This window comes from Littorina saxatilis, linkage group LG15 (genome assembly GCF_037325665.1).
Source record: "Littorina saxatilis isolate snail1 linkage group LG15, US_GU_Lsax_2.0, whole genome shotgun sequence".
Lineage (NCBI taxonomy): Eukaryota > Metazoa > Mollusca > Gastropoda > Littorinimorpha > Littorinidae > Littorina > Littorina saxatilis.
This window is the reverse complement of record NC_090259.1, coordinates 20,184,150-20,296,649: the sequence shown is the minus strand read 5'-3', so window position 1 is coordinate 20,296,649 and position 112,500 is coordinate 20,184,150. Positions and strand designations below refer to the sequence as shown.

Sequence of the window (112,500 nt, the reverse complement as noted above, 5' to 3'; positions counted from 1 at the left end):
ATTTTTTTATTTTTTATTTTATTTTTTAAAGATTATTAAACTTGTTTGGCCCCTAATCAAAAATGACAAAACTCAATTTTGAAGGCATTACACGGATAGTTGCTATAATTTCCGACATTCAGAATACACAGCTTTGGCAATTAAAAAGCCACATGAGCCTGTGAATTTTTTTTTAAATCAGTCAATCCACAAAAAACAAAAACAAAAAAATAGGAAAAACACCCACTTGGACACATACCCGTTAAGTTGGCCTAAAGGATTTTGTTGCAAAGTGTATTTTTTTCTGAAATGTATTGCTTAGCGTACACTAGCGCCAATGTGGGAAATTAATTCTTACACAAAAAATCAAATTATCACAGATCTTATCCCTTATAATAATCTGGCCAGAACTGAGTTAGTAAGCCGAAGTGTTTCAATGGACATGAGTATGCCTTGAACAGTAAGCTGTGTTTTGTACGTCATTGGGTCACTGAGATTTGACCTCGATGTGAAGTGACATGTCTTCTGGCCGCATGTCTCTGTGTGTTCGTAAAAAAACGTAAGTAGCCGGTGTAACACGAGAAAATTACTCCCACGAGATTTTTACTCCGGAGTAAACATTTCGTACGAAAATGTTACTCCTTTTAAGAAAAAAGTACTCCCCCATTACACGAGAAAATTACTCCCCACGACAGGTGAGTTCCGAGTAAACATTTCGTACACAAATGTTACTCCCCTGACGAATAAATAACGAATAAATTACTTCAACCTAACACGAGCAATTGAACTTCCCATGCCAGGTGTACGAAATTGTTACTCCCTTGTCCCCTGTAAGTCTTGGTGGTGGAATGGGTGGAGGGAGGGTAGCGCGACATTCGTGTGCGCGAGATCACATATTGGCATTAACCCTTCGCCCGCGTCTCATTTTCGCGTACGAGATTTTTACTGGAAGTAAAAAAAATGATTTGTTCGTGCCTTGGGGAGTTCTTTTCTCGTACGAAAGGAGTACTCAGAGTAAGAATTTCGTACGAAATGTTTACTCCGGAGTAAATTTTTCGTGGAGTAAAAATTTCGTGTTACACCGGCGAGACACACGCAGGGTAATCAGTATGTACCCATGCAGGCACGCTAATACAGACAGACCAACAGACAGACAGACAGACAGACAGACAGACAGACAGACCGACAAACAGACAGACAGACACAGACAGACAGACAGACATACAATAGCTAAGACAGACCCCAAAGTCTCTCTCTCTCTCTCTCTCTCTCTCTCTCTCTCTCTCTCTCTCTCTCTCTCTCTCTCTCTCTCTTGTAAAAAACCGCGATCGATATGGAACAATACCGTGTTCGAAACGGAAATAGAGAATACTACATGGCTTGCTGTGTCGTGCCAGATTTACACGAGGTTTTTTTTTTTAAATATTGAACTGCGAGCGAAAGCGAGCTGTTCACTATTTGAAAAAGCAACGAGTGTAAATCTGGTACGACACAGCAAGCCATGTAGTATTCTGTTTATCCTACATACTGTACTTACGTGTATTTTTACTGGAAATGTACTGCAGTCGAGGCAGCTAAATTGAAGACGCTTGTTTTGGAACCTTGATCTCTTCTAAAGCCTCGTGCAATCTATTACGTCAAAGTAAAGAAACGTCACTCTGAAAGTGTGGCGTGACGTGTTAGTTCTAAAAATTCATCGAGGGTATTTAGCGAGCGCAACTTTTTTTTTTCTATAATGACGTTTGTCTCGGTGACTTTGGCATCATAAGCAGTGGAAAAACAGGTCCCTGCCAGACTTGCTTGACATGACCTCATTTACATGATATACACACGTGTGATTTGAACGATTATTATCTCACGAGTGTCTCTCTCACGTATGTAAGATAAAAGTTATTTCCCGACTTGGATTCTTCGGACCGAATCACGATGCATTGTTTTTGTGTAAGAGACTGAAACCAATGTGTACACTGATGTTCGTGGATCGTTCGATTACCCAACCCCCCTTTGCTATATGAGTTTTCGCAAATAAACATTCTGATTCTGATTCTCTCTCTCTCTCTCTCTCTCTCTCTCTCCCTCTCTCTTCTTTCTCTCTCTCTCTGGTCTCTCTTTCTCTCTCTCTCTCTCTCTCTCTCTCTCTCTCTCTCTCTCTCTCTCTCCCTCTCTCTCTCTCTATGTCTGATTATAAAAAATTAAAGATTCTTCCTATCAAATCACGATTCATCTATAACAAAGGTGTAATGATGCATAGAATTATGTCAGGGAATGCACCTACATTCATTGCCTCAGATTTCAAACTGAATAATTCAATAAAACAAAACAAATTAATTACCCCAACCCCTAGAATTGACCTTTACAAATCAAGTCTTTCTTATTCTGGCGCCTTATTGTGGAACTCCATTCCTGATTTAATTAAAATGCAATTCAGTGAAACTTCCTTCAAAGAAATGTATATGCTGTTTCTCTTGGAAACAAGTAAATAATTATGTGATAATAATACATCATTGCTTGATATTCATAATGCATTTTGAATGTCTTTTTAACTGTTTGACATGTTAATTATATACATTGTATTGTAATTAACTTAACTTCTATTTCTTCTTGTTATTAATCGAGTTACCCTCAATGGGCGAGGGCCGGACGAAAAAAAGCATGTATATTTTGCTTATTCTGTTACCCTCGATAAATAAATAAAGTTCAAAGTTCAAAGTTCTCTCTCTCTCTCTCTCTCTCTCTCTCTCTCTCTCTCTGTCTGCCTGTCTTTCTATCTTTATCTCTCTCTGTCTCTTGTCTGTCTGTCTCTCTGTCCTAATCTTTACCTATCTCCTTGTCTGCCGATCTGGTTGTCTGTTTGTTTGTCTGTCTGACTGTCTTTCTGCCCCCCCCTCTCTCTCTCTCTCTCTGTGCCTATATCTCTCTCTATTTCTGTCTGTCTGTCTGCCTGTCTGTATGTCTGTCTGTCTGTATGTCTGTCTCTCTCTCTCTGTCTGTCTCTCTCTCTCTCTCTCTCTCTCTCTCTCTTACACACACACACACACACACACACACACTCTCCCTCTCTCTCTCTCTCTGTGCCTATATCTCTCTCTATTTCTGTCTGTCTGTCTGCCTGTCTGTATGTCTGTCTGTCTGTATGTCTGTCTCTCTCTCTGTCTCTGTCTCTCTCTCTCACACACACACACACACACTCTCCCTCTCTCTCTCTCTCTGTGCCTATATCTCTCTCTATTTCTGTCTGTCTGTCTGCCTGTCTGTATGTCTGTCTGTATGTCTGTCTCTCTCTCTCTGTCTCTGTCTCTCTCTCACACACACACACACTCTCCCTCTCTCTCTCTCTCTCACTCTCTCACTCTCTTACCCCCCTCCCCCCCCCCCCCGATCTCCGTTCTTGTGTGATGAATTGCTCCTGTCTCTTTTACAATCAAAGTTGCCATTTCCGCAGTGTCAGTCTTCAATTGTTTCACGTGAATGTTGCGTTTCTCACCGTCTTCATGGAGCCTGCTTTCATCCTACTCAGTATCAGCAGCGGAAACGCCAGGGACAGAATCAATAGACATAATCAATGAAATCAGTGTTGACGTGGTACTCTCTGAATGGTCTGGATCTCCTCGTCGTAAAAGTTCAAAAGCCCCTCACGTCAAAAGCAATTACCAACGCCTAATAGTTGATCGTTTGACCTAAATTTGATGCCGCCATCTTAGAAATATAGTTTCTGTCTGCCTAGAGTTGTAGGGTACAGTGGCCAGATGTTAGGTATACGCATACAGATATGTTATACGTTATTTGTATTTTGGTCATTATGATTGTATCGATCGATTCTGGTTAGAAAATGTTCCTATTAGATTTTATGATTGAACGCACGCAAACGTTTTTGTAGTCTCGGCTGGCAGCCGAAATATGAATTTTTGTCGGCCTCTGACGTCACATGGCTCAAAGAAGGCCGAAATCCAGTGTTCAATCATACATAATGTAGTAAATAATATTCCATGAAAAACTTCTAGAGTTTGCGTTATTGAATTTAACTACATTATTTTGTATCCGGGATGAACACGTAATAACAGAATACTTTGTTTGTACGGTCTTCCTGAATATTGTTTTTCCCTGTTTATTCGATCGATTATCCCCCCACCCACCAACTCCATTCACTCAGGCTTAAAACAAAAAGATTACATAAATAAATCAATTAAAAAACAAATTCTTCTTGAAATATAATCATACAACCATAACAAAAATGTGTTCAAATCCACCGCGGATAGGCTTCTTTGAAATCATTCGTCAATTTCCTGTTGTCGAATTTCCTTGTTTAAGGCCCATTTTCTAGCCTATTTGTGCCCTGAATTAGGACAATTGACTGTAGTGTTGGGTTTCTTGGCGTAACATTGTAGTTTAAAACGATCGAAAATCAAAGTTTCCGCTCTTTTTTCCCCTTATCTATACTTTATTTGAAATTAAAAAAACCAAGAAAGGTAAGTTGTTGGAACGTTTTTATTGACAAAAATACGTTACAATCACAAATATATCGACCCAACGGTCTTTTAAGTGAACAAACAGATCTCAGCAGTAACAACCTTATGACTCAAGACGCCTATTGACGTATGAAGTAAAGATCTTTCTGAAGCTGATTAATATTCATATAGGAAGGGACGCAACATAAATTTGAGCCAGACTAAGTAAATCTCCTTTTAACTTTGAAGACTGAAGTTGCCAAAGTCTTTGTGGTTCTGGCCCAATTTCTCGTCATTGTAAAACCTGACGTCACAGTCGGTCTACATGCCTGCGTGAATGACGTCATCTCAACTTGTTATACGTCATGCGTACGTACTTGTGACACCATGGGGACAGCGATGAAGAGGAGCGAGGCTAGCTGTCTTTATCACGTCCTACCGGTCACCATGGTGTCACGTGATCGCCATAGAGCGCCGTTTGTAATGGGGTTGCCACTGGCAACACGGAATCTCTGCAACCTTCCAGGAGAAGTGGGCATCCCTGCATGATGGGTGTACGTCAGTGTGTGTGTGCCCTCTTTAGTCCAGAACAGAAAAAGGGAAACAACTTTGGTGTGTCCAAGAGAACGGATCGAAGCACCTTCGTTGTACCGGCACGGTTGGCCTAGTGGTAAGGCGTCCGCCCCGTGATCGGGAGGTCGTGGGTTCGAACCCCGGCCGGGTCACACCTAAGACTTTAAAATTGGCAATCTAGTGGCTGCTCCGCCTGGCGTCTGGCATTATGGGGTTAGTGCTAGGACTGGTTGGTCCGGTGTCAGAATAATGTGACTGGGTGAGACATGAAGCCTGTGCTGCGACTTCTGTCTTGTGTGTGGCGCACGTTATATGTCAAAGCAGCACCGCCCTGATATGGCCCTTCGTGGTCGGCTGGGCGTTAAGCAAACAAACAAACAAAAAACAAGCAAAATTACGATTGCCGGATTGGATTTCAACAAATGTTCTTTTTTTTTTTTTTTTTTTTTTTTTTTTTTTTTTAAATCTCAGTTGCATGCAGGCTGCTTCAACCCTTTCTTTTTTGCCTTTTTTTTTTTGTTTTTTTTTTTTGGTTGTTGTTGTTGGCGGGGAGCATCCTTCTTCATTGATTTTTTTTTTTTTGTTTGTTTATAGTAATGTTTTTACTATAACATTAACATTACTATATCTAAATGTATTTTAAGCAACTTTTCTATATAACAATTCCTTCTCAAAAATGCATACAATATCCAGAGGGGAGCCATATCTATAAATACCAACACACATTTTGGCTATCACAATCAAATAATTCACATAACTTATTAGTGCCTTGGAACTTTGTGAATTTTCAAATACGCCCAAAAAAACTTCCTTTACGGTAATTTTAATAATCATATTATATTTACAATTCACTTTATCCTCAACGCATTTCCAAATGGACATAATTTTCGGGCAAAAGTAAAAAAAAAGTTCAATATAATCAATTTCGTTCTCACAGTGAGTACAGCAATTACTCACGGAAATGCCTATTTTATACAATAAAATATTTGTGGGGTAAATATTGTGCAATATTTTCCAATGCAGCATTCGCAATCTTGTTTCAGTGGTTACTTTGTTTACCATTAACCATTGCTCTTTTCCCGGCCTGAAATCAAATTTATGTTCCCAAAATTTAACTACAACCGGCTCCACATATTTTTCCTTTATAATTAATTTGCGAAATTGACAAGGCTTACTCAGGTTCTTTAAATCGTTGAATCCACATACATTTCCATTTGCAGAGCGTAGTGTTGCTGCTTTAACTGCTGTACAAATCACCCTATATTCAAAGAATCTTGTGGGCTTACATCCAACCTTCTGCTGCATAATATTAAAGGGCACAATCTCATTACCAACATATACATCCTTTACTCGACAAACGCCTGCTTTAATCCAGTCGCTAAAAAACAGGGTTTGGCCGCAATAGATTATATCCTTGCTGTTCCATAAACACGTATCTCTTAATAACATGTCTCCACCTACTGCTCTCTGAATCATGTCCTTATTTTTCAACCAACAAATTAAAACTTGTTTCCAAAATACATTTTTAATTAATCCCAATCCTTTAAAATTTTTTACCGTGGTGTTAGATTGGAAGCAACACAACCTTTCACCAAGCTTCGAGAACATATGTATCGGTATTTGTTTCCAACTTTCCTGCTTTTCGTTCAATAAATTTGCCGCCCAGGACAACAAACAAGAGGACTGCATATCAATGACATCAATCATTTTTAAACCCCCATCAGGAAACTCTTGACACATCACTTTTCTTTTAACTTTCTCAAATGCCTTAGTGTTTGAAAATCGTTTTTTCCAAATAAATCTGTAAAACATAGTATTTATCTCAGTCAATACCTTTTCGGGTATTACCAGTGCTTGCAACGGATAAATAATCTGCGATAACAAAAGAGATTTCACAATGCATATTTTCCCCATGATACTACAATTTCGTTTAAACCATTTTACAATGTTGCGTCGTATATTTTCAATACGGCTTGTCCAGTTTTCTTCAATCTCAGAGACCGATGAGGAGCTACTGAAATAAATTCCCAAAATCTTCACTTTTGTAGTCCACCTTAACCCGCACTCATTTTCATTACCATATTTATTACTGCCCAAGGCCATGATTTCAGTTTTTTGTCTATTCATTGCCAAACCAGAGAATTTGGAAAAATAGGTAACAAGGGTTAATGCGTTTTTTAACTCATCCATATCGTTCAGAAATAGGGTCACATCATCAGCATATAATAATATCTTAAAGAACATATCATAATTATCATTAGTTTCTTTTGGCAGAGGCAGACCCTTAATTGAACCATCATTTCGAATTTTCAAGGCCAACAATTCTAATGCAAGGATGAAGGCCATCGGTGAAAAAGAACAGCCCTGTCTGATACCTGCGTTCAATTCAATACATTCCGATAACCAGCCCATAAAATTGATACAACTTTCCGATTTATACAATAGAATCTCTACCCATCTTACAAAGACGGCACCAAAATTAAATCGTTTAAATGCATACACAATATACTCTTTGGAAATCGTGTCAAATGCAGCTTTATAGTCCAGTGCTACAAGGAACCCAGGTTTATTATATTCGTTTACATACGATACTAAATCGTCTATTTGCCGGATCGCTGAACTAATGGTTCGACCCTTCAGAAAACCATACTGATCTTCACCAATAATATCTAAAATAACTTTAGATAGGCGAACTGAAAGCGTCTTCGCCAATATTTTATAATCAGTGTTTAATAGTGAAATCGGTCGCCAATTATTAAGGTCGTCCCTTGGTAATTGTTTACCCTTATGAATTAATATCATTATTGCCCGTTTTTGTGTGACGGTTAATTCTCCCTTTAAAAAAGATGCATGAAAGGAATTCAATACCATGTGTTTTATTTTACACCAGAAGAACTTCATAAAGGAGGTTGTAATACCATCACATCCAGGGGAGGAACCGTTTTTCATATTTTTTAAGGATGTCGACAATTCTGTTAAAGTGATCGGACTATCAATTCCAGTCTTCTGCTGTTCTGTTAATTGAGGAACTTCAACACCATCCAAAAACTGTTCAACCAAATTTTCATCAAACTCAATATTTTTTTCGTATCTCCTTCTAAAAAAAAAAATAAAAAAAAAATAAAAAAAAATAACAAATGTTCTTTGTTCATTTGTTTGGGGTCAATTGAATTGTGATACATTTATAGCAATAAAAAGACAAACAAGTAGATTACAAACTCAAGCAAACGCGTTTTGTTACAAACAAATGAAACATTACACAGACAGTCGGGATGTGTGACGTAACCTTACTGGCATACTATGGTGACACGCTCGAAATAAAAACAATAAAAACCAAGAACAAGACAAAAGAAAAAGGAAAGAGAGACACCCCTCCCCCCCCCCCCCCCCCCCCCCCCTACACAAAAACAACATCAAAAAAACACCCATCAGATTTCACTTGTTCTGAGTACGGTTTCTTAATTGTTTTTGCCCTGAATCAGGACAATTGCCTGTGGTTTTGGGTTGCTTTGAGTAATATTGTAGTTCCGAGTTCAGAACGACTGAGAAGCAATTTTCTCCCGCGCCTGTTGTTTCCTTCTTCTTCTTTTTTTTTTGTTTGAAATTTGACATGAGAGTTCCTGGGAATGATATCCCCGGATGTTTTTTTCTTTTTTTCGATAAATACTTTTGATGACGTCATATCCGGCTTTTTGTAAAAGTTGAGGCGGCACTGTCACACCCTCATTTTTCAATCAAATTGATTGAAATTTTTGTAAAGCAATCTTCGACGAAGGCCGGACTTCGGTATTGTATTTCAGCTTGGTGGCTTAAAAATGAATTAGTGACTTTGGTCATTAAAAATCTGAAAATTGTAATAAATTTTTTTATATAAAACATTCCAAATTTACGTTCATCTTATTCTACATCATTTCCTGATTCCAAAAAAATAAATATGTTATATTTGGATTAAAAACAAGCTCTGAAAATTAAAAATATAAAAATTATGATTACAATTACATTTCCGAAATCGATTTAAAAACAATTTCATCTTATTCCTTGTCGGTTCCTGATGCCAAAAACATATAGATATGATATGTTTGGATTAAAAACACGCTCAGAAAGTTAAAACGAAGAGAGGTACAGAAAAGCGTGCTATGCAGCACAGCGAAACCACTACCGCGCTGAACAGGCTCGTCACTTTCACTCCGTTATGCACAAGCAGCGGACTACGGTCATTGTGAAAAAATGCAGTGCGTTCAGTTTCATTCTGTGAGTTCCACAGCTTGACTAAATGTAGTAATTTCGCCTTACGCGACTTGTTTTTTTGTTTCCTTTTTTTTTTGGGGGGGGGGGGGGATTCAATTGAGTGTCATGATTCAGCAATAATAAATTAAACAAGTAGGACACATACTCAAGCAAACGCTAATGTTACAACAACAAAACAACAACAACAAAACGAGAGAGAGAGAGAGAGAGAGAGAGAGAGAGAGAGAGAGAGAGAGAGAGAGAGAGAGAGAGAGAGAGAGAGATCAGGACCGACAACTTAATTCATGCTCGAAACGAGAAAGTTGCATGCTTAAAGGCACACTCAGGTTCTCGTAAAACATCAGTTTCTGGTCACAGACACTGTCAGGCTTTTGCATACAGTACAAACACCCTTTCATCAAAACCCTCACCGCTTGAGAACATCCTAGGAGCGAGCATTTTTGAAAGACTGAATTTATGTTTGCGTGGCCAGCCGGATTGTCGAGTACCACAATCGGACGCATCGATTTGGCGCTACTTTTAAAATCTAAATAACAAATTGACAGCTTTTAACAGAAACATTCTTAAATCATAAAAGATTTTAATTTTTTTCATCAAGACAAGATCAGTACAACTCGACGTTTTGAACGTTTGAAAAAAGGGAGCCTGGAAGCTGATCACACAAGGTCGTGTTTCCCCAAGCAGACGCATTCTTCTTTGAAGCCAACCGCCGCCGATAAGTTCGTGTGCCTTGCAGTCGTTTGTTGCATTTTAGATTCAGAGGTACACAATAACGTGCTATTGCAGATACAGCGAGTCGCATTGAAATCACAAACTGACGACGAAATTGTGAAAAAATGAAAGTGTGTGACACGGGTTCACGATGGCTCAGGGGTAAAATAAACCACGAAAACTGGTGTGTGGTTTACGCAAGCTTAATCGCCATTCAAACGAACTGTGTCATTTAATGCTGTTAAATGCTATTGCAAGTGTGTTCCATAAGGTTTGAACTACTTTTATTTTTCGTGAGAAGATTTAAATCGTTCTGTAAACCATTTGAGACAGACTGGGGCTTTAGGGTTCTTTGCATTGCCAGCAGTCCGTGTTTGCCGCCCTTGCAGGATATCAATAACCCAATACTCCCATGATCAGCCTAGAGAATATTAGAGAGAACGATGACACGAATGTTCCTGGTTTCGGACGTAACAATACCTGACATACTATGGAGACCAAACACAATAAAACAAAAACAATTTCAAGACCTAGGCAATCGAAAATGACAAGGGAGAAAGCTAAAAAAAGAAAAACAAGTCGCGTAAGGCGAAATTACTACATTTAGTCAAGCTGTGGAACTCACAGAATGAAACTGAACGTAGTCCGCCGCTAGTGCAAAAGGCAGTGAAAGTGACGAGCCTGTTTGGCGCGGTAGCGGTTGCGCTGTGCTTCATAGCACGCTTTACTGTACCTCTCTTCGTTTTAACTTTCTGAGCGTGTTTTTAATCCAAACATATCATATCTATATGTTTTTGGAATCAGGAACCGACAAGGAATAAGATGAAATAGTTTTTAAAACGATTTCGGAAATTTAATTTTAATCATAATTTTTATATTTTTAATTTTCAGAGCTTGTTTTTAATCCAAATATAACATATTTATATGTTTTTGGAATCAGGAAATGATGTAGAATAAGATGAACGTAAATTTGGATCGTTTTATATAAAACAAAAATTTATTACAATTTTCAGATTTTTAATGACCAAAGTCATTAATTAATTTTTAAGCCACCAAGCTGAAATGCAATACCGAAGTCCGGCCTTTGTCGAAGATTGCTTTACAAAAATTTCAATCAATTTGATTGAAAAATGAGGGTGTGACAGTGCCGCCTCAACTTTTACAAAAAGCCGGATATGACGTCATCAAAAGTATTTATCGAAAAAAAGAACAAATTTCCGGGGATATCATTCCCAGGAACTCTCATGTCAAATTTCATAAAGATCGGTCCAGTAGTTTGGTCTGAATCGCTCTACACACACACACGCACAGACACACACACACACACACACACACACACACATACACCACGACCCTCGTCTCGATTCCCCCTCTATGTTAAAACATTTAGTCAAAACTTGACCAAATGTGAAAAGAAGTCTTGCTTCGACCAAAGTAACAAGTAAACTATCCAGCGGTGGGTCTGTTTCTTTAAAACACATTAGACAATCGTTAAATCCGGCAGCAGGGAAAGGGGTGCACATTTTCTCACCTCTTTGTTTTCTGAATCGGGATATTGTTCTATCTTCTTGGGTTTCTTTGCGTTACATTGTAGTTTGCATTGTGTCTCCATATTATGCCGGTGGTTGTTCCGTCCGACATCAGGAATATCCCTGTCATTCTTAGCGTGCGTGTTCGAATCTGTCCGAGAGATAACCGTATCAAGTTATTCAATTTTTCCCTCATGTTTTGTTATGTTTATTGTATGTTCTCTTTTTGTCTCTGTCTGTCTCTCTCTGTGTCTCTGTCTCCCAAAAAAAAGCTCGTTTGGATTGCTTATGCCACAACGATCGTAATATAAAATTTGATTTGATTTGATTTGATCTCTGTCTCTCTTGCTCTCTCTCCCTTTTGTTGGTTGTATGTGTGTTGTTGTTGTTTGTCTTTTTGTTGCTGTATCACGGTTCAATAAAGTTTCCCGCCCCCCCCCCCCCACCCCCCGAAAGAAAAAAACCCACACCAAATCAACCAGGAACATTCATTTAAATCCACCGTGGGTCTGTTTCTATAAAACTCGTCAGACAATCGTTATTTTATGAGAAAGGGCCGGGTGTTCACAACATCAGATTTGACTTGTTTTGAACACGTGTTCTCACCGCTTTTTCCTGAATCAGGAGTCTGAGATATCTGGTTTCTTTTGTTAAAGGCACAGTCCCTCTGGTGAGCCGCAGTGGCACAGCGTTGAGAGCGCTTGCCTTTTACGCTGGAGGTCGTGGGTTCGATCCCCATCCCGGGCGAATACATCCCCCCCCCCCCCCAGATCCCCCCCCCCCCCCCCGAGTGCTCTTAAAACCCCTGTCACACTAGGGCTGCGTCCTCACGGCGTTCCCGCGGCGTCCAAGGAAAATGGACGCCGAGGTGCGCGCAGTAGGGTCTCCTATACAGCGCTGGAGCAAAGCGGTGGCATCTCCAATTGACGTGGTGGGGTCTCCAAGAACGCCATGCAACGGCGCGCACTTTGAGCACGCACAAAGTACGCGCCGTCGCTCGGCGTTCTGACATGCGCGTGGTAGGAACGCCGTACCCACGGCGCTCTGAGAAATTAATAACGCCGTGCCAACTCCGTAGAAACGTGGTACAGTGTGACAGGGGTTTTAGTCCAAAGGCAGGGAGAGAGGAGTACGTGGACGCTGCCCTCATAATGCTGGCCCGAGAGTAGTTGATATCTTCTTCTTCTTCTTCTGCGTTCGTGGGCTGAAACTCCCACGTGTACTTGTGTTTTTGCACGAGTGGAATTTTACGTGTATGACCGTTTTTACCCCGCCATTTAGGCAGCCATACGCCGCTTTCGGAGGAAGCTTGCTGGGTATTTTCGTGTTTCTATAACCCACCGAACTCTGACATGGATTACAGGATCTTTTCCGTGCGCACCTGGTCTTGTGCTTGCGTGTACACACGAAGGGGGATAAGCCATTAGCAGGTTTGCACATAAGTTGACCTGGGAGATCGGAAAAATCTCCACACTCAACCCACCAGGCAGCCGCGGCCGGGATTCGAACCCTCGACCTTCTGATTAAGAGGCCGACGTCTTACCACCACGCCACAGCGTCCGTCATTGATATCTCTTACATCTCGCTCACCTACGACCACAACTGGTTATGGGACTACCTTACCTTGACTTGTTGCCCTCTTGGGAAAAGTTCGACTCGCCGGTGTGAAAGGATCCTCTTTTGCATGGGATAAGAACAGAATAAGGTTTCTCACCATCTCAGATCTGGCCAGGCGAGCTGTTAATGCGTCATAGACCATTTATCCTGGACCGCCAACTAGCTCTCTCTCCGCTCTTTCTCTCTATTACAAGGTAGCGGCCTCTCGCATTTAGGAACCTACGCTTACATGGCCTTTCAGAAATCAGGGGGATGTCATATCCGGTGTCGATTGTAAACATGGACGAAGTTGCCGAGGTAAGTTCTGAAAATGCTAAAATAAACTCAGCTAAAGTGCATATGGAACATGTTTTTCGATGAGTTTTGTTAAGTTTAGTTTGGAGTTTGGGAAAATCCAGTTCATTGTCACCTCCCATTGTCACAAATAACTGGAGCGTGCTTTCTTTTCACTGTCTTCGAATCGCTGGCCTTTCAAACCGGACGCTAAGCGCCCCTGAAAGTCGAGCGTCGTAACCTGAAGGGTCACGTGGCGAGTTGGCGGTCCAGGCTATTGGTCTAAGCATGCGTCAAGCCCTCAAGTTGGACACATGAAAACCCAACGGTTTGACTTTGCTTGTAAATGTGAATTGGTGAGACAAACTCTGCCTTTACTATTTGTTTAGAACGATCGGAAACACGACACCTTTTCGGCTGGCATCACAAAAACTCCCGCAATCAGACAGAGCGGCCGTGGAATGAACCCAATCCTCTGCCATTCACAAGCCGCTTATTGAATGTCAGATCTTGTTGTCTCTTTTTGTTACTTTGTTAATGTTGTATGGAAATTTGATTTGAATAGAACACGTTTCACTCTAAATTGGTTCTGTTTAAATGGAAGAAGATTTACAGGATTTTAAAAATAAAAATGACTCTACTTTGTAGCGTTTGCATAATTTCCTTCTGAACAATTTCTTTTTTCCTTTGTCAATATCTGATTTTGAATAACTTTTCTGGTAGACTGGCAATCGAGAGGTAGGGGGGGGGGGAGGTATATGTGCTTGTTGTTGTTGTTGTTGATATTGTTGTTGTCGCTGTTGTTGGTGGTGGTGGTGGTGGCTGGTTGTTGTTTATTTTGTTGGACGGAGGGCTTCAAATCAAGAGCAGCAATGACACTTATAAAATTACACGGCAAAGGAATAATCCGAGATATAAAAAAAAACCATTAAATAAAAAATGCTGATGTCTGTTGCAGCCTCAAGCATTGCACCCAAAGCCCTAAAGGATGACCGCGCCATTTTGACTGACCTTTCCACCAAGTCATCGTGATTACAGGGACCGCTGAGTCGTCTTTCAAAGGGAGAAGGTTTTTTTTGTCTTCGTTGCATATCCACCAAGAATGGTATGATCTAGCTGGGCCAACAAAACCATCGGGCCTGGATATTAGAGCGGAATGTCTCAAAGCTGAACAATATAAAGAATCTTTGTGATAAACACGAACTGCCGGGTCCATAAGGAGAATGTTCTTCTCGACTCTGTTTCTTATCCACTGAGCCTAGCCCGACCTGGTTCAAAATAACAATCGGACGGCGATATTTCAAAGCTAAAGAATTTGGCTGGAATTTCTCATGGTGAACAATATAAATGCAGAGTTCTGTTCCAGTCATCTGTATGCATAGAACAATTTTCGTGGGATATGAGCCGCAAACTTGTTCAGTTTAGTGGCTTCTTTGTCGCGACAACGCTCAAGGAAACGCATAAAAACGGTTTGTTTCGGCTATTTTCAGTCACTGACTTTACAGGCGAGAAAGGCTGTTATTCATTTTACGAATACAAACCTGAATTCTATTTCTGCTCCCCTTTTCTCGGCTATTTTTAGTCACTGATAAGACAGAATTTCGCAAGGACAATGTGACATTTGTGTGTACTTTACTACGTGTAAGAACTCTTGCAGTTGTGGTGAAGATAAGCAAAAAGTGGGTTACTCCAGCCTTCAGCAATAACAAATTCAATTTCCAGCGCAAGGACAATATGACATTGGTGAGCTTCGGAACTCGTCAGAACCCTTGAAATCGTGGTGAGGGTATAAGGGAAGGTATCTCCAACTTTCAAAATGGCAGACTGATTTACCGACGCAAGAATACTTCGACATGTGCATCTGAACTCGTCAAAACTCTAAAAAAATCGCGTTGTACCTAAATAAAAAGGAGTGGATTTCGCCAACCGTATAAGTAACAGACTCAATCACGAAGGCAAGGACAATAATGACCTGTTTATACTTCTAAAATTGCACTACCTCTTTAAATTGTGGTGTAGATAAGCAAACATAGCAAGGACAATATGATCTGTGTGTGCTTGAGAACTCTTAGTCGTAAGAACTTTTAAAATTGTGGTGTAGATAAGCAAACATAGCAAGGACAATATTATGATATGTGTGTGCTTGAGAACTCTTAGTCGTAAGAACTCTTAACATTGTGGTGTAGATAAGCAAATAGTGGGCTTTTACTCCAACCTTCAGAAATGACAGACTCAACCACCAGCAGTTCTCCTGGAGGAAGCACGTGTGCTGAGGAAGACCTGCAAGGAAAGAGTCTTCAACTCACCATCGTACTGTCAGTGTACGGTACCGTTGGCTTTGTGGGCAATATGCTCATTTTCATTGTGTACAGCAGAGAAAAAGGGAAAATGTCTCATGCAGTCTATATTTACACGCTGGCTATCGTTGATTTAACTGTTTGCAGTGTGATCATCCCTTACACCATCTTTTTTGAAAGGCAAAGCATCACTTCTGACGTCGTTTGTCGAGGTTTGGAGTTATTTCGACATACCCTCGTCATGGTCTCGAACATGTTGTTACTTGCCATCGCTGTAGAGCGTTACATGTCAGTGTTCAAACCATGGCGGCCTGGCACACAGAGGAAAGCCAAAAAAATCATAGCGGCCATTTTTGTTTCGTGTGCCGTATGCGGCACTCCAGCCGTCACCATTTTTACCGTCACAACGAAGCCTAACAACGTCACTTCCGCTCCTACCGGAAGCAACGTGACGTCATGCGCCGCGCATGCGTACTGCCAGTTCACCACCATGGGACTTTTTGGCGAAATGTGGGCCAGGCTGTATCAGGGTTTCCTCGCTTTAGAATTCTTTGCTGCTGTCACCGTCATCGCCATTCTCTACATCAACGTGTATCGGAAGATTTGGGCGAGGGTTCAGTGGAGAAAAAAACTGGCACCGCAGGCAGCAAGAACTAGTGCCCTTCATCCAAACGGCACGGGCACTGCCTCCCATAGCAGAAATGACAACACCTCCTCGCACTTTCCTATCAAAGCAAACAAGTCTAAGCACGCTTGGAGCACCAGCGAAAGCAGACTCTACCCCAGCATCGTCAATGATCTCCAAAATTCCAATGAAATTAGAGCAGTCAGGGAGATAGGGGTTGCTCCTGCGTTTGAAAAAGACGGTCAAAATCACCATGAGATTGAAACAGCGAAAGAGCCAGTGAGCGGTGCTCCTGTGGACACAGTGACACATCACATGAGGGAAGAGGATGAGGATAGCAGTAGTAGTACGGACAGCGTGCTTGAGGACATTGCCGAGACATCTGGTGCCGTCTTCCTTACAGTGCCGGTCAAGTCGTCCAAAAGGCTGAGATCTGCAAGTGAGTTGAAGGACTGTTTGACTGTGTGTGTGTGTGTGTGTGTGTGTGTTTTGTGTGTATGTGTGTGTATGTGTGTGTTAGTGTGTGTGTGTATGTTTGTTTGTGTGTGTATGTGTGTGTGTGTATATTTGTGTGTGTGTGTGTATGTGTGTGTGTATATTTGTTTGTGTGTGTGTGTGTGTGTGTGTGTGTATGTGCGTGTGTGTTTGCATGTGCGTGTGTGTGTATGTGTGTGTGTGTTTTATTTATTTATTTATTTATTTACGAGGATTTATATCGCGCACGTATCTCACCACACAAGGCGACTCAAGGCGCATGTTACCTATTAATGCCGTGTGAGATGGAATTTTTTACACAATATATCACGCATTCACATCCAGTAGATCAACAGCCTATAGGCGCTGCATCCACCTTTGACGGCCTATTATGTTTGTGTGTGTGTGTGTGTTAGTGTGTGTGTGTGTGTGTGTGTGTGTATGGATGAGACTGGGGATGGGAAGGGGGAGGGGGGTGAACAGCGTTGTCCAGGGACGAGTGGAGACAGTGGCAAAGAATAGGGACAGACTGGCAATCACGGTGACCAAAGAGAACATGGAGAGGCTTTGTTAAAATTGAAGAGAAGCATGGTGTGCATATAGGTGTAGTACGTGTGTGTGTGTGTGTGTGTGTGTGTGTTTGCGAGTGTGTGTGTGTGTGTATGTGTGTGTGTGTTTGTGTCAGTGTGTGTGTGTCAGTGTGTGTGTCAGTGTGTGTGTGTGTCAGTGTGTGTGTCAGTGTGTGTGTGTCAGTGTGTGTGTGTGTGTGTGGGTAAAATGAGTAAATGTAGCTTTGCTTGCATCTGTCTGTATGTGTGTATTCAGAATAGACTAAGCAGATTCGTGACAGATAATTTCCCCTTCTCAGTCTTTAGTTCGGTTAACTTAATGGCTACTCTGCATTAAATAAGTATACTAGTTTTAACTACTTATGTCATTCCTTTACCCATGAAGTTTAACTAAGCAACTGTTCTTCTTGTTCTGGTGTTTCATTCTTCTTTCTGTACTTTCTTCTTTCTTAATTTCTTCCTAATATAATTTTTTTTTTAAATCTCAATATTTCAGCCACCCAGTAACTTTACTAGTTTTACAGACCGTTTAATACCGACCTTTAACCTTCTTGAGTTTATTTTAACTTAATGTATTCATTTTTATTTGTATGTTATTCTTTTATTTACTTATTTATTTATTTATTTATTTATGTATTTCTGTATCTATTTATTTGTTGATTGATTGATTGATTGATTGATTGATTCTTTTTTTCATTCCACGTACAGAAATACGCCAGTCAGTCCCACTGAATGAACACCCCGTCCGTGTCGTCATAGAGCCGGAAGCGGACAACCACAGCAACACTGTGACAGCGGCAGCCAACGTCTCCAAGACAACCGCCACAGCCACCACCAACGGCAACAGCAACCAACAAAGCAACAACAACAACGAACCATCGCGACATGACAACAGAAAGAAGGCAGGAACCATGCTTTTCATCTGTACGCTCATCTACGTGCTCACTTGGCTCCCGTTCTGGGTCGACATTTTCGGAGCGACGGACAACTTGGTCTTCCGTTACACTTTTCTGTTGGGTCACGTGACTAACCCGCTGGTGTACGGCGCGTTGAATGCCAAGGTCAGAGAGGAGATTAAGCGTCTTTTGCTGTGCCGCCGGTGACCTTGCTTTTGACCTCATGATTTGTGCTGCGTCTGTTGCTGTGTGGAGCGATGCACTTTCTTTGATTGACCTTGAAATCAGGGTCTCTGACCTTCTGTTAACCTGGATGTGTTTGATTTATTTATTCATTTATATCTATATGTCGTGCCGAATTCACGGAATTGCCGAATCGGCAACATTTTTGGCCATTTCGCGTAATAGGCAAAACGTTGCCCTTTTCGCGAATTCCGCAGCGTCAAGTTATTCCGAAAATGCGTAAAGGCCTCTAAAACTTGCCCATTTCGCGAAATCGGCAGCCTATTACGCGGAATAGGTAGCCGATTATGCGTAATGGGCAAGTTGCCCATTTCACGAAATCGGCAATAGTGAAAAGCTTCGTGGGGCAAGCTTCAACAAGCTGTCTTCGCGAAGTCGACGTTGCTTTATTTTGAGGCCTAAGGCAATCAGCTTGATTGTAATGGTCTCATCACCATTATGTGCGATTTGCTGCGTGGATGCCTGTCCAGATGCGCTCAGATGACAAGATAAGGATATTAATCGGCTTTAGGATTAGTTCTTTCTTATCTATTGCGTCTTTGGTTGTTGTAATGGATTCACTGCTGGTTTTCATCGGCGAGAAATAAGTCTTGTCAGGCGCATTACTCTCTAATCATGAGAGTCTGTCTGTTTGTACCATGACTGTGAGATACAATCAAACCCAACAGTGCAAGCTGGCCACTGGACGATTTCTCGCTTCGATGATTGACCAGATGCGTGCAGATGTGGGATTACAATGGAACCTGTGTTTTAAGATCTAAAAAAATTGGACAGGTCTTTCATGGGAAGGAGTCTTACAATGGAAATACATGTATAGAGGTTATAGACAAAAAGTCAGGAAAGGTGTTGTTTTTTTAAAGTCCTATAAGGTAGGGAAGTCTGAAATTCATGGTTTATGAAGAACAAGAACTTATTTCGCCATATACCATACCAAGCCAATGGTATTTGTTGTAGAACAGCGGTTCCATTGTAGTGGTAATTTATCCCGTGATAAAGTCGCTGCTTGTTTTCACTCGATTCTATCCCCAAGAAATAACGAATACCCGGTTCATACTCTCTATCATCTCCGAGAGGGTCTTTCCAAAGAGTATGGCTGTCAGGTGCAATCAACACAAACAGGACTGAGCCGCCGGCTGGACATTTTCCGCTAGGATGGGTTTCCAGATGCGTCGCGCACGTGTCTTAGGATTTAGATATGGCCTGAGCGTTGAATATGTGATTATTTGACGGTTTTGACAACATGCACAAGAGACTGGGGGTGGCGGTGGGTGGGTGGGGGTATGGTATTATGCAGCTTTTGTCTATGAATAGTACAGACGAACCTATCAATAACGACCATTCAAGGCAACGACCAAAAGTGTTCGCTACAGACAGCTTTGGAATGGTGAATTATTATGTAGGTGAAGCTTGCCTAATATGGACCAGCTCCTAATATGCACCACCTCCTGTTCTAAGAAACGAACGGTGCTACAGCGCTCAAAACAATTTCATTTGCTCTATGTGGATAACTTGCACTTGTCAAAACATTTACAGAAACACAAACCACAAAACCGGTTTTTTTTATTTTTTTATTTTTTTATTTTACACTTTTAGCAGCGTTTACTCTAAAATTGACGCTTAAAACGGACTAGTTTCTGTCGACAGCCAAAGTTGTTTTCACACAACGTTTGCTGTATAATTATGACAGTTAAGACTGTATGTGTTACATTTTAGCAGTGTCGACACCGTGTTTCTACTGCCAACAAGAAATAATAGCAACATCTCACTTTTCTATAGCGCAAGTCCCGATAACAGCTCCACGCGCTTTTCAATTCCAATACAAGAAACATAAAAACCATACATATAAATGCAGCTTAAACTATGATAGCAACAAGACTAAGCACAGTCAACAACAGCACACACAAAAAACAATCATCGGAGAATAATGCAAGAATACGTGCTTACAATGAGCATGCAATACACACACACACACACACACACACACACACACACACACACACACACACACACACACACACACACCCTTGAAACTCACTATTGCCGAATTCGCGGAATAGGCAACTTGCCCATTACAGGTAATAGGCTGCCGATTTCGGGAAATGGGCAAGTTTTAGAGGCCTCTACACGTTTTCGGAAAAACGCTGCCCATTTCGGGAAATGAGCAGCGTTTTGCCGATTACACAAAATGGGCATAAATGTTGCCGATTCCGCGAATTCGGCAATTACGTGAATTAGGCACGACATATATATGGATGTATGAACTCTAATTTGAAACGTATTATTTCATCGCCGATTTCATGAGAAAAGACAGTGTTAGACATATATGCTGCTATGTCGATGACCTTCATTGGACCTTCACTTTTACCAGTGTCTCATGTGTCTGTGAGTTTCGTTTGACCTTGACATGTGTTATTTATTTATCCTTTAAACAAAAATGTATTTATCTCTTTCGTTCCATGTATTTATTCATTTATCAACTCCAAATCGCTTCTAATGATTTCAGCGCCGATTTCTGTGCGAGAGGATATGCCTCAATGGAATTTGTGTTTGGGTGTGGTTGGGATTCTAAGCCAAGCACTTATAAGTGAGAGAAAAAAGTGAGTAAGTGAGTTAGCCTTATTATGTGTCTGTGAGTGTCACAATCGGCTTTAAGATTTCTGTCATTTTATTCTGTGTTGTTAAAGGTATTACTGTGCAGCGCCTGTGTCCCTCTATTTTTTCTGTCACAGGTAGTTACCGATTGACCAAAACCAAACGATTCGGTGAATCGAGGCATGCATGTTGTTACATTTAGTCAAGTTTTTATTCGAGGCATGCATGTTGTTACATTTAGTCAAGTTTTGACTAAATGTTTTAACATAGAGGGGGAATCGAGACGAGGGTCGGGGTGTATGCGTGTGTGTGTGTTTGTGTGTGTCTGTGTCTGTGTGAGTGTAGAGCGATTCAGAGTAAACTACTGGACCGATCTTTATGAAATTGTACATGAGAGTTCCTGGGCATGATATCCCCAGACGTTTTCTTCATTTTTTCGATAAATGTCTTTCATGACATCATATCCGGCTTTTTTGTAAAAGTTGAGACGTTGCAAGCCCCTGGAGCAAATTTTTGATTAGTGCTTTTGTGAACAAGAAACAATTGACAAGTGGCTCTATCCCATCTCCCCCATTTCCCCGTCGCGATATAACCTTCGTGGTTGAAAACGACGTTAAACACCAAATAAAGAAAGAAAGTAAAAGTTGAGGCGACACTGTCGCACCCTCATTTTTTTAAAAAATAAAATTGATTGAAATTTTGGCCAAGCAATCTTCGACCAAGGCCGGACTTTGGTATTGCATTTCAGCTTGGAGGCTTAGAAATTAATTGATGACTTTGGTCATTAGCAATCTGAAAATTGTAAATAAAATTATTTTTGTATAAAACGATCCAAAAACATTTTTATCTTATTTGTCATCATTTTCTGATTCCAAAAACATATAAATATGTTAAATTCGGATTAAAAACAAGCTTTGAAAATGAAAAATATAAAAATTATGATTAAAATTAAATTTCCGAAATCGATTTAAAAACAATTTCATATTATTCCTTGTCGGTTCCTGATTCCAAAAACATATAGATATGATATGTTTGGATTAAAAACACGCTCAGAACGAGCGGTGGACAGACAATGCTTCGAGTATACAGTCTTATTATTATTTAAGTTATTGAGACATCCCAGTGCACTAAGGGATTTATAGAGCAAATCGAGAAAATTCATTATTGAACGAAGCGCATAGCGCTGAGTTCAATAATTATTTTCGAGATTTGCTCTATAAATCCCTTAGTGCACTGGGATTGTTTCAATAACGATATTGTCAGTACCGCCATAGAAAAAAGAAGATTCCAAACGCACATTTTGCAATGCGCATTTGAATAGGCATAACTGTGTGGTCAGGTCGTGCACAGTAAAGATCTACTTTTGTGTGGGGTGTCTCAAGTGTGTAGTGCTTTCGTCACACGCATTTTAATTTCTGTTGGTAAATTCCAGTGTAGCGTTAATCTGAACAGTGATGATCTTTCAGAGAGACCTCATTTGAACTCGGAGAAAGGCTCTTCATTATTTGCGATTCGAAACCTCCAGTCGAGCTTCGACGGATTGACTATGCGGAGTGACTCCCCTTGAATTGACTCAAAGCGGGACTCGACGGTTCGCACATTTTCAAAACAAATGTGGCATATTTCTCGTGTTCTATCTTCACTCATCGGGGAGTCTGATACTAAATATGAACGGTAAGAATGCTCTGAACCCTACACGTGTTATATCCCCATCGTTTTTTCGTTCACATTTGCCCAACATGTTAATTTGCTGAGCGGGGTTAATGTCGTCTGCTAGGCTACCTGCCAACCTGGGCAATGGAACGACTGCAGTCTGCACTGAGTCTGTACGCATGAGGCAGGCTGCTAATAAATCTTATATATGGTAAGAACGTTCTGAACCTTACACGTTTTCGATTACGATTGTTCTTGCTTTGAAATAATAATTCTGAGACCATTCATTTACTGAACTGACGTAGTCGTATTTCTGTGTTGTCTGCTACAGAGTCGATCGAGTCAGTCTTCCAAACTGGTCTAGCTGGTACGTTATCGGAATAACACTTGTGTTTTCTGTTAGCCGCTGGGAATTGTATACTAACTCATCATTTGGTAATGTGGATGATAAGCTACATGCCACTAACACGGCATATGAGAAGAATCTATGCAAGTCGGCGAAAATTAGATGAAACACAGCGGCTTCTATTTTTTTAGATCACTGGCACTGGCACAGGCACATGCAATCTGTCAGAAAAAAACCCACTTCTGCTTTAATTGAGAAGCAGGGAATTTATGGTCATTTGGTATTGTGGAGAATATAAGCTACATGTCATTAATTAATTCTGAGGATGAGAGCACAGTCTTGCTTAGGCAAAGGGCGCAAGAATACGCTCTGTGGAAAAGTTAGCGCACTCCAAGAGTGCGCTAACAGTTTTAGCGCATCGCCATTAGCCAATCAACTGGTTCACATCAGTCATGTGACACCAGTACTTACTGACAATTATTATTATTATTATTATTTAAGTTATTGAGACATCCCAGTGCACTAAGGGATTTATAGAGCAAATCGAGAAAATTCATTATTGAACGAAGCGCATAGCGCTGAGTTCAATAATTATTTTCGAGATTTGCTCTATAAATCCCTTAGTGCACTGGGATTGTTTCAATAACGATATTGTCAGTACCGCCATAGAAAAAAGAAGATTCCAAACGCACATTTTGCAATGCGCATTTGAATAGGCATAACTGTGTGGTCAGGTCGTGCACAGTAAAGATCTACTTTTGTGTGGGGTGTCTCAAGTGTGTAGTGCTTTCGTCACACGCATTTTAATTTCTGTTGGTAAATTCCAGTGTAGCGTTAATCTGAACAGTGATGATCTTTCAGAGAGACCTCATTTGAACTCGGAGAAAGGCTCTTCATTATTTGCGATTCGAAACCTCCAGTCGAGCTTCGACGGATTGACTATGCGGAGTGACTCCCCTTGAATTGACTCAAAGCGGGACTCGACGGTTCGCACATTTTCAAAACAAATGTGGCATATTTCTCGTGTTCTATCTTCACTCATCGGGGAGTCTGATACTAAATATGAACGGTAAGAATGCTCTGAACCCTACACGTGTTATATCCCCATCGTTTTTTCGTTCACATTTGCCCAACATGTTAATTTGCTGAGCGGGGTTAATGTCGTCTGCTAGGCTACCTGCCAACCTGGGCAATGGAACGACTGCAGTCTGCACTGAGTCTGTACGCATGAGGCAGGCTGCTAATAAATCTTATATATGGTAAGAACGTTCTGAACCTTACACGTTTTCGATTACGATTGTTCTTGCTTTGAAATAATAATTCTGAGACCATTCATTTACTGAACTGACGTAGTCGTATTTCTGTGTTGTCTGCTACAGAGTCGATCGAGTCAGTCTTCCAAACTGGTCTAGCTGGTACGTTATCGGAATAACACTTGTGTTTTCTGTTAGCCGCTGGGAATTGTATACTAACTCATCATTTGGTAATGTGGATGATAAGCTACATGCCACTAACACGGCATATGAGAAGAATCTATGCAAGTCGGCGAAAATTAGATGAAACACAGCGGCTTCTATTTTTTTAGATCACTGGCACTGGCACAGGCACATGCAATCTGTCAGAAAAAAACCCACTTCTGCTTTAATTGAGAAGCAGGGAATTTATGGTCATTTGGTATTGTGGAGAATATAAGCTACATGTCATTAATTAATTCTGAGGATGAGAGCACAGTCTTGCTTAGGCAAAGGGCGCAAGAATACGCTCTGTGGAAAAGTTAGCGCACTCCAAGAGTGCGCTAACAGTTTTAGCGCATCGCCATTAGCCAATCAACTGGTTCACATCAGTCATGTGACACCAGTACTTACTGACAATTATTATTATTATTATTATTTAAGTTATTGAGACATCCCAGTGCACTAAGGGATTTATAGAGCAAATCGAGAAAATTCATTATTGAACGAAGCGCATAGCGCTGAGTTCAATAATTATTTTCGAGATTTGCTCTATAAATCCCTTAGTGCACTGGGATTGTTTCAATAACGATATTGTCAGTACCGCCATAGAAAAAAGAAGATTCCAAACGCACATTTTGCAATGCGCATTTGAATAGGCATAACTGTGTGGTCAGGTCGTGCACAGTAAAGATCTACTTTTGTGTGGGGTGTCTCAAGTGTGTAGTGCTTTCGTCACACGCATTTTAATTTCTGTTGGTAAATTCCAGTGTAGCGTTAATCTGAACAGTGATGATCTTTCAGAGAGACCTCATTTGAACTCGGAGAAAGGCTCTTCATTATTTGCGATTCGAAACCTCCAGTCGAGCTTCGACGGATTGACTATGCGGAGTGACTCCCCTTGAATTGACTCAAAGCGGGACTCGACGGTTCGCACATTTTCAAAACAAATGTGGCATATTTCTCGTGTTCTATCTTCACTCATCGGGGAGTCTGATACTAAATATGAACGGTAAGAATGCTCTGAACCCTACACGTGTTATATCCCCATCGTTTTTTCGTTCACATTTGCCCAACATGTTAATTTGCTGAGCGGGGTTAATGTCGTCTGCTAGGCTACCTGCCAACCTGGGCAATGGAACGACTGCAGTCTGCACTGAGTCTGTACGCATGAGGCAGGCTGCTAATAAATCTTATATATGGTAAGAACGTTCTGAACCTTACACGTTTTCGATTACGATTGTTCTTGCTTTGAAATAATAATTCTGAGACCATTCATTTACTGAACTGACGTAGTCGTATTTCTGTGTTGTCTGCTACAGAGTCGATCGAGTCAGTCTTCCAAACTGGTCTAGCTGGTACGTTATCGGAATAACACTTGTGTTTTCTGTTAGCCGCTGGGAATTGTATACTAACTCATCATTTGGTAATGTGGATGATAAGCTACATGCCACTAACACGGCATATGAGAAGAATCTATGCAAGTCGGCGAAAATTAGATGAAACACAGCGGCTTCTATTTTTTTAGATCACTGGCACTGGCACAGGCACATGCAATCTGTCAGAAAAAAAACCACTTCTGCTTTAATTGAGAAGCAGGGAATTTATGGTCATTTGGTATTGTGGAGAATATAAGCTACATGTCATTAATTAATTCTGAGGATGAGAGCACAGTCTTGCTTAGGCAAAGGGCGCAAGAATACGCTCTGTGGAAAAGTTAGCGCACTCCAAGAGTGCGCTAACAGTTTTAGCGCATCGCCATTAGCCAATCAACTGGTTCACATCAGTCATGTGACACCAGTACTTACTGACAATTATTATTATTATTATTATTATTATTATTATTATTAATGCTTCGAAAATACAGTCTTGCGGAAAAATTGAAGTGCGTTCAGTTTCATTCTGTGAGTTCGACTGAGCTTGACTAAACTGTTGTATTTTCGCCTTACGCGACTTGTTTGTTTGTTTGTTTGTTTGTTGTTGTTTTTTGTAATGATTTTTGGTCTTTTTAGCTGTGAACACATGTGCATGGGCTTGAACGCATTTTTGTGAAATTACTAAATCAGTTTCTTGGTGCTTTGCTTGACAATGACAATGACAATGACAATTCTTTTTTTAACGAGGGTAGTAGATTAAGGAGTGGTCTGCTTTTTTACATCCAGCCCTCGCCCTACAGAGGGACTAACTACAACAATGAAGTAAAAATACAAGATAAAAAAAAAATTAAAAATTAAAAAATCTACATTTTAACATCTTTCTTTCTTTATTTGGTGTTTAACGTCGTTTTCAACCGTTCAAGGTTATATCGCGACGGTACATTTTAACAGATAACTAAAGTGAAAACACATTATACATATGTACACAAAATGCATTGCATAGAGGTAGATTGCGAGTTAATTGGTGTGAATTAAGTGGTATAGAGCAGCTTGCACTTTCTCAACATCATGCTCTAAGCCATACATTGCATTTTAAGGAAAACAATCAAACAAGCAAGACATTGCAAAAATCATCACACATCTAAATAGTCGTTGGTTTTTAAGTCCCTTCATCCGAAAAGGGTCTGTGTACAGACGAGAAAAAAACGCGAATAAGGATTGATAGCTAGACAGTCAAAATCGCTCAATTTCAAGGCAAATTAATAAAACTGGTCAAAGCTGTCCCTCCCAACAAAAACACCTACACAATCGTGGAGCCCTTCAGCCAAATTGCATGCACACTGTTTTTAGCACTGTGGTTGTCTTGTGCGCTAAAAAAAAGAAAGAAAAAAAAGAATTTCAATAAAAGCAAGAAAGGCTTATATACCTAGTATCTTGTTCTGTGTACTTTTTGTGAAGCTTTTTCCCCCCCTCATTTGACCCTCTTTTCAAGCGCGCGCGCAAGCGTGTGTGTGTGTGTGTGTGTGTGCGAATACGTGTGAAATCAAGAGAGCTTGCGCGTTTGCCGGAGTGCATGCGTATCTGTTTGCGCAGCTGCGCATGCAAACAAAGCCACGGCACTTTGATCACTTGGTAACCTCTATCGAAATTCAAATACACCGAATACAAATTTTTTCTCCGTTACGGATCAAGACACACACAGTAATATATAGACAAGCGCGTGGGCGCGCACGCACGCACTCAGACAAAGAATCACAAAGCCGCACGCATACACACACACACACACACACACACACACACACACACACACACACACACACACACACACACACACACACACACACTCACCCAATTCTTCATTACCTGTCTAAAAGTTGATTCAACGTTAAAAAAAACAAACACACGGAAGACCAAGAGCAATATAGACATGTCAATCCGCCATAATGTGTTGCTACACACACACTGACACACACACACACACACACACACACACACACACACACACACACACACACACACACACACTGTCACCCATTTCTCGATAACTAATCGAAAAGTTGATTCAACGTTAAAAAAACACACAGAAGACCACGATAAATAGACTATAGTCTATTCGCCATAATTTGTTGCTACAATGTAACATGTTTTTCGGGAGCTAAAAGGGAAAAGTAGGCAGTTCGGTTTAATGAATTGCTGGTTGGCAGGAGATCTGTTCTGCGAACGACAGGGATGGAAGGGGAAATAGTACGCACCCAGGCACGCACCGCCTGGCACCACCCCCCCCCCCCTTCACACACACTCACACAAGATCAGACAGACATGGTGAAACCTATACACAACCCGTATATATATACGGGTGTGTAAAAATGAAGAAAAGTCAGAAGAAGAGAAGAACAAAGAAAGACGCCGTAATTCATTTATTCAAATCACACACACAGAGTTTTTTTGTTTTTGTTTTGTTTGTTTGCTGACGCCCAGCCGACCACGAAGGGCCATATCAGGGCGGTGCTGCTTTGACATATAACGTGCGCCACACACAAGACAGAAGTCGCAGCACAGGCTTCGTGTCTCACCCAGTCACATTATTCTGACACCGGACCAACCAGTCCTAGCACTAACCCCATAATGCCAGACGCCAGGCGGAGCAGCCACTAGATTGCCAATTGTAAAGTCTTAGGTATGACCAGGCCGGGGTTCGAACCCACGACCTCCCGATCACGGGGCGGACGCCTTACCACTAGGCCAACCGACACACAGAGTAAAACAAGGAAAAGAAGGATAGTTGAAAAAGTAAAGAAAGAAGCAGCAGTGATTTACAGATACGCTGGCAACCACATTAATCTCTCTGCAAAACAAAAGAAAGAAAAAGAAAAAACACCAAATTGACAACAAAAAGAAAAAGTAAATATAACTCCAATGATCCAATCTTCTTTCAACCTCTAAACGACAGACAAAAATAGAAAACAAAAAACTATAAAGAAGAAGAACAAAGAATAAGAAAGAAGGGAACAAATTGAAGAAAGCAGCAGTAATTAACAAACACGCAAGCCGCTTTGCCTTTTCTGTAATAGAAAAAAGAGCGAAACTTCAGTTAACTAAAGGCGGAAAAACACCTAAGGCCAAACAAGAATATATGTTGCTTTAGGGTAACCCGACCGATCCAATTTTTTCCCGCCGACCCTAATTTTTTTGTCATTTCTAAAAAAGAGAAAAACAAGAAGAGCAAACGCTCGATCGAGTCACTTTCGCAGTTCTGAATATTATATGAGGCATCAGATGGACAGGAAGAAATTGCTATTCACAACACAATGCATACCTGAAGCATACCTGTGACCTTGAAAAAGGTCAAAGGTCACCAAAGCAGACGTCAAAGTGTAGAGGTCACTGGGAGTCACGTTCACATAAAATTTGAGCCCGGTCACTTTTATAGTTTCCGAGAAAAGCCCAACGTTAAGTTGTGTGTTGCCGAACAGAAAAGGCTAGTTATCTCCCTTGTTTTTCTGATAACGTTCGTAAAAGGCTACAGATGTAAATACTTTGATGTAAAGAATAATCCTACAAAGTTTCAATCACATCCGATGAACTTTGTCAAAGATATAAAATGTCTAATTTTTCCTTTGACGCTGACCTGTGACCTTGAAAAAGGTCAAAGGTCAACGAAACCATCGTTAAAGTGTAGAGGTCATTGGAGGTCACGACTAAACAAAATATGAGCCCGATCGCTTTGATAGTTTCCGAGAAAAGTCCAACGTTAAGGTGGTGTCTACGAACGGCCGGCCGGACGGCCGGCCGGACAGACTAACACTGACCGATTACATAGAGTCACATTTTCTCAAGTGACTCAAAAAACCATCTAGCACGTTTTGCGAACCATACCGAGACTAAATATAAAATTAAAAAATATTTTTAAAAAGCCGACCTACCGACCCTATTTTTTTGGGTCATGTTACCCTAAACCAACATAATTATATTTGTGTTTGTCCTAAGAATGACCTGCATCTTTCATCAACCTTTTTTTTTTAATTGACAAAAAAAAAAAAGACGAAAAGACAAAATGATGTTTATCTCATTCACAATAAATAATCAGGTGTGCCTCTTACATATCATTATACACTCAGTAAAATGTCTCCTAAACTCAGCCGAAAAATAAAAAAGGAATTGTTAGGTTTGTTTAAGAAAAAAAAGCCGACTAACCAAAATGAGTAATGATATTGATGAATACGAAGACGAAGGCGACAAAAACAACGATGACGATGACAAAGATGACGATGACAAAGATGACGATGATGATGATGATGATGATGACGGCGACGACGATGACGTCAGCCGTACGGTGATGACAATGACGATGACAAAACTGACGAGGACGAAGATGATGTCGACACCGACGATGACGACCACATCGATGGGGATGAAACCATTGTGTAAAGTCTATTTTCTTTATCCAGCGGCCTTGGCTCATAATTCCACTCGGGGAGAAATAAATACCCCAGCAAACAGGGAATGTCCATAATCTCCTCATTACGTTCCAATCAGATTCGACGCGAGTATTTACTGCCGAACATTTACACTCATTACATACCAGTTTGTTCAAAGGACACACATCCGTTAGTATTGAATTCCGGATATTCAGATAAACTTAATGCAAGATTGGACGATTTGCAATTTTGGTATTCTTTTGAAATTCTTTTGTGAAGCTTTGATGACCCTATCTATATGCTTATTGATTATGTAAATAAGCATGCGTGTTTATTCGCGGCTTCGGTTAACATTCTTTTTTTCTGGAATGTGTTGAGAATTTCTATCATTATGACATTAAATTTTAGCTGCATTATGTAAAAAAAATAGTATAATGAATATTATATATTATAATAATATAATATATTATAATATTTTTGTCCTGCATGTATGATAATGGAGAATGTGAATTAGACGTACGACATAGATACAATTTAATCACCGTTAATGCTTGCCTTCCTCGTTTTTTGTGCCGGTGTAACACGAAATGTTTACTCCACGAAAAATTTACTCCGGAGTAAAAATTTCGTACACCTGGCATGGGAAGTTAAATTGCTCGTGTTAGGGTGAAGTTATTCGTTTTTTATTCGTCTGGGGAGTAACATTGGTGTACGAAATGTTTACTCGGAATTCACCTGTCGTGGGGAGTAACTTTCTCGTGTAATGGGGGAGTGCTTTTTTCGTAAAGGGAGTAACATTTTCGAACGAAATTTTTACTCCGGAGTAAAAATCTCGTGGGAGTACTTTTCTCGTGTTACACCGGAAATACCGCGCAGTGTCGACTGTCACTTAAAATTGAAATTCATTTTTCTTTCTCCATGACTTCTGCAAATGAAACCTCAGATTAATTTAGAAATGTTTCATCAAAATTCACTTTTTTTCTTCTTATTAATACAACGAAGGTCGATGGTTTGGGGCTGACCATCAAATCCAACTGTATTTCGCCACGGCAGAATAAAATCGTGTTTACAGTTTACCTACGGTAGTCGCTCTGGTTGTGTGTGGCCTCGAAGTAATTCTTCAAAGAATGATCTCTCAAGCCGCGCGAGTTCCGGAAGGCTTATACCATAATTTACATTTCCAGTCAATTCCGTGATGTGTTTGTAACTTTACTTTCCAAACTTTGTTTGTGACCTTGACACTTTGCCAATTGAAAAAACAATAGTGTCACATAAGTCACGTCCTTTCGATCAGAACGAAGAATACCTGCCTTCTTTTAAATCAAAAATCTCCAGGAAACAACCCGCGCTGATTTTCAGCGCATCAGCAATTATTAATGTCTCTGATAGGGTTAGAGACATGCGAAGACGTAAACAAAATCATTAGTTCAACGCTGATTTGACTCCAGAGAAAAGTTTGAATAAACAGTTAATGCTTGGGTTCACAAACGGTTCACTGAACTTGAAAATAATGACGAGAAAAGGCCACGCGATTTTCCCAGTATTTAATTATGGTAAATAGTTGACCTTTTTTGAAAATCCATTTTTAATCTCGGTCTTTGGACATTCTCTTCATACCAGAAATCCTCCCTGTAACGGTGAAATCAGACGTGTTCGTGACAGTCGACTGTTTGGCATTTTCTTATTGGTGCTCTGATATTGATTTTCCTTCTAGTTTTGTTTTTTTCTTCTAGTTTTAGTCAATATCCTGACGGTGGTAAGACGTCGGCCTCCTCCTAATCGGGAGGTCGTGAGTTCGAATCCCGGTCGCTGCCTGGTGGGTTAAGAGTGGAGATTGTTCCGATCTCCCAGGTCAACTTATGTGCAGACCTGCTAGTGACTTAACCCCCTTCGTGTGTACACACAAGCACAAGACCAAGTGCGCACGGAACAGATCCTGTAATCCATGTCGGAGTTCGGTGGGTTATGGAAACACGAAAATACCCAGCATAGGCACTCAACGAAAGCGGAGTGGAGCTGACTATGCTCTCAGAGTATAGTGTGGGGAACCCAAATGGGCAAACGAGCTCGCACGTAACCAGACAATTCTGGAACGCTGAAGAAGGCGAAGTCAATATCGCGGTTTATTACCCATATGGATTTTTGACCAATCAGGGCGGATTCTAGGTGACCCTCTAAATGTTATAGCGTTCAGGCAGGGACCCTTTTTGTTTATCAAGCCAAAAATTAACAAGACAAAGTACAAATTTAAATCAACAATATCAGCGTGATTTTTTCTAAAGAATGACACTTCAAATGCTCTCTTTATCTAAAAAAAAATACCGAAAAGCTAGTTTTGTCGGTGGGTGCTTTATGGAACAGCAAGGCACCGCCCATCCTCTGAGTGTGCAATGCCGACCCGCTCACTTGAAATTTAAATTATCTAAGTTCGAAAAAATCAAGTGAAATTGCGTCACACGCTTTACGTCAAATGTATCTTTACGTCATTTCCCATCCGTCTGGAGTCGGTTCTAAACCTGTCGCTCTCTGTTCAACAAGAAAAAGCGAAGCAACCGAAACGCATGTTCAACATGGTTTATCTTGTGAGATTGCTGTGTATACAACTCTCCTGAGTTCACTTTCAAGTGAATAACTATCGTTCTGATATCATTTTAAAGTGAAGCTAAAGAAACCTGGTATCGGCACTGCTGTGCATCTCCTATGATCTCAATGGTATCAAGGCACGGGTCATAGAGATCAATTTAGATCTAGATCTATTTCCGGTTGTGTTATTTTCCTTCCACCATTCCTCGATGGAAAAGAGTTCGTGTTGTTTTTGTTTTAATTTTTGTCTTTGTCGTTGATCATTGTATACACAAATTACACAAACGTCATCTTGTGAGGGACCAAAAAATATTGAAACTCTCGGATGATTTTTTTGTGTGGTATCAACCTCGACCTACGGTCTCGGTTGATACCACAAAAAAATCATCCTCGAGTTTCAATATTTTTCGGTCCCTCACTCGATGACGTTGTGTAATCTCTATGTATACAACTCTCCTGTGTTCACTTTCAAGTGAATAACTATCGTTCTGATATCATTTTAAAGTGAAGCTAAAGAAACCTGGTATCGGCACTGCTGTGCATCTCCTATGATCTCAATGGTATCAAGGCACGGGTCATAGAGATCAATTTAGATCTAGATCTATTTCCGGTTGTTATTTTCCTTCCACCATTCCTCGATGGAAAAGAGTTCGTGTTGTTTTTGTTTTAATTTTTGTCTTTGTCGTTGATCATTGTATACACAAATTACACAAACGTCATCTTGTGAGGGACCAAAAAATATTGAAACTCTCGGATGATTTTTTTGTGTGGTATCAACCTCGACCTACGGTCTCGGTTGATACCACAAAAAAATCATCCTCGAGTTTCAATATTTGTCGGTCCCTCATTCGATGACGTTGTGTAATCTCTATTTGTCAAACGCATTTGATCTGTGAATATTCATCACGTCAGGTGTGTTACTCTGATTGGCTGACCCAGGTCACGAGAATTCTTTGAGTGACAGGCATAATGAGGTAGGAGCGCTCAAGTAAAGTTCCCATTGCGGCTGTTCTGTCTAATTCGCGGGATCGCTTCGAAATTTGTTTTGGTCGAATTAAACGGTAATGAAACCGTTATTTTTAATATGCTGACTGTTAGCAAATGATAACAAACATGTCTCACAAACGATATCAGCATTCGCCTAAAAGGCTCATGCTTGATATCTTTTTTCTCGACATGTCTGTTATCATTTGCTCAGTCAGCATATTAGAAATAACTCATAATATTGCTATTCTGATAGACACGTGGGGGAATTCGGGTGTTGTGATTGGATAGGCTCACACAGCGCTATTCCGATCATCGGGCCATATATTTCGCAGGAATTAAGTTGCTGAATATACTTCATGTTAGCAATAACAAAGACGCATGTTTCCGGTTTCTTCGACGTGTATGAAGTAGGCCTACACGCATACCTAGCTAGCCAGGTCTGCTTCTGTGACTGGTCGACAGACGATGCAATGTGTACATCTTTTTCTTACCACACACACTTACCGTTCATGAAATTCATGTTTAGCACAGAATCAGCAAATTCTCCTTTCCCTATGCAACGTCCATTGTATGCAAAGTTGTAATTAAGTTACGGGTCTGAAACATTCAGTCGTTGGCTTTCTTCTGAGACAATTCCTTGAGCTTTTATCATCCACAGATTTACCACAGTCATCAAACGCGAAATCACTATCCGCAGCTGAAGTCAGACATTGAACATGCAAGCAAAGGGTTTCGGCCAGCCCAGGACTCACTACTAGTCTTGGTGAAAATAAAGCCAGTTTGTTTATTATATAAGGCCGACATATTGACTACATGTTTTGACATCGCTTTGCACACCACCTGGTTTTCTTCTTGCTACCTCCCCCCCCCCCCCCCCCTCCCTTTACTGGGGTCTATTTTTCTTCCTCAGGCCAATACTGAAAACACAGACAATATTATTCTTTTCTCTTTATTGTTTTCATATTGGACTGAAAGTAATCGTTACACCTTCGGAAAATAAAATGAGTGTTGGTTCTCTGTTCACAATAAGAAAGCAAAGCAAATGTAACACACACACACACACACACACACACACACACACACACACACACAAACACACACACACACACACACACACACACACACACACACACACAAACACAAATACACACATGTATGCTTTAGAGGTAACTACAGACCAGACAAAGACAGATGAACTGTTATGAAGAAAGTATCAGGCTAATGTCAACTTTATTCTTTTCATTTAAAATCCAGGTCATTCTTACTGTCATATCAATAGCAATGTTGTATGGGATCTACAACAAAGATCTGATATTAGCACCATGTACAGAATTCAAATAAGCTTGCGCACGCGCGCACACACACACACGTACACACACACACGTACACACACAATTCAAATAAGCTTGCACCCCCCCACACACACACACAAACACACACACGCACACACACACACAGAATTCAAATAAGCTTGCACATACACACACACACACATATTATATGCACCCTTGATTATGACCGTAAAGAGACAAACACAGATCACCTGCACTGTAAATAGTCTGCACACAAGTTTTCACAAACGACAGTAAACTAGTCTTTTTGTGCTTCTGTTCATGTTGATACTCAACTGCTTGTATCCACAGGACAACTGTATTTGACACACAGTTTGTTCGTTTGTGTGTGTGTGTGTGTGTGTGTGTGTGTGTGTGTGTGTGTGTGTGTGTCTCTCTCTCTCTCTCTCTCTCTCTCTCTCTCTCTCGTGTGATGTTCTTGCTATTTTTATATTTAGTCAAGTTTTGACTAAATATTTTAACATCGAGGGGGAATCGAAACGAGGGTCGTGGTGTATGTGCGTGTGTCTGTCTGTCTGTCTGTCTGTCTGTCTGTCTGTCTGTCTGTCTGTCTGTCTGTGTGTGTGTAGAGCGATTCAGACTAAACTACTTGACCGATCTTTATGAAATTTGACATGAGAGTTCCTGGGTATAAAATCCCCGAACGTTTTTTTCATTTTTTTGATAAATGTCTTTGATGACGTCATATCCGGCTTTTCGTGAAAGTTGAGGCGGCACTGTCACGCCCTCATTTTTCAACCAAATTGGTTGAAATTTTGGTCAAGTAATCTTCGACGAAGCCCTGACTTCGGTATTGCATTTCAGCTTGGTGGCTTAAAAATTAATTAATGACTTTGGTCATTAAAAATCTGAAAATTGTAAAAAAAAAATAAAAATTTATAAAACGATCCAAATTTACGTTTATCTTATTCTCCATCATTTTCTGATTCCAAAAACATATAAATATGTTATATTCGGATTAAAAACAAGCTCTGAAAATTAAATATATAAAAATTATTATCAAAATTTTTTTTTCGAAATCAATTTAAAAACACTTTCATCTTATTCCTTGTCGGTTCCTGATTCCAAAAATATATAGATATGATATGTTTGGATTAAAAACACGCTCAGAAAGTTAAAACGAAGAGAGGTACAGAAAAGCATGCTATCCTTCTCAGCGCAACGAATATCCCGCTCTTCTTGTCAATTCCACGGGCACTGCCTTTGCCACGGGCGGTGGAGTGACGATGCTACGAGTATACGGTCTTGCTGCGTTGCGTTGCGTTCAGTTTCATTCTGTGAGTTCGACAGCTACTTGACTAAATATTGTATTTTCGCCTTACGCGACTTGTTTTTCTTCCTTTAAAGTTCACCAATCTTTTGCAGCTTCTTTCCTCTTGACATTTATCTCCTTGTATCCAAAAAATAACTGTGCTTGTAGAATTATGGTCCCCATATGAAGAATTGGTTAGGTAGTACGCTAGGTTGTGCAGAGATGTGATGATTTGCGTATATATATTTTTTTTGTTTTAATTTTTGTTTGTTTGTTGTTTTTTTGTTTGTTTGTTTGTTTGACGGTATTATTAACTGACTGTATTATTATTAAGCAGGTAATACGTCCATAATGTCAAGTATTGTAATCTGCATGTTATGTTAAAACCAGCACAGTTGGCCCAGTGGTAAGGCGTCCGCCCCGTGATCGGGAGGTTGTGGGTTCGAACCCCGGTCGGGTCATACCTAAGACTTTAAAATTGGAAATCTAGTGGCTGCTCCGCCTGGCGTCTGGCATTATGGGGTTAGTGCTAGGACTGGTTGGTCCGGGGTCAGAATAATGTGACTGGGTGAGACATGAAGCCTGTGCTGCGACTTCTGTCTTGTGTGTGGCGCACGTTAAATGTCAAAGCAGCACCGCCCTGATATGGCCCTTCGTGGTCGGCTGGGCGTTAAGCAAACAAACAAACAAATGTTATGTTAAGCTCCGGCCTTACTTGTAGGCGAACAGTATGTTATATGTCCGTCTGTCTGTTATGTCCTAATGTTGATATATATATGTCTTGTATACTTGCCATTTACATATTTATTATAAATGTTGAAGGATGAATGATGATACATTGTAGACGGATGCATGTGATTGATTAAAAGCCCCACAATGATGTGCTTGGCCAAAAAATAAAAAATAAATAAAAAAATTTAAAAAATAACTGTGCTTGGCTCAGGTTCCTCTCTCCCCCCTCTTTCTCTCTCACTCAGTCATATCCTGAGGCATCCATGGAATTATTGCCTTCATTGTCATTAGAATCGTCTAGAGTGTCATGTCGTTTGGCCCATTTCTTCCTCTGGCCTGAAACAATGATATCAAAATATTATTTTACCCTCGACCCTTGTCATTTCCTCACAATAAAATGGAAAATTTCCTCACAATAAAATGGAAAAAAAATTGTAAAATGGAAAAATAATTGTCTTCCACACATCTGCACCTGCCTGTCAACTATTACAACCGTACATCTTTTTTTGGTAAAAAATTATTGAGACATTCAACATGACAATAACTTGTAAAACCATGAAAGATTTCATATTAACAAACACACTTACTCTAACGAAATCAACAACTGTGAACAACAACAACAACATGACAACAACAAAAATAATCAATACAGAATCTCATTCCTCTTCCTAAACAACATAAACATTATTAAGTACACAGTGGAACCTGCTCTGACGACCACCTCTAAAACAATACCACCTGCCCATCACAACCACCGCAAAGGATCCCCAAAGATTGTTAAAATTTCTCTATATAATTCACCTTTTCATAGCAACTACCTGTCAATGATGACCACTTTTGGTTGGTCCCTTGACCACCTCTCCATAAAGACCAACTGCTCATTGCCACCACCACAAAGGATCCCCGAAGATTGTTTCTCTCTGTATATAATTCACCTTCAACAATGACCACTTTTGGTTAGTCCCTCGGTCTAGACAGCTTCAATGGTATTAACCCAGTTTCAGGGACATAGCAGTGTGATTATTATTACAGGGAAAAAGCTCGGAGATTTTAAAATCAAGACAAAATGGTTTAAAGTTCAGTTGACCAGTCCACAGCGACAACCCAATTAAGAGACCGACTAAAGGTATACTCATTATAGACAGGTGGTCTCTATGAGTATGAAAAGATGAATTATACAGAAAATACATTTTTGGGGGATGGTCACAGCATGTGCAGGCATGGGAATTGATTTAAAGAAAAATCTGTGAAAACTAGGGGGTTCTGGGGCCTTGATTACATTCTGTGCAATCGGGTGCATTCTGGGAGTAAGTTTCATGGATTTTACACAGCAAACAAAACTGACCAAATCAAATACAGTGGAACCCCCCTTTTAAGACCCACCCCCCCCCCCCCCAATTTAAGACTTCCTCCCTTTTAAGACCTTGCTTTCTTAGACTTTTTCTTCATCTAACACCTCTGTAAATTTACCCCCATTTTAGGACTCCTTCCTTTTTGTCAGATTTTTGGAGGTCTTACAAAGTTAAAAGGGGTGTTCCACTGTACATGTTTTGTATTGCCAGCAACCATCAATCATTTTAATCCTTTAACTGAATTAATATCATTTTCGAACTGTTTGCAAAAGTGACTCACGCGGGCGGAATCTCAGTGAATGAAGGGACGGTTTTATGGAGGACATTGGTCATACATACTAGGCAGATTTTTTTCTTTTTCGATTTTTGTTCCTCTATGTTTTGTCTCTTGATTTGTTTTTTCTCGGAAGAAGATTTTCTCCTTCTCTGAAATGTGTAGCTTTTCTCGGACATCCTTGGATCCGAGGAGAATTCCCATGCCTGATGTGGACAGTTGCTTGTACAGTGGGACCTGCGATGTGTGGCCCCTCCGATGAGTGGATACCTCCCTTCAAAGGACACTTTCTGTTGTCCATTTGTCTATTATCTCTACCAAAATAGACCTGTCATGACCGGCCACCTGCAATGTGTGGCCCCTCCGATGAGTGGATACCTCCCTTCAAAGGACACTTTCTGTTGTCCATTTGTCTATTATCTCTCCCAAAATAGACCTGTCATGACCGGCCACCTGCAATGTGTGGCCCCTCCGATGAGTGGATACCTCCCTTCAAAGGACACTTTCTGTTGTCCATTTGTCCATTATCTCTCCCAAAATAGACCTGTCATGACCGGCCACCTGCAATGTGTGGCCCCTCCGATGAGTGGATACCTCCCTTCAAAGGACACTTTCTGTTGTCCATTTGTCTATTATCTCTCCCAAAATATACCTGTCATGACCGGCCACCAGCAATGTGTGGCCCCTCCGATGAGTGGATACCTCCCTTCAAAGGACACTTTCTGTTGTCCATTTGTCTATTATCTCTCCCAAAATAGACCTGTCATGACCGGCCACCTGCAATGTGTGGCCCCTCCGATGAGTGGATACCTCCCTTCAAAGGACACTTTCTGTTGTCCATTTGTCCATTATCTCTCCCAAAGTATACCTGTCATGACCGGCCACCTGCAATGTACGGACACTTTTAAGCTGGTCCCACGGGTGTCCTTTCATCGCAGGTACCGCTGTAATGGACATGTGGTAATCGGGGCAGGTTCCACCGTAACACGACACATACAGTGGACAACCAACTCTATGCAAAATGAGATACGTACGCTTTAGGAATGCACCAGATTCGGGACACAGCTTGTCCATGTGCTTGGTCATGATGTTGCGAGACAGGTGAGTGAACCCCGGGATGCACCAGCCGTCACGCTCGTTGCACGTAGTTTCCTGAAAATATCACAAAGTATCAGCGAAAACCAGACACTTTCTGTTTGTTTGTCTGTTGTTTGGTGTTTAGGGTAGTTAAAGGTCCTTGTCTACATTTTTATACCGAAATCGCCATTTGACCATTAAAATGCAGAGTCTATTATCTACAAATATCAACAATACACCCTCTTTCGATCAGGAAAGACGAAGCCAGTGTAGCCGTTTGAAAATTCATTGTAGTATTCCAGCGCAGTACTCATAGTAGCATATCCTTATTTGGAAAATGCCAAGCGCAAAACTCCTCTCAAATCCCGTGCATTTCGTGCGTTTAAAAAAAAGCGTGGACAGCGCTCCAGTGTCAAACTGTTGCTGCACTTGTTTGGGCGTGGCTATAAGCATAGTGACATGAATTTGATTGGTCAGTATTTTTAGGCAAAGCACATGTTCTCAGCAAACAGAAAACAAAATATTGGAAGCGTGAGTCACGCTACCCAAAAATGAAATCTTTTTTTACATATATTTTTTTTCTATAACTTTTTTCCCCATGGTTCATTCATCATTTGACATAATTTAGTATCGAAATCTAACCATAAGATTATTGAAAAAAAGCAAAACTGTAGACGACCACCTTTAAGACATGTTTTCTTTTGTTTTTAATCTGTAAACCATTTTCACTGGCCAAAACTTGTGCCAGAGGAGTCCCTTAAGCCTGCCCTTAACTGCGCGAAGTCGACTACACAAAGTATTCTTCACGAAGCTGGTCGCACGATGCTTTTGCACAAAGTTTTCAGTAAGAAGACTAGCTAGTTCCCTCCCCCTTATATCCGTGTGGCAAGAATCAGACAGCAGAGCACATCCTGCAGGCTTGTCCATACCACAGTGCTCTGAGGGACACCATCTGGCCAGAGGAGACAGCGCTACAAAAGAAGCTATACGGCCCCAGAGAGGACTTGGAGAGGACAGCACGTTTCGCCCTGCAGTCCGGACTGACGATCTAACAGCGAACGACAAGAAGAAAGAAGTAAGAAGACTGCAAGAAGCTTTGCGAAGTCGACTTTAATCGCAATTAAGGATGAGCTTTAGATGTCGCAGAGGGATAACTTAATTCTTTCTAAAGTCTGTAACTCAGTTGTTTTTCACAGTTTTTTAAGGGTCAAAATGTGTTCTAGGGTAGATAATAAGAAACAACAGAATCAGCCAAGGAACCAGAACCTTTAACAACAAAAAATCATTATTTTAATGCCTTACCTTCCCATCGTTTCTGGCCACCATATCCTGAATTACATCATCGTAGATGTCGCTGACCATGTAGACCACCTGGCGGTGGGGGGGCAAGACATCTGGATGGAATTCGAAATCTCTCAGCTTGGGCTAGAAAAAAGAGTCACTGCATGTATATATGAGTTGTTCTCCAGAGCTGGGTACCATTTTGTGACCTGCATTTTCAGTCCTTTAAATGATTATAACGTAAATTAAATGGCAAACTAGAATGTATTATCTTTACTTAGTTCAGTAGTACTCCAGTTAGATGGTGATACAGACATGCAATAAAGAAATATGATATATATTTCCTTCTTTTTTTTTAATGATGTTTATAGTGTTCAAATCCATGTCACAATTACCTTTGGTTCCCTGTTACGAAGTTGACTTGCTTTAACACTTTCTACCCCACCTATGTTGACCAAGTTATTTTTAGCCGAGACCAGCTGTGCTGCAGCAGGTCACTCAGAATTGTAGTGGCTGTGTAGTAACTGTGTATCAACACGCTAGAATGCAGGCGTTAGATGGACATTACAGGAAGCGACTGAAGCTAAAAGCTAGTCTGAGCGGATGTATCCGTACCAGGTCAGATAGAGCCATATGAATGGGTACGGATATATCCGTACCTGGGAGACAATGAGTTAAAACCCTCGTAATTTACTGAACGTAGGCAAACAAAGTATGCAAGTATTTCTAATTCTTTATCTGAAGGCAAAGGATATTTATGGAACCAGTATTTGAAAAAGTAAACGATATAAAAGAAAAGCTCGCCTTAAGGATCCTTTGGGTGGTCGCTGTGAGTAGTGGATTAATCACAGAAAAAAACAATAAGTAAGAGAGTCTCAAAGGATGGTGTTTTTTTTTAATCAATCTAGCTGGTTTCAAAGGACAACCATAATTTGACATAAGCTGTAGCTGCCAGACACAAAAAATATCATGTACAGTGGTACCTCCCTTTGAGACCCCTTTCTTTTAAGGGTCCCTCAATATTATGACCGACTTTTCTCTGCCGGATTTTTTCTCCTTCTTTGTCTTAGTATTTCTCACATCCATATTACGTCCACTTCTCTGATACGACATACGACCGTCCATACGTGGACTGACAACAACTTTTCCCAAAATGATCACGGGTCGGGTTTACTCTAACTTATATCTCGAGTCGAGTCAGTAAGCGATACGGACACAAACACGTGCTGAAATCCTGTATGTGTACAACATCACTTCGGCACGCAAACGGCTGAAGCCATGGTTTTTCATTTTCTATTTCTGGTCATTACTTTATTTTGACTAGATAACGGTCATTTGCCAGATATCTGCTTCATTTTGCAAAGAACTGTGCAGGAATTCCTACCTTATAAAGACGCAAAGTTACAGAAACGTCATGAAAGTAATCTGCACATCGAACCAAAACCAAAAGTTGTGGTGATGTCATGATATTTTGCGATGTACGTCAACGAAGCTCGTGCGCATGTTTTTTGTCTTACTAAAACAATGGCTGAGTGACGCAATATACAACCACGCGTTCGTTTGAATTAATAAATTCTCCTCAGAATCCCGTCTGTAAAGTTTGAATGTGAGTTGCATTGTAGTCTCCTAAATTACTCAACACTGTGGACAGTCCGGAGTGCAGTTATGTCCCTTGAATGAGCGACTCAAAATTTCATCGTGAAAACTGACGCTTTTCGCTACAATTTTACATCAGTTTCAACACACTGCCGCGGTTCTTTACGTTTGCAAAGGCTTATAAGTTTTTGAACCTTGCGTTTGGGACACTTTTCTTTGTTTTTAACCAAATCTTTGCAGGGTATCGTATGACTATGATTAGTATCTGGTGTCGAGATCGATGTGCACCACTGCATGTTTTTGGACCGCATGCTTTCGTTCGACCTCAGTGTGTTTATTTGCAAACCTGAACCCATGAGTAGTTACGGGGCTTGATTAAACAAGCACAAAAACTATGTGTAGGTAAATAATTCAATAGAAAACTGTTTACCATAATCGTTTGAGGAAAGAATAAGTTCAATAGCATTACTTTGTGGGCGGCATCAATCAAAACGCCCATGTCATTCCGGATCATTGACGGACCCGAACATAAACCAATCCTCCATGTTACGACCCCTCCATATAACGACCGAATTTCTGTTATATTTTCAAAGTCGTTAGACAGAGGTACCACTGTACCTCTTGCACTTTTCTGCAAGACATATCAAATACCCTGTTCTTTCCTTGCTCTTTCCTGCAAGACATCAAATTACCCTGTTCTTTCCTTGCTCTTTCCTGCAAGACATATTAAATTACCCTGTTCTTTCCTTGCTCTTTCCTGCAAGACATCAAATGACCATGCTCTTTCCTTGCTCTTTCCTGCAAGACATATCAAATTACCCTGTTCTTTCCTTGCTCTTTCCTGCAAGACATCAAATGACCATGCTCTTTCCTTGCTCTTTCCTGCAAGACATCAAATTACCCTGTTCTTTCCTTGCTCTTTCCTGCAAGACATATTAAATTACCCTGTTCTTTCCTTGCTCTTTCCTGCAAGACATCAAATGACCATACTCTTTCCTTGCTCTTTCCTGCAAGACATATCAAATTACCCTGTTCTTTCCTTGCTCTTTCCTGCAAGACATATCAAATTACCCTGTTCTTTCCTTGCTCTTTCCTGCAAGACATATCAAATTACCCTGTTCTTTCCTTGCTCTTTCCTGCAAGACATCAAATTACCCTGTTCTTTCCTTGCTCTTTCCTGCAAGACATATCAAATTACCCTGTTCTTTCCTTGCTAAGAGTTATGATACCTCTCCAAATGTTGGAGATGTGGAAGACTACTAATCAAGTGAAAGAACAAGCAGAACAAAGACTCACCTCTTTGCTGTCTTCAGCCTCTTCTCCCCTCAACAGACTCAGGTTGATCTCTGCAGGAATTCCCACGTATTTGTTTGGAAGAGACGGTTTCTTCATAGACCGCTTGGCAGCGATCTTCAAGTCTTCGGTCAATCCCTCTGGGAAAAAAAAACACCCCATCTTGTTACAATGTTACCGTTTATTCTTGTTTTCTGAAAAACCGATTGGTAGAATTGAACCCCCCATCTAAATAAAAAAAACAAGAAAGGTAATTTCTTGGAACGTTTGTTACTGACAAAACAATACGTTACAATCACAAATATGTGCACAGACAAACAATAAGTAACAAGAACTTAGCTTGGTTGAGTTGTTTTTGGATTTCCCTCCTTCTAAAGTCCTTAAAAAAAAGAGTCTGATATAGATCTTAAAAGGTAGAGTCTTAACCCTATGCCTCCTGTGACATGGGAAGTAACTCCATCAATGTCAAACCTTGTTATGGTGCTATACATGTACATCATAAAAAAAAGTTTAAATAATCAAAGAGAAAAAAAATCTGTTTTGTGATATGAAAGTGTACGACTGCCACCTGGTAGTAAGCGAACATTTTCTTTAATTAGATTATTGGTCACAGAGTAATTGCCTTCATTATTCAGTATTACCAGTTAGTAAGCCAACATTTTCTTTAATCAGATTACTTTGTTTGTTTGCTTAACGCCCAGCCGACCACGAAGAGCCATATCAGGGCGGTGCTGCTTTGACATATAACGTGCACCACACACAAGACAGAAGTCGCAGCACAGGCTTCATGTCTCACCCAGTCACATTATTCTGACACCGGACCAACCAGTCCTAGCACTAACCCCATAATGCCAGACGCCAGGCGGAGCAGCCACTAGATTGCCAATTTTAAAGTCTTAGGTATGACCCGGCCGGGGTTCGAACCCACGACCTCCCGATCACGGGGCGGACGCCTTACCACTAATCAGATTGCTGTTAGTAATTGACTTAATTAAACAGTATTATACTACCCAATCTATCTTCCCCTGGATATTGTAAACAGTACATTAGAAATAATGGACAAGCAGGCTTTTTTCTCAGTTTACAAACAGTTCATGTACATGAAAAATCACCGTGCTTTGACTCGACTTAAACCTGAAAAACTCTTCCTCCCTATTTCAAGCAGGCTCAGGGACAAGTTACTTTGTCAGCACTGAACAATCTTACCTGGCAATTAATTCAATCGTGCACTGACATACAAACAAAATAATGGACTCCCGAAAATGATTTTTACTAGGAAACAGCTATGCTGTTCTTATCACACTTTGCTGAAGATTTGGAAGACTAATTTGAGGTACCGCAACACGGTGGCCTAGCTAGTGGTAAGGCGTCCGCCCAGTGAGCCGGAGGTCGTGGGTTCGAACCCCGGCCGGGTCATACCTAAGACTTTAAAATTGGCAATCTAGTGGCTGCTCCGCCTGGCGTCTGGCATTATGGGGTTAGTGCTAGGACTGGTTGGTCCGGTGTCAGAATAATGTGACTGGGTGAGACATGAAGCCTGTGCTGCCACTTCTGTCTTGTGTGTGGCGCACGTTATATGTCAAAGCAGCACCGCCCTGATATGGTCCTTTGTGGTCGACTGGGCGTGAAGCAAACAAACAAACTAATCTGAGGTTGAAGAGGTTGACTTTGGATTCAAAGAGAGCAAGTGAAGAGACTGTTGTGTTAATATGCAGTGAAAATGGCTACGCTGTAGCTTCTTCACACTATGACAGCTCCAAAGGTCTTAAAAAAAAATAATTCCAAAACAAACGTACAAACACAATCACACCGCAAAAATCTTCCACTTACTCTGACGGCGACGAAAATCGATACCTTGGTACCTCTTGGCGGCAGGATCTTTGCGAGGGTCATAGCCGAACCTGATCCAGAACGTGCGCCACGGGCCAGTCAAGAACATGTAGGCGATAGCAGCCAGGATCTCTTTCAGGTAGCGTTCAGTGTGGATGTTGTCTCGCATGTGGTATCGAATGGCGGCTTTGGACCAGATGGGGCGCTTCTCAAACAGCTGCACATTGCAAGCAGAACGGCGAGAATGAAGTCTACTGATTAGGAAAATGTAAGAACAGTGATCTGATAAAGAAAGGGAAGTAAGCGCTCTAAATGCATACGACATGAGTAACAGACTAAGGGAGAGTTATTCGGAACCATTCTCCTGGCACCTGAGAGAATATCAAGCATTGAAATCAAATCACAACGGCTGCCACAATGTGTAAAAAAAAAAACCCACACACCTCCATACACACACACAAACAACACGCACACAGGAAAAAAACAACCACTCACCAACACTACATTGGTTTAATCATGTTACCCTATTTCAACATTTTCGTTTTTAATTTTGTGTGCTATAGATACCAGTTGTTAGGCACACACACAAAAATAGTCTGTTTACGGTATCCCGACCGACCCTATTATTTCGCGCGACCCTAGACTTTTTTTTGGCATTTGGGAAAAGAAAAAAAAGTCTGTTTTTTGGCAAAATAACTTAAAAATATGTATTTTTGGAGAAAAAAAAAAGAAAAAAAAATCCCGACCTACCGACCCTATTTTTTTTCTATGTTACCGTAAACAGACTATTTTTTTTTTTGCCTTACATTTTACAGACAATCCTACCTTCTCGAGACCTTCCTGCAGTCCGCTTTTCTTGAAAGTCTCTGCGTGTTTCCTGGTCACTTCCTTCGGCGCAGTGGGCGTTGAGTCTGTGAAGGCGATGAGAGTTGTGTACCTTGATCGGGTTTTGCGGCCTGCAAGACAAAGGCACATTCACAAAGGATAAGGACAACATTCATATAGTCCTGTGAGGTTACCCTCGTGGACATTTGGGCTGCTTTCTCGCTGGGGAAAGCGAGCTGCCATACAGTATACGGTGCTTAACACTATTGTGACTAGCACTGCCACGGTGTTGACGTCCTGCCTGCCCAAGCTTGCCACCAAGAAACTTACCAAAAATCAGTAACTGTAAAGAAATCTGTCTAGCAAGCTTGAATTAAGTCCAATCACCACCAAATTTTTTGTACTAATTAAAAAATGGATGCCCAGTTCAGTCGTGCTATTTATAAGTTTGTCACGCGATTTGTTTTAGCAAAGGGGGGTGAAAGGGGGATAATTTGTGTTTTTTAACATTTTTTTGTGTGTTTTCTTTTCCACTGCTTTTTTAAAAGTTATTTTTTAACAGAAAGTATTATAAATAATTTTATAACCAAACAAGGTGTAAAACCTATGAATTAGCTGAAATATTGTTAAAATTCTACACAGAAATAAGGAGACAGTACAAAGAAAAAAACAAGCAAATCCCGCATTCACTCACAGCATCCTGACTCAAATGAAACAAAACTGTGACACTCACCAAATGATGTCTAGGTAATCCATATTGAATATAAGTCACATTTTCACAACAAAGTCCCAACTGTACACCTATGAACATTTCCAAAAGGATTAGGACGCTCCAGCCATCCATTGTTATCAGTGCTGCCACGCCCCCCTTGCAACTACACATTCGAAGATTCATGCAGTACCACCCTAACACGTGTAGTTTGCCGACTCATACTAGCAACAACAGGACTGTTTCTTCCTCAATATCACTGCTATTATCGCTTTCTTGAGGCGAAAACAACACGTCGGAATCATGATCTACAGGGTCCTCAAGATCCAACATCCGGAGAATCTCCTCCCGTGACAAGGCTCGCCTTCGATTCATTTTTTTTCTCGAAAAAACCACACAAATCAGGCTAATTTTGCATATGGCGGAAGGGCAGGCCAAGTGTGTCAAGGGAAACAACTCAATTTACTGCAAGCTTCAAAAACCGGGAAGCAATCACGAGTCGTGTACCCAGTATGGCTCTTACTGAAAAATGCGCGTCCCGTCCATGGGCGTGTCAGCGCGGTTACTGATTTATAAGCGTCCCGTCGCGAAAGTGTTAAGCCTAATGCTACCCATGTTCTTGCCTCTCGCGCATTCCCATCCTGAACTCGGTCAAAAATGAGTTACTTCCCTTCGGGTCTCATCTATCCCTGACAGGATGCCTTGGTTTTCCTTCTCTGGAGAGGAAATCGATTTTTTGTTTTTTACATATTTAGATCTTTTCGTAATGTGTTATGGATATAAGCAGATTCGCGATCGTCGATAATGATTTTTCATGGTGTTGTGTAATTTTTAAATTACAAAGGAATTGATATGTAAGACAGTTTCAAGCGAGCTATCTTTCGCGGATGTATTTACTGTGCAAACAACTCTAAAGTGTCACGTGATAATCAACTTTGGCTTCGGTGCGCGCCGGTGCAGACGATTTTTTCTGTAACCAGTTGAGAGTGATGCAACCATATATCACGGTCTCCTTCCGACAGCAGTCTCAAAATTTCGACTTGTTTTGACCTTAGAACGATGTCTCATAACTGTGAAGAACAGAACGGAGATCACTGTCGAAGTCGGCCAATCTGGAATCATTTTCGTCTCGCGAACACTGATCTCAAACTTAGATCAGTGCTCGCGAAAAACATATGAGAGATAACTCTGTATTCTTGTTTTGATAGATTCGCGCAATAATTTAGCATGCTGCCAGAGAGAAACACGGAGCGATGATTATCAGAATGGCGCATTCCAATAAACAACAATATGTTTACTTCAATGGAACCTCCTTTTAACTGAATTTTAGACTTCCTGACTTTCTAAGACCTTCATTTTTTTCTGATTTTCTTTTCATAGCCTCTGTAAATTTACCTCCATTTTAAGACCTGATTTTCTAAGATTTTTAGAGGTCTTAAAAGGGCCCCGGTTCCAATTAACATTGCAACCACATTTACAAGGAACCAAAATAAGTGAATGCTGCCCTTTGCACAATGAAACAATTCATTGACATAAGGACATACCAATTACTAGGAATATAGCTTTTGGAACTGTTGAATGGACACAGATTTACACACACACAAACACACACACTCTCTCACACTGAGATCCTTCTCTCTCTCTCTCTCTCTTCTCGCCACACCTCACCTACTACCTCCAAACTACCCACCTTCATGATCCCGGCATTCCAACCCCAAACATACGAATTGACATACACACACAATCCACACACACACAAACATTTAAAAAAAAACACTCACACAAGGTGACAATTTTAGCATGGTCAAGTATCTCTTTTGTTTCGTGTCTTTTCTGAAAATAAAGGATCTCTCCGGAGTACAACCACACCTGCTTTTAAGGCAAGTCACCACCCTCATCTGCCAAGTTAGTTGACACTTCCCCTAGTTTATCAACCTTGATTTTTTTAGATTTAAACTTCTGTAAATTACCCCAAATCAAAAAACCCTCCTTTTTAAGACCTAATTTTCTTAGATTTTTGAAGTTCTCAGGGGGAGGGGGGGGGGGGGGGGGGGGGCATCACATTATACAAATCAACTTAGCCTTACCAGGAGCAAGCCTATCTGTAGGCTCCAGGATGGTTTCTCTTGGAGTAACAGCTCGGTCAATAACGTAGCCGTACTTTTGAGGATAATCAAAGCGTGAGAACACCAAGGGTGGTATGAAGAGAGGCGCATCACGGGCAAGATACTCATCCTCGGAAACGATCGTCTTCAGCTGCAAACTGTCAAGCAGGCTCTTGTAGGAACCGTCCTCTTTCTTCGCCACTGGTAGGTATTGGAAATCACACAAACCTGCACACACACAAAAATTAAGTAGATTTGCAACGCCAAGGCACTGCATACCCCAGCGAAAGACACACCTCTCTCTCTCTGTCTCTCTCTCTCTCTCTGTCTCTGTCTCTCTCTCTCTCTCTCAAACACACACGAACACACACACACACACACACACCCACACCCACACCCACATACACACACACACACACATACCCCAAGTTACACACGTACACACATACACACTCACTCACACGCACTCACTCTCTCACACACACTTCATACACACAAAACACACCCCCATACGCACATATAGACAGACGGACATACCCACCTTTACAAACAAACACACATACACACACACATACACTTACGCACACGCACAAACACCCACCCTCTCTCTCTCTCTCTTTCTCTCTTTCTCTCTTATACACACACACACACACACACACACACACACACACACACTGTGACACAAACAGTAACAGTAACACATGTACATACGCACGCAGGTACGTACGCACACCCCCACAGGCACACACAGACACACACACACACACACACATTGACTCACACAAATCTCATACACACAAAACACACACTCATACGCACATACACGGTTGGCCTAGTGGTAAGGCGTCCGCCCCGTGATCGGGAAGTCGTGGGTTCGAACCCAGGCCGGGTCATACCTAAGACTTTAAAATTGGCAATCTAGTGGCTGCTCCGCCTGGCGTCTGGCATTATGGAGTTAGTGCATGCTAGGACTGGTTGGTCCGGTGTCAGAATAATGTGACAGGGTGAGACATGAAGCCTGTGCTGTGACTTCTGCCTTGTTATATCTCAAAGCAGCACCGCCCTGATAATTATGGCCCTTCGTGGTCGGCTGGGCGTTAAGCAAACAAACAAACAAATACGCACAGAGACAGACGGACACACACCTTTACAAACAAACACATATACACACTCATACACACACAAACGTACACACAAACTCATGCACACACACATTCACACACACACACTCTTTCTACCTCTCTCTCAGTCTTTCTTATACACACACACACACACACACACACCCCAAGTTACACACGTACACACATACACACTCACTCACACGCACTCACTCACTCTCTCACACACATTTCATACACACAAAACACACCCCATACGCACACATAGACAGACGGACATAAACACCTTTACAAACAAACACACATACACACACGCATACACTTACGCATACGCATATACACACACACACCCACTCTCTCTCTCTTATACAGACACACACCCACACACACACACTGTACAAACGCACGCACACACACACACACACACACACACACACATTGACTCACACAAATCTCATACACACAAAACACACACTTATACGCACATAGACCGGCACGGTTGGCCTAGTGGTAAGGCGTCCGCCCCGTGATCGGGAGGTCGTGGGTTCGAACCCCGGCCGGGTCATACCTAAGACTTTAAAATTGGCAATCTAGTGGCTGCTCCGCCTGGCATTATGGGGTTAGAGCTAGGACTGGTTGGTCCGGTGTCAGAATAATGTGAAGCCTGTGCTGCGACTTCTGTCTTGTGTGTGGCGCACGTTATATGTCAAAGCAGCACCGCCCTGATATGGCCCTTCGTGGTCGGCTGGGCGTTAAGCAAACAAACAAATACGCACATAGACAGTCGGACACACACAGCTTTACAAACAAACACATATACACACTCATACACACACAAACACACACACAAACTCATGCACACACACACACACACACTCTCTCTCTCTCAAACACACACACACACACACACCTACGCACACACACACATACACACACTCAGTAACACGCACTCACTCACTCTCTCACAAAAAACTTCATACACACAAAACACACACCCATACGCACATATGGACAGACGGACATACACACCTTTACAAACAAACACACATACACACACACACACACATACACTTATGCCCACACACACACTTACACACACACCAGTACAGACTCATGCACGCGTGCGCGCACACACACACACACACACACACACACACACACACACACACACACACACACACACACACACTGTGACACAAACAGTAACAGTAACACATGTGCACAAAATGAACACCAACACACACACTGCGCGAGAGAGAAAGACTTCAGGGAGGCATGACGTCATGATGCATTAATTGACGTCAAAGACTTTCGACCGTGACGTATTCTTCCTACGCAAGCTTTATCCATAGACTTGGAAACTACGGAATTTCTACCCGTCCAAAACGGCCTTGGGTGGCGTTTGCTGAAAAAATGGGGGCGACTATTGCACCCACCGTATTTTTGTTAGTATGGTCCCAATTTTTGGTGAACTTCCATCTCCAACTGTAGCACGTAGCCGGGCACAAAGAATCCTTCTTTATCATGTATTATTCGGTATGCACATTTCTCAAGTCGATTACAGTATAGCGTTCACGGGATACCTCCAGCTTCGCTGGGATAATAATAATTAAGTAGATGTGCAACGCCAAGGCACTGCATACCCCAGCGAAAGACAAACCTCTCTCTTACTCTCTCTCTCTTTCTCTCTCTCAAACACACACACACACACACACACACACACACACTTACGCACACACACACATACAAACACCCACCCACTCTCTCTATCTTTCTCTCTCTCTTATACAAACAGACACACACACACACACACACACTGTACATACGCACAAACAAATACGCACATAGACAGTCGGACACACACACCTTTACAAACAAACACATATACACACTCATACACACACAATCATACACACAAACTCATGCACACACACAAACTCATGCACACACACATGCACACACACACACACACACACTCTCTCTCCCTCTTTCTTTCTTACACACACACACACACACACACACACACTCACTAACACGCACTCACTCACTCTCACAAAAAACGTCATACACACAAAACACACACCCATACGCACATATGGACAGACGGACATACATACCTTTACAAACAAACACACATACACGCACACACATACACACACACACACACCACTCACATACGAGTACAGACTCATGCACGCGTGCGCACACACACACACACACACACACACACACACAAATACACACACACACACATACGAGTACAGACTCATGCACGCGTGCGCACACACACACACACACACACACACAAACAGTAACACTAACACATGTGCACAAAATGAACACAAACACACACACTGCGCGAGAGAGAAAGACTTCAGTGAGGCATGACGTCATGATGCATTAATTGACGTCAAAGACTTTCGACCGTGACGTATTCTTCTTACGCGAGCTTTATCCATAGACTTGGAAACTACGGAATTTCTACCCGTCCAAAACGGCCTTGGGTGGCGTTTGCTGAAAAAATGGGGGCGACTATTGCACCCACCGTATTTTTGTTAGTATGGTCCCAATTTTTGGTGAACTTCCATCTCCACCTGTAGCACGTAGCCGGGCACAAAGAATCCTTCTTTATCATGTATTATTCGCTATGCACATTTCTCAAGTCGATTACAGTATAGGGTTCACGGGATACCTCCAGCTTCGCTGGGATAATTCAACAAAAATTGCAATAAGGATAAAGATAAGGCATCACATATAAGTCATATACTGAAAGGCATAAATTCTGCAAATAGTACATTGAACGATTTTGCTCTCAAACAAAAATCAGATTGAACCTGTAATTTGTAGTTGACATCTTGAGTGTCGGAGCAAATATTTCACGCTGTCAGCGTGCGCTTTGCAGTATTGCTGATCCAGCCACAGCTCACTGTGCTAATAAAGACAATGGGCTGAACGGGAGACAGTAACGTAAAAAAGATAGTGTATGGCCCTATAAAATGCAACTGGCTGTTTGGCTGTATCAGATATCGCAATCATGCCACGACTTGATGAAGGAGAGAGACAGCAAGCGATTGGGATGCTTAGAGCTGGCCAAAGCATTGAACGTGATGAACACTGAACGTTTTCCGAAATCATTGCGCTTGGACTCAGTCACTTTTTTTTGAAAAATTGTCATTTCATGATGTTCTATTAAAAATCAATAAAGCGAAGGTTTTTAAACACTAAAATGGCCAATAAATAAAATATTCAAACATTGAAAACATTCACCACTGAGTTGATTTTTTAAGTTCAGTTTGCGGAATTTATGCCTCTCGGTATAGTCCTGTGAGGTTAGCCTCATGGAAATTCCGGCTGTTTTCCCACTGGGGAAAGCAACCTGATGTACAGTAATGAAGCTGCTATACACATTTTTCTTACTGTTAATTTCCTGATTCCGTGTGTTCGTGTGTCCAAGCCCTGAAACTTTCAATATGAACTCGGGATCTGAATTGTGCCTATTAATCACATGGGGGTATACGAACACCGAGGAGAGTCTACACAAAGTTGACTCTTTGATATACAGTACAACCTCCCACTAACGACCTAGAAAATGCCCAGATCGATCGTAAAATGGAGGGGTCTTCATTGGGAATTTGCTTCTTGAGGTTCATCACAAGGGAGGCAACTGCTTGGCAGTCCAATAGCTGTTTTCACTACTTTGCTGCTTCTGTTTATGATTGTAACGCGATCATCGAGCTTCAGAGTTTTTGTTGTTGGTGTCACCACATTCACACCACCTCTAAAAGTTTGCAAATAAAGTTGAACTTATGCAGAGCATTTTGACGGTAAACAGCTTACGAACTCAAGTCTAGTGACATGAGAACGAGGCTTCCTCCTCTGACGCGCTTTCGACGTTCCATCCGGGCTGCAGCCGAGCTGTTTCTACTTTCACTACTAATTCCATAGGAAGACAATAGGCCAGAACTGTATACATCTTGGCTAAAAAAATATTTTTTTAAATTCATTGATTTTAGTTAGAAGAAATTCCTACATGTCAGAATTATCCACGTACTGTCGACAGTCAGATCAACAGATGTCCAGCGTCAGAATTTTTTTCATCAACAGATATATGTAATTATGACCAAAGACGGTCTAGGCATGAGATCTGTGAACACTGTCAGTCCATCACAAAAGTCACAGCTCAAGTTTTTCAAAAATATATATATATATAACTCAGTCGACAAATAAATACCTTCAAACTTGATGGCAGATGAGACTGTCCCCAAAATGTCCACTTTGTATTCATAGCCATCATCCTGCTGAGCAGAGTCAGCATCACCATGGGAACCAGAAGGGGAGACAGACTCTTGAGCATCGCCTGGCGGCTTCTTCTTCCTTCGTCTCACTCGTATCACAAGTCCCGCTGTCTTGTTGCATGTTCCATACGTTGGTTTGGAGTAAAGGTCATCTGGTCTGAAGCGCAGCGGAAGCCTAATCTTTGGATCATCAATACTCTGGAGAAAATAGTATGCCTAGCTATAACTAATAATTTACAAATTTGAGCATGAGGACACAGATCATAAGGTTAACTATAGTGAGTCACATGTTTTTGTTGTTATATTAACAAATGAACACTTGTAAGCGCACATATGCTCGCACATTCACAAACACACATTAAGTTGCATCATACACACACAAATGCAAGCGCATGTGCATTACATGAACACACACACTTTCACTTCTATAAATCACATGCACAAAAGCAAATGATCATTTGTGTGCATGCACACACACACGCATCATATCGTACTGGACACATGCAGTGAATGCATGCATGTGGTGCAAACTTATTTCAGGTGGGATCACACTAAATTATATAATATATATCTGCTCAGAATTCACAGCCACATGCAATTTCAATTTTGTTTCGTAAAGTATGCAATATGAAACTGCAGTCAATTTTAGCAGTGTTTGCAATGATCTGTGACTGGTTTGAGTTAGATTATCAGCGCACAGAATGGGGCACTTGCCTTTGGCTAGTACTTCTCATTATTTACCAGCCAGAAAGCAAACTTTACTCTTTTATTTTGCTCGCATTTTACCGTTTTTTTTCTGTTCGTATAACAGTTTTCCTGAGCACAATGGAGTAATTAGAGAGCAAAATTAGAATGCAAATTAGAATACACGCACCTTTGAGATAACTTTCCATCCCCCTAGGGTTTGCAGGGCTTTGTCAACATTTTGCACAATGCCTGGGTACTCAATGCACACAAACTGTTTGTGGCCAACAGCCACGCTCATACGCTCCTCCGAATTGAACAGTCTGGATTCCGAACTTGTCTGCTGAGTTGCCATGATTCTAAACTTCTGCCAGCTCAGATACAGTGAAATAATAAGGCAAATGCCGTGTTTCGACTTCTGCAACCTGGAGCTGACCGAGCATTCAGAGTTCTTTCCCTTGCGGACACTGATCTAAAAAATAAGGAGCTGACTAATTACTGCCCGACCACGCGCGACCCCGCGCATACGCGAGTCCTCAAAAGCATAAACATGTAATGTTTTTGTTGTTCTGGTATCTACAAAGTATTTTTCACAATGAACTAAGTTTTAAGCCTTATAAATTAGAAATAAGGGAGTTATGATGCATTTTCGAAGAGCTAGCGAGCGAAAGTGAACGTGCACCAGATTTCTGTCACATCCCGGCATCCGACCAAGTCCGACTTGTTTTTAGAACACGTGCAGCCTCAAACAAAAGAATTTACATTGATGCTTTTGTTGTTCTAGTATCTTGAAGGCTATTGTAAAAAAAGAAAATGATGTTAATATCTTAGAACAAAGTCGCGCTTTGCTCTTCTGATGGATAGCGCGCAGCCAATCAAACAACAGGATTACTGATGATAAAACCGGATGGGTGATCTGAAAACAGTTGAACCAACCTGATTGGCCAACAAATGTTGGTTTGGGAAAACCGGAATCTATTTTTACACACACAAATATTCATTCAGAGATCTGTACGTGTAGCAGTAAGCTTATCTCTGATTCATCGCAAGGCTGCTCCGGATTGCGATAAGGATATATTTTGAGCCAAACTAACTCAGAAGAAACAATGGAAAATCTCTAAGCCAGGATCTGTGTTGGCTTCAGTGAGTGATTGAGCACTGAAACTGTTTACTGCAAAAAAACACCTGCAACAGCGGATTCGGCTGGGCACTACACTGGCGTGTGCTCTCTCCGTCGTTGCCAGATAGAATATTACGGGATCAAGAGGCCTCCACTGCCCCACGTCACTCCTCGACACTGCTCGGCACGACGTGGCAGCTCTGCTCAACAAAATTTTGGTTTGTATTTAACATTTTAAGTGGAAGTTAATGGGTTAATATTTCGAAGTAATGTTTACAGGTCTGGAAATGGGAGACCACTCCGTCATGGATACTGATTGACCAGAGTAATGCAGTTACCGTCCTTGCTTCTTAGTGTCAAAACACGATTTTGGTACAGTTCCAGTAACTCACATTATTCCCCCCTCTGCTTCTTTGCCTCTGTAAACTTGTAGGGGTAGTTATTTTTCGATAATGACCCAGCAACCAAACAAATAACGAGCCAGCAACAGCCTGAATCCTCGATAGTGCAATGGGTTGAGAAGTTGTTCTGTTTCGGTACTACTTTTTACGACTGAAAAGTTCCGAACGCTCTAATGTACGAAGTATACATCTCTGGAGCAAACTATACAAACATACCGCATTTAAATGAACAACTACAGGCCTGAACACATGAATCTCCATATAAAATCCATGAGTTCGGTTGTTTTCTGAATCTCATCTGCCGTGCCGTCAAGCCGTTCATCACAAGCAATTTCCCAAGGCAAGTAACTCATACTTTGTCTAGCGACAAGAGTAGTTCCCCTTCTTTTCACTCAGTTCCTTCGACAACAGACTGCAATCCGACGGTCAGTTTTCAACAATATTTCATTTAATAAACAGATCACACGCAACCAAATGCACACATCTCATCAATTTAAACAACATAAAGGGGTTTCATACACTATTTTCCCCAGAAAACTGAACTTCATACAGTTTTTAACGTTGGAACACGGGTGCAAAAGTTCGTCTGCTAGTCCCATTTGACGAAAAAACATTATCCTAAGCGATACTAAAACATATACAGAACACACAATATCTGCCTTTGCCGCCACGGCAGAATAACAGCATATCTGTGTACTTGATTTTAGCCCAAAATAGGAAAACTGACAAGAAGTGTTAACAGAATGGAATGATTTGCACGGAACTATACAACCGCGCATTAATCGATCGCCTGCGCAGGTTGACTGGTTGAGAGAATAGGATTCGATCAAACTTTCGCAAAAAAACTCCTCTTTTCTTTGAATAACTGAAGAAAGGAGGAATAAAGAGGTTACACACCTCGTCTCAGTGATTATCAAAAATAATGGTCTCAGTTCGCGGTCATGAAAAAGCTCGCTAAAGCTCGCATTTTTCATGATCCGCTAACTTCGACCATTATTTTTGATAATCACTGAGACTCGGCGTGTAACCTCTACTTATCATGACAACATCAAAACTGACTGAATGACTGACTGCCGTGTGTTAATGATAGTTTATTACATTGAATGTTTGGGTTTACACCGTGACTGCTTCTGTTTATAGTAGCATTAAAAGAGTAAAAGTTAATGTGTATTAATTAATAAATGTCAGTGTCAACTTTATGTGCGTATGGAGATAAATATTATATATACATTGCCACATTTACTGAAATGATATGTTTCTTAGCATATTATAAACTCATGTCCCAAAAAGAAAAAGTTCCTGTGATGACGTTTAGGACCCCCTAGTTAGATTGGGAATGATATGTTACAACTAGTCCCTAATAGGCAATGTACCTGTGGGACATGAAGCAGCATTTGACATTATTTTTAACAATATGTTCAGAGGGCAAATTTCACTTTTCCGATACGAAACTCCTGTTTCTGCTCTCCGCCTCTCGTAAGACCTCAAATACGTCAGTTGTCGCTTAGACCGAAAAGTTAATAACAACAACAAAAACAGAAGAGATAAATAAATTGACACTGTAGCAAATAAAATATTAAATGAAAGGTCACCTGTTACACCTCAAAGGGGCTAGTTAAAGTGTGTGTTGGAGGGGGGGGGGGGCGTTTTGAGTCGGATAAGATGTTCAGTATGTTGCGATCCAGAGCACAAATATCATGAACATGGTACATACAAGCTAAATTTCTTGGGAAAAAGTTCTTACAATTGTATGAAAATATGCTTTTATTCCTGTAAATCCAGAGCTCAAATATATTAACAGTTGGTACAAGCTATGTTTCTTTGGAAAAATGATCTTACAATTGTATGAAATTGAAAATATGCTTTTATTCCTGTAAATCATAATATCTTTCAGTCTATTGCTCAGAAAATCCATTGAGTCATATATTTGAAGAATAACACAAACAAATGGAGAAGCAGCAAACAAACAAACAAAAATACAACAAAACAAATCGGATCAGTAGTGATCATTTGTGTCTGTGTCTGTGTTTGTCCAGTGTGAATATGAGAAGGCGTCAAGTTAGTATACACAATTTATGAAAATGCTGTTGATTCTTTTGAGTTCTGTATGTTTCAGTGAGATGAACTGAATGGAGCTATGCTGACCGCCCGGTTCTCCTACAAAGCCTTCATGGTTTGACTGATCCTACCAGTACCAGAGGCAATTAGATGAGTTTGTTTGTGAACTTGAGCTGTTGTCTCGGACTCTCCTCAGTAAAATTTCGTTGTTTTCATCGTGTCTAGCATTTTAAGCCCTGTCTTTCTGTCCAGTTACGTAATAATTATTATTGTGCTTACGTGCCGCATTAATTTTCTCCTTGTACAAAGACTGTCACTTTGTGATTATTTGCTGTATTTATATTGCTGTTCATTGCTTTTTTGTCACCAGATGTTTTAAGATTAACACTAACAGCCGTTAGCTTGCTCAGAGAAAAGCAGCGAGCCATCAAATCAGGGCTATTCAATTGTTTTTAATTTGCATACAATCAAGTTGCAGCTCAAGGACAAAATGATTTGTTTATGTTCTCACTACCGCCCAGCGGTTATTGTGTGCCTTTTATCACTTGGCTTGTTTGGTTTCGGGAGCTTCTTTTCTGCATATAGTGCGTATCCTAAGGTGTTGTGGCTGAATGTATCAATAGTGAATGAGTTGGAATGTACACTTCAGGATTTTGATAGTGCGGCTACTGGTTTTGAAATATCAGACAATACTTTTATTCAGATAAGAAAACATCACTTACAGGACGCAAAGCCTGTAGATGAAAGTGTGGTTGCAACTGTGACTAAACAAAATGCACGACCAGGACCAAGTGCAGTGAATGGCTCTTCTGTTAAGGGTGCTCTGAAATTTGGGGTGGGCTTTCTTAAGTACTCATTTGTACTTGTAGTCGAGACAAAGGAGCAGGGAGATCAACTCTTGAAAAACAGTAAGTATGAATGTTTTGTTGGGGATTTTAAAAGTGGTGGCGTGTGGCGGGGGAGGTTTGTGAATGTGAGCACGAATAATGAGTTAAAAAGACAGAGAGTGGAATCTGACCCCCCTGGGTTCGTTCTGGTGCGCAGATTTGACCTTACAGTTTTGTGCACTGGAACTGGTTTGCAGTTTTGCAATCAGTCTTTTAGCATGAGTGCTAAAGATAACTGTGAAGGGTGGTCCTCTTGTGTTGAGCTTGGCAATGAAAGGTTAGGGATTTTCCTGCAATGTTTCGATGAAAGTTTTAGAAACTGCTCTTTGAAGTTAAGAACTTACTTTCCAGGCATGAGAGAAATCGGCTATAACTGCTATCCCTCAGATCATGGTAGTTTGAATTGTAGTTTGAATGACAAGGTTACGAATCAGACTGGATTAAAAACAAGTACATCCTGTACGTTAGCTTGGAGTATAGTGGGTATTCTGTGTGGGATCATCATCTTGGTTATTTGTATTGTAATTTGGATTGTATTCTTTCTACCAAAGTGTCAAAAGAAAAGATCACAGAATGGTAGGAGGCACAGATCACCTCCATCAGAAGATGAGCCAGAACGTTTGGTTGGAATAAGGAGTGAACCCAGCCGCACCATCGCTGTAATGGACAGCGAAGATGCCGCCAAAAGTACTGACAATGAAGAAACGGCAGGGACTCCTCTTCAAGTACAGGGAACTTCTCTCCAAGTACAAGACGAGTCTGATTACGAAACACGGGTATAAACTGAGCAAAAACATTATTGCACCCATTTTCGTTCCCCAACTAAAACATTCACTGATTCACGTGTCATTTTATTCAAACTTGATACCCCCCGCGGGTTAGGGGGAAGAATTTACCCGATGCTCCCGGCCAGCATGTCGTAAGAGGCGACTAACGGATTCTGTTTCTCCTTCTACCCTTGTTAAGTGTTTCTTGTATAGAATATAGTCAATTTTTGTAAAGATTTTAGTCAAGCAGTATGTAAGAAATGTTAAGTCCTTTGTACTGGAAACTTGCATTCTCCCAGTAAGGTAATATATTGTACTACGTTGCAAGCCCCTGGAGCAAATTTTTGATTAATGCTTTTGTGAACAAGAAACAATTGACAAGTGGCTCTATCCCATCTCCCCCCCCCCCCCCACCCCCCCCCCCCCCCCCCCCCCCCGTCGCGATATAACCTTCGTGGTTGAAAATGACGTTAAACACCAAATACAGAAAGAAAGAAAGATATGCCTTTAAACTGAGGCCTTTCACTTGGCTACCTTGCACACTTTTCGGATTAAATATTTTTGTTGTAGATATCACGTGACCGCCGCCGAAGTCAGGGTACCCCCAAAATCGACCTGACAAAAACCATAGTCCCGTATTTTAAAATCTGTAAAAATTCAGGATTTGCTGATAATAAACAATTCTGCAAATCGATGGAAATTCCATTCCATTTCCATTTAAACACTGTTGATTTGTGCACCTAACTTGATTAGTCTTGATACAATCTGTTTTCAAATGAGGTAGGGGTTAATCGTTTGAAACCCGTCGCGATATAACCTTGAACGGTTGAAAACGACGTTAAACACCAAATAAAGAAAGAAAGAATCGTTTGAAAGGCCCAAAAGAGCCCGTTTTGCGGTCATGTTTTCGGGGGTCATCCACGGTGAAAACTGACGTTTCAAACTTTCAGAAAACATGACCAATAGGTTTGCAGATATTACCATTACTTTTTATGAATACTATTGGCAATACAGGTAGAGTTACGAATCTTTTCAGAAAGAACTTTAAAAATATTCATATTAATTCAGGGTGTTATGCCAAAAATTCGTGACTTTACATTTACTCGCTGTGACCGGACTTTTATTGATGAACTTTCAGGATTGGCCGACCTCGTTGTGATTTAATATTAGTCCATCGAACAAGTGAGCAGTGTATTCCCGGATTCGACGTTGTGTAGTGCTATACCTGTGTTATTCATCATGTTCTGTTGAGGTACGCATTATCGGACAGTGAGTCGAGTGACGTAAGTAACGGTTGATCGCGTCTTGAAGTGACACAGTGAGGCATCTTTGTTATTTGTGTATTTCCATGTTTTCATTTACGTTTCTTTCTTTCTTTATTTGGTGTTTAACGTCGTTTTCAACCATTCAAGGTTATATCGCGACGGGTCATTTACGTTGAAATGCGTTCATTTTGACACTTGTTATACATTGTCATTACTATTCCTGATTGATACTTTTGTTCATAGCTTGCAGTGTATGTTATGTTGTATGATGCTTTGATTCGTGGGTTGAGTTGGTTGCATTGTGGTTGGGAGTTTGGCACAGGCAGACAGTATTGAGACTAGTCTGATGGGAATGCCTAGGTGGATGCAGCGAGTCAGTACTAGTTTAACCTTCCCATAAGGTCTGGTATAATGATTTTTCGCAAGGTGCATCGTGGGTTGTATTTATTTTTTTTTTTTTTTTCACTCCTGCAAATGTAACGGTGGTTGATTTAGCCTTGTAATCTATCAGTAGGGCTTGGTTTTTGATCGTTTGTAATGTAAGGTTTCAAAGTATTGTGTCATATAACCTTCGTGGTTGAAAACGACTCTAAACACCAAATAAAGAAAGAAAGTATTGTGTCATGTACATTGTAGAATATGAAAGAGAGAATTATGTCAGGTGAAATCAGCTGTCTGTTATCAGTGTATTGTGTTTTGGTTTACACCCAACAAATCATGTGTAACTAACGTTGTTCTGCTTCCTTTTGGTGACAATGTGTTTGAGAGTGAATACTTGAGTGATGTTGGATGACTGAGGATTGTATTTTTTAGGATGTTGTAATAGTGGCTGGGTATACTTGATTCACTGTGTTACTGTGATGGCTTAGATGTTTCGTCAAGAGCGATAAGTACGTAATCTTAGTTGACATCATGTCAGCATAATGTCTGCTTTCCCCCCGCGGGTTAGGGGGAAGAATTTACCCGATGCTCCCCAGCATGTCGTAAGAGACGACTAACGGATTCTGTTTCTCTTTTTACCCTTGTTAAGTGTTTCTTGTATAGAATATAGTCAATTTTTTTTAAAGATTTTAGTCAAGCAGTTTGTAAGAAATGTTAAGTCCTTTGTACTGGAAACTTGCATTCTCCCAGTAAGGTAATACGTTGCAAGCCCCTGGAGCAAATTTTTGATTAAATAATAATAATGATATGGGAGATTTATAGAGCGCTTTACGTTCTCAAAGCGCTTTACAATGACAAACATACATAATACATACAAAGCAAAGCAAAAGCATGTGCAGCAGCATTCAGCACACAAGTGAACAACGAAACTTAAACACTACATCAATACAATCTGCAAGCATACTAACACAGGCAAAACATTCAAACATTCAAACACCTGATTCAAAAATGATTAGTGCTTTTGTGAACAAGAAACAATTGACAAGTGACTCTATCCCATCTTTCCCCGTCGCGATATAACCTTCGTGGTTGAAAACGACGTTAAACACCAAATAAAGAAAGAAAGAAAAGAAAGATTTGTTTGCACATTGTTACTGAATTGTGAGTGGAGTGAGTGAGTTGTTCTGTGTTCTGATTTTATCTTGCCGTGGTTTTTTTTGTAGTATTGATATGCATTTCCCTTATCTCTGTTGTTTGTGCATGGTCGCGACACGGGGACGTGTCACCCCCCGCGGGTTAGGGGGAGTCCCATATTGGTTGGGACGAGAAAGAATTTACCCGATGCTCCCCAGCATGTCGTAAGAGGCGACTAACGGATTCTGTTTCTCCTTTTACCCTTGTTTTTTTTTTTAAACAGTATTTTATTCGTAAACAGACACATGATAATATAACAACATCATTAAGAAGGAGCACAACAAGTTTAAAACTTATGATAAGTGCTCACATAAACATGCCTGAAATTTCATGGCGGAATATGATCAATGCGACACATTTTTGAAAAAAGATAAGAGAGAAAAAAAAAAGAGAAGTACAACAAGGAAAACTTAGTTTGAATTATCGAACACAATCTGTGTCAATACCGAAAACAAATACAAATCGAGAACGAAAGACACAACAAAATATCAAAAAGTAGATGGGCCCCAAGTATTATATTTAAAAAACAACAAAACAAAACAACATCGAACATTTAGTGTCCCAAAGCGGTTTTATTTCTCAATATAGCTTTGGACAACAACAAAAATAGCACTATTTTCAAATATGGAAATGTTTGAATCACCTGTCAGGAGTGTGTCAATATTAACAAATTCTGGAGCTAATGTACCGATTGTTGCGGTTCTTGCATCATTAAACAGGGGACATGATAACAAATAGTGAAGAACAGTTTCAGCAAAATAACCACAAGAACATTCCGGGTTGTTTACTAGGTGGCGATTAAACATATCATATTGTAAATCACTCATTCCAAGTCTTAACCTGCAATGCAAAACTTCAGTTTTGCGATTTGGGGAATAGTAATATGGTGGAATTGAAATATCAAAAGCTGTGAAATGTCGCTTGAACAGACCAACAGAATCACATTGTTGTAATCTCGTACATGATTAAGAACCAATGCGTGAGGGATCCTCAGAAATCCGAAGGTGATGAGGGACGGCTTTGTTAAGACCATAGAGGTAGTCTGCTTCGACACGCCTGGCTATTTCGCAGTGAAAGCACAAGACGACAAGTGAGACCACGCACCAGGGAAAAAGATCCAGTTAGTGGAGCTGCGTTCTACTACCCGTGGGCGATTTTGACGTCAGTTGATTCTGACAAAAGGAGTTGTGTCCTGTCAGCCTACTGTACTTGCAAAGGCGGGTAAGTTGATTTCAAATGTGTACTTTTCTGTGAGTGTGACTATTGATTTTTTTCATCATCTGTCTAGTCACTGGCACAAAATCAGCAGAGCTTTGGAAAATTAAAATGTATCATTTTTCTTCTAAGTCTGTCTTCAGTTGGTTATACGTTTGTTGTTGTCAGTTTTCCCCCTGCGCATGCAAATCCGTTTACATTTATGATTTCTGATGACAAAATGACACACACACGCATGCCTAAGAAATACACACACAATAAACAAGAAAGAAATACTACACACAATAAACAAGAAAGAGAGACACACACAATATGTGCACGTTAAAGATCCCACGATTGACAAAAGGGTCTTTCCTGGCAAAATTGTATAGACATATATAAAAATGTCCACCAAATACCCGTGTGACTTGGAATAATAGGCCGTGAAAAGTATATACTCTCCTAACACGCTTGAGATTTACTGGCCGATGTGAATGCGTGATATATTGTGTAAAAAATTCCATCTCACACGGCATATTGTAAACGCCATGAGCCTCCCCTCTGGGAGGGTATGTTCTTAGAAATACTCACTATAATAATAATAATAATAATAACAATAAACAAGAAAGAAATACACACACATTAAACAAGAAAGAAAGACACAAGATCAAGCAAATATTCCATTATTCTTTTTATAAAACAATGCAATTTGCATAGAAAATGACAGATGTAATGTACTGTCCTTTGTATTGATTGTTCTAGGATTGGTGGATGCTGCCGTCATGTCCTTGCCACTTTGTATGAAGTCATTGACTTCAGAAATGATGAGCACAGGGAGAGTGTGACATCAGGACCATGTCTTTGGGTGCGTCGTGCCACAGCACCTCAGGTTGCCAGCCAGTTTACAGACATCGCAATATCAAGCAGGAATGACCTGATGTGAGTACTAATAGAACTGTTACTAGTTAACCATGACATGTGGGTTATTCTTCGGAGCTGTGTACCACTACCATGGTAAACCATGTTACGAAGTTGAAATTTCTTTACTTAACTGAGAAAATGTAACCAGAAATTGTTCGGTCGAGGCCAAAATGTCTGACACCACGACCTCCTCTTCTGCACTAATGTATTTGTGTGTCCACATTTGTTACAGTCAAATTTTGGTACTGCTCCATGCTGTTCCTCTACAGCCACTGTTGTACTTGCAGGGGTGAGGTCTTGTTCTTTATGTTTCTCACTGTCAGTACGGTCACTTTTAGGGATGCTATCCAGCTCGGAGGTGACATCATGGTGTGCTGTTCCAGGAGGTGTGGCAGCTATACTGCCGTTTGATGGGCAACTTTCCTGTAACAGAAATATGCCAATACAAATGTTGACAGTATTATTCATTCACATTGTAAAGTAACATTATTTTTACTGCATTCTGTAAGTTATTGTTTTCTGTTTTACAAGAACCCCACGACCCGTTGAGGAGGTGTACAAGCCCGTACTGGTAGCCTAACCATGATGCCCCCAGTGGAGACAATTCTTCAGTATATTTAAGGAGCACCTGCCCCCTGGCTCTGTCTTCCTACATGCCTGGGACGAGCAGCCCCAGGAACCTCCTTTCACAGCACCACCACTCACAGTGCTTACACCTCTTGAGTGGATAGAGGATTTCAAACAAATTCACTCCTGTGAGGGTTTTGGCTGTCAAGACCAAGAGGATTGTGCGCAACGCTTTCTGGATAGAATTTCCTGTGCAACAGAGGAACAACATATCATAGAAGAGCAAACTCGTGGCCAGCGAAAAAACAAGAACTGGCACAGCATGAGGAAAGGACTCCTCACAGCATCAAACATTTGGAAAATTTGCCGCTCAACTAACCAAGGCAAAACAGCCAAAAGACTGATTGAAAACCGGCTATGGTAGCGAAAAAGAAGACGCAAGAGTGCCCGAAGCAATCAGGTTCAGGCAAGATAACGAAGACAGAGCCCTGACGCTGTTCATGCGTTCCCACAGATATAGGCACAGGCAGTGTTCAGTGCGACAACCAGGGCTAGTCGTCTCAACTTTGGAGCCATACCTAGCTGCCCGCCCAGACGCAGTTGTTGACTGCAAGCACCAAAACTGTGGGAAGTTTTTGGTTGAGGTAAAGTGTCTGTACAAACACAGAAACTTTCATCCGAAGCTGGCTATTAAAGAACGTGATTTTGCAGAGCGTGGAGCAGATGGACAATTGAGCGTAAAGCAGGAACATGCGTACTACTACCAAATGCAATGTCAGACGGCTGAGACTGGCATTCACAAGTGTCATCTATGTGTCTATACAAACAAAAAAGGAATAGAGTCCATCGAGGTGCCTTTTGATCCCATCTTTTGGGACAATATCAGCAAGAGACTGAGTTTGTTTTGGAAAACACACATGTTTCCAAAGCTTTTGCAAATTGTAAACAAATAACTCTCCCCCGCTCACTTTGTTCATGCTTTACACTCAATTGTCCATCTGCTCGACCCTATGCAAAGATTCCGCCGCAGTAATATTCCCAAACACACGTCTTCATATCTGTGACAATATTTTCTCATTTTTATGTAATGGGGTGCAGTAGAGAAGAAGAAATAGGGGTGCTCAGGCAGGAAGCATTCACATGGAGAACGCCAAGTCAGGGGTTGTAGTAACATGACTTTTATTTTAATATATACCAGAAGGCAGTGTCTATTGACATATGAAAAGAAAAGAAAACATAAGTACATAGCATAACAAGTTTAAACGCATCATTCATACCAATGCATCCTAACCATACAAACATTCCACAACAAACCTACACTATCAAGAGAACAGAGAGGGGGGGAGGGGGGGGGCGATGGGGAGACATGACCTATTATCCCTTAATACACCGTGACAATAGATCGCCGAGGACACGTCACGCCAGCAAGCATTGAAGCGTGACTGACTGACTGACGAGGGCCGATAGGTTCAGGACCCATAATTCTACAAGTTACTAAGGGGAGGTTAATTACTCTAGCTATGACGCCACAAGGCACGCTACGTCGTGAACAAAAGACACTCAGATATTGCGGGAAACAAAATGGCTGACACACATACATACATACATACATACATGTCATACATAACAACATTGCACTATAGAATTTGCTGATTTTGTGTTAAACATTGGAAAGATCGTTTGCTGGATAGGTCGCTTCAGATTGCAACTTCTTGAACTTTGCAAGGTTTGTTGCGAACTGGATTTTCCACGTAATGTATGTCATGTACAGTAAGCACAAAAAAAAACCACTAAGCAAATGGCATCGTCTGTCGACTAGTCACACTGAGAAACAAACCTGGCGAGGTATGCGTGCTACTTTATACATGTGGAAGAAACCGGAACCATGCGTCTTTGTTATTGCCGATATCCAAGTTTTGGATATATATCGGCAAAAAATTACCAACTTCCGTAGTGTTATGCTTTGATCGGATCGGAAAAGGGATGTGAGACCATCCAATCACAGCCCCCGAATTCCCCCACGTGTTTATCAGAATGGCTATAATATATATATAGACAGCACACCCAAAGCTGTGTGTTTATTTTTAACTCGGCCACGTGATCCTTTTTGCTGCACAAGCTGTGTGTTGGGTTTGTGTGTGCTGTGTGAATCCGGAACGAATTCAGTATGACTCATTACTGAGACTGATAGCCAACTGGGTCGAACTACGACCGACATGAAGGCGGCGGCGAACCCCGGCCTTTGTCTACGTGTAGTAAATTTGTCGTCAGCAACTAGCGCGGACTAAGGTAAGTTGAAGAAAGGCTGTTCGGCGTCGAAGTGAGTATAGTCGGTCATCGTGACTGACACTAAATCAGTATCAACGAGTGAAACTGTGTTTTTGTTGTTCATAAACAGACGTTCTGACTTGAACGTGAACAAGTCTAGACACGTAGTTTATATAGTGACCTCGATATTGGGTCAGCCTTGTCTGACATCAGCAAGCGGGGTCATTTTGTTAATTGATTTTGAAAAAAACCCGTTACTCAGAGACTGAATTTGAATAGCCGTACGGTAGCGTTTTGTCCTGTGTCATCTGAGTCACGGTCTGTGGCGTAAGTTCACGGAAAGCTACGTTGAACAGGATCTGTTCACACTGTACGGGGCACAGTATTCAGAATACATTAGGTTATTTATAAAGCCCCACCCTGCGATTCTCTGCCATCACGTTTTTGTGAACAGCCCGACCTTGCATTGTGCGCGGCTGTTGCCACTGCGACAAAGCCGACACCGCTATTGCGCTAATCAATAAACTGGGAGAGAGAAGTTTTATTCCGTTAGCAATACAATGTCCACGACTCGGCTCGACTTCAAAGGTTGTGCTTCCACCATATTAGAAATTTGGCTAGAGGGGCTGTTGAGTCAGTTCCTGGTGCAATGTGTATCCAGGGACCTATATTTAGAATAGGTCTATGCTGACTCGAAGCTAAAAATAAATGCGCTCCATATTTTGAGGAAACGGATTTTCCCGCGGCAACAAAATGAGGTGTGTTCGCATAGTAGGATAAAATCCATCGCTGTCGCCTTTTTTTATTTTCTTTTTTTCGACGAGGATAGGCTTTTTTTTCATGAGGGCGTAATGCAGCGCCCACCATTTAAATAAGTAGGCTTGCTCAAAAGATTTAGCTGACATGCGTTTAACTGAATCCAAAACTCCGGGAATATTGCATGCATGCAAAAACGAAAGTTAAGCTGATTTGTCACGATCCCAATCACGCTTCATTTTCTGAGGAAGTGTACGTTTTTGTCGACATGCGACATAAGGTCGGAGTCAACACCTGAGATCAGGAAGTAAAATCAGAGTTGCTCACTCGCACGACTGAAATTTACCCCAATGACAGCATTTACAAACCACGAAATTATTGACCGAAATCGTATTTCTGCATTTTGTTAAATTTTGACTAAATCTTTGCCGGTAGACTGGGAATTGAGACGAGGGCAGTAAAGTGCGTAGTGGGGGGGGGGGGGGGGGGGGGGGCGTGTGTGGGTGTGTGTAGAGCGATTCCCAGAAAACTACTGTACAGGTCTTCGTGAAACTTTACGAAAGAATTCTTCCAGTTGAATTACCAAGACGGGTTTATTTTTTTCCTTTTTTTTTTCAATGAATGTTATTTTGACGTCATATCCGGCTTTTAGGAACAGTTGAGGCGGCACTGTGATGAACTCTGTTTTCAATCAAAATTGTTTGACATTGTAAAGTTTCACTCGGTCCCGACTATTTGACTGCATTTTGTTTGCTCTGAAAGTGTACTCAGCGTTAATAAAGATAATCGGTCGTAAGTTCTCATGCTTTGCAGAGACCAACGCCACCAGTCTCGGTCTTCGTGTTAAGGCTAGCTAAACCTCGCTATTATCATTGATGATTGATTTTCAGTGTTTATCTCTTAGCTTCGATCAGGCCGACATATTGACTAAGTATTTTGATATCACCTCATGCGGCTTGTTTTTTTTTCTCTCCAATGTTATTGATTTATTCAGTGGTGCTTCTTGTGCAAACGTCTGATAACCCATATTCCAGTTTCATACATTATTATTTAAATAAGCTCTTATAGGGGCTTAATTTTTCTATTTTTCCCTTTGCTCTCCTTAACAGTCCTTGAACTTACAGAACTCGAATTTTTTAAAACAAGAAATGTTAGTTATTGGAACTTTTAATTTCTGACAAAACGAGGCATTCACAAATAAAAGTACATGTGTGTGTATGTGAATGTGTATGTGTGCGCGCGCTCGCGCGCGCGTGTGTATGTGTGTGTGTGTGTGTGGTTTTTTTTCCCATTGCAGTGATGGATTGATACTCTAACACGTTTGCAACCATGGATAATCTACAAGTACAAAACAGTTCTCCTGAATATCCTGTCAATGCTTGCAATGCTTGCTATACGTCACCTCAGGCGGAATGCAAAAGTGGTCAGCACTTTACAGCAGCATCACCAAGAGGAGGAGCTGCACAAACGGCAACAAGAATATTGGTGCATCCTACACAATATGTAAGTCACCCAACATTGCTTCATTTCATTCACTTATTGAGTCGACATGGTATGATTTTTGCATACTGTGGCTTTGAAATTGGCTGTTGTAAACAAAGTCAGAAACTTGTACAATATAGGAGTTTTTATTTTATTCTCCTTTCATTTAATTGTATATTATTCCATTTAATCTCAATTTATTTTTTTGAACTTTTAGACGTAGTTTGCCCCCACTTTAGACGTTTCGCATTTGACCATAATTACTTGGTTTTCTGACAGCTTGATATCCTTCTTTACCCGTCGGCTATCTAGCTGTAGACATATGGGTCTTTACCAACGACATCTTTATTTTTTTACCTCAGTTGCATGCAGGTTGCTTCTTCCATTACTTTTTTGTCCTTTGTGTTATCTTACGGGCAGGGAGCATCCTTCTTCATTGGCCCTTTTTCATAATCAACTCCAAAATTCTATTATCATATATATATACTAGACGAATACCCGCTTCGCCAGAGTTATGCACCGCGCGCAGGCATGCCTTCGACAATCGATGTCAGTTTCAGATTGAGTTTTCGAACTACCAGGTGACTGGGTTGTGTTTTGATTGCTCTCTCTCTCTCTGTCTCTCTCTCTCTCTCTCTCTCTCTCTCTCTCTGTCTCTCTCTCTCTCTCTCTCTCTCTCTCTCTCTCTCTCTCTCTCTCTCTCTCTCTCTCTCTCTCTCTCTCTCTCTCTCTCTCTCACGGTTCTGTGTAGATGGCTGTCTGTGTAATAATTAGGGAGTATCGTCCCTTGATCCCACTCGCGATACTCGTTGAACATGCCTTTGACCATGCAGTCGCTTCAGCCAGCGAAATATCTCGACTCCGCTCTTTAAATCCATGCAGAATGTGCGTATCGTATGAAGTGTGACAGGGGAGGCTACCGCTCCTTTCACAGCAGACTCTGCACCCGAGTTGTTGACCTTTAAGTCAACACCGGTGGATTGTGGAATTCTGTTTGTGATGGGGTCTGGTGGTTTCTGATTGTCTGTATGTTCATGGAAACCTTCGGGTTTGCATAACAGTTTTTATAGGGCTAAGAAATTAGCCCTAACATTTTCAATCCTGTTTGATTGCACTTCGCCTCCCGAGGTGATCGTAGTGTTACGGCACTCGGTTACAGAAGTATTCTTTATTTTCTCAATATATTGATACATGTAGGCCTGTACCTATACGTGATATTGACTTTGACACCACAAACTATTTCAGTCGTATGTTGAAAAAAGTAGTCCATCTGTAAACTCTGAATATGCAGATGACCTCTATAAATTATTCAATTGTACTCTGAAATCAAAGACAATGACCAATGACAGTTGAGATCGAAACTCGGTTGTGATGGGTTATCCATATGGTTGTGATGGATTATTCAGAATAATCACCTTCTCAACTAACAAAGACAAAGAGGCAGGTAATGGGATAAATATATATACACACTCCTATATACACACCATATTTCGTACAATTACAACAGTCCCTATCTTTTAAAGGTGTGGTCTATTTATGACTGTCCGGGGCTACGAGGTTGAAAAGATAGGGATGAAAATCATGTACAAAATTCTGTACAGCAAACGCTACCCGAAACCCCATCTATACGGCGTGTATCACCTTGAGGGCTTCAGTCAACGCTTGAATTTTGCAGAGATAACATCCAGTTTGCTCTCTCAAGACTGATCATATTGTGTCTTCAAGAGAGATCAAGCGGAAAAAAATAAACGAAGATTCGAACTCTCGACCTCAAAACTTCGTGTCTGATGTCCTAACCACAAGGCTACTGCGCCAATTGCGAAAAAGAAGGGAAAACATTGATATGAATTCATGTTATGTTATTCTTAAAGCAGCATGATTTATATCTCTATCCGCCCACTGTTCAGAAGTGAATACATGTATAACTATTTCTTTGATGTCTGTTTTCAACTGCACAGAGCTTTGGAGAGATTCAATTACTGTTCTTGTCATTTTTCTTGCATTTTGCAAATAGAGATATCGCAGCTATTTGCATGGCGCGAATGTCGTGTAGCATGACGGAGTAAACATGTACTCTTATTCCGTGAAACATATTTGCAAATAAAGGCAAATTTGAATGGCAATGTTTACGTTTTTGCAACGCATGAATGGTAATTCAAGCGTAGAATGATATAACATTATTATCGTTTCTATCTTTGACAACACTGGTGGAGTGGCCTAGCGTTCGAATCCCTGCCAAGTCGTTTATTTTTTCTGCTCGATCCTTCTTGACAAGTTTGCTCAGCCCTGAGAGAGCAAACCGGATGTTACTGCTGCAAAATTCAAGCGTTGACTGAAGCTCTCAAGGTCATACACGCCGTATAGATGGGGTTTCGGGTAGCGTTTGCTGTACAGAATTCTGTACATGATTTTCATCCCTATCTTTTCAAACTCGTAGCCCCGGATAGTCATAAATAGACCACACCTTTAATGATAGTCTACATTATTTACTTTTTATTCATCATTCTAAATTCCAAATCCAATAACTGCAAACAAGTTTCATAATAATTTATTAATTAATCAATAACGGTTTCACCTACTATTATGGCATATTTATTGTATTATCAAAAACAAATACTCCTGATCTGCATTTGCTTTTCAAATAAAAGATACAAAGGGATTGACGCTTTTGTTTCCTTATACACACTGATACACATTTTACCAATCAAAATAATACGATGTTTAAACAATTGCATTCAGTTTTTGATTGTTAACACCAAACAATGTTTCGTTCACCGTTAACATTATGTTGATCAAAATACACCCACATAAAAACAGTCGATATTTTTCCTGAATGCCGCAACAGTTTGAACAAAAAATGTTCTCCACACCGTTCATATTCACAAATATAAAAAATATTTGTGGGATTCATACTTTGAAGTTTTTTGTTTGTTCGTTCATGGGCTGAAACTCCCACGGCTTTTACGTGTATGACCGTTCGCCATTTAGGCAGCCATACGCCGCTTTCGGAGGAAGCATGCTGGGTATTTTCGTGTTTCTATAACCCACCGAACTCTGACATGGATTACAGGATCTTTTTCGTGCGCACTTGGTCTTGTGCTTGCGTGTACACACGGGGGTGTTCGGACACCGAGGAGAGTCTGCACACAAAGTTGACTCTGAGAAATACAGGGTGGGCCACAAAAAGAGGGACAAAATCAAACTCTCATATTTTCTAAGAAAATAATTGTTTCTTTCTGACCAGAATGTCCTTTGTTGTTGTTAACCACACTACCAGTGTTTCTGAACTTATCAACCAAGCGTGTGATAGTATGACGATGTGGTATTTTCTTTCCAGGGTGTTCGCGTCGAAACTGTCTTTGAACCAGAGTAGGCGACTACAGTTCCACAATCTTGGTCCCCTCTTCGACGGAAAAGTGATCGTAGGGGTTCATTCTTCTGTCAGATAATACTTACAGGTCTTCTGGATATATCACCTGAAAATCAGAAAGAAACAATTATTTTCTTAGAAAATATGAGAGTTTGAGTTTGTCCCTCTTTTTGTGGCCCACGTCGTCCAGCAGCGCGGGGCCTGGATTGAACATGTCATCAATTACTGACAAGAGCAACCAAATGTTCTTCGATTTCGAAATGCTTTGGTATAATAAAAATTTGAGATGTTGTCCACATCTGGTGAAAAAAATCTTGCGAAAATTCTTGTATTTGTAGAAACTATTACAGTTTCTTTTTTGTCCCTCTTTTTGTGGTACACCCTGTAAATCTCTCGCCGAACGTGGGGACGAACTCACGCTGACAGCGGCCAACTGGATACAAATCCAGCGCGCTACCGACTGAGCTACATCCCCGCCGCATACTTTGAAGTAACTTCCATTGAAGTACACGGAGCCTTGTCTCTTTTGTTGATTCAAAACTGACCAACCAATCTCTCATCAATTCCATAATGACATTTTCTCCTCCAAAACCAAATAGCGTACGGTTCGAAAAAATTTCATATTAACTCATTCTTTCCTGTTGTGCGCTGAATACTTTTTTTTTTATCACAAGATAATGGATTATGAAACAAATCAATTTCCTTCCTTGCATGTATCATCTTATTTACAACATTCACAACTGAGCGAACCATGTTATATTCAACAATTCTCTGTGGTGGTTTTCGTAAAATATCATGAATAAACTGATATGAAACAAACTCTTTTCGATATAATACATCATATACACTAACAAGAAATGTATTTGCCCAATCCTCAAAATACAATACGTCACCAGCATAAACAAAACATTTATATTCCACAATAGCTGATTAAATAATTTATTATCAATACATACATTATTATCAAGCTAAGATTCTCAAAACAGTTTTCCAAAACTTGGACCTAATAAGTCCATTTCCTGTAAATCTTCGAAGAGGGACATTTGAATAAAAAAAAATCACAATTTGAAACAAACAAAAAAACTGACCTTGGATGGAATATATTTCCACTTATCGGAGGCTTCACCGGAGGTCAGTCTTATAACCCATTGTAGTAAACATGATAACTGCATGTATTTCCAGTCTATTATTTTAAACCACCATTTTCTATAGCATGACACAATACTATTCTCTAAACCTCATCATACGCCTTCTTATATTTTCTTTCTTTTTCCACAAAACCTAAACAACAAGTTATCAGGAACTACAAACGCTTGCATGAAACAAACTGGGAAATCAAAAATGTTTTAAGTACAATGGTTTTACCTATGATACTCAATTTTATTTTCTCGCATTTTGAAATCAAGCACTTAACAGATATAATTCGCACTGTCTAATTTACCTCAACATTTTGTTTGTCATACATAAGTAAATACCCAAAATCTTTCATTTTCTCTTACAATTGAAATTATGAAATGAATCTTAAAAAATTTTGTGGCTTCCTAACCACAGTACTTCACATTTCGACGAATTTCAACTTTAACCCAGAAACACAAGAAAACCATCCTGCATAATTAATACAACCCTTGGCATCTTTTAGCAAATGTCGAACCAAGTTACAAGCTCCGAGCAAAACCCAATTTAAAACAAAACAAAACATTTATCATCAAATCTTTTAAAATACAATCAAAAGCATGAAACATGTCAATGGTAACCAATAGACCGGGTTTATCTAGCACATTCATTTGATCTATAACATGAAGAGTCAATATAAACAAAGACGAACTTGCCTCTCTTCAATGTAACCAACATCAAGGTTTACCGAATGATGTACAACTGTGTTCATCCTGGAAGCCAGACACTAAGCCAATAATTTGTAATCACTGTTGGTTAATGAAATTGGGTGCCAATTATTTAATTCATTTGTAGGAAGGTTTTTATTGTTTATGAATCAAAACAATGACAGCATTTCTCTGAGAGACAGACAAACTGCCATTATTAAAAGCTGCTGAAAAAGAACTTTAAGAAAGTACTCTTTCTGGGCCAAAACACTTCAATCAATTCAATTGTAGTGCCATTGAAACCAGTGTGTAGAACAGTTTTTCATTTGTTTTAGTACACGGAGAAGGTTTTTTTCTTCGTCAGAAAGAGAAGGAACGCTGCAACCTTGTACAAATAAAATATCAGTTTTACAACAAAGTTTTCTCCATCTACTTTCTTTTTATACAAATTCTTTAAAAATATTCTTTGCACTCTGTGTATTTGTTTTTGATTTGTTTACACCCGTCCTTCATCGTTTTTCACATGATCCATAACCTTCGCATTTGCTCCTGCTTTTGCTAATGAATAAAGTAATTAGTTTGTTTACGTTTACGGTACATACTTTGACTAATTGGAAACTGCCAGTGGGTAGGGTATCACCGCAACAGTTGGTCTACATCCTTATGTACTCGTATACGTATGTTTGGTCCTGGAAAAGAAGGGGCGACCACCCCCAGCCTGGCGCATCCACAGGTGGCGGATAGTGGGGTGGGCTTCAGATATGGAGGTTAGCTGCGAGATAAGCCAGGCTTGCCAGGCCGAATAAGCAGTCGCGGACCAAATGGCGGTGCTTCGAGCAAGATGGGTGCAGGGTAACGGGTGGCACTGTTACTCCCAAGAAATACCCCATGTGTCCAATTACGGGAGCACCATGCGATCAAGAGCCGCATTATAAGCTCGAGCCCTGGGGAAGGTCACCTCAGATAAACAAACCAGCCAGCTATGGACAAATAGCCGGGTAGACTGGACTCGACTGCCCTGTAAAGCCACCAGTCCATCTAGGAGAAGGACCACTCCGATATAAAAACACGCCGAAGTCGGAAGAGCTGGGCCATGTATGGCGCATAACGGCAGCTTAACGCATCAGCGCTCAAATGACAGTATGTTTGGTTTTGATTATCAGCTAGAGGAAGTAGAAATATAGGAAAATATGAAAAGCAAATGGCGGCCATAATTAATATTTTGCAGATACATGTATCTACTTCCTCTAGCAGATAATTAAAACCGAACATACGTACACGGGTATATAAGGTTGTACCAACTGCTGCAGTGATAACCTCCTCGCTGCCAGGTTCCTATTTGTCACAGTATGTATACCTTAATCGGGAAAAAAAGCAAATTACTTTAGGCCTATTCTGTAGTCTACAATTAAGTCACTTTCTATAAGAGAAAAAACACGTGGTAAGCGTGAACTTTACTTCAGCGTAAATGTCACTGTTCGTAATTAGATAACGTTTCAAAATGATTGACTATCGACAGGCGCAGTGGCGTGGTGAAAAAACGTCGGCCTTCTAATCGGGAGGTCGTGAGTTCGAATCCCGGTCGCTGCCGCCTGGTGGGTTAAGAGTGGAGATTTTTCCGATCTCCCTGGTCAACTCATGTGCAGACCTGTTAGTGACTTAAAGCTGTGGTCTATTTATGACTTTCTGGGGCTACGAGGTTGAAAAATTGGGACAAAATCATGTACAGAATTCTGTACAGCAAACACTACCCGAAACCCCACCTAAACGGCGTGTATGACCTTGAGAGCTTCAGTCAAAGCTTGAATTTTGCAGGGATAACATCCGGTTTGCTCTCTCAAGACTGATCATATTTTATCTTCAAGAGAGATCAAGGGGAAAAAATAAACGCCCCGGCGAAGATCCGAACTCTCGACCTCTTGACATCGAGACTTCGTGTCTCATGTCCTAACCTCTAGGCTACTGCGCCAATTGAGAAAAAGAAGGGAAAACATTGATATGAATTCATGTTATGTTATTCTTGAAGCAGCATGATTTATATCTCTATCCGCCCACTGTTAATGTTCAGAAGTGAATACATGTATAACTATTTCTTAGATGTCTGGTTTCAACTGCACAGAGTCGTCGCGATATAACCTTCGTGGTTGAAAACGACGTTAAACACCAAATAAAGAAAGAAAGAACTGCAAAGAGCTTTGGAGAGATTCAATTACTGTTCTTGTCATTTTTCTTGCATGTTGTAAATAGAGATATCGCAGCTATTTGCATGGCGCGAATGTCGTGTAGCATGACGGTGTAAACATGTTTGCAAATAAAGGCAAATTTTAATGTAAATTTTTACGTAATTGCAACGCATGAATGGTAATTCAAGCGTAGAATGATATAAAATTATCAATTTTTTTATCTTTGACAACACTGGTGAAGACATCGGCCCCGACATTTCGAGGCCCCGAGGCCTTGAGTTCGAATCCCTGCCAAGTCGTTTATTTTTTCTGCTCGTTCCTTCTTGACAATTATGCTCAGCTCTGCGAGAGCAAACCGGTTGTTACCACTGCAAAATTCAAGCGTTGACTGAAGCTCGCAATGTCATACACGCCGTATAGGTGGGGTTTCGGGTAGTGTTTGCTGTACAGAAATCTGTACATGATTTTGTCCCTATTTTTAGCCCCGGAAAGTCATAATTAGACCACAGCTTTAACCCCCTTCGTGTGTACGACTGTACACGCAAGCACAAGACCAAGTGCGCACAGAAAAGATCCTGTAATCCATGTCGGAGTTCGGTGGGTTATGGAAACACGAAAATACCCAGCATGCCTATTCAACGAAAGCGGAGTGAGCTGACTATGCTCTCAGAGTATAGTGTGGGGAACCCAAATGGGCAAACGAGCTCACGCGTAACCAGAACATTCTGGAACGCTGAAGAAGAAGATTGACTATCGGTTTGCGTACTGCGAGTGATGGATTAATACTAACAATGAAAAAAACACCATTTGTGCAATTAATGTTTTACTTTATGGTACAGACCGATAATACAGTATCATTTCTAATCAGCGTTTGTATCTGTGAGCGTTCACATTTCTGATCGTTATTGGTATAATATCACACAAATGCACTGATCAAAGACCTGGGTTCTCTCGGCAGATTAGTGATATAATACTTGAACAGAGGATTAAGTGTCACAATTGCGAGAGCCTTTTTTGGTTTTGAGACTTTTACTAACATATAATTTGTTTAATTATGTTTAACAGGCCAGAGGAGGCACAGCAGCAAATCCGGGACATGCAGTTTCACTTCCCCAGCTGTGGTTTCATCCCATGTACCACGTGTGGACAAGACAGCCTTATGTTTTCTCTCCCGTGCACGTAAATGGGATCCATCACCACCCCGAACTTGGTTTAAGGTCACGCACATCTAACACTGGCGATGTTATGTTCACCGCACCTTACAGTTCTGTGAACACAAAGCCACAAGTTGACCATTCTTTGCAAAACAGTGTCAGTGATGACACAAAGCGTCTGCTGGCTTGTCTACAGGCTCTGGCTGACAACCACCTAGAAGCCATGTTCGTTTTGTCCCAGCTCGACTTTGGTGACTATCTGAGCAGAGACTACAATCCTGTAGTTTCTGGGTGTTTGCCTCAAACTACAGACGTTAGTGAAGGAGGTTTAGACATTTTACCTATTCATCGTGAGCACGGCACTGTGCTTGTGGTGGTGGCTGCGGTGGGGGAAACGTATACATGGAAAGCAAAAACACAACAGCAAAACGATGCTGACATTTCGAAGAAGCTGCAACAGGCTTTCAAGCTCATTGAAAAGGCGAGAGAGTCCCTGCCTCCGGGACAAAAAAGAATACTACTTCCCTGCATAAAGAGAGCTCAACTGCAAAGTGTTCTTGATAAAAATAGTCAACTTCAACAGGTAAGGTTGCTTGGTTGTCGTGTGTGTGTGTGTGTGTGTGTGTGTGTGTGTGTGTGTTGGGTGGGTGGGTGGGTGGTTGTGTGTTTCTGTGCGTGAGTGATTGTGTGTGTGTGTGTGTGAGTGTGTGTGTGTGTGTGTGTGTGAGAGAGAGAGAGAGAGAGGGGGAGAGAGAGAGACTTTGTGAGCTGAATATAAGCTCCTTTTTTGACCATGCAACAAGTTGACCTTCATTGTGACTGTATACATGAACAGGATATGCGTCAATGCGTGGGGATCTTGGACAGGAATGTGAACCCCGTTGACCACTGTGTATGTGCTGACAGCCCGCGGACGACATTCGCATCACGTGACAGCAATGATGACATCATTAGCTTAGTACTACGCTTAAGTTGGTGCAGAAAAGTCAAGACTGCGGACGGAAGATCGACTAGAGATGTAAGTTACCCTTACCTTTTTTTTAAACAGGACATAATTACATTTGACATCCACGGTTTGTCTAATTGATTTAAGATGTTATGATATGCAGAGAAGTCCCTGTTTACATTTTCCCCCAAAACGTTTCGGTTGGACAGATTTTCATCACAGGCACAGTTTGGCAGTGGCCCCAACATTTATGAAGATATCAATTTGGATGACATTGATCGTTTTTCCAATTAGAACATTTAAGAAATCGTTCGAAATGTTTCCATTCGCGCTTCTTCCTACGTGGACAATGTCCCGGTTGCATCACCAGCATACATACTACAGATATACACGATATAGTTGTTTCTACACATGTATACTATTCGGCCATCCTACGTACTTACAAAAAGAGTATGCTTTAAGCACAGAGAAAGCTTATTTAAAACAATCAAAATGACAAAAGGAAACCGAAAACGGGAATTTTATTAAAAAACAAACTGTCCATTCTTTACATCCGCGTTCATGCAGTCGTCAGCAGTTAGCGGAATTCATGTGATGCAATCTTCCTTAATTGGAGGGAAACTCCATATTTCTTATCTAAAATAAGACCACCGACGCTGGCTTCAGCGGCTAATCAGTGACTCCTTGACTTACTGGTGTTTTGATTTTTGAATCTGACTAAATCAAATTTATATCAAAGACTTACAACACACAAAACGTACATCAAATTATCTCCCATAATCGACATAAGCTTTTAAATATGCCAATGGCTATGAAACGCCTTTCCTGTCATTGTCATACCGCGTCGAATCACACCACTGCTCGTTAGCGCCAAATGTTACCCAGTGCACGACACACTCGAATAACCTTCTGAGCCAACATTGAGCCAGTCAAACAGGAGTGACTTTGGGCTAACTTAATAACCCTATGCAAATCAACCATTGGAATTCAAATGTTCGCAAAAGCATATCAGGAGACAACAGCAGTCAGACCATATTACAAACAGCTCTCTACAAATTGAACGTTTGAGCTATAAATAGCCGGCAGACAACTCTGCAGAGCAGCTGTTGGGAAAGTGGGACAACTGTGTCACCTTGTCACACGCACACGGGTACATAAGGACGCAGAGCAACTGTTGTGGAGTTGAAACCCTCTATCTACACTGCCACAGGTTCCAATTACTTACATTACTTAGTTCACCCTCGCATTAACGAACACACACACACACACACACACACACATACGCACGCACACACGCACGCACACACGCACGCACACACACTCACACACACATACCCATCATAGTGCTCGCACGCACACACACACACACATACACACGCACGCACGCACGCGCACACGTTCTCACTCACACACTCACACACACACACACACACACACACACACACACACACACACACACACACACACACACACACACACACACACACACACACACACACAAAATACAGGGCTACTTAGAGCTATAATGCGAGACTGCAGCGACCTTACTTCGAGAAAATGATTTACCTTGGAAAAGAGGAGGTTCGCTCCGTTCTTGTCAGCTGCAATTTGCTGTGCGACCTCCCCGCGTCGCTGCGAGCATGTTGCAAAATTGCTGCATATACTTGCTGCTTTTTTATGCGATTTTCCTGTAACCTCAAGGTGAATTTTCTGTAACCATTCCGGCCGTAATAAGCTGTAACCTTCCCGCAATCTTGTTTCAGCCTTGTCGCAACATGCCGTAGCATTGCCGCGATCTTGCTGTAGCCTTTCGTCGATTTTGCTGTAGCCTTCCCGCGATCTTGCAGTAGCATTCCCGCGATTTTGCTGTGGCATCCTGCGATCTTGATGTAGCCTTAATCCCGCAATGTTGCTGTAGCCTTCCCTTCATTTTGCTATAGCATTCCCGCGATCTTGCTGTAGCCTTCCCTTCATTTTGCTGTAGCATTCCCGCGATCTTGCTGTAGCATTCCCGCGATCTTGCTGTAGCATTCCCGCGATCTTGCTGTAACCTTCCCTTCATTTTGCTGTAGCATTCCTGCGATCTTGCTGTAGCATTCCCTCGATCTTGCTGTGGCATTTCCTTCATTTTTCTGTAGCCTTCCCGCGATCTTGCTGTAGCCTTCTCTTCATTTTGCTGTAGCATTCCTGCGATTCTAAACTTAATTTAGAAGTGCTCAACTGGGAACACACTTACTGTAACCTATTGTGAACCCAATATGGCATAGGACACTGTTCCACTAGCAAATGTAGCACAAGTTAAAGGCATATGTACGCGCTCCCGTGTTTACAAAGTGTAGTTTGCCCATAATCGATGTCAAACGCACCATAAGACCATGTAATGACGATATGTCGCCATGCGCGGACCATATACATGCATTACAGCTTGTTTTAGAGTCTCAAAAACTTTGGATGTAAACAAAGACGCGGAGTTATTTCCCTTGCGTCAACGCTACCTCTGTTGGCAAATCTATAAATAGGACGATCCAGATCAAAATGAAAATTAACATATCTCAACATTGAAGGGGTCCTAGACCACAATATTTTGCAGGGAACTTAATTTAGCATGTCTCCAGCTGTTGGTAAAGCAATTAGCGTGTATAGTCATCGAGTACATATGGCTTTAAGCTGAGTGGGTTCCAATGTGATTACACAAGTACGGATCGTGCGTCCATGAAATGTAGAGTGCTGGTAGAACAATGTACTATGTCACAATGTATTCAAAATTGGCTACAGTAAGTGTGTTCACAGTAAACACTTATGTGTTGTTTAGAGTGTAGCCTGCTTCCCGCGATCTTGTTGTAATCTGCCTGCAATCTTGCTGTAAGCTTGCCGAGAACTGGCTGCAACCATCTCGCAATTTGACTGTAACATTGCTGCGATCTTGCAGTAACTTTTCTGCAATCTTGCTGTAATTCTACCGCGATCTATGTGCAATGATGTTGCGGCAATTGTACTGTAATTTAACTGCTTTCTTGCTCGTGCTTGACGGCGACCGTGTAACTTGCTGCGAACTTGCTGCACCCTACCCGTGATCTTGTCGCAAATCTCTGCATTTTTGGTGCACACTGCAAAGTTAACATTCAACTTCAAGCCAAAAATGGCGCCTTTCATAATTTAAACGTCGGCCTGAAAGTTCATTGCAAAAGCAAACTAAATTGTATGAAAACAATCTGCAAGATAGCCGTGGTTCTCCCTCAAGGTCGCTGCAGGTTTTCTTTTCTTCATTTAGTGACAAGGAATATCCTGCAAACAACAGAAAGCGATTGATTAGAAGAAAAAACCACGAGAGTAGAAGCATTAATATCATGCTTTTGTTGCAGGAGCAGAAACAAAGTCATCGCAAGACTAAGCGAAAACGTCCACCAGTTGCCTCCCAGACGGATGTTAGTGACACGGCAGTACTCCAAATAGACGTAACCACAGTGAAAGATCAGTTGCAAGAAAAGACAAGCGTTTGGTACCCAGGCCTCCTGCATCAAAGCTATTTACCGTCATCAGTTTTCACTGTGACCAAACATAATGACATCAAAGGTCCTCATGATGATGATAACATGCCTTGCCCTGTCAAAGATAATATTGATTCCATGAACATTCTTGCAGAAAAACTCGAAGATGGACAGACGACCCTTTCGTTAGAGGATCAGCTGTCAATTTCACCTCGAAGTTCTGTTTCAAGCTGGCAAGACAGTGACTACAGGGATGAACTAACCCAAGAGTTGGTGCTGCAATCCCTTTTGCTGCTCTGCAAGACAGGTCAACATGAGGTATGCATTGATTCTTGCGTTCGTAACTCTCCTTTTTGCTACCCATATCTTCTTTGTGTGGTTTGTTTTTCTCTCCATTTATCTGCACCTTTTGTCATGTTTGCTGTCACCCACGGACATAAAAGGGTAGTCACCTTTCTATGCTTGTGGGTCTCACCCCCTCCCTACATGTTCACTTGTTCTACCGAAGTGCACAGTTACAAAATAAAGGTTTAGTTTAAAGTGATAACCAATGAATACCAATTTAGGTAACTAATACCAATTAGTAAGACGCTGTCACAGGTTTGAAGGTACAAAATATGTAATATACGTAAGCGGCAATTTTTGTCATGATAAGTCACTATACATTTACTTGCGATGCTGTAAAAGAGAGATTGCAATGCTGTCCCTTTACTCTTCTCGTTGTACACCCCCTGACAGTGTGCATAATCGATACAGGAACACGCTTAACTATAGTCTCTTCCAGCGAGACTCCTTGGTCAAACGAATACTAATGTAACCCCTGTACTTACACTCACTATTGTCGCATCGTGTATTGCTTTATTATATCGTGGTTATCTTACCGCAGTAACTTATCTACCCGTTTTGGGACACCTTGGTTTGCTTTTGTGAAATTATTTTCATTCATAGGTAATAAGACGGCATATACATGTAACGGCAAATTGATCAATAATAAGATATTCGAGACGGCTTTTACATTTAGACTCGAGTGCGCGATATCACTTTCATAATATCTCTGGTTGTACTAAAAGTCTGGATTGAGCAACAATCGAGTTAAAAGCGTACATGGATTACACTGAGACCAACTTGAAATACTCATGACAGCATGAAGCCAAAATTCTTGAAGTAATGGTTTGTTTGTTTGTTTGTTTGTTTGTTTGTTCGGTTGTTTGTTCGTTGGTGTTGTTTCTCTTAATGTTTTGGGGGGGTTAGTTTTGTTGTTTGTTTGTTTTTTCCTGTGTGTAAATGTCATTCAGTCGACCTCATGAGCTTAGCATGTCTTTTGTCTTTCACAGCGGACTCTACCCATGGCAGTTGCCATCGACAGTGTCTGATCGATCCTACCGGTAATTGTTTTAAAAGTTGCAATTTGGGCAATTTGACCAATCATTGAATGGGTTTCATTTTAAACCCCAACTTCATTCAACAACAAGTACACTTAGTTTTGAGTTCTCCGCTGTGATTCATAAAACATGTTTTTGTCTTTCTCAGTTTCAAAGTTAATTCGAACGTGTGACCATAATCGTCAATCCTCCATTCCAGGCAATGTTCATCATCTCGCAGTTCAACTACAGAGCCTATCTCAACGAGCCTACTTACGCCGCAATGGTAGTAGGGTTCCCCAGACCAGTGGACTTGAAGCAATATAACAAACACAGAGGGGATTTTGACATTCTCATCATTCACAAGCAATACGGTGTACTGGTTGGTGAAGTGAAATCGATTGGGAATAACTTTGACACTATCTCCATGTCTGAGGAACAGCAAGAAGCGATGGTGGCGAAACGAATCCAGCAGTCGATAAAACAGCTGGACAAGGCTTGTGAAGTTTTGAGTCATTTGATGTCTGATCTTGATACGCGCCCGAGAGTGCTGAAAACAGTGATGTTACCCTGCATCAGCAAACGTCAGCTACAGCGAGTGTTGGATGGCTCACCGCAGCTCAAAATGGTATGGAAGGGTCTTTGACTATTTGTATGGTCACGTTTTAAGAGTTGGAAGGAGAACGTGATTACTTTTATTCAGAAGGAGGGAAGGTTTACTGACGTGTGCATAGTTTAATTAGTCGCGCAGTCGACAGACAGTTTTGTTTTATCATAAAACAAAATCAAATTGTCCGAGCAGGTTGGAGATCAAAACTGGGCACTGCTTTGGTCAGATAAGGATAAACTAGAGTTGTTGTTTTTTGTTGCCCCTCAACTGTATAGCCTCTGATGACCCTCACATAAAGGTGTAAGTTTGGTTCACCTCAATGGTCTGTCAAAGTCACAGGGGGCCATCCGTCCGTTAAAAACGAGAGCACAATGTTTTGACTTGGGACTTTGGTTATGATTATTTGGTACTAGATCACTCAAACTTGGCTATTCTTATAGCCTTTTGTCATCCTGATATTGTCACAAAGTTTAAACGATCGCCATTAAATTTCAAGATCACAGCTTAAGTGCAATCCCCATTTACGAGCTTGGAAAATTGAGCCCAAAAGGTTTAAGTTTGTACAAATGTATTAGTATTGTGAAGGCGATGTTATTAAGCGTTTTTGTTCAAAATGCGTTTGTATACTGAAGTAACCAATGTGACATAATACGCATATTTGTGGATGCCAGATTTGTCTAGAGTAGTCCCGATAAAATCGCGGAACCACCAGGGTCCTGTACAGAGACCCAAAACTGTGGTTGTTGTAGAAGGGGTTGTTATAGATACAGAGGGGAGACAAAAGTGATGCATACTCGAGGTCGACAAACAACAAACTGAAATTTGGAGCGTCGCGCAAAACTTCTCTTCGTCGGAACTAAACAATGGAGCGTCACAAAATGTCCCATGGTGACACTACATGATTTGACCTTTTCGTCCGAGACATTTAGTCAACTATAGTCAAATATAAGTAAAGGAACAAAGGACACAAAACTAATAACCAAAAGTCCAAAGGTCTGAGGCAAGTAAATTATTTGTTTTATCAATTTGTCTTTTGGGTGATCCAAATGTACCGCTCTAAATTTACGTCTTCCAATATGCATCACTTATGGCACCACCCTGTTTAGTCCCTTTAGTCTTTCGCAGATTGACACAGGTATCATTTACAAAACTGGTTCTACCAAAATATCCCAGTCTGTGCATAAACCAGCCGTGATGTAGATTTGTGGTGTGCTTTTAACCCCCTTATTAAGCCTGGATGGATCCATGGCGATTTACGAACTAGGAAGCGTATCTTTAAACAGCGAACTAAATGTTTGTTTTATATTGACAGGATCTGGGCGAGTGTCTGAAGCTCTATGGTGGTGAAGATCCCAGTAGTCTGTGTCTCACGTCTGATGACGTCACTGACCCGACAGACTGGTGGCAACAGCGGATGGTACAAAGACAAAGTGACCGTGGCGCAGCGATGAAAGGCGATGTCTACCTGGACCTCGTTTCGCGGTAAGGATAGAAGCAATTCTGGTAAACTGATGATATTGAAAATTTGAAGCTCTTCTGAGTGACCCTAACTTTAACCATAAAACCAATCTTTTTGGACAACGTTTGTTTCTGTGAGTATGGTACTTCAGTGAAGCAAATTTGATATATATCAAAGTCCCAACAGTGCAACCGTCCGTGAAAGATTGGTCCGAAAAGAGCGCTCACAGAAAAGAGTTCGTGAAATGAGAGAAGTGCAAAGTGCAACCCCCCCCCACCCCTTCTTCAGCCCGCATTATTTGGTATTATGCAAAAGTTTAATATGTATTTGAAACATCCAAGAAAAAAGAATCCAATGAAGTGACGAAGGTCATTTCTTTTTCTCATCAAACGCTCCAGAAACGTTATTGCATCGGCAGTATTTACTGTTGCAGATTTGCCGGCCCAGCAACCACAGCAGAACCCTGTTATCAACCGGCATCCGGACAAGAACGAGAATCAACCCCAGAACCAGTTGAGATGGAAGACGTTGCTGTAGAGTTGCCGTAATCGGGAACAACATATGTATGCACAAGTTCCTGCATTGGCCCGCAAGGGTAAACAGTACTGTTTTGCCAGCTTGTCAGATCTCCGATTACAGGAACCAGTTTGGATGTATGAAGAAAACAATGGAGCTGCCACGTCAGGTGCAAAACATCCCCTTCAAGACACACGGGTTGCAATTTGCCGCAAGGATCGCATGGCCCTGGCAAAACAGTACTGTTGTTCCATCTGGTCACATCTCCCATAACGCGAAATGACGCTTACTTGTGATCCGTCAGGTGTGTGTGAGTGTGTGAATACGAATACGAATACGAATAAACTTTATTGTCATGAAACGTAGTGTTTATAAGGCACGGGAAGATACATAACCAAAATGATTTCATTGTTTCTTTTTTTGGAAGCAATTATGTACAAATTCTCCCAATTTAGTTTGTACATTGTCTACTTGCAAACGTTGACTTGGTACATCATATGAATATATAGTCGATTAATTTCACTCATGAAAGATTTTCGTAATTGGTTGTGATCTATGCAGTTATCTAGAAAATGTATTTCATCTTCTGTTACTCCACATGTTTCACATAATCTATTTTCCCTTGGTGTATTGCTGTATTTACCAGTTTCAATTTTCAGGTCGTGGGCACTTATTCTTAGTTTACACTAAATGTCTGTGTGTGTGTGTGTGTGTGCGTGCGTGTGTGTGTGTGTGCGTGCGTGCATGCGTGTGTGTATGTGTGTGTGTGTATGTGTGTGTGTCTGTGTGTGTGTGGTGGCTTTAATATTGTTATGAAGAAAAGAAAATCGACGAGCTGTCTACATATTCAGTGCAAAGGAAAAGCACGTTTAATTATAACTGTGATGTACAAGGTCGCTTTTATGTTTTTGTTTTTAAATCACGTGTTCATGCAGAGCTGCACATATTCTACAGCGCTTTTCACCAGTTTAAATGAAGCGGTCATTTAATTGTATATTTTATTATATACTGAGTGTGTGTACGTCCCCTTCTTTTTTGATCCCACAATCGCAATGTCTGTCTGTCTGTCTGTCTGTCTGTCTCTGTCTCTCTGTCTCTGTCTGTCTGTCTGTCTGTCTCTCTCTCTCTCTCTCTCTCTCTCTCTCTCTCTCTCTCTCTCTCTCTCTTTTTGGTTGTAGTATTTTGGGATATTTCCGAGAAAGGAGACCGAGTATATCCCAAGAAATGGAGAGATTCAATACTATTGACTCATAAAAAAAGATGACGCAAATGATGTATGTACATAATTTCAGCGGTATTTTCTTGTGTAATGTTATAAGTAAACTGTACCAGTTCTATCGGAAGCAGCAGATTAAAAGACTGAATTGAACTAAATAATATAACTGGAGAGTCTTAAAAACGGTTACTCCACCATTCATCACATGTTTGTTTTGTTAGCCGCAATGCAAAGACAGATTGTAAATAACCGTAACCATAAGTCTGATTTTTTTATTTTGTTTTTTTCAGTTTGATTCTATATCAAGAAAATAGTTATGGCCTGTTTTGATGAAAACAAGGAAGTGAGGGAAATGTATCATTGTATGTGCGAAGATGTTAAGGCCTAGGACGGGAAGTATTAACATGATTTTTGTCGTTAATTCGTGTACATATTTTGACATTTACTTTTCAACAAAATGAAGTTTTCAACTTGCATACCAGGACCTGGAAAACAAAGCTTAATAAAAGCAGTATTCATCATTTTAAGTAAATTTTACAAACTTGAACATGATTTACTGCATCTATATTGTTTAAGTTGTTTGGTTTCCAGATCGGTTAATCGCACATGGGAATGTTCTTGATAATTGAGTAGCAGGTTTAACTTCATCACACCAGACCCATCGTTATAAGCTTGTGCGATTAACCGTTCACAAGTGCTAAACTGAAGTCCAGAATATACATGGGAAGGGATGTAGCTCATACCATACCATATAAACCATGTTAGCAATCATTTGATTTATTGTGGCACTCTAAGTGGGTAGCACAAGTGCTTGTTATGTCATAAAAATGTTCAACTTTTCAGTATGCGAATTATTAAAGGAGATATAACTTATATCCGTCCCTGCGTCCTGTACGCACTAAAAGCAAAAAACACGTACTGGAAATTTGTGGAGGGGGTCCCGGGACGCACTAAGCTTAAAAAGGGCGGGTCCCGGGAAGCACTAAACTATTTTCAGTACCAGTACCAATGCTAATGTGTGTTAGGGGCTCACAGCCACATCGGACATAGACGGATATTTTGTCCAAATGTCCCATACATTTTTCATGCAAAAGGACATATGTCCTATTGTTTTTGTCACAAAGTGGTCATTGTCCGATTATGCTTTCATTTGATCCGGACATTGTCAGTACTTTTTAATTTACAGTATATTGATTTGCTATTTTATCGATGTTTTGCGAAGCGATGTGTCTCTTCAAGCAGACAAAAGTTGGGGAGACTTGATGTGCTTTTTAGAGAAGAGCTTCCAAGGGTCGCAAATCTGAATGCTCAAAGCCGGTTGACAGTTGTCCTATCACTTTTTGCATTGTCCAGGACATTTGTCCTATGCCACCTCTTATGGATGTGAGCCCCTAGTGTGTGTGTGTGTGTGTTTGTGTCTCTGTGTGTGTGTAGTACACGAGGGATTTGGGGCCCCTTGACTGTCAACTTCGCGTTTTTTCTCTCAAAAAAACAACATGCCGCCAAACCGAAAATTATTATGTGCTAGAAAAAGCCCTGAAGCGTTTGTACTTCAAATCTCTGCCCTCATCGGCGGCTAGTACCACTGTAACTGAGCTCCCTCCGGCCTCTGAGCAGCCAGAACCAGATGAAACCGTCGCTCTAGAAAGTGAAACTTTGCCCCCTCCCCCACCCTCGCGCGTGGCTTCGTTTCGAGCTGGCCGACTTCATTCCAGTATGTGTTGCACGACCCAAAGAAGCAACTGATGTATTGCACGAAATGTCAGCAAACAGGCAAGTCAAACTCTTTTTCTGTTGGCTGTTCAAAATTTCGAAAATCGGCGCTAACGGATCACCAAGAAACTTGCCGGAAAAAAGTCCTATTGATTAATTTTTGTTCGGGACAAATGTCCTATCACTTTTTGCATTGTCCAGGACATTTGTCCTATGCCACCTCTTCTGGATGTGAGCCCCTATTGTGTGTGTGTGTTTGTGTCTCTGTGTGTGTGTAGTACACGAGGGATTTGGGGCCCCTTGACTCTTGGGACGCTCTAAAACTCCGTTGAGGGGGTCCATGGACCCTCTAAAAATGAATAGTGGGGGTCCCGGGACCCTCTAGGTGGGGCGTCCGTGGGGAGCCGTTTGGGTAGTGCGTGTGTGTGTGTGTGTGTGTGTGTGTGTGTGTGTGTGTTTGCAGTTATATTGTCAACAACTATGGCTAAACCGAACTGATTTATAGGAGCCTGAACGCTTGCAGACGGCACTGTGTGCAACTTTATTGTTTTATTTAATGATGTAAGTTGTATATTTAAACCATTGACGTAGTTATCTGTTGTGTGTTGCTATTTCTAGTAATGTTGAAGGTACACCCTGCCTTTCGTTAACCCTCAGTTTTTGATCCGACACCGCCTGACTTTTACATACTGCACAAACACCCTTTCGTTTGAACGCTGACCACCAGAGAACACCCTATATTTCAAAGAAGTTATTTAGACCTAACTTTTAAAATCTAGACAATAAATTGACAACTTGTGAGACAAGCATTGTTAAAACACTAAGAATATTTTGATCGTGAAAAAGTCAGCATAGTACAATTCGAAGATATGAAAGTAGGGAGCCAGGATGAAGGTCAAGCGAGATGGGTGAATGAGCTGACTGGTGAGTGTAATTATAAGATGCAGCTCTTTTCATTTGATGACGGGGAAGTAGGCTACCGAAAACCATGCAAATTTATGAGGTAAATCGACTGAAATTTTAAACATGTGATGCTGTTTGTTGTGTGTCTTGTAGATTGGATAGTGCGCGCATAAAAAAACCGATCTGCCGCAACAGGGCTACTATTACATCATATGAGCTGCATCTTACCGTTTCTAATCAGAGGGTGTTTCTGCAAATCGCTGCAGTTTCTTTGAAGTCACCCGCCACTGTGTTTGAGTCACTACCAGTCAATTGTTGTATTTCAGATTCAGAGGCACACAGATCTAGAGTCGATTTGAAAACACAAACGACCCAATAGGTCATGTAGGAAGGCTGAACGGGTGTGTGCATGGTTAACGTCATCCTGACCTCAGGTCAAAATAGGTTCGGCTCATTCTCTCCCTGACAGGATGCCTTGGTTTTCCTTGTCTGGCGAGGAAATCGATTTTTTTTTTTTACATATTTAGATCTTTTCGTAATGTGTTATGGATGTAAGCAGATTCGCGATCGTCGATAATGATTTTTCATTTTTAAATTACAAAGGAATTGATATGTAAGACAGTTTCAAGCGAGCTATTTTTCGCGGCTGTATTTACTGTGCAAACAACTCTAAATATGGCAAAAGTGTCACGTGATAATCAATCGTTTGGTTTCGGCGCTCGCTGGAGCAGACGATTTTTTTTCTGTAACCAGTGGACAGTGATGAAACCATATATTACGGTCTCCTTCCGGCAACTGTCCCAAAATTTCGACTTGTTTTGACCTTAGAACGATGTCTTTATCGTAACTGTGAAGAACAGAACGGAGATCACTGTCGAAGTCGGCCAATCTGCAATCATTTTCGTCTCCCGAACACTGATCTCAAATTTAGATCAGTGCTCGCGAAAAACATATGGGAGATAACTCTGTATTCTTGTTTTGATAGATTCGCGTAGGACTGTAGCGTCCGGTCAGAGAGAAAACTGGCAATAGCCGTGGAGCGATGCTAATCAGAATGGGTTAACGTGTGCTAAATAGCTATACTAGTGATATGTTAGTATCATTTAATGTTGTTGGACGCTATTGCGAATGTGTTCCATCAGGTTAATATAGCTATTTTATTGAAAATATGTCATCGTTCTGTAAACCTCCTGTGAGGGGAAGTGGGTCTTTAAACTTAACACTGACAATGACAATGTGAGACCAGTCACTTTATCAGCTTTTCTTCTTCTTCTTTTTACAACTATGTTCCGCTCAAATGCCAAGGACGTGATTTTTTCCAGCTTGAAAGATGAAACATTTACAATGACATTTAACGTCAATGTATATTTTTTATTATATGTCTCGTGTGTCATAATGTGCACATTTCCAGTGAATGCGTTCTTACTGCGTAAACTCCCGTGAGCACTGGCTGACATATGTTAGTCATGTAAACACATGAGAAAAAATAGAACGTTCGTGCTGGTTTCCAGAGACGGTGATTATTGCTGAGAGTCTCTCAAATTACAGCATAGCAAGCATTCTAAAACTGTCAATCGCGTTTGCAAGACTAGCAGAAATGTACACCAGTTGTCAAACTCAAGTGTAAAATTGGCATAACTTGTATTACCAATAATGTATGTGTATGCATGCACATTAATGCATTTTTTGGTTTGTAAATCCACAAAAGTATTACAGGTGTTGAAACTCTTTAACGGAAAATTGCACAATATCTTAACTAACATTTGTGACGATCCGAGGTTTCCCCTAAAGTACGTCTCAGTTTTAAGCATACGATCTGGACAGTTTCAAAGCAATCCACCAGATTATTACTGAAATATAGCGCATTTTGTTATGGTAACCCTCAAAATTGACGCAAAAACTTCCCGTTTTCGACCGCTCATGTGTTCGATACTTGCACCAGTATGAATGTCAGAACAAAATAAATATGCAAATTACAGAAGGAAACGACCCTTCTGTGTAGATAATTTGATGAACTTTTTCCTCTTATGTAAATGTTGCCAAGTTGTGACTATTCTGAATTGTGGTCGAGTTTAATAGGTTACCTTCTTGTTTGTCAGGTCTACCCGTATTTGAGCAGCAGTCAAGTGGCCCATGTAAAATAAATCTTTGATTCGAAAATGTCAAATTAAGTGCCTTCGTAACTTTGAATGATATGTCACGGGAATAAATGTATTTGTTGGGTTACGGAAATGTCGCAATAACTCTTCTGCTACGTTTTGTTTACATATTGAAAGACGTAGGAGGTGGAATAATATTACATATTTGGCAGTATGTAAAACATGAATTCTTGTTTATTCTATTTTTGTGATGGTATGTATATAGCGGAGGTAATAATGGAGAACTTCAGTTGACACGATTATACATTAGACGGCCCTGAATGTTTCATTTCATTTTTACAATGACGTGGGCTTTTGCTTGAATGATATGCGGTAGTCATGTAGCTTTGATATCCTATTTGAATTGTTCACTGCACTTTGTATAATATCTGCCAAGAGGTATTGTTGATGCATGATGTGTATTTAGTGCTCGCAAATGGTGACGGTGGTGTTGGTGATCATGTGGGGGTATGAGAGCTGGGGGGTGGGGATTGTGGTGGGTAGGGTTGCAGGACAGGTGAGATTGGGAGGGATTGGGCTGGGGATTACATGTGTTTTAAATCGATGAAGGTTTAATGCCATACGCCATTGAGATGCATTATAAATGGAAATACCTATTTCTCTGATGATATGTATATACTAATACAGAGGTTACTGTGATCGAATACACTGGCCTATTTTTTCGTGTCCATAGTAACCGATTGGAACAAGCTTTCTGAAAGACAATTCATGCTTAAACTGGATTGTTTAAAAATCCTTTCTTGTCGGTTTTAAAACCGATGACTACCCAGGCTGAAATAATGTTTTTAATGCAAATTACGACTCTAATCAGATTTTTATGTAGTTTTATATCTTGTTAATTTGCCAAAATGGCAAGCCCTGCCGTTGCAAACCGAGACAGCACTTATGATACTTTTTAAAATTATAATCTCGTACTTGTTCATTCCAGCTTACCATGCTATTTTACAAGTGTAATGTAATGGTAGCGCCCGTTGTAATCTGTGTGTGTGTGTGTGTGTGTGTGTGTGTGTGTGTGTGTGTGTGTGTGTGTGTGTGTGTGTGTGTGTGTGTGTGAACGTACTGTGTGTGTATATGTGTGTGTGTGTGTGTGTGTGTGTGTGTGTGTGTGTGAACGTACTGTGTGTGTGTGTGTGTGTGTGTGTGTGTGTGTGTGTGTGTGTGTGTGTGTGTGTGTGTTCGACATAAAGGTTGTACTTAATACTGTTAAAGGGATACTCGCAGGCAAAAGGATCAAATTGTCTCATAAGCTACACAGCTACGGTTTGGGTTTGTCATTATGCCACCATACACCAGGAATGCCTATTCATTATTGTTTAAAACGCACAGTTATTTAGAGGTTAAGCGCCTTGCTTGGAGACCTGACCTTACCTTGTCATTATTTTACTGGTTAAATATGAAGCATAGAATGAGATATCAGTTTGAAAAGCGTATTGTTGAATCTGTAAATAGATTGTTGCACATTTCCAGCCTTTTAAAATAAATTTTTTAAATGTTTTGTTTATCGTAGAATCATATTTTTCTGATGCACTTGACCAGACTATATTGATTTTAACACTTACTGTCTTTGTTGTCGTTTCCGTCCTACTCAAGTTTCGTCTTTGAGATCGTTTAATCTTGCACGCTTTCGTCAGAGTACAGATTTGAAATCACCCAAGAGCTATATAGTTCAGTTGTTGGGTTGAAATGATGACTTCGCTCACGAAAAATGCATTTCGAATAGTGTTAGAACGTTCAATGATTCGAATCTTAACAGCGGTTAGGTAGTCTATCGAGACGGTATAATCTCCAATGAACACTGTTTTTGTTAGCACTATACAATGCGTTTTTGCCCCGCACAGCATGAAATGTCCACGCGCTCGTTGGATTACGGATTTGAATTGCTCAATCCAACGGGTTTCTAGCAATATTTTTAAAGCGAATCAGAGCGTTTGTTATGTGATTTTGTTTCTTTTATCAAGTGTTTTTCGGTAAACCGATTTAATGCCAGTAATTTCCATGTGCCTGAGTACTTTTACAGTAGGGTTCAAATACAGAAACGTGAGTTTCAACCCTTCCTTTTAACCGAACAAAATTGCCAAAGTTCAGGAAGTATCAACATGTATTTGTTGAATACACTAAGAAAAACACAAACTTGTGCGAATTGTGTGTGCAGGAAAAACAGAATACAATGAATTTGAGACAAACAGTTGAAAACAACCATGTGTTGTGAAGTTTATAGACAGTCTGTATATGATACGTTTGCAGGTATAGCTGACCTCTAACGAATTTATATACCGCCTTTGCTCTAAAAGGATCTTACTTAATGTTCTTAAGTAAAATATCTCTGATACGAAACATGCTCCTCTCTAATGTTAATAAGTCTCTTCATTATACACTTCAAAGTCACAGAGCAAGGTTCATTTCTACAGATATAGCTAACTTAGTATTATGATGAGTTTGACTGCTGGAAGTCAAGAAGCTTTATTATTGAGAATAATTTCCGAGGTCCCTAATACAAGGTCCGCTGTATGATTGATGGTATTTATTACGTCCGTGTCAATTATTTATTCCCAAATGAAAGGAGCAAAAATGTATTATGACATTTTTTTTACAGGATGGGAAGATAAATTACAAGGTGAGGTTGATTGGAAATTATGTTTTAAGTATGTAACGAACATTTCTGAAGTCAGCCTAATGGTTTCAAATCCGAGTTTTGCATAGGATTTTGGCAACAAATGTGGTATTAAAACAGATGGGTGTAGTCGAAGACGTGATGTGTCATTTATGCCGAGATGAAAGGGCTGGTAGTCAACATTGTTTGTGGACGTACGTGTCATTACGTACGTTTATTTGTGAACGAGTTGTTAAATTATGTTAAAAAAAATTGTCACAATGTTGAGAACATTTCTTTCAATGAAAAGTTTGTTTTGTTTGGGTAGTGATCAATATTTTAAAAGTAGTTAAAGGCCCAGTCTGCCTCAAATGGTTTACAGAACGATTTAAATCTTCTCGCGAAAAAAGCAGTTCTAACCTTATGGAACTCACTTGCAATAGCCTTTAACAGTGTTTGTTCTGTGTGTAAAAGCCTGACAGTGTCTGTGACCAGAAACTGATGGTTTACGTGAAGCTGTGTGTGCCTTTAAGGTTTTGATTTTACAATATCAAATTCCAATTGTTTTATTTAGAAGTGTAAGTAGGCAAAAGTTGTTCCTACACTGATAGCATTTAAAAGAGATTTGAGAAAAAAGTGTTTGATAGAAGAATATTATTTAAGTAAAACGAATTTTATGTTTAATACATTTTTTCTAGAGTGATATTCATTTAAACCTCTGATATTGTCAAATGATTGATTGTTTTCTGCTTTTGGTCGGACGTAAGGACGATGTTTTTGGTGTCGATATAGAGTCTAGAAGATTGGGTTTTGGAGTTAATATGAGGTTGATGTTTTTTAGTTTGCATATGGATATAAAACATTTTGTGTGTCTGCATGTCGCTAGTTAATTTAAGAAAGATAAGGATGATTATATGTTGTTCCTTACTATTTGTTTAATCCATGATTAGGAATTATGCAGAGAACAGGATTTAGTTGCTGTTAGCATTATTACATAAGTATTTTTATGGAAAGATAAGAAAGGAGAACCTTTGACCCAGTCCGGACAATGGGATTACCTTTCAGCTTGGTGTCTTTAACATTCGTTCATGAAATTGTCCTGCAAAATGTGCCAATTGTTTTCACTTTTGCAAAATTCGGAATTTGAATCACAATAGTGATTCCATTGTACTCTCTATTGCCTCCTGTGTCCGAAAATATATGGTATTGATGTTCTTGGTTGAAAATGTTGCTTACAAATACAGAAAAAAAGTGAATTAATCGTTTTCTTTATTTTTGGAAAGAAGACACATACAATTAACTTTCGCCTATTCCTTATCAAGTTCTGATATGTGTGGTTAAGTTATGTGTACTGATGTGTACTTTTATGTGCCTATGCGTTCTGAGATTGTTGTTTTTATGTGAAGTTATACACAAGACAATAGAAACATTTCTGTTTGTAACATTCAGACAATTAAGTTCTATTGAATTGAATTGAATAGATTAAAGAAATGTATAGTTTTATGGTCAGGTGTTCAATGTTGAAAATATGCTTAAAATTAAGACATTAGTTGAATTGAAATATGCTTCAAACGTCCCACTTCTAAGCTTTTTTTCAGCTGACTAATGGTTAACCACCAAAAAACACCGTCATATCGAGTCAATAAATATTCATATGATTTTTTTTTCCAGGTTTTTTTTTCTCTCTTTTTCTGCGTGCATGTCCGTGTACGTACGCATCAGCGTTCTTGTTTAGTTTTTGAATTGAGTGTGTGTTGCATGGCTGGTAGACGTCACGTGTGTGCCATTTTAATATCTTTGTTTCTTGCAAAATACGACTTAAACTCTTTCTCGACAGCCTCAAACAAAAAGTTGACATATTGTTAAAATCAATAAATAAAATGTTTAATCAAGTTGTACATAATACATAGATTTTTCAGCTTCGCGTATCAGGTGTGTACTTTGCATTGCATTTTAGATTGCACTTTTTATGGTAGGCCGTGTTGTCAATGTGACAAATGGATTTGTACATAATTTTGTATTGGAGTTATGTGACGCAGGTGTATACAATTTCATGGGCCACAAACTTTGAGTAGGCACCGCACAGTAAAATATCACTCGTGGAGTGCAGTGCTGTCATGTGTGAGATGTGACCAATCAGAGAAGAGTATTAACTGAGGTCGCGTTTTATAGACCGTAGACAGGCAGAGCTTTACAGACCGTTGAAGGGATAAGACGGGTCTCTTTTTGGTAAAGTTTCTCACCGGGCGCTGGAGGTCGGTTGGTACGACTCGTGCCGCGGAATTGAAATCGTAGGATTCAACTGCTGTGTTTACAGGTATTTATTGAATTGTATTTTGCTCGGAGATATTATTTTGCTCGGAAATATTGACTTGAGAAATGACCGGGAGAGTCATGTGTGAATTGGCTGAAAAGCGTGCGCTGTTGTCAGCCATTGTTGAAAAGAGAATGTTTACATGTTTTTCGGAAATGAAGTCGCTTATGAGTGAGCGGGTGTATATACTGTAACCGCATAAGTTAGTTGACGGTAGTGATAAAGAACGGCAGTATTATTGAGTAGAAAAGTTTATTCAGGTATGGAGACTTATGGTAGTTTAAACTTTTGTATTTTAGCATCCCGGGCTGAGTGGGTAGCCGCGGAAGTGGGGAGACGAGACGGGAGGTTCCGCCTTTGCGTCCTGAGCCGTGAGTTTCGGGGGCGCAGGAGGGAGTCAGCGTGAAGCGCTGAAGAACGGGGACCCCGTCCCATTCCACCACGCGAAGACAGTTTGCGTGGGTGGTGTGGACCAGGGCGTGTCACTGTATTGTGTGAGTACGACTGGAAAGACGTAACCGGCGAGAGAGCTGTGTGGAGATAAGTTCCCCAAGTTAACAAACACGAGACGTAGAGCGTTCGTGACTTTTTATCTGTGTGTAACAGAAATGACAATTGACAGAAGTATTGCCTGAGACAATGACTTCGTGTGTAGTGGGGCAGACAGGCTCCCACGGAACAAAGCTTGAAGTGTTCTACGTGTGTGCACGTGATTTATAGACTGCATGAGAAAGTAACATGTGTGTATTTCTGTGCAGCTAGATTTCTGTATATTGACAGAAATAGAAACTTTTATGTTGAGTGAGAGTGATTTGTAGAATGCATGGGAAATAATATGTTTATGTTGTGTTGATTGAATATTTCAATAGAGGAACAGGGGCAAAGGGCCGTAACCGTGTTCTTGTCTTTGTGCCTGGTTGGAGTGTTGTGTGTGTGTGGGAAGACTAGGCAGTAAACAGAGAGAAGCACGCACAATTTCTGATAGGAGTAAATATACATACAGACATACACACGAAAATTCCAGCCGTAACAGTCAATGTGTAAGTAAAAGAAATAAAAACATAACAAGTCGCGTAAGGCGAAATTACTACATTTAGTCAAGCTGTGGAACTCACAGAATGAAACTGAACGTAGTCCGCCGCTAGTGCAAAAGGCAGTGAAAGTGACGAGCCTGTTTGGCGCGGCAGCGGTTGCGCTGTGCTTCATAGCACGCTTTACTGTACCTCTCTTCGTTTTAACTTTATGAGCGTGTTTTTAATCCAAACATATCATATCTATATGTTTTTGGAATCAGGAACCGACAAGGAATAAGATGAAATAGTTTTTAAATCGATTTCGGAAATTTAATTTTGATCATAATTTTTATATTTTTAATTTTCAGAGATTGTTTTTAATCCAAATATAACATATGTATATGTTTTTGGAATCAGAAAATGACGAAGAATAAGATGAAATTGTTTTTGGATCGTTTAATAAAAAAATAATTTTAATTACAAGTTTCCGATTCTTAATGACCAAACTCACTCATTAGTTTTTAAGCCACCAAGCTGAAATGCAATACCAAACCTCAGCCTTCGTCGAAGATTGCTTTGCCAAAATTTCAATCAATTTAATTGAAAAATGAGGGTGTGACAGTGCCGCCTCAACTTTTACAAAAAGCCGGATATGACGTCATCAAAGGTATTTATCGAAAAAATGAAAAAAACGTCCGTGGATATCATACCCAGGAACTCTCATGTCAAATTTCATAAAGATCGGCTCAGTAGTTTAGTCTGAATCGCTCTACACACACACACACACACACACACACACACACACATACACCACGACCCTCGTCTCGAGTCCCCCCTCTATGTTAAAACATTTAGTAAAAACTTGACTAAATGTACTTGTAAAAAAGATATATAACACAATGTGTCATTATCTAATATGTGTGTGTGTGTGTGTGTGTGTGTGTGTGTGTGTGTGTGTTTCTGTTTCTCTGTGTGTGTATGTGTTTGTGTGTGTCTGTATGCTTTTGTAGACTGGGTGTGAACGAGAGAAGACATTGCGCATGTTAGCTTGATGCGTGTCCTATTTGTAATGGGAAGTAATTTAAAAGAATTTATCTTTCTGTCATTGAGAATGAGTTGCTTCCCTTCCTTCATCCGTTGCGGCTTGGTGGCAGTCGTTGACTTCGTCTTCGTTGTCGTCGTCGGGAGAAAAAAACACTTTACTGAAATTCTTTGCAAGGTAGAAATTCAACAATAATAAGAATACAAATCATGCATGGAAATGATCATAATAATTAAGCTGATAATTATAAAAACAACCACCTGCTACTACTACTTGAAAATGACAATCGGTCATATAAATAGTGCACACATATTTTAGGCAAATAGGACATTTAAATTTACTCAGGTTAGAATCAAAATCAAAACAGCGCCACTATACGAATATTCGATTTTACACAGAAATGTTGAAATGAGTCGGAGAGGTATCGGCACATGTACAGACAGACTAATAAATAGCATCAGAAAACCGATCAATTTTTTCGTAATTCAATTTTGTAAATGATTACCAAGGAGATAGAATGATTGCATTTGGACCCTTTCCGATCTCACACGTACAGCCCGCAGGATTTTAAACCCATATCATAAAGACACCATCCTTCTCGCGCTAACCTTCCGTTTATGATCAGGGATATTAACAGCGTGCTATTGGTGGATTTGTAGCTTTGTCTGGTGCTAGAAGGAGGGTTTGAACTCCCCCCCCCAAAAAAAAAAAAAACAAAAAAAAAAAAATTGTAACAAAATTAAGACAAATAAAAATTGAGACGGGACCCACATTTCCGGGGAGTGACTGCTGTAGTTTGAAATGGGGTTTGTTCTCTTACATGTGGCATGCTTTTGCTCAGTGGCTTTAAACCAGTTGTAACTGAATGGGTGTCCAGCGCAGAGTTGTGTCCCTTGACGATACCTCTGTTTTTGTGTGTGTCAGGCATCTCGATGATCTCCACGATGGGACACGATTTCTTGTGATATTCAATACATTGCAACAGTATCGTCGATAGCAATAATCGACTAGAGTAGACCATGGACAAGCAATCCACCATCGAACTGGCTCACCCCGAGGGCAGAAGTAGGAATAGACCATTGAAGCGGGTGTTTGTTAAAGAAAAACTCACATTCAAGCGATCTGAATGCACCCTATAAACCATCGTTGAAGACCAAATGTTTCCCCAGGCTTGTGAGGTATTTTTGTGAAAAGTTTGAATCAGTCTGCAAGCATCATGTGAGAAGGAATTGAGTAAGTAGATATACTACAGTAAATAGATATTCATTGGAGTAGGAGTAAGATCAACGATTATTGCCCCCTTTGCTTCTTTACTGCAAGGGGTGTTTATTTTTCGGTAAACACCCAGCAACCAAACATAAAAACACCCAGCAACAAGCCCGAATCCTCGATAGCTCATGGGTTGAGAAGCTACACTTTGTGAGCACTACTTTTAGCGACCAAAAAGTTTCGAACGCTCGAATGCACGAAATATACATCTCTGGAGCAGACAACACAAACATACCGCATTTAAACTAACAACTACAGGTTTCAACACACGAAATCTAATACTTCTTCTTCTTCAGCGTTCGTGTCCCTCATAATCTTAGTCCTGTTGATGAAATCTTATACGAACATTCGACCTAGACACAATCATTTGTCGTAGTAAGCGTAGACATCCGGTCTGCTCCCCGCCTATTGGCCGATGTCTTCCGTCTTCGGGGGACTACGTGGGTTTAAATTTGGAGTTGGTCCTTCTCCTAGAGGAGTTTCCTTGCAGGGATAGTGAGCCTCCTCTGCCCTCGTTTTAATTTTGGAGTGATCTTCTCCTAGGACAGCTGCCTTCCAGGGTTGACGAGCCTGTCCTGTCCGGCTATTTAACCCATAGTTGGGGAAATCTTATACAAAATGCATAAGTTTGGTTGTTTTCTAAATCGAAATCTACCTTGTTTAAACCTTCGCACCGAACACAGTCTCAAGGCAAGTAACTCAAATACTTTGTGTAAAGACTGCAGTTGTTCCCCTTCCGAATGTCTACAAACTCGACCACTTCGACAAAAAGACTGCAATCTGTCGGTCAATTATCAACTATATTTCATTTCATAAACAGAACACACACAAGGAAATGCACACATCCTTGAATGTCAAAAAATGAAGCGGTTCCATATACTGTCTTGCCTCAGAAAACCAAACTTCATACAGTATTTGACGTTGAAACCCGGGGGCAAAAGTTCGTTTGCTACTCAATTCGACGAAAATTTCCTTCGCTATATACCATAACATGAAAAGAACACAAACGTATCTAACTTTATCGCCTCAGCAGAAAAACAGCATAACTATATTTTATTCCAAACCAAATAAACTGCTGTAAAGTGTTAGCAGAATTAAATGATTTTCACTGAACTATTCAACAGCGCATTAATATCCTTAGCGGATTATGACTTTATTCAGTTATTCTGCAGAAAAACAGAAATGCTGGAGAAAAACTGTTTGTTTCTGCAGAATTTCTGCATAATGTCATCTTTCGCGAGATCAACGTTTTTTTCTGCAGTAAAACTTGAAATCAAGAATGCTGCAGTAAAACGGTGATGTTGTTTTACTGGAGAAAAACTGTTTACACTTTTTCTTCAGCATTTTGGCATTATTCAGTTATTCTGCAGAAAAACAGAAATGCTGCAGAAAAACTGTCTTTTCTGCAGCATTTCTGCATAATGTCATCTTTCGCCGAAGCAACGGGTTTTCCTTGAGCAAAACATTTTACTGCAGTAAAATAGAAATCAAGAATGCTGCAGTAAAACGGTGCTGTTGTTTTTCTGCAGAAAACCTGTTCACACTTTTTCTGCAGCATTTTGTACTGGCTCATTATAATGTTGGAGCACGCGAGCCCCCCTCTGTCGAGAGATGGACTCATCCAGAATTACAAATAGTTACAAACTATTATACTATCCCAAGGGGCGACGAATACAAACGCTACTTTACAAGGTCGTTCGTTTTTCTCCAGAAAAACTGTCACAGACTATTCTGAAGAAAAAGTTAATCGCAATAATGCTGCAGAAAACCAAGTAAACATATTATGCTTCAGAAAAACTGTTTTGCTGCAGAAAAAAACGCTGCTTCGGCGAAAGATGACATTATGCAGAAATGCTGCAGAAAAGAACGGTTTTTCTCCAGCATTTGTCTTTTCTGCAGAATAACTGAATAAAGTCATAACCCGCTAAGGATACATTAATCTAGTGTTTGCGCAAGTAGACGGGCAGAGTGATTAGGACTCGATCAAACTGTGGCACAAAACATCGTTTTTCTGTGAAAATCTGAAGAAAGGACGAATACATTGGTTACACACCTCGTCCCAGTGAATTCTAAAAAGAATGGTTTCAGTTCGCGGTCATGAAAAAGTACGCTGAAGCTCGCATTTTTCATGATCCGCTAACTTCGACCATTATTTTTTTAATATTCATTGACTCGGCATGTAACCTCTATGTACTTACTGCACCATTTATAAGCCACCATGTAGTTCCAGTTAATACCAGCAGAAATGATAATCAGTAACCGGTAGGACTGGGTGGCCGAGTGGTAACGCACTTGCGCTCGGAAGCGAGAGGTTGCGAGTTCGACCCTGGGTCAGGGCGTTAGCAATTTTCTCCCCCCTTTCCTAACCTAGGTGGTGGGTTCAAGTGCTAGTCTTTCGGATGAGACGAAAAACCGAGGTCCCTTCGTGTACACTACATTGGGGTGTGCACGTTAAAGATCCCACGATTGACAAAAAGGGTCTTTCCTGGCAAAATTGTATAGGCATAGATAAAAAATGTCCACCAAAATACCCGTGTGACTTGGAATAATAGGCCGTGAAAAGTAGGATATGCGCCGAAATGGCTGCGATCTGCTGGTCGATGTGAATGCGTGATGTATTGTGTAAAAAATTCCATCTCACACGGCATAAATAGATCCCTGCGCCTTGAGTCCGAGTCTGGAGATACGCGCGCGATATAAGACTTCATATAACTAACGACTTTGTTCATGCGGAAGCCAGAACATGAATTTGTGGACACATGTGGCTGCATTTACTACTTTCTCACCCACAACCCCAAATCTTACTCAAACATTATTGACATTTTTAAATTAGTACATTATAAAATTATATGTTAAACAAAAACAATTCTTCATGTAAGTACAGTTATTTTACTCTGAGGACCCATTCACTAGTTTAGAAATGCTTGTCTTGTTCCACGTTCACCTCAGATTCTAAACGTTCGCATAAAAATGTCTTACCACAAGCTGGAGAATTACCTTTTGGTGGACATATACTGCAGGGACTTAATGAGGATAGATACTACTGGCGAAACGTTTTCTTAGGTAAGAAAAGATAAGATCGGAAATTTCTTTTTTTAACAAGAGCAATATAATAAGCAATAATCTGCCTTTACACATTTAACCTTCGTTCCAAAGAGGGACAGAAAGCCTTCTAGCGCCCCAAAACTTGCATTTGTTGACAGATGTACTGCACAATTTGCAAGTAACTATTAGGCATATACACGAGAGAAAAAACTCCAAAGCTGACACTTGATATTGTCTGTGCTCTCTGACTTATTGCTTAATTATTTGCTTGCTTTTATTTGCTCCTCCTCCTCCCAGTCGCCAGGCCGCCACACCCCCCTCTCATTAATAAATAAAAGCTGCCTGACCATAGAAGATCTATGCAAAGAGCGTTTCGTTTTCAAAGTCTTTCAGACGAAAGCTTTAAGGCGGTAGTGGTGGGGTTCTTTGACAGATAATGTCCATTGCAATAAACATTCATCCAGTTAGTTTGTGATGGAAACTTCACATCCTTAACTTCACTTTCTCTGCGTAGTATTTTCGAAATGCACCATCAGCGAACCACGCAGTTTGAACACAAAGAGAAAAGCCCCGACCTCAGCATTTTCTCCAAGCCAGTCGACGTTTCAAAAGAAGCAGGAGTCTAAAACTTGAAGACCCCATCCCTTACTTTTTGTTCCCTTATTTCCTGTTCTAAGACCCGGCTAAAGAAACCCGTCTCCCGCGGGGGCTCTCTTCACGCAACCTATTTCGTTTCGCCAAGCCAACGGTTTCCGGTCCGCAATTTTAGTGCAGCCGAGCTCCCCCAGTCCCGGTCGTGCCCTCCTGTTAAAACTTGGCTTCCGGTTCCGGTCCGGGAAGGGAGTCCCGTGACTCGCCATCTTGGAGGAATGCTTAGCGTTTGTCAGAGTCGGGAGGAGACAGAGAAATTGAGAGAGAGAGAGAGAGAGAGAGAGAGAGAGAGAGAGAGAGAGAGAGAGAGAGAGAGAGAGAGAGAGAGAGAGAGAGAGAGAGAGAGAGAGAGTCTGTTGTTGCCAGAGAGTCTGAAGTTGCCTTTACTTCTTATTTAAGAGTCGGTTTTTTGTCAACACTTTGGTAGCAAACGAAAGCCGCACTGGTTTCAGGTTGTCACTGATTCAAAAATGTGACCCTCCACCACGGAATGAGTCGCATGTCACCTTTGCATGATTTTCATATTTTTACATGTTCCTAAATAGGTTTTTTATGCTCTATCCAGTGGTGAAACCCGTTTTAGAAAAGAGCGAAAACTGTTTGAGTTATAAGCCTGTGACTAAGGTGACCCTCACACTGTTACCAGACACTCCCCGGACTTATATTAAGCCTAGCGCAGAACCGCGCGAGGTGACATGCGACTCATTTCCTGGTGGAGGGTCACAAATGTCTGCGTTCCTTCCCGTCAAAACTTTGAGCTTGTTGGAGGAGACAGAGGCAGTCATACACACTTTTTGATTCCATTCTATAACAGACGTACCAGGATTGGTAGCAAGGGGAACACAGGCACCAGCACGTAAGACATAAGATAATTTATTGTCCTTACAATTAAACAATGGATGGAAACGTGTGGTTCGTCTGCTCTTAAAACAACCAAACAACATATGACAACAACCCTATACATAAAAGCAATAAAAACAATAAAAACATACGAAGTAAGAACAGCCAAAGTTCACTCCAGAAAGCTTTAACACTGGAGATGCTCCAGGATCGCTATCCTAGCAGCTCCTGGACGCAGGCCTATACAGACAGATCTGCATATCACACTGTTAAAATTTGAGGCAGTGGTGCTTACACCCGTCATCCTAATGGAACCACTTTCTCCCTCTCCACACCAGCTTGTGACCTGAGCTCTAATAGAGCAGAAATACACGCCCTCGCCACTGCCACTGAGCACTTCTTAGGAGAAGGCTGCCAACCACAGAACATTGTGCTGCTCACCGACTTCCTGTCTGTTCTCCAGTCCCTCATGTCTGGGTCCACTGACCTCCCCAACAGGCTACTCTATGAACGCCTCAGCACCCACAACCAGGTTGTGCTCCAGTGGATTCCTGCGTATATTGGTGTTGCCGGAAATGAGAGGGCATAATTATAGGCTCACAAAGGAAGGAGCAAGTCTTCCCCAGTTTCACACCTCCACTTCAGACCCTTCTGAAACGGAGGATGAAAACTGACTGGAAGACCAAGAACAACAACTACAGCCCGCAGGTAGACCAAATCAACACCCTGTACAGGATGAGCTAGACCACAACCCTTCTTGTGCGCACTGGTCACTGTGGGCTGAGGAAACACCTCAAGAGACTGGGACTCGGTGACACAGCCCAATGTGAGCGTGGCTCACAGGAGCAAACCCCTTAAGCACATTCTACAGACCTGCCCACATCTGGCGACAGCACGCCAGCACTACTGGCCAGAAGACACCTGCCTGGGCACCAAGCTCTGGGGACCGGCTGCCGACCTGCAGAAGACTGCGGACTTCATGGCAACCACCGACCTGGGGATATTACTGCCATTAACATTGAACGCAGAAGAAAATGAAGAAGATTCAAGTCTGAAGTCAACTGTTTCTCCCAGCCAACTTTCAAAGATCTTTCGTCTTCTAAAACATGTGTGACGTCATTTAACAGTGTAGGATCACATCAAGACTCATCACACACAATGTTGATGCGGGTCTCTCTCTCTCTCTCTCTCTCTCTCTCTCTCTCTCTCTCTCTCTCTCTCTCTCTCTCTCTCTCTCTCTCTTTCACTCTATCTCTTTCTCGATCTCTCTCTTTCTCTTCTCCCATTCTCACCCCCCCCCCCTCCCCCCACGAAAAACAAGAAAAGTGGAATAGTCTCTAACTACGTAAACTACAGGTCTGTGACGTAGTTAGAGACGCAATCGTACTACCATTAATGTACCCCCCCCCCCCACATCCATCCCAACAAGTCTCCAATTGCTTACCAATCCTGGTTCATTTTGTCAGTGTTTTTCAAGGCCTCGCCTTACAACTCTTTTATAATGAGGTTCTGGAGTTCTCGGTTGTCTCTGTCTGTCTCTCTGTCTCTGTCTCTGTCTGTCTGTCTGTCTGTCTGTCTCTCACTCTCTCTCTCTCTCTCTCTCTCTCTCTCTCTCTCTCTCTCTCTCTCTCGCTCTCTCATCCCCTCTCCCCACCCACACCCTCCAACAATATAAACTCGACCTTACCACACTAGCTGCCCATGTCTGTGACGTAGATAGAGACGCCAACGTACGTACTGCCATTACCGTTCTTTTTTTCCACAACAAGTCTCCAATTGCGTACAAATCCTGGTCCATTTTGACAGTGTGTTCCCTTGGGACGGATTCTGTGTCTCGGTATCTAGTCTACGCCTTACTGAAGATATTTCGCTGTGGATGTGATTGGACTTGGAAACTTTTCTGGCTCTGATGGATCGTACACAGACACCTTAACCACCGTGACCTACTTTCTGTGCTGGCGCGTTTGCCTTGTCTGCGTGCTCGTAATACTCGGAAAGTTTGAAGTGTGTGTGTGTGTGTGTGTGTCTGTGTCTGTGTGTGTGTGTGTGTGTGTGTGTGTGTGTGTGTGTGAGTTTGTATGTGTTTGTGTGTGTGCATGAATGCGTATTCGTGCGTGTGTGCGTGCGTATGTGTATACATGCGTGTGAATGTGTGTTTCAGGACCTCAGTTTACCAAACCAATCACCAACCTCCCGACCCATCAGTTCACCAAAGAACAGCTGTATAACACTGTCTGCAAAGCACAGACAGAAGCCATTTACTATCTACATCAATCGGGAAAGAAAAACACAGACTCTCGCCACAAATCCTCACTAACGCTAGCTCAGCACGTGAGTCGGTTTCAAAACGACGGTAAGTGTATGGCGATGTGATGAAGAATCAGGTCAGCTCGTGTGAGGACATACTGGACACACACAGACATGGGACTGATTTTTGTGTTATTATATACTGTCTGGCTTCTGGCTTCTGAGATTGGTCTTCAGTATTTCGACGTCGTCGTGAAATTTTGGCGTAACTTGTTTGAAACAGCTTTTTCAGAAGAAGGACAAAACGGACAATAGTGAAATAGTGTTTATATTCGTTCCTGCTGTGGATAGAAAGACACACGAATTTTATATCATGTATTGACAATGGTATTTAAGAGAATATTTGTCATGGAGAATGATTTATTTAGTCTAAAGCACAGCAACATTAAAAACAAATTAAAGAAAATAGAGATACGCCAAAATTCCACGACGACATCGATTTGAGATTTTACTCTCATGTATTTCGGTTGATATGGAGGTGAATGCTACGACGGACAATGATTTAGAAATTTCGTGGCACGGCTATTATTTTGATGTACATTTTGTGCAGCTTTTGCCTTATCGCCGTTAATTATAGATTGGCTACTTTCTTCTTGCACAAAAAAAACCCACATTCAAGTGGATTGTTGTCATTGAGCTGCTTAAAAGTGATTGTACGAACAAAGAATTCACCTGTTGGCAAAATTAATAGAACAGTCATTTAAAGACTTCCATAATCTGTAAGTATCTGCGGTTGACCTGAAATGCGATAACCGCAACAGGAAAACTGTATGAATAGTAAATTTGCCATTGGGTTCTACAAATGAACCAAATAGCTAAAATATTGAATCAGCCCAGATCTTCCAGATGTCCTGTAAATATTTGCACGTATCTGTTACGTGGCAATTCCATCATCACAAAATCACGGGAACACTCACTAACGTTAGCTCAGCACGTGAGTCTGTTTCAAAGCGACGCTAACATAAGTGGAAGAGGGTGTGGTGAAGAATCGGGTCAGCGTGGGAGAACTTGCTGGACGCACTCTGATTTATGCCATTAAACTGTCTAGCTGCTGGGGTTGGTTCTGTGTTTCTGTGTCTTCTCTTGGGCCATTAAACTGTCTAGCTGCTGGGGTTGGTTCTGTGTTTCTGTGTCTTTTCTTAGGCCAAACAAAAAAATATGTTGGTTTAGGGTAACGTGACTAAAAAAGATGGGGTCGGTTGGTCGGCTTTTAAAAAATGTCAATTTTAAAGGCGGTTACTTCCCTTAGTCCCGGTATTGTTCGCAAAATGTGCCAACATTTGGGATTTTTCTGAGAAATAAAAAATAAGTTTTAGGGTCGGCAGGAACAAAAATAGGGTCGGTCGGGTTACCCCAAACCAACATATATTTTTATTTGGCCTTATGTATTTTAAACTGATTTTATGACATCATACTGTCTAGCTGCTGAGATTGGTTCGATGCCGTTTTCAGTGCGTCTGCATCTACTCTAAGGTATTGTATCATGAGAACAATTGTTTTACATTAAAGTCCTTGTTATCCATTTGAAAAATTTTTCCTCCTGCAGAGAGATGAGCTGTAGAAACTTATACAGTTTACTTTGCTTTTGATTGATTGATTGATTGATTGATTGATTGGTTGGTTGGTTGGTTGGTTGGTTGGTTGATTGATGGATGGATGGATGGATGGATGGATGGATGGACTGATTGATTGATTTATTGATTGATTGATTGGTTGATTAGAAAATTAAACAAACAATACATGTAATGACACGGTTTATCATTGACAAAAAGAAACATTCGCTACTACCCCTATCCATTTTTTTAAAGTGGACAACAGAGGATTGATGATGATCAAAATCAACACTTGGCATCGGTTGTTGGATTTGCTCCTTCAAATATTTTATTTTTATTTATTTATTATGGTGAGCTTATACAGCGCGAACCACAATTAACTGTGCTCTCCGCGCTTTACATATTAATTTCTGCCGTGTGAAATGGATTTTTTTTTCAGACAGACAGACAAACAAACATTTTTTACACACAATATATAACGCATTCACATCGACCAGCAAACCTCAAGCCTGTTAGGCGAAACTTTACCTTTCACGGCCTTTATTCCAAGTCACACGGGTATTTTGATGGACATTTTTATCTATGCCTATACAATTTTGCCAGGAAAGACCCTTTTGTCAATCGTGGGATCTTTAACGTGCACACCCAATATAGTGTACACGAAGGGACGTCGGTTTTTCGTCTCATCCGAAAGACTAGCACTTGAACCCACCACCTAGGTTAGGAAAGGGGGGAGAAAATAGCGGCCTGACCCAGAGTCGAACACGCAACCTCTCGATTCCGAGCGCAAGTGCGTTACCACTCGGCCATATGTCACGAAGCAAAGTAATAACTGATCGATTTATGTTTAACTTTGGGATAGTTCAAGTTAAGCCATTTTGGCTGGAAGTGCAAATAGATTTGCTCTCTAAGCTACCTGACTAAACGTGTTTGGTTTTTTTTGGAACAGTAGTTTTATCGGCCGCAAATCGTTCATCAGGTTAGTTTATGGGGCTGCATTGTTCGTTTGTGTGTGGATAACTGAGCTGATCACACATTGAGCATTCAGCATTCGTGAACAGAGAGAGAGGGGGTCGGAAGAGGGGGGGGGGATTGAGGGGAAATGAGAGAGAGGAAGTGAGACAGACAGACGGAAACAGAAAGACAGACAGGCAGAGGCCGACAGAGAAAAACAGAGACAGGGAGAACTGAAGCAAATTTTACGTCCACTTTTCCGGAGACGCATCTTCTGCTCCACTCCATTTCCCAGCCCCAAGCTCATCTCCTGTTCCTGGCGATCGCTTCCAATCCATTTCCTGATCCAAGTTTGTTACGTAGATGCGGTTGGTAAGTCGAGCAGTCTCCAAACATCGAACTCGCCGATATTTCCTCATTTCGGCGGCGAGACTGGACGGACCAAGACAGGTTTATGTGGACTTTTGCCTAATTTGGCGGAAGCGGAAAGACGGGGGAAAATAATCGTAATGTTTTCGTTGATTTGCGGTAAACCGGTTGGGTCAAGTCTAGGCGTGTCATGAATACTAAATTGGATCGGTGTGTGGAGCGCAGCACTGATGGAAGACTGGCGGGGTGCGGGCGGGGTGGGTTTCAAGTGCTGAGCAATTTGTATTTTTGTGGGTTTCTTATTCGTTTTTCTTGGGAATTAAAAGGACCTTCGCTGTTTAGTTTCTAATGAAAGACTCGCCTTCTTGATAAGTTCTAGCGGTCTTGGTATGACACTACCGCAAAGGCCATCACGACATGGAATAGAATTGAAATAACGTCATTGGTTTTGTATTATGGCATGAACATTTGTGTGTGTGTGTGTGTGTGTGTGTGTGTGTATGTATGTGTGGTGTGTGTGTGTGTGTGTGTGTGTGTGTGTGTGTGTGTGTGTGTGTGTGTGTGTGTGTGTGTGTGTGTTATGGAATGTACGTATTGTGGCGTTATTCACTTGCCATGCATGACGATTATACTTTTGTCTGGCATCATGTATAAGACATCATGGCATGTAACCTGTTAAACAGCATGAATTTGGTACAACGACCAAAACTTTTTTTTTTAATTGATACGATGAC

At 40.9% G+C, this 112,500-nt stretch overlaps 3 protein-coding genes and 1 long non-coding RNA gene across 4 annotated transcripts; 2 read left to right on the top strand and 2 right to left on the bottom strand.

Moving 5' to 3' along the window:
• Positions 1-15,598: 15,598 nt before the first annotated feature.
• LOC138947945 (cholecystokinin receptor type A-like) lies at positions 15,599-18,443 on the top strand. Its single transcript, XM_070319470.1, has 2 exons — positions 15,599-16,736; positions 18,049-18,443. Exons 1-2 carry the CDS (start codon positions 15,599-15,601, stop codon positions 18,441-18,443), a joined length of 1,533 nt encoding a protein of 510 aa, XP_070175571.1.
• A 16,636-nt stretch (positions 18,444-35,079) lies between these two features.
• Positions 35,080-56,126, bottom strand: LOC138948786 (general transcription factor 3C polypeptide 5-like). The gene is made up of 9 exons (XM_070320397.1): positions 55,851-56,126; positions 54,913-55,174; positions 49,546-49,791; positions 46,750-46,880; positions 45,925-46,141; positions 44,098-44,234; positions 41,227-41,349; positions 39,882-39,999; positions 35,080-37,557 (listed from the first exon to the last, which is right to left on the bottom strand). Exons 1-9 carry the CDS (start codon positions 56,013-56,015, stop codon positions 37,463-37,465), a joined length of 1,494 nt encoding a protein of 497 aa, XP_070176498.1. The 5' UTR covers positions 56,016-56,126; the 3' UTR covers positions 35,080-37,462.
• Positions 56,127-65,601: 9,475 nt separating this feature from the next.
• LOC138948078 (uncharacterized) lies at positions 65,602-68,390 on the bottom strand. Its single transcript, XR_011449876.1, has 2 exons — positions 68,253-68,390; positions 65,602-66,271 (listed from the first exon to the last, which is right to left on the bottom strand). It is a non-coding gene; the product is annotated as an uncharacterized lncRNA (long non-coding RNA).
• A 213-nt stretch (positions 68,391-68,603) lies between these two features.
• LOC138948785 (uncharacterized) lies at positions 68,604-98,072 on the top strand. The gene is made up of 8 exons (XM_070320396.1): positions 68,604-68,704; positions 70,737-70,942; positions 79,360-80,031; positions 80,284-80,466; positions 83,757-84,200; positions 85,464-85,871; positions 87,166-87,335; positions 87,746-98,072. Exons 2-8 carry the CDS (start codon positions 70,769-70,771, stop codon positions 87,858-87,860), a joined length of 2,166 nt encoding a protein of 721 aa, XP_070176497.1. The 5' UTR covers positions 68,604-68,704; positions 70,737-70,768; the 3' UTR covers positions 87,861-98,072.
• The last annotated feature ends 14,428 nt before the right edge of the window (positions 98,073-112,500 follow it).

Excerpts from the sequence above, each read along its gene's own strand:
- LOC138947945 (XM_070319470.1), top strand. The coding sequence starts at position 15,599 with ATGACAGACTCAACCACCAGCAGTTCTCCTGGAGGAAGCACGTGTGCT. Across the intron at positions 16,737-18,048 it reads CAAAAGGCTGAGATCTGCAA|AAATACGCCAGTCAGTCCCA; the intron begins GTGAGTTGAAGG and ends TTCCACGTACAG.
- LOC138948786 (XM_070320397.1), bottom strand. The coding sequence starts at position 56,015 with ATGGCAACTCAGCAGACAAGTTCGGAATCCAGACTGTTCAATTCGGAG. Across the intron at positions 44,235-45,924 it reads CGATTTTCGTCGCCGTCAGA|AGGGATTGACCGAAGACTTG; the intron begins GTAAGTGGAAGA and ends TTTTTTTCCCAG. Across the intron at positions 41,350-44,097 it reads AGGCTGAAGACAGCAAAGAG|CCCAAGCTGAGAGATTTCGA; the intron begins GTGAGTCTTTGT and ends TCTTTTTTCTAG.
- LOC138948785 (XM_070320396.1), top strand. The coding sequence starts at position 70,769 with ATGGATAATCTACAAGTACAAAACAGTTCTCCTGAATATCCTGTCAAT. Across the intron at positions 80,467-83,756 it reads ACGGAAGATCGACTAGAGAT|GAGCAGAAACAAAGTCATCG; the intron begins GTAAGTTACCCT and ends CTTTTGTTGCAG. Across the intron at positions 84,201-85,463 it reads GCAAGACAGGTCAACATGAG|GCAATGTTCATCATCTCGCA; the intron begins GTATGCATTGAT and ends CCTCCATTCCAG.